Genomic DNA, 144,179 nt, shown 5'->3' on the forward strand with positions numbered 1-144,179 from the left:
AAAACTGGCTATTTATTTCTATATTATTGCACCATACAAAATAAATCAATTAATTAACAGTTGTGAAGTAAATACATTTAGTTACTTTAGTTTAGTTTAGAGATACAGCGTGGAAACAGGCCCTTCGGCCTACCGAGTCCGCACCAACCAGCGATCCCTGCACATTAATAGTACATTAATACAATAGTGTATTAATAATACACAAGGATACAGAATAAACTGGAACAAAAGTGAAATTATGTCGATAAAACCGAAAGACTCAACACATCTTTTGAAATTCCCCTTTAAAATAGCCACAGAAAAATCTAAATAGTTAGGAATTGAAATCACTAGAAATTATCACGCTATGTTTAATGCTAATTATAGCCCCTTACTTAAGAAATTAAATAATCTAATTAAATTCTGGAAAACGCTGCCGATGTCTTTAATAGGTCGAATAAATGCTATAAAAATGATCTTTTTACCACAAATCCTATATTTATTTCAATCAATTCCAATATATCTTCCAAAATTTGTTTTCAAAAAATTAGACTCAGACATCACAAACTTTATATGGGATTATAAATCCCACAGAATACAAAGAGCACACCTTAATAAACCAAAAGAGATGGATGGTCTAGCGCTCCCTAACTTTATGTACTATAATTGGGCGGTAAATATTAAAAATATGATTCACCTGCTGGACAACTCTGCCCAGCAGGTGGATTGGATTGTAATGGAGAGAGAGGACTGCGCTCTGGGTAATACAGGAGCAACTCTCCTCTCACCAACGAATTTGAATAACAAAAATTATAATAAAAATCCAATGATACATAGTACAATTAGAACTTGGAAACAAATAAAACAGAACTTAAAATTAAGAAATCTATCTCTGCTAATGCCAATAGCCAATAACCCTTCGTTTAAACCTTCAATTATAGATAAATCATTTACACAATGGGAAAGAACGGGAATCAAAACGCTCGACTTGTATGAATTAGGAAAATTATTACCATTTCAACAATTACAACTGAAATATAACTTGAAAAATAATCAATATTTCAAATATCTTCAAATCCGTGATTATCTGAAAAAATATACAAAAAACTATTATAACATGCCCCCAGACTTATTAGATGAAGCCATGAAGACAAAGGCTGAATCAGCAAATCTAATATCATACTTATATAATATTATTTTGAATATAGAAATACCTACAACCGATAATATCAGAAGAGACTGGGAACAAGAACTAGCTATAAAAATTTCAAAAGAGAGCTGGGATAAACACTTACTATATGTGCATAAATGTTCGATCAACGTCCGACACACTCTAATCCAATATAAAACATTACATAGACTATATTATTCAAAAACTAAAATAACTAAACTTTTCCCCAATGTCTCACCCATTTGTGATAAATGTCAGTCACAAGAAGCTAACATAGCGCACTCTTTTGTTTTCTGTATAAAAATTCAAAAATTCTGGAACGAAATATTTGAAATCTTCACAAAATGATTTAAAACAAAACTACTACCAAAAGCAGGATGGATCATTTTTGGAATATCGGAAGGTAACCCAGAATTAAGTATGTTTCAAAAGAACTTACTTAATTATGGGCTAATAATGGGAAAAAAGCTTATACTCAAATTTTGGAAAAATGCTCCAATACCAACAATAAAAATGTGGATTTCAAACATGTTCGAAGCACTACACTTGGAAGAGATGAGACTCATCCTAGCAGGCAAAGCAGATCTCTTCCAAAAGACGTGGTCTGCATTTATGGAACTATTATAAGCATAAGGTGCAATAGTAAGTTAAAACATAAAGGCTACCAGGATCTGGTAATGGGGGGTATAAAATAAACTTTTAATAAAAACACGGTTGGTATATCCTTTTTGCGGTGTTTTGTGTTACAATAGAGCGATTGATTTTCCTTTCTTCTTTTTTTTCTTTTCTTTCTAGGGTCTTATTTCTTTTCTTTACTTCCTTCTCTAATTCCTTCCCTAAGGGGCTCTCGTCTCCCAACACTTTCCTGCACTTTCTCGACTCTTGCTTATTTTCCTTACTTCTTTTATTTCTATCTTTTTTAAAGCTCAAAAAATGAAGTGGTACAACATAATGTAATAAGATATATGTGATGTATTAATGTAATTCACTGTACTGCTAATAAAAAATAAATAAAAATAAAAAAAAAATAATAATAATAATACACAAGGAGCAATTTTACATTTATACATTTATACCATGCCAATTAGCCTATAAACTTGTACATCATCGGAGTGTGGGAGGTAACAGAAGGTCTCGGAGAACACCCAGGGGGAGAACGAACAAACTCCGAACAGACAAGCACCCGTAGCCAGGATCGAACCCAGGTCTCTGGCGCAGTAAGGCTCTACATTTACGTCACTAGTTAAGCGCTTGAAATTCACCTAAACCCTTAAGAAGTACTTAAATAAATCTAAGTTCCCACCCCATGAACATCCACCATCATACAAATCCAAAGCAAGTGCTGGAGGAACTCAGCCGGTCAGGCAGCATCTGTGGAGGGAATGACGTTTTGGTGTGTGGGGGGAGGGGGGGTTTGGGTCATGAGAACAAAGGCTAGAAAGGAGAAAAGGAGAGGTGAGAGCAGGATAAAGACTGGCAAGATAGGTGGATGCGGATGGGGGGGGGGGGGGGTTATTGGTGGAATAAATGACAAAGATGAGCGGAAAATAAGACAAAAGGATAAGGAGATAAGGGGGGTGAAATATAAAGCCGGTTGGATATCTATAGGTCAAAAGGGTGTGACAGAATGGTGGGAGAATTCAGTGGTTTTAGAAAAAACCCTTTGTTATCTATCTATCTATACATAACTAAAACTCTGATCTTGTGCTCTTCTGGTTTGCACGTTTTTTTCTATTTGCGCAAAAACGGTGCGCGACAGCGGTACGATATTTTGGCAGCTCACTCAGCGTTCCCCTGCGCTGAGAGTGCAACAAGTTTCATTCCGATCAGTGGCATATTGTAAAAGTTAGCGAGGTTTAAAAATCATAAAAAAAACACCCGTGCGCAGATCGATCTCCTCTCCTGCCAGACAGCGGCGCACGGATTGGACTCTTCTCCTTTCTCCTGTCACTCCGATGGACGGTCTGCCCCTTCCTGCGCCATCACATCTTCACTGGACCTGAGGGAGGCCCGTAGAGGTCTCCAACTGCACACAATTTTCGGAGGGACTGGAAGCGGCCCGGAGTCGGAGATGTCGCCAAATGGAAAGCGGAGAGTCTCATCCTGGCGAAGGAAAGCGTCCAGCGCACGATGTGAAGTCCAAACACACTGCCATCGCAATGCCAAGCAGCTCCAGCCCCTTCCTCTCTGGTCCCCGTCACTGGCTCCTGCCCCCTTCTCCGTGATAACCCCCCTCCCCCATGGCTCTTCCCCCGTCTTTTCTCCGAGCTGTCCACCCCTCGCACCCCCCCCCCCCTCGCCCACACGCCGGCTCGGCTGTAGCTGCTGGTGCTTCCAGGCCGAGCTGAGGATCCGAGGCCTGGCTCTAAGGGCACCGATGGCTGATGCTCCTCTGGGGCATGCAAGAAGGGAGAGGAGCGGTAACATCGAGATTCTGGGGAAGGAGTGGTGGAGGTGGGGGATAGAGGGACAGGAGGGGGTAGGGAGGAGAGAGGAGTTATGGAGGGAGGAAGGGAGTGTCTGAGGATAGGGGAAATGAGAGGGAGAGAGAGGTGAGGGAGGGATTGGGGAAGGGAGGAGGAGAGGGGAAAGAAGGGTGAAGAAGAGGGGGAGAGAGTGCTTGGGATGAGGGGAAATGAGCTGCACCTATGTATTTGGGGGCTATGGGTGAGTGGTAGAATATTGCATTGGGGATCCAAGCCTCCTGTGTGACAGGAACCCAATTTGTCCCACTTAGTCTAGTATAATATAACGGCTGAACAATTCAAATATTTAATTCATTGAAAACTTAATTAGAATTCATCACTATTGATGTGGAAATGTTAGCTATCAGTAAGGTTTATTTACCCAATGTTTTAGGTTAATACAGGAAGCATTGACCTCAGAGATTACATATCTTAGGTAAAATGAGAATTATTGTAACCAGAGTGCCAATATAGAAGGAATTGCCATCAGCGCCTGTACGTTCTTCCCGAGACCTGCGTGGGTTTTCTCCGATATCTTCGGTTTCCTCCCATACTCCAAAGACGTACAGGTTTGTAGGTTAATTGGCTTGGTATATATGTAAATTGTCCCTAATGTGTGAAGGATGGTGCTAATGTGTGGGGATCGCTAGTTGGTGCGGACTCGGTGGGCCAAAGGGCCTGTTTCTGCACTGCATCTCTAAACTAAACTAAAGGTGTAACTTTGGTTGAAAAATTAAATAATTATCAATGATCAAATAATAATTATCCATTATCAATGAATCTGAAGAAAGATCCCGACTCACAGCATCATCCATCCATGTTCTCCAGGGATGCTGATTGATCCATTGAGTTATTCCAGCATTTGGTGTCTTTCTTTGGTAAACAAACATTTGCAGTTCCTTGTTATTACAATTATCTAATTAACGTGCTTAGAAGATTCCCATTCAATGAGCTTAGAGCCTGGATTGACACCTAGAAGTATGATGTTGTGGCGATCAGTGAAACATGGTTGCAGGAGGGCTGTGATTGGAAACTAAATATTCCAGGATTTCGTTGCTTCAGGTGTGATAGAATTGGAGGGGCAAGAGGTGGTGGTGTTGCATTGCTAGTCAGGGAAGATATTACAGCAGTGCTTTGGCAGGATAGATTGGAGGGCTCATCTAGGGAGGCTATTTGGGTGGAACTGAGAAGTGGGAAAGGTGTAGCAACACTTATAGGAGTGTATTATAGACCGCCAAATGGGGAACGAGAATTGGAAGAGCAAATATGTAAGGAGATAGCAGATATTAGTAGTAAGCACAAGGTAGTGATTGTGGGAGATTTCAACTTTCCACACATAGACTGGGAAACACATTCTGTAAATGGGCTGGATGGTTTGGAGTTTGTAAAATGTGTGCAGGATAGTTTTTTGCAGCAATACATAGAGGTACCTACTAGAGGAGGGGCAGTGCTGGACCTCCTGTTAGGAAATGAGACGGGACAGGTGGCGGAGGTATGCGTTGGGGAGCACTTCGGGTCCAGTGATCACAATACCATTAGTTTCAATATAATTATGGAGAAGGTCAGAACTGGACCTAGGGTTGAGATTTTTGATTGGAGAAAGGCTAACTTTGATGAGATGCGAGATGATTTAAAAGGAGTGGACTGGGACATTTTGTTTTATGGGAAAGATGTAGAAGAGAAATGGTGGACATTTAAAGGGGAAATTTTAAGAGTACAGAAACTTTATGTTCCTGTTCGGTTGAAAGGAAACAGTAAAAATTGGAAAGAGCCCTGGTTTTCAAGGGAAATTGGACATCTTGTTCGGAAAAAGAGGGAGATCTACAATAATTATAGGCAGCATGAAGTAAATGAGGTGCTTGTGGAGTATAAGGAATGTAAAGAGAATCTTAAGAAAGAAATTAGAAAAGCTAAAAGAAGATATGAGGTTGCTTTGGCAAGTAAGGTGAAAGTAAATCCAAAGGGTTTCTACAGCTATATTAATAGCAAAAGGATAACGAGGGATAAAATTGGTCCATTGGAGAAACAGAGTGGGCAGCTATCTGCAGAGCCAAAAGAGATGGGGGAGATATTGAACAATTTCTTTTCTTCGGTATTCACCAAGGAGAAGGATATTGAATTATGTGAGGTAAGGGAAACGAGTAGAGTAGTTATGGATACTATGAGTTTCAAAGTAAAAGAAGTACTGACACTTTTGAAAAATATAAAAGTGGATAAGTCTCCAGGCCCTGACAGGATATTCCCTAGGACATTGAGGGAAGTTAGTGTAGAAATAGCCGGGGCTATGACAGAAATATTTCAAATGTCATTAGAAACGGGAATAGTCCCCGAGGATTGGCGTACTGCGCATGTTGTTCCATTGTTTAAAAAGGGTTCTAAGAGTAAACCTAGCAATTATAGACCTGTTAGTCTGACTTCAGTGGTGGGCAAATTAATGGAAAAGATACTTAGAGATAATATATATAAGCATCTGGATAAACAGGGTCTGATTAGGAACAGTCAACATGGATTTGTGCCTGGAAGGTCATGTTTGACTAATCTTCTTGAATTTTTTGAAGAGGTTACTAGGGAAATTGACGAGGGTAAAGCAGTGGATGTTGTCTATATGGACTTTAGTAAGGCCTTTGACAAGGTTCCTCATGGAAGGTTGGTTAAGAAGGTTAAACTGTTGGGTATAAATGCAGGAATAGCAAGATGGATTCAGCAGTGGCTGAATGGGAGAAGCCAGAGGGTAATGGTGGATGGCTGTTTGTCGGGTTGGAGGCAGGTGACTAGTGGGGTGCCTCAGGGATCTGTGTTGGGTCCTTTGTTGTTTGTCATGTACATCAATGATCTGGATGAAGGGGTGGTAAATTGGATTAGTAAGTATGCAGATGATACCAAGATAGGGGGTGTTGTGGATAATGAAGAGGATTTCCAAAGTCTACAGAGTGATTTAGGCCATTTGGAAAAATGGGCTGAAAGATGGCAGATGGAGTTTAATGCTGATAAATGTGAGGTGTTACACCTTGGCAGGACAAATCAAAATAGGACGTACATGATAAATGGTAGGGAATTGAAGAATACAGTTGAACAGAGGGATCTGGGAATAACCGTGCATAGTTCCTTGAAGGTGGAATCTCATATAGATAGGGTGGTAAAGAAAGCTTTTGGTATGCTAGCCTTTATAAATCAGAGCATTGAGTATAGAAGCTGGGATGTAATGTTAAAATTGTACAAGGCATTGGTGAGACCAAATCTGGAGTATGGTGTACAATTTTGGTCGCCCAATTATAGGAAGGATGTCAACAAAATAGAGAGAGTACAGAGGAGATTTACTAGAATGTTGCCTGGGTTTCAACAACTAAGTTACAGAGATAGGTTGAATAAGTTAGGTCTTTATTCTCTGGAGCGCAGAATGTTAAGGGGGGACTTGATAGAGGTCTTTAAAATGATGAGAGGGATAGACAGAGTTGATGTGATCAAGCTTTTCCCTTTGAGAATAGGGAAGATTCAAACAAGAGGACATGACTTCAGAATTAAGGGACAGAAGTTTAGGGGTAACATGAGGGGGGACTTCTTTACTCAGAGAGTGGTAGCGGTGTGGAATGAGCTTCCAGTGGAAGTGGTGGCGGCAGGTTCATTGGTATCATTTAAGAATAAATTGGATAGGCATATGGATGAGAAGGGAATGGAGGGTTATGGTATGAGTGCAGGCAGGTGGGACTAAGGGAAAAAAATTGTTCGGCGCGGACTTGTAGGGCCGAGATGGCCTGTTTCCGTGCTGTAATTGTTATATGGTTATATGGTTATTAGGTCTGAGCAAGTTCTTTAAAGGTGTTATCCAATACCATTCCCTTCCCTGATGGTGAATTGTAAAAGTCTTCCAGCATCAGTGACTACATTCAGCCCATTAAACGCTGGTGAACTGGCAGAAATCTGATTTTGTATTGTCCAGCATGTCAGTCAGTTATTGAAAAGCAGGTCCTCTGTGGAAAGTACTCCTATTCCCCTCGCAACCTCCTTACAAGTAATTTTCATGCTGGGTCAGAGAAATGGATGGCCCACAACTATTAAAGTTACACTCATACGATGTACTGAATCGCATGTGGGAAGCAGCAATTAAACACTCTTGCATGAAATGTCATGGTGTACAGCAGCAGAATGTACGCAGCCCATTCAACTCTGCCGGAGGTCTTTAAACTGCACTTAACTGAACTTTAATTGCCGTTCTTCTCCTGACATTGTTAAAGAAGGGCCAATCAGACTGCTTGTGCAATTATAGACACAAAATGCTGGAGTAACTCAGCGGGACAGGCAGCATTTCTGGAGAGAAGGAATAGGTGACATTTTGGGTCGAGACCCTACTTCTGAAGAAGGGACTGAAGAAGGATCTTGACCCGAAATGTCTCCCATTCCTTCTTTCCAGTGATGCTGTCTGTTCCGTTGAGTTACTCCAGCATTTTGTGTCCATCTTCGGTTTAAGCCAGCATCTGCAATTTCATCCTGCACATTGTTCTTGCAATTATGCTGCTTAGCCAGTTGTTCACCTGTATGCAAGCCAAATCCTGCAGATAGCTAGGATTCCTAACATCCAGAGCACATGCAAATTTTACATTCAATCAATTGAATGTAAGCTGTTAGTTAAATCGGCTCTGGCTTTGGTTGTGTTGGTGATTGTGTTTGGGTGGACTTGCATTAGCATTTTATATTTAGACACAATGATAGGATGGTGTTTGACAAGAATGTTTGGGTGTTTTCATTGGGGAGTTTTGCCAGAAGAGATAGATAATAGACAATAGGTGCAGGAGTACGCCATTCGGCCCTTCGAGCCAGCACCGCCATTCAATGTGATCATGGCTGATCATCCCCAATCAGTACCCCGTTCCTGCCTTCTCCCCATATCTCCTGACTGCTATCTTTAAGAGCCCTATCAAGCTCTCTATTGAAAGTATCCAGAGAACCCGCCTTCACCACCCTCTGAGGCAGAGAATTCCACAGACTCACAACTCTCTGTGTGAAAAAGTGTTTCCTCATCTCCATTCTAAATGGCTTACCCTTTATTCTTAAACTGTGGCCCCTGGTTCTGGACTCCCCCAACATCGGGAACATGTTTCTCACTTCAAGCGTGTCTAAACCCTTAATAATCTTAGATGTTTTAATAAGATATCCTCCCATCCTTCTAAATTCCAGAGTATACAAGCCCAGCCGCTCCACTCTCTCTGCATATGACAGTCCCGCCATCCTGGGAATTAACCTTGTAAATCTATGCTGCACTCCCTCAATAGCAAGAATGACCTTCCTCAGTTAGGGGACCAAAACTGCACATAATACTCCGGGAGTGGTCTCACTAGGGCCCTATATAAGGACCTCTTTGCTCCAATACTCAACTTCTCTTGTTATGAAGGCCAACATGCCATTCGCTTTCTTAGCTGCCTGCTGTACCTGGATGTTTACTTTCATTGACTAATGAACAAGCACCCCCAGATCCCGTTGTACTTCCCCTTTTCCCAAGTTGACACCATTTAGATAATAATCTACCTTCCTGTTTTTGCTACCAAAGTGGATAACCTCACATTTATCCACACTAAACTGCATCTGCCAGTTGAGGCAAATACTATAACAACATTTAAAAGACATTTGGACAGGTGTATGAATAAGAAATGTTTAGAGGGATATAGGCCAAACACAGACTGGTGGAACTAATGTAGATGGGGCATCTTGGTCCACATGGCAAGTTGGGTCAGAGGGCCTGTATCAATGCTGTTTGACTCTACAACTCTTTGACTCATGCTGATAAAATATATCACAGAAATGGTCAAATGTGGCTGCATTTCAGCCCATCAGGTGTGGTGCAGGCAGTGACAGCCCAGCACATTGACAACACCAGCATGAGGCCAACACCACTTCCACATTTGGAGTTTTTCTTAATGCATCTGCTGAGCTGCCAGAGCTTAATGAGTGCTGTGAAATATTAGTGAGTGAAGGCTTGCCAGTTGGATGTGGTTAACTTACTAGACTCATGTCTGGGTGCCTGGGTCATCAATTCAGAGGCAAGCGTCTGAATCTCATTATGACAGCTGATGAATTAAATTTGAGTAATTAAATCAGTAATCACCACACATATCCCTTTTCATCATACTATCTCGATCCTGTTTGCTGCAAGACCAATTTCAATGTTCAATGGAGATATATTTGTTGCCCAACCATTAGCTCAATGGAAATGTTTTAATGGGGACGAGACTAAGCTAATCAGTATAGTAAAATGCTGGGTTTTCACTCTGTCCTGCTCTTTATTACTTTCTAATCTTATTGTGGGCAGGACCAGCCCAGCAACATTTTTATCACATATGATGGCATGTTAACCTTTGTTGATGTCGCTTCTGAGAAGATAGTTGGTGGTTACATAAACAGCTTCAGCATTTCCTTCTAATTCTTAGAAATAGTTCATTACAGAGTCATTTGTTTCCACAAGTCATGCTGGGATAGAAATGTTGGTCAATCTTTAGACAGCGTTGCTCTGCCATGAAGAGTGAAAACATTGTTGATCTAGCTAATGTAACCCCACTTTTTAACGTAGCTAATGTAACCCCACTTTTTAAAAAGGGAGGGAGAGAGAAAGCAGGGAATTACAGACCAGTTAGTCTAACATCGGTAGTGGGGAAAATGCTAGAGTCAGTTATTAAAGATGGGATAGCAGCACATTTGGAAAGTGGTGAAACCATTGGACAAACAAGGGGTTACAGTTTAAGGATAAGGGGAAAGTATTTTAGGACCGAGATGAGAAAAACATTTTTCACACAGAGAGTGGTGAATCTGTTGAATTCTCTGCCACAGAAGGTAGTTGAGGCCAGTTCATTGGCTATATTTAGGAGGGAGTTAGATGTGTCCTTTGTGGCAAAAGGGATCAGGGGGTATGGAGAGAAGGCAGGTACAGGATACTGAGTTGGATGATCAGCCATGATCATATTGAATGGCAGTGCAGGCTCGAAGGGCCGAATGGCCTACTCCTGCACCTATTTTCTATGTTTCTATGAACACCACCTATCACCATTTTCATCTTGCCGTAATAACTTTCTCAATAAAAATGTAGTACGAGTGGAACTAACTGGTTCAGGCAGCATCTGGCCTGTCTTCAGACTGCGCCACCATTATATTTTTGTCTTGTAGAGTATTAAATCTTGTACTAATACAGATCCACTTGACATCAGTCTCGTTGGTGATGAGTAGTCAGTGATATCAGAAATATGGCTATTGTCAGAATAAAGTATGGAGGGACACTTAACTATAAACACCAGGTAACTTCCAACATCAGGGCGGTGTCTTATCCTTGCAAGCAGATGTCAATTAAATTATTACCAACCCCTGGTCATAGCACAAGATTGGAATTGTGCTGTCCCTTTAGCAGCACTGCCAAGGGAAGGTTGTTTCTGAGCAGTGCAAGCATGATAGTACAGGGTGGATTCTCCAAAGTTGTTCTCTTGGCAGGAAGTCTTGTCCACAGGGAACAAGTATTGAAAATTCAGATGTTTATTGCGCGTAATATTCTGGCTAATAAAGAAAATCGAGTGCACATATGCGCTACCTTCCTGCATGTGTTTCCAGTTGGCAAGGGTCTCTACTGCAAGAAAGAAGTCTGGAATTTGCTCATGCACACTGTATCTTTGGAAAGGAAATCATTGGATTCATGTAAAATTCATCCCATTTCTACCTCATATAGCCGACTAATACAGAATTGATAAATTATGTTCATGTTGATGTTCATGTTATAGGAGCAGAATTAGGCCATTTGGCGCTTCAAGTCTACTCCATCATTCAATCATGGCTGATCTATCTTTCACTCACGACCCCATTCTCCGGCCTTCTGCCCATAACCACTGACAGCCAAATTAATCAAAAATCTGTCAATCCCTGCCTTACAAATATCCATTGACGGCCTCCACAGCCTTCTGTGGCAATAAATTCCACAGATTCACCATCCGCTGACTAAAGAAATTCCTCCTTATCTCCTTTCTAAAGGTATATCCTTTTATTCTGAGACTATGGCCTCTGGTCCTAGACTCTCCCACTAGTGGAAATCAAAATGGTTTATTTACAAAGAGCTTCAAAATAGAGGTAAAATGGTCAATTATCAAGTTATACGTTAAGCCTACAGCATTTATTTTACAATTATATACATTGGCACATCTGATTAATAGTGCACTGCCTTTTGTCCAGTTGCCTACACAATTAATAATCTTCAGTAGAATTAACTTTTATTTTAGTTCAGTTTAGAGATACAGCGCGGAAAAAGGCCCTTCGTCCCACCGAGTCCGCAACATACGCAATCACCGCACACTAGCACTATCCCACACACTAGGGACAATTTTACATTTATACCAAGCCAATTAACCTCCAAACCTGGACGATTTGGGAGTGTGGGAGGAAACTGAAGATCTCAGAGAATACCCATGCGGCCACGGGGAGAATGTACAAACTCCGTATAGACAGCACCTGTGGTCGGGATCGAAAGGCAGCAACTCTACCACTGCGCCACCGTGCCACCCTAATTCTAGTACAAGACAGTTCACTTTTATACTTATATTCCTTGACTTTACTATTTTCACTGCCACCTTTAACTACGATCCCAGGTCTGCCATCCAAATGCCTGCCTAGCACCAGCTCATGCAGCCTATCCAGGAAATAGCACGATATTCGAGCTGCAGATCTAGAAATTCCTTAATGGAAATTTAATATGTGTTCAAACACATTGTCTGGCACCCAAAACTTGTTTTTGTTCCAAGATGCTATACACAGTGTGAACTTCAATTGCAAAGTTAGCAGAACCTTGTCAGATTGAACTTAAGGACCTGTCCCACTGCGACGACCTAATTTACGAGTTTAGAAGAGTTTGCTCTCGACTCAAATTCACAGCATGGTCAACACGTGGTCATAGGAGATCCTAGGAGGTCACTGGAACTCTCCTTCATGCTTGAGGGAAGTTCCCGCATACTCACGGCCTCAGTTTGGTCGAGGAAAATTTCTCTGCATGCTGAAAATTATTCCGCGAGTAAAAATTGGTCGGCCTGGTTCTTTTGAACTCATAGTCCAGTGGAGTGGGGTAGCTAGTCGAGGGTAGCCGTAGGCAATCTCCTTTGCTGACCGGGCATTTTAATTGGCTCATTGGAGTTTTCAGGACTAAGGAAAACCGACCGGTAATGTTAAATGTCCACTAAACTTTATTAATCGTTATCTGGCTTCTTAAAAGTGTCTCCACTCCTTCTCCCCCTTTCTCTCCCCTCTCTCCTCTTCTCTTCCCCTCTCCGCGCTCTCTAAAGGACTTACCGTAACTGTGCCAGCCGTCTTTTACCTTCCTGTTCATCATGGGTGTGAATTTCAAACAGCGCTCCCCCGCTTTCTCTGGCCCCCGCGGTCGGTCGATCCAGCTTGAGGTTTTTCAGGTGAGTGCCCTCGAGCTTGAAGGTCGAAGACAGTTGCTGAAAAGTTGCGTTAGTTGGACAGGCCCTTTAGTAATGGCATTTACTGTAAGTTTCAGGGTACACTATTGTTTTGACAGGGGCTGGTATGTATGTGGAAACAGCTTCCAGAAAAAGCAGTAGAGATGGGTACTGTTATGAAATTTTTACATTAAGATAAATACACGGATAGAAAATATTCAAACAAAAATATTCCAATGGGCCTAGCTCGGGTAGGTACTTTAGTTAGCAGGGATGAGATGGGCCAAACAGCCCCATTCCATACTGTTTAACTCTATAACTTGATGACTCTCTAACTTAAGCAGAAATGAAAATGCCACCCAAATGTTGGGAGTCAAATGTTCTGTCAAGCAACAGGATACCAAGAAATGGATGCAGTAGTGCTTTACTACAGTTTCAGCTCATTTTTAACTGTACATCATTGTTTTTTCAGAATTGTGTAAAGAAATTTCTAGATTGGCATCCTTTGCATAGAATGTCAAAGCAAGACTGTATGTTATAGTGAAGAAATACACTGTGGTATTCTCCATAGAAGACGGAGAGGCCTCCTTCAGTACTGACTGTTTTGAGCCCAAAGTGGAGACTGAGCCATGGTGGGATAAGTTCATAAGTTCATAAATGATAGGAACAGATGAGCCATTCGGCCCATCAAGCCTACGCCATTCGATCATGGCTGATCTATCTTTCCCTCTCACCCCCATTTTCCTGCCTTCTCCCCATAACCCCTGACACCCGTACTAATCAAGAATCTATCGCTGCCTTAAACATATCCATTGACTTGGCCTCCACAGCCTTCTGATGCAAAGGCTGCAAGCCCTATCATATTTGCAGCATGTAGCCCAGGCAATGATGATACACTCATCTATCTATTATATATTGTGTGCCTGCCGCCTGCCGTCCGTCCGTCCGGCTGGCGGCTGCCTTTCTTCCTTTTGATTCGTTCCATCGTGTGATGTCACAATGCCCAATGTTCACATATGTCCAATCGGAATGGATCCATTTACATATGCCTTTGCAGGAGCCCCAGCCCATGGTGAACGTTCCATTGTGTGATGTCACAATGCCCAATGCTCAAAGACATTCTTGCCATAGAGGGAGTACAGAGAAGGTTCACCAGACTGATTCCTGAGATGTCAGGACTTTCATATGAAGAAAGAGTGGATAGACTCGGCTTGTACTCGCTAGATTTTAGAAGATTGAGGGGGGATCTTATAGAAACCGATGTTGGGGAAGTCCAGAACAAGGGGTCACAGTTTAAGGATAAGGGGGAAATCTTCTAGGACCGAGATGAGAAAAACATTTTACACACAGAGAGTGGTGAATCTCTGGAATTCACTGCCACAGAAGGTAGTTGAGGCCTGTTCATTGGCTATATTTAAGAGGGAGTTAGATGTGGCCCTTGTGGCTAAAGGGATCAGGGGGTGTGGAGAGAAGGCAGGTACAGGATACTGAGTTGGATGATCAGCCATGATCATATTGACTGGAGGTGCAGGCTCGAAGGGCCGAATGGGTTACTCCTGAACCTGATTTCTATGTTTCTTAGTTTCCCTCTTCTCACCCCTCTCCCTCTCCCACCCATCCCTCTCTCCCCCACCCCCCTTCACTCTCTACCCTATCCCCTTCCCTCTCTCCCCCTGCCCCCTGCCCCCTTCCCCCTACCCCTCTGTCCCTCTTCCACCACTCCCCCTACCCCTCCCTCCCCACTCTTCCACTTCTCTCCCTCACCCCATCCCTTTCCTCCCCACCCCTCTCTCTTCCCCTCCCTTCCCCCTCCCTCCCCTCTCCACCCCCACCCCTTCCCCCTACCCCTCTGACCCTCCCCACTCTTCACCTCTCCCCCTCCCACTATCCCTCCCCACTCTTTCCCCCCTCTCCCCCCACCTCTCTCCCCCTCCCTCCACACTCTTCCCCCCTCCCTCCACACTCTTACCCCTCCCTCCTCCTCTCCGTCCCCATCCCTCCCCCCCACATCTCTCTCCCCTCCCCCTCCTCTCTCTCCATCCTCTCTTCCACTTCACTTCTCTCCCCCCTTCCCCCTCCACTCTCCCTCCCCACTCTTTCCCCTCTCTCCACCCCCCCTCTCCCCTTCCCTCCCTCCTCCCCTACCTCCCCATCCCCCCCCCCCCTCACCCACATCTCTCTCCCCATCCCCCTCTCTCACCCCCTACCCCGCTCTCCTTTCCATCCCAAATCTGTCCCGTTTCCTCCTCCTCCTCTCCCTCCCTCCCCTCTTCTCACCCCCCTCCCCCCACTTGTGTGTTTGGGGGGTGGTTAATGTTAGTGTGATGCCTCAGCCCCCCCCCCCCCCCCCCCGACCCGCAAACGCCGTTGGGGAAACAGACCCAACGGGTCTGCACTTGCACTATAGTCTGCACTATATAAATGTCTGTGGCTGACGCCTGCCGTCCGGCTGCCTTTCTGCCTTTTGATTCATTCCATCGTGTGATGTCACAATGCCCAATACTCGCAGATGTCCAATCGGAATGGATCCATTTACATGGACGGCTGCCGGCCGCCTTTCTTCCTTTGATTCCCTGCAACTCCGAAACCAGACGCAGAATCGCCGACATCTTTTCCATTTCGGTAGAGATTTCACTTTTCTTTCTAAGTATCCACTCCTCATTACATTTCGTCGTGTTTAAGTACACGTTTTTAATCAAATCCTTCTCCCCCCCACCCCAATATTTCAAAATTAAACTGGCTTCTAACCCATAGAAGCAGCACCAGCCCCAGCCCCTGGTGAACGTTCCATTGTGATGTCACAATGCCCGATGCTCACAGATGTCCAATCGGAATGAATTCATTTACATATGCCTTTGCAGGAGCCCCAGCCCCTGGTGAACGTTCCATCGTGTAATGTCACAATGCCCAATGCTCAAACACATTGTTGCCATAGAGGGAGTACAGAGAAGGTTCACCAGACTGATTTCTGGGATGTCAGGACTTTCATATGAAGAAAGACTGGATAGACTCGGCTTGTACTCGCTATATTTTAGAAGATTGAGGGAGGATCTTATAGAAACTCCTGATTACATCTCGTCGTGTTTATGTACACATTTTTAATCAAATCTTTTCTCCCCCCCCCCCCCCCCCCCCCCCCAATATTGAAAAAAAAACTGACATCTCACCCATAGAAGCAGCCCCAGCCCCAGCCCCAGCCCCTGGTGAACATTCCATCGTGTGATGTCACAATGCCCAATGTTCACATATGTCCAATCGGAATGGATTCATTTACATATGCCTTTGCAGGAGCCCCAGCACCTGGTGAACGTTCTATCGTGTGATGTCACAATGCCCAATGCTCAAAGACATTGTTGCCATAGAGGGAGTACAGAGAAGGTTCACCAGACTGATTCCTGGGATGTCAGTACTTCCATATGAAGAAAGACTGGATAGACTCGGCTTGTACTCGCCAGATTTTAGAAGATTGAGGGGGTATCTTATAGAAACTTACAAAATTCTTAAGGGGTTGGACAGGCTAGATGCAGGAAGATTGTTCCAGATGTTGGGGAAGTCCAGAACAAGGGGTCACAGTTTAAGGATAAGGGGTAAATCTTTTAGGACCGAGATGAGAAAAAAAAAATTCACACAGAGAGTGGTGAATCTCTGGAATTCACTGGCACAGAAGGTAGCTGAGGCCAGTTCATTGGCTATATTTAAGAGGGAGTTAGATGTGGCCCTTGTGGTTAAAGGGATCAGGGGGTATGGAGATAAGGCAGGTACAGGATACTGAGTTGGATGATCAGCCATGATCATATTGAATGGTGGTGCAGGCTCAAAGGGCCGAATGGCCTACTCCTGCACTTAATTTCTATGTTTCCCTCTCCTCACCCCTCTCCCTCTCCCACCCATCACTCTCTCCCCCACCCCCCTTCCCTCTCTACCACCACCCCTTCCCCCTACCTCTCTGTCCCTCTTCCACCACTCCCCCTACCCCTCCCTCCCCACTCTTCCACTTCTATCCCCGTACCCCACCCCTCTCCCTCCCCCACCCTTCTCTCTTCCCCTCCCTTCCCCTCTCTCCCCCACCCCTTCCCCTACCCCTCTGTCCCTCTTCCACCACTCCCCCATCCCTCTTCCACCACTCCCGCTACCCCCTCTACCCCTCCCTCCCTCCCCACTCTTCCACTTCTCTCCCCTTCTCTCCTCCCCCTCTCCCTCTCCTCACCCCTCTCCCTCTCCCATCCCTCTCTCCCCCACCCCCCTTCCCTCTCTCCCCCTCCCCCTTCCCCCTATCCCTCTGTCCCTCTTCCATCACTCCCCCTACGCCTCTCCTCCTCCCTCCCCCCCTCTTCCACTTCTCTCTCCTTCCCCTCCACTCTCCCTCCCCACTCTTTCCCCTCTCTACCCCCACCCCTCTCCCCCTCCCTCCCTCCTCGTCTCCCTCCCCATCCCCCCTCCCCCCACATCTCTCTCACCCCATACCCCACTCTCCTTTCCCTCCCAAATCTATCCCGTTTCCTCCTCCTCCTCTCCCCTCCCTCCCCTCTTCTCACCCCCCCCTAAACGCCGTTGGGGAAACAGACCCAACGGGTCTGCACTTGGTCTAGTCACATATAAACATGATGGATGTTCTGTCCCTGCAACTGTTCACTGAATCAGACAACCTGCCCACCTCATCCGCTACTTATCCACTGTAACTCCTGAAACCGGGTAAAATGAATTTGAATCCCTGGGTTGTTGTTTTTTACTCACTGGTGCTGGAAGATTTTGGAATGAGTCTGATGAATCATAACCTTACACCCTGTTCCAGGATAAGAAGTGAAGTCCAGAAAAACAGCAACTCATCTGTGAAAGCCACATAAGAACACCTCACAGCATTGGAAAGAACGATAGATTGAGTAAATAACACCAATACTTCTTTCAATGCAGGAGATGACTTCATTAGAGCAGGTGAATACAGAGATTCAATTCTCTCAATAATATCTCTTCACACTACTCACAACTCTTACCACTCTCAACAGCCTCCTCACCTCCAACATAGCTTTCAGCATCCTGTCCCAAGATTAGTTTAAACATTTTTCTTACCATCCTAAGCAAGCTCATCTCTTCTGCCATCGCTTTACATGATACATTAAAAACATTCTCACATGTTGCCACCAGGACAAGCCATAGGTTCTTGCATACATCAAATTAATACTTCACTTGCTGCACACCTCCCCTTGCCAATGCCACTTCTCCACACTTGTGTCCTTTGTAATTATGTGGTTCTTGTCCTGCTGGACCTATCTGCTGCCTTTGATACAGTGGACCATGGTATCTTAATATCTTGGTTACAGCACCTAGTGGGCATTTGTGGCAGTGCCCTGGAATGGTTCAGGACTTATCTGGCAGACAGAACTATGTGTGTAAGCCTTGCTAGTTTTGAATCCTCCTCCGCTCCTTTGTCATATGGGGTTCCACAGGGCTCAATTTTAGGGTCCCTGCTTTTCTCACTGTACTTGCTTCCTCTGGGTTCCATTCTTAGAAAACATGGCATCTCTTTTCACTGTTATGCTGATGATAGCCAACTATATATTCCGCTGAGGAAGGAAGATGCTTTTTCTGTCATATCACTTCTGTCATGTCTTGAGGACATTAAGTCCTGGATGGCCCTAAACTTTCTAGGATTTAATGAAAAGAAGACAGAGGTGATATTGTTTGGTCCCAATGGCTGCCGTGAACCTCCCCTTGTTGACTTGGGTCCCCTGGCACGGTATGTGAAGCCAACTGTTTTAAACCTGGGTTTTAGGATGGACAGTGATTTTAAATTAGATCGTCAAATAGGCGCGGTGGTAAAGTCCAGCTTCTTTCACTTAAGGCAGCTGGCAAAGGTGAAGCCCATTCTTTTTTTTTTTATTTATTTATTTTTTTTTTTTTTTATTAGAAGTAGACATATTATAAAATGTAGTTACATATTATAGTAAAAAAAAAAACTTTTCATATACATCAGTCATACATTATTAAAATTTTCCATTATCAATTACTTCTGCTTCTAGTATTTTTATTTTTTATAGAAAGCGAGAAAAAGAGAGGGTAGAAAGTTACAAATAAAAAAGAAAGCAAAAAAAAAACAAAAAAAAAAAAAAAAAAACACAACAGAAAAACAAGGGAGGTGGAATGGGTTACCTGTAATACATCAATGGAGATAGGTTCGTAGGTTATAAAGTATAGAGTATAGTTTTTCATCTGTTCCTGAGTTCAAGTTTCAGCTGGGTCCTCGTGCTGTGCCAATCTATCCCTTCAGATAGTTAATGAATGGAGCCCAAATTTTATGGAAAAGATCTTGTTTGTCCATTAAGACAAGTCTAATTCTTTCTAAGTATAGGGTCTCCGACATTTCCGTAATCCACATTTTAATTGTGGGGTTTGTAGGGCCTTTCCAAAATTTTAATATTAATTTTTTTCCGGTTATTATACTGTAATTGAGGAAGTTTCTTTGGTTTGTTGTGAGTGTTAAGCTTTGTTCTGATATTCCAAGTATTATTAATTTTGTGTCTGGGTCCAGTTTTGTATTAATAACTTCTGAAGTTATTTCAAAAATATCTGTCCAGAAATGTTTAAGTTTTATACAGTTTGCAAACGTATGTGTTAAATTAGCCTCTAAATGTAGACATTTATCACAGATAGGAGAGATTTGTGGGAAGATTCTATTTAGTTTTATTTTAGAGAAGTGTAGTCTATGTAAGACCTTGAATTGTAATAAAGTATGTCTGGCATTTAATGAACATTGATGTATTTGTTGTAAACTTTCGTCCCACATATCTTTCGTGATAGGATGACCTATTTCATTTTCCCATTTGTATCTATATAGTTCGGTCGGTGGTACCTCGTTATTTAGTAGGATGTTATAAATATAAGCTATTAGTTTTTCAGTATTAGGATGCTTGTTCAGACATTCATCAAGAATTTCTGATTCCACTTCCGGTGGCGCTATGGAGTAGGAGAGACTCGCGCCAACTAGCTCCGTGAAAAAACCGAAAAAACGGGAGGAAAAGACAGATCCTACCTGCAGAAACCGGGACCGATTGTTTTGTACTAAGCCCGTGACGTCATCAGGCGCGCGACACCGGCAGTATGTCGACTCAACATACTCCCCCCCACAAGGCAAAAAACGGCAAGTCTAAAGAGGTAGGCCCAACTGAAGCCTCGGCCTCAGGTTTAACAGCATCCCGAGAAGACATCTCAAAGAAGAAGTATAAGACTGAAATGCAAGAATTAAAAGAAGAATTAAAAACATTCCTTAAGGAGGAACTTAAAAATCTCAGACAGAACTTTCAAGAGGTTAAAAAGGAGCTAGCATCTTTAAAAAAAGAAATGCAAGAACAAATTAAAGAAGAGGTCACTGAGATTGTACATGAAGTCCTTGAGGACTGGAAATTAGAAATGGAAAGAAATATGACTCAAAACGCTGAAGAAGTAAATGGAAAACTGAATAAGATGGAATCCAGATTTGATTCTAAACTTGAACCTATTCTCCTGACATTAGACCAACACTACAAGATTGTAAAAGAACTTGAGGAACTTGCTGAGACAAGCACCGCAACTACAAAATAACTCATCACTGAGAACCAACGCCTATCAAAGTTATTGTATCAAATAACTGAAAAATGTACAGACTTGGAGGGACGACAGAGGCGTCAGAACTTAAGAATCGTGGGCATCCAGGAAGGCAGAGAGGGGACTCGTGACCCCCGTGAATTTGCTGCAGAAGTACTGAAAACAATTTTGAACCTGGATCAGGCGCCATTACTTGCCCGAGCGCACAGAGTGGGTCGCCCAAAGGTGGGCGACCGACCAAGAATAATGATAGTAAAGGTCCAATATGACCATGTATTGGATGACATGATGAGGAAAATTGGCAAAAGCAGAAATCTTGTATATGAAGGAGACAAGATTAGCGTATTCAGAGATTACCCCGTGGAAGTTGCTAAGAAAAGAGCGTTGTTCACAGAAACAAGAAGAATACTGAAGAACATAAAGAATCTGAGATATGGACTGTTATACCCCGCAACACTGAGAGTCAGTTACGAGAAGAAGGAATAGTTCTTCATCAAGCACACGGAAGCATTTGAATTTGCCAAGAAAGTCGAAGACAAGATCAAAGATTGAAAAATATTCAACTCTTAACACCTACTCGGACACTGCTATCTCGCAGAGAAGATATGGAACTCTAAACTTTAAACTATTATATTTAAGAGTTGCCTAAAATTCGCAATAAGAATTGGGTATATTTCCTGCAACGGATATATAATACTAACATTCTAGTACTAACCTCTAACAACTATTAATAATCAAGAATATTAACTAACACTAACTAATGATAATAAGATTATTTAGATTATTTAAGAATTAATTAAAAGTATGAAATATAAGTAAAGTATGATTCAGGTATTTTATAATGAGAAATGTTTGATGGCCCTCTCTCTGATGTTTTCGTTTTTGATTATTCTTTGATAAATGTTTATATTATACAAAACTAATATTTCAATTTGAGACTACTAATTATACCATTAATGGAATATAATCAATATTTCTTTCCCCCCCACAAATTGTATGCATCGAATTGGAAACTTTCCTTTCAAGGAAAGCACGGAGCTAGTATTTTTATAAACCAAAAGCTACGGAAGTCCATAGATGCTTAGCCACATTAGGGTGGCTATCACTAACTGCACTAATTGTAGTTGTAGTTGCTTTTCTTTTTTACTTTCCACACTTTACTAACCCTATTAGCTATCACCTTTTTAATCTTATATCACATTATATTTTGTATTTGGAATGTAATTGCATATTTTATTTAAGGAGATACATTCGGATGGAAAACAGACGTGACCTAATATTCATCTACCTGAAGTTCAAGTATAAGATAGGGTTGAGTGTGCTGAATCATCTGCTCTACCACTTAATCACAAGATGCAAGACATTAATATAAAAATTGGGGGTGAGGGAATTAAATTCTGTAGTTGGAATGTTAAGGGAATTAATGAACCTATCAAGAGAGGCAAGAGAGGCACATTTAAAATAATTGAAAACAGATATAATATTTCTCCAGGAGACACATCTTAAAAAGGAAGCACAACACAGACTGAAAGCAAAATGGATTGCTAAAGCGTACCATTCTTCATTCTCACATAAATCAAGAGGTGTTGCAATATTAATTCGTAAAGGTATACCCTTTAAACATATATCAACGATAGAAGACATTGAAGGCAGATATATTATAATAATAGGGGAGTTATACTTAAAAAAGGTGACTCTCCTCAATGTGTATGGACCAAATTTTGATAGCCCTCTGTTTTTTAAGAGAATTCTTAACAATATCCCGGAAGGTACACAACAAAACTTAATAATCGGTGGAGATTTAAATTGTACATTGGATGCTTGTTTGGATAGATCATCAACTCAAAGAAAACTAAAATCTCGATCAAGTGAATTTTTAAATTCATACATTAATACCACTAATATTAAGGACGTTTGGAGAATTGAAAATCCATCGGGCCGAGAATATTCATTTTACTCACCAGTACATAAAACTTACTCAAGGATAGACTATTTTTTAGTAGATTCAAAACTTATCCCATTCACCTATAACTCACAATATCATAACATCATAATCTCAGACCACGCCCCATTAACATTTATGATCAAAGTAAACGGAATGGCAGAGACACAGTCACAATGGAGATTTAATCCCCAAATCTTAAAAGATAAGTCATGTAATGAATATCTAGTAAAACAGATTTAAATGTTTTTTGAGGCTAACGATAGCCCTGAAATCTCTGCCTCCCTTCTTTGGGAAACATTTAAAGCATTTGTACGAGGAGCATTAATTTCTTCCCAATCATTTTTTAATAAAGAGAATAGGGCCAAACAACAGAAACTGGAAATGGAAATAAAGCAATTAGACACAGAAAATGCAGCAGCACCATCCACGATAAAACACAATAAAATTGCAGTATTGTAATATAAATTAAACAAGATTTATTCAGACCAAGTTATAAAACTTTATCAACATACAAAACAATTAAATTTTGAATTTGGTGACAAACCACAAAAACTATTAGCGCGTCAACTTCGCAAATTGGACGGGGAAAAAACAATATACAAAATTAGAACAAATAAGGGAGAAACATTAACACTGCCTAAAGATATTAATGATAGATTTCTACAATACTACCAAAAATTGTATTCATCTAAAATAACAGAACAATCAACGGGAATGGAAACATTTTTACAGAATTGTAAGTTTGCGGGTCTAGATCAGAAAGAGAGAGAATTGCTAGGGGCTGAAATTACGATAAAAGACATTGAAGAATCAATAAAGTCCTTAAAAAACGGAAAGTCGGCAGGACCCGATGGTCTAAATTCGGAATTTTATTAAAAAAATTATGATTTGCTTTCCCCACGCCTACAGACAATGTACAAATACGCCTATACTCAACAGAAACTCCCAGAAACTCTAAATGAATCAACAATCATACTTATACCAAAAACGGACAAGGATCTTGAAGACCCAGGTTCATACAGAGCTATAGCCCTCTTAAATACTGATCAGAAAATATTAACTAAGATTCTATCTAATAGATTGAGCTTAGTGATCAGTAAATTAATACATTCTGACCAAACAGGGTTTATCCCCAAACGGTATTCATTTTTTAATCTGAGAAGATTATTTAATATTATATACTCCAATAGAATCCCTAACGCAGAGCTAGCAATTATCTCGTTAGATGCTGAAAAAGCATTTGACCAGGTAGAATGGCCATATTTATTTTCGGTGATTGAAACATTTCAACTAGGAGAGAAGTACTGTACATGGGTTAAATTGTTATATTCTAACCCAACAGCTAGAATATTAACAAACAAAATGTTATCAACTAAATTTAATCTCTCTAGAGGCTGTAGACAAGGATGCTCACTATCCCCACTATTATTTGCTCTTGCAATCGAACCCCTAGCAGAAAGCGTTAGAAACCATCCAGGAATATTTGGATACAATACTAGAGACACAAGGAATAAAATCTCCTTATATGCAGATGATATACTAATATATATTACAAAATTAGAAACTAGTATTCCAAACCTATTAAATCTAATAACTCAATTGGTCAGTTTTCGGGATATAGAATCAATTGGAATAAAAGCGAAATCATGCCAATAACAAAATTCAATTTACATACAATACAACAATCCCCTTTTAAAATAGTTAAAGATAAATTTAAATACTTAGGAATCTATGTAACTAAGACATATACCTCTTTATTTAAACTAAATTTCCCACCCTTACTGAATAAACTACATAAGAATATTCAATACTGGAAAACACTCCCCATTTCAATACTTGGGAGAATTAATGCTATAAAAATGATTTTTTTACCGCAACTGCTGTACCTACTTCAATTAATTCCGATATATATCCCAAAAACTTTTTTCAAAAAAGTCGACTCCATTGTTACAAGTTTTGTCTGGGATTATAAGAATCATAGAATAAGTAAAAAACATTTATGTAAATCAAAGATAAATGGAGGTCTGGCTTTGCCAAATTTCTTATTTTATTTTTGGGCAGTCCATATTAAAAACATGAATTTTTGGCTGGAAGAAATGGACCAACAACCAGATTGGCTAATGATGGAAAAGGAAGACTGTCTACCTTTTGAAATTGGACCGATCATATTTGCCCCCACAAAACTGCACAAAAAAACCTATAAAGAAAACCCCATAATACATAGTGGAATACGAATTTGGAAACAAATAAAAAAAGATTTAAAATTGAATAATATACCACTCTGCCTTCCCATTGTAAATAATCCTTTATTCAAATCATCCTTTATGGACAAAGGTTTCGCACAATGGAAAAATCATGGAATCAAAAATATAGGACATCTTTATGGGAAAGGTACTTTTCTTTCATTTCAAGAGTTACAACTGAATTATGGACTGCATTCAAATAATTTCTTCAGATATCTACAAATTAGAGATTATGTTAAATCTAATACCACCTCTCTCTGTTCCTGCTCCCCAAATACACACCTCTGATCAGACGTGTGAAACCTACCACGAGGACAGTCAAGGTCTGGCCTGAGGGGGCTGTCTCTGTTTTACAGCAGCAGTTTCAGCAGACAGACTGGAGTCTGTTTGCTACCCAGTCCACCTTCAATTCACAAGTGGACATCAACTCATACACCTCAACAGTTATGGACTATATAAAATTCTGCACCGATAATGTCACTACACACAAAGAAATAAAGACCTTCCCTAACCAGAAGCCGTGGATGAGCAGGGAGGTCAGACTCCTACTGAAGGCTCGCGATGCCGCTTTCAGATCTGGCGACGCTGAGGGATACAGCTCATCTAGGGCCAATCTGAAAATGGGAATTAGGAATGCCAAACTCAATCACAAACGGCGGATTGAGGAGCACTTCCATAACAACTCTGACCCCAGGCGCATGTGGCAAGGAATCAAATCCCTTGCCGATTACCAGAAAGTTAACACCCCTCCCCCAGACAACGCCACCCTTCCTGACGAGCTAAACCATTTCTATGCTCGCTTTGACCGTGATAACAAAACCCCAGCCATCAAAGTTGCTCCACCCCCAAATGAACAACCCCTCAGTCTCTCCACCTCTGCTGTACAAGATGCACTGAGCAAGGTGAATGAGCGCAAAGCTGCCGGCCCCGATGGCATCCCTGGCCGGGTGCTTAGGGCATGTGCTGGACAACTATCCCAAGTCTTTACCGACATTTTCAATCACTCACTGGCCCAGGGTGTTGTCCCCACTTGCCTCAAGACATCAACCATCATGCCAGTGCCCAAACAGTCAGCCACAGGGAGCCTCAACGATTTCCGCCCAGTGGCACTCACCCCTGTCATTGCTAAGTGCTTTGAGCGGCTGATCTTGGCTCACCTCAAAGCTAGCCTCCCCCCCACACTGGACCCCCATCAGTTTGCCTACCGGGCCAACAGGTCTACAGAGGACGCCATAGCGGCGGCCCTACACTCTGCCCTGACCCACCTGGACAACAACAACTCCTACATCAGGTTGCTGTTCATTGATTTCAGCTCCGCTTTCAACACTGTCATCCCCGCCAGCTTGATCACCAAACTCAGCGGGCTTGGCATCTCCACCTCCCTCTGCAACTGGACACTGGATTTCCTCACCAACAGACCACAGTCTGTTAGGGTCAACAACCTCAACTCCACCACTATAACACTGAACACCGGCGTGCAACAGGGCTGTGTGCTCAGCCCTCTCCTCTACTCCCTCTTCACCCACGACTGCATCCCTACGTACGGATCCAACGCCATCATTAAGTTTGCTGACGACACCACGGTGGTAGGACTGATCAGTGACAACGATGAGTCAGCCTACCGAGAGGAGGTCCAGCACCTGACAACCTGGTGTGCCAATAATAACCTCGTCCTCAACTCCAAGAAGACGAAGGAACTTATTGTCGACTTCAGGAAGGTCAGAGGGGGCAGACATACCCCCATCCACATAAACGGGACTGAGGTGGAGCGCGTCTCCAGCTACAAATTCCTCGGGGTACACATCTCGGAGGATTTGTCCTGGTCCCTCAACACCTCCAAGCTGATCAAAAAGGCACAGCAGCGCCTTTACTTCCTGAGGAGGCTCAAGAAAGCCCACCTGTCCCCCCAGATCCTGACCAACTTCTACAGGTGTACCATCGAGAGCATCCTGACCGCCTGCTTCACGGTATGGTACAGCAGCTGCACTGTTGCGGACAGGAAGGCACTACAACGGGTGGTGAAAACCGCGCAGCAAATCATCGGCGCCCCGCTCCCTGCCATGGATGCCCTCAACCGAAAACGGTGTCTGAAACGAGCTGGGAAGTTCATTAAAGACCCCTCCCACCCCAATCATGGACTGTTTGCCCTCCTCCCATCAGGGAGGCGGTACAGGAGCCTCAGGTCTCGTACCAGTAGGATGAGGAACAGCTTCTACAATCATACCGTCGCATTGCTGAACTCGGAGTCCCGCCGATAGATTCCTCCGGTCCCTCCGCCCCCATTGTTTAATTATTCTGCATTTTCTATTGTTCTGTATCCTCTTTTTTTTTTTTTTTTTTAATTTCTATATTGCACTACTACGGACTGACGCAAAACTGCATTTCGTTGTACCGATACTCAGTATTTGTGCAATGACATTAAAGTTGAATTGAATGACAAGTTTACAGGAATAGGGTGAAGCCCATTCTTGAGCGGCAGCATTTTGAAACAGTAATCCATGCCTTTATTACATCTAGGCTGGATTACTGTAACGCACTCTATTTTGGAGTTGCTCGATCTTCACTGGCTCGTCTCCAGTTGGTTCAAAATGCTGCTGCTCGCCTTTTGACTGGAACTCGAAAGAGGAAGCACATAACGCCAATTCTGGCCTCCCTCCACTGGCTCCCGGTGCACTTTCGAGTTCATTTTAAAATTCTTTTATTTGTTTTTAAATCCTTAGATGGGCTCGCCCCGCCTTACCTCTCTGAGCTGCTTCATCCCTACGCTCCTGCTCGGTGCCTCAGGTCAGCTGATCAGCTGCTCCTGGAGGTACCGAGGTCTAAGCGGAAGCTCAGAGGGGATAGAGCCTTCTCTGTTGCTGCTCCGGCACTCTGGAACACTCTGCCGTTGCACATCAGACAGGCCCCCTCACTGTCCATCTTCAAAACCAGTATTAAAACACATTTACATTCCTTGGCTTTTGACCCTGCTTGAGACTTTGCTCCTGTTTTAGTGCTTTTAATGTTTTTAATTTCATTGTTTTTATTCTTTCTTTTAATGTTTTTATTGTCGTGTAATAATTTCTTGTACATGACTAGTCATGTACAGTAGCAATGTTACAAAATTTTGAGGTTTTAAAAATCAAGTCTGTAATTTATCCCATCAGATAAAGCATAAAAATAAGTTTAATTTGACACCTAATTCACTTTCATATCTCAAGTATTTAAAAAGTTATGGCCATTTTCATACTGGGAAATTAGCATCTTGTTCCCTATTGATTTTCTATGGACATAACAAAAAAGCTGTGATCGTGAACAGTCAAAAGCCCATAACTTTCTTAAAAATTAAGAGAACTGAATGAAATTTTCAGTTATCATAGATTGAAGCATTCTGAAACAAATATAAAATAATCTTACTTGGATGACCTGAAATTAAAGCATATCATTAGTTAGTTACCTAATTGTAGCTAATTTCAGACTTCAATTACTAGATCTAAACATCTATCCATTTCTTAATAAATGATTAACATTTTTAAACAGCCTAAATGTCCAAATAATATTCACAAATAATTCACAATAAAACATGATTTTTATATCTCATTTACATTAATTTATAGGCCAAATGGAAGGAATTTAGTGTTTAATTGCTGTAAATAAATGCCCATTTAAATCAGCTTTCCAGTGGGTCCCTGTGGAACGCGCTGGTTTAGAACGTTCACATTGCGCTAGATTTGTGCCCCAAATGCCGAGAAAAATACTGCGGGATATAATGGGCCCAAATTGAGCTACTCGCAATATTAAACTTTGTATAAAGGGATCTTTAGAAGCCCTTTTTAATGTAAAAATATACAACCTAACTTCTGCTATTTGCTTTATGAGACCCTGCGGTTGCTGGCGGTCGCGGGTTTAGAGATTGATTTTTAAACTACTATAACTATTATACGAGGCCTTTAAACCTAATAATAGCTTTTGCGACGGGGTCTACCAGCGATTTTTCGTTAATAATTAACTAGGCTGAACATTTTCGATTGGAACAGCTTAGAGAAAATCGCGTTTTAAACCCGCCCCCTCTAAACGGCGCCAAAATCGCGCACACCCGCAACGGCAGATTTTCAAGGACGCTTCAGGTAGGCTTTGCAACATACCTATGTACAGCACTTTGTGGCAACAGTGATTGTTTTTAAAGTGCTCTATAAATAAAGTTGTTATTATTATTATTATTATTATTAATATTACACACACACACACTACATATGTATAAAACTACATGGTAATACAGTGTAATTAATGTAGCAAGCCCCATCTCATCACTGGTAAAATGGATTGGAGTATTCATAAACAACTTCTGTTTTTTTGTTTTTGATGAAGCCGCCAGTGCATTAGTTCAATGATTGCACAAAAATGAATGATACAGTAATGCAGCCAATGCATTGCATTCTTGCAGCTCCATGTGTTTAGTCATAACCTCGGCTTTTGTCTGCGTGGAGTTTGTACGTTCTCCCTATAACCCCATGGGTTTCCAGGAGTAATAAATTCCTCCCACATCCCAGAGTTGAGCGGGCTGGTACGTTTAGTAGCCACTATATTGTTGCTGGTGCAAATGTGCATAGTAGGATCTGCGAGGATAACGGTAATGTGGGGAGAATAAAATAGGATTAGAGAAGTGTAAATGGGAGCTTAATGGTTAGGGCAGATTCTATGGCCTTGTATAACTGTCTGGGACTGCTATGGCACAAGTGATTCAGCTCTGTTGCGTTTTCAGCTGATGAGAAAGAGGTCTCCTAGCCCACATCCAACAATGGACCTTTGTGGGCTCCGCCTTTCCTTAATCATAGAAACATAGAAACATAGAAATTAGGTGCAGGAGTAGGCCATTCGGCCCTTCGAGCCTGCACCGCCATTCAATATGATCATGGCTGATCATCCAACTCAGTATCCCGTACCTGCCTTCTCTCCATACCCTCTGATCCCCTTAGCCACAAGGGCCACATCTAACTCCCTCTTAAAGATAGCCAATGAACTGGCCTCGACTACCCTCTGTGGCAGAGAGTTCCAGAGATTCACCACTCTCTGTGTGAAAAAAGTTCTTCTCATCTCGGTTTTAAAGGATTTCCCCCTTATCCTTAAGCTGTGACCCCTTGTCCTGGACTTCCCCAACATCGGGAGCAATCTTCCTGCATCTAGCCTGTCCAACCCCTTAAGAATTTTATAAGTTTCTATAAGATCCCCTCTCAATCTCCTAAATTCTAGAGAGTATAAACCAAGTCTATCCAGTCTTTCTTCATAAGACAGTCCTGACATCCCAGGAATCAGTCTGGTGAACCGTCTCTGCACTCCCTCTATGGCAATAATGTCCTTCCTCAGATTTGGAGACCAAAACTGTACGCAATACTCCAATGTTCCTTTTTGCATATCTTTCATTCATTTATTCTATATCTCTCTATATTACCATCTATATCTCTCGTTTCCCTTTCCCTTGAGTGAAGAAGGGTCTCAACTAAGAATGGCGGTAGGATGGAGTTAGGAGGGAGAGATAGATCAGCCATCATTGAATGGCAGTGTAGACTTGATGGGCCAAATGGCCTAATTCTGCTCCTATAACTTATGATCTTATGAACCCAAAATGTCACCTATTCTTTTTCTCCAGAGATGCTGCCTGACCCACTGAGTTACCAGATTTTTATGCCTATCTCCAAAAGTCAAAGTTTCTCAGAGGCAAAAGCCTGAGGAAGTAAGTGAAACAGTTGCATGTCAGGCTATTATGTTGGAGCACAAGAACCTACTGTGTATTATTTGTGATTTTATTATTTTACAAACCTGATTTCCAATACAAAACTTTCACAAAGTTTGAAAGTTAAATTGTTTGCTCTGAGAGGGATTACCTGTGATGGTAAAGGCTGAAAGGCTGGTGATGTTAAAAATCCTCTTCACACTTGCAAAGAACCAGGATGAGCACTTGCTGTAGTGAGGTGACTGACCAAGAGCTGTGAAGCAGCATTGGAATGATAAATTCTGCCATAAATATCTTTGCTTCTATGATTACATGAAGAGATTTACTTAGCTTGCCTTCTAGTTTTCATTCATGGCCAATGGTGCCAAGAGCCCAAGTGAAAGTGTACATTACCCAATCAGTTTCTCAGCTGCGGGGAGCATATGCCCATTTACTTCATTATAGAAGACAGCAGTCGGATAAGTCAAGCCAAATATTGAATTGTCATAACATCCTCCTCCTATAATTGTGGGAAAAAAGTTCTGTGAGCTTTTAACAGTGATAATGCAAGAGAACCAACATTTTAATGGAGCTAAATTCAGGTTAGTGTGAGGTGTTGCATTTTAGGAAGTGAAACCAGGGCAGGGCCTTCAAAGTGAAGAGCAGGGCCCTGGGAGCGTTGCAGAGCGTTGAAGAAGGCTTTTGGTACGCCGGCCTTCATCAGTCAAGGAATCGAGTATAGAAGTTGCAATGCCATGTCACAATTGTACAAGACATTGGTGAGGCCGCACATGGGGAATTGTGTTCAATTTTGGTCACCCAGCTATGGAATAATGCCATTAAGCTGGAAAGAGCGCAAAGAAGTTTTACGATGATGTTGCCTGGACATATAGGCCAGAGCGAAAGGAGTGGTTGGATACAGAAGTCTCAGGGATGATCTTATAAACAGTGCATAAAACAATGAAGAGATTAGATAGAGTAAGTACACATAGTCTTTTTTCCAAGGTAGGGAAAACAAAAACTAGAGGACGTAGGTTTAAGGTGCGGGGGGGAAAGGTTTTTCACCCAGAGGGTGATGAGTCGTTTAGAGATACAGCGTGGAAACAGGCCCTTCGGCCCACCGAGTCCACATCGACCAGTGATCCCCGGACATTAACACTACCCTACACACACTAGGGACACTTGTTACACTATAACAAGCCAATTAACCTACAAACCTGTACGTCTTTGGAGTGTGGAAGGAAACCAAAAATCTCGGACAAAACCCACGCGGACATGGGGAGAACATGAAAACTCCGTACAGACAGCACCTGTAGTCTGGATCAAACCCGGGTCTCAGGCGCTCCAAGCGCTGTAAGGCAGCAACTCTACTGCTGCGCCACCATGTTGGGTAAATGGAACGAGTAGCCAGAGGGAATAGTTGAGACAGATACAGTAAAAATATATAAAGATTTTGAGGAATGTGGGCAAAACATGGAAAAATGGGACTAGCATGGATAGGGCATCTTGATCAACATGGATGGGTTGGGCTGAAGGGCCTATTTCTGAGCTATTTATGACTATATCTTTTTATCTCACCTTGCTTAATTTGGAAATTTGTTTTGGAGTTCTGTTATTTTAGCAGCATTGTACAGTTTGCCATCTGTCATCAAAACAAAAATCGTTTCAGTGGGCTTCGTTCCAAGATGTTGACTGACAACAATTGGATCAATTTCCTGTTGTTTCATGGGAACCACAGCCAAGGCCTATTCTTGCTCAACAAACTCACTTTTCTCCAGAACAATTAAATACTTCATATTTTGAGCTAAGATGGTTTTAAGTGCTGGATCATAAACTTCCTATAATCTACAACAATCAGCACCTCCCCTGCAAACATATTTAGCTAGATTGCACAGCAAACTGAAACACAAATATTTTTTAAGTCAGCTTTAATTATGCAGCCAAATATTAAAACTATACCAAAAATGTTTATCTTAATTTGAAATTTACCTTTCATTATTGTTTAATAATGTAAGGACCCAGGCCATGTCTGGTCCTCTGATGCATAATATTGTGAAGGTTGAAAATATGAAATAGAAACAGAAAATGTTGGAAATACTCAGCCAGGCGGGCAGCATCTGTACAGTGAGAAACAGATTTACCACTTTGAGGTAGTGATATTTCATTAGATGATTTTCCATGATTCTGCTGCTGATTAAGAGTGGATAGATTTGGTAGATGTCAGTGTTGTAGCTACACTGGCTTGGCTGTAGAAAAATTGAACTGCAGATGCTGGTTTACACAAAAATAATACAGTCCTGGGGTAACTCTAGGGATAAGGCAGCATCTCTGAAGAGCACAGATAGGCGACATTTCGGGTCGGGACCCTTCAGACCGATTGGGGTGGGGGGAAGAAAACTGAAAATGAGGAGGGGAAGAACAAAGCATGGCAGGTTGATACAGGTGAGGTTTTTTTGGATATGGAAATGGTTAGACAATGGCCAGAGATGAATAGACAGAAGGTGTGATATGAAAGAATAAAGAGTTGTGAATTGTGAAGCTAGAGGAAAGTAGGTGGAAGGGGAGGGGGAAAATAACTGAGCCCAGGTAGGGCACAGGGAGTGGGGGTTGAATATCGGGGATGAAGGGAGAGAAGGCTAGTCATGGCTCGCTGCCAGCTCCCTGACTTTTGTAATATCCAATACTCACTGATATTTCTTGCTATTATACAGAGTAAATCAATTTAGTCAAGGACTGGCTTCTGTGATGGTGGAAATCCTGGAAGGAGGACAATAAACTATATTTGGATCATTAAGTCAAGTTGACTGTAAGTACAACGGACTTTTCGTTAACTACACTTTTCCTTTCCTAACATCTGTGGGCTTTTCCCTTTTCCCTCCCTTTGTTCATTCAGTGCCTTTTGATGCCATAAGCTGGCAGATGTGTTGAATGTCAAGTCATCAAGTCAAGTCAAGAGAGTTTATTGTCATGTGTCCCAGATAGGACAATTAAATTCTTGCTTGCTGCAGCACAACAAAAAATTGTAGGCATAAATACATAACAGATCAATGTGTCCATATACCACCTATATAATTAAAAGTCTCATCTTGACCACTTCCTGTCTGTACTGTATATTGATTTTAGAAAAATGCTACCCTGTATCGCTGTGAATTTTGGCCATCTTGCTCACAGTCCTCCTCCGCTGAGTCAGCCCCGAGGATTTTTCCCATCGATGAAAAAAAAAAAAGTTATGAGTGTTTAAAAAACCTTGGGATCAGATGATTGGTCCTCTCGCCTGTCAATCACAGCGATGAAGGTAACGCCCCTTCCGGTGGGGGGCAGGACTATAAAACGCCGGATGTCTGGACGAGAGTCAGTCAAACTGCAAGATCGCGAGGGAGAGACCACGACTGTCATTCTATGCAGTGAATCAACTGAACAGTGAATCTGCAATGTACTTGCAATAAATGATTTGCTAGCCCTTAATGACAATGCCATGAGTTGTGTGGCCTGCTGTCCTGCCTGTGCTTGAAAGGGCAATGTTTAATTGGAAATGAAATGAAATGACAATGCCATGAGTTGTTTGGCCTGCTGCCCTGCTTGTGCTTGAAACTGCAATGCTTTATTAGGTCTGACTGTGTTTGGAAGGAATAAATGCTTTATTAGATCCGACTGTGTTTGTAAGGAATAAATGTTTTATTAGGTCCGACTGTGTTTAGACCAAAAGTCCCGCTCATTTCGCGACTTCCGCTTAGTGGACAGGTCGCGCTGATTGAGTAATTTCCGGTAAGTGCAGAGGTCACGCTGATTGCGGAAGTTCCGCTGACTGCGGAAGTTCCGCTGACTGCGGAAACCCCACAGTGGAGAGGCTACGCTCAGCCATGTGAGCAGATTCAAGAAAGTTTACTGTCATATATATGGTGTGTGTGTGTGTGTGTGTGTGTGTGTGTGTGTGTGTGTGTGTGTGTGTGTGTGTGTGTGTGTGTGTGTGTGTGAGTGTATGTGTGCGTGTGAGTGTGAGTGTATGTATGTGCAAGTCTGTGGGTGTGTGTGTGTATGTGTGTGTATGAGTGTGTGCGTGTGTGAGTGTATGTGTTATGAGTGTATGTGTGTGTGTGAGTCTGTGTGTGAGTGTGTATGAGTGAGAGTGAGTGAGTGAGTGAGTGAGTGAGTGAGTGAGTGAGTGAGTGAGCGAGTGAGTGAGTGAGTGAGTGAGTGAGTGAGTGAGTGAGTGAGTGAGTGAGTGAGTGATTGTGCGTATGTGTGAGTGTGTGTGTGTGTGTGTGTGTGTGTGTGTGTGTGTGTGTGTGTGTGTGTGTGTGTGTGTGTGTGTGTGTGTGTGTGTGTGTGTGTGTGTGTGTGTGTGTGTGTGTGTGTGTGTGTATGTTTGTGAGTGTATGGTATGTATGTATGTGTGTGTGTGTGTGTGTGTGTGTGATGGGTGTGTGTGTGTGTGTGTCCAGGTTTTTGTCAAGGTATGAGTTGATTTGCACCATGATCAGCCTCTCAAAGCACATCATCACCATATGCGTTAGTGCCGCTGGTCGATAGTCATTGAGGCATGTCACCTTGCACTTCTTGGGCACCGGTATTATTGATGCCCTTTAAAGCAGGTGGGAACCTCAGACCTCAGAAGCGAGAGGTTCAAAATGTCCGTAAAAACTCCAGCCAGTTGGTCCGCACAGGTGTTCAGAACACGACCGGGTATACCATCAGGTCCAGGCGCTTTCCGAGGGTTCACCCCTCTGAAGGATCTTCTGACGTCGACCTCTGTGACTGTGACCGAGATACCATCATGGCGAATGGGGGCTCGGGAAGGCACATCAGTGTTCTCCCTATCAAAGTGTGCATAAAACGCATTGAGCTTGTCAGGGAGTGATGCTTCACTGACATTTGAGCTGCCCCCTGATTTCGCCTTGTAGGGGGTGATTGCATTCAAGCCCCGTCACAGTTGCCGAACATCCGTCTCATCCTCCAGTTTGGTGCAGAAGTCCCTTTTGGCCTTTTTGATGGCCTTCTGGTCTTCAGAAGAATGCGGATCTCATGGTTCATCCAAGGCTTCTAGTTAGGAAACACTCAGAAGGTTTTTGTTGGGATGCCCCCCACCCCCCTCCCCCCCTTCCCCCCTGACCAGCTCTGTATAGTCCTCACCTCTGGGGGTGCGCTCTTCAGTTGCTGCCTGTATGCAGGAAGAAGCAGCACTGCAGTATTGTCGGATTTGCCAAAGTGAGGGCGAGGGATAGAGCATTAGGCATCCTTGATGGTCATATAGCAGTGGTCGAGGTTGTTTGGTCCTCTGGTGCTGCAGGAGACATGTTGATGGAAGTTTGGGAGCGATTTCTTAAGGTTGGCTTTGTTGAAATCCCCGGCTATGGTGGTAAACGCCTCGGGGTAAGCCGTCTGGTGCTTGTTGACCACAGCGTGCAGCTCCTCCAGTGCCAGATGGACATCAGCCTGGGGAGGGATGTAGACTGTGGTCAGGATGATGGAGGTGAATTCCCTCGGTAGGTAGAAGGGACAGCACTTCACAGCCAGGTGTTCCAGGTGTGGAGAGCAGGAGTTGGACAGGACTCCATGTCTGAGCAGCACACAGAGTTGACCATGAGGCAGACGCCCCCTCCTCTCCCTTTCCCAGATGCCAGTGTATGGTCCATGCGATGGATGGAGAAACCTTCAGGCTGGACCGCTGAGTCTGGGGAGCTGGGGGTGAGCCATGTCTCTGTGAAACAGAACACAGAGCATTCCCTCAGCTCTCTTTGGTAAAGCAACTTTGATCTTAAGTCCTCCTAAATAGAATAACTGTGCAAACCAGAAGAGCACAAGATCAGAGTTTTAGTTATGTACTAGACTGTGGGACCCGTTGGGTCCCAGTCACACTGGAGGCCTGGTCCCCAAAAACAACCCATTACCCAACGCAATATTCCACCACTCACTCATAGCCCCTAACTTCGCAGGCACGGCTCATTTCCCCTCATCCCCGAGCACTCCCTCCCCCTCCTCTTCATGTGTGGGAGGGGAGGAGGGGAGGGGGGGAGGTTAATGGGGTGTGTGGTAGGAGGGGAGGAGGGGTGTGTGTGGACGGGGAGGTGTAGGAGGGGGGAGAGGGTGGTGTGGGGATGGGAGGGTGTGGGGGAGGTAGGGGTGTGGCGGGGATTGTGGAGTGGGGGAGGTGTACATAATAATATAATAAATAATAATAAACTTTATTTATAAAGCGCTTTAAACAACCGCAGTTGCCACAAAGTGCTGTACATGAGAACTCATGGACAAAAAGTTATTACAAACCATTAAAAACCGTAGAACGAAGGACTAAAAACAGTAAAAATTAAAAGACATTAAAAGCACTAAGAACAGGAGCAATGTCTCAGCCAGTGTCGAAAGCCAGAGAATAAAAATGAGTTTTTAGGGAGGATTTGAAGATGGACAGTGAGGGGGCCTGTCTGATGTGCAACGGCAAGGTGTTCCAAAGTGCCGGAGCAGCAACAGAAAAGGCTCTATCCCCTCTGAGCTTCCGCTTAGACCGTGGTACCTCAAGGAGCAGCTGATCAGCTGACCTGAGGCACCGGGCAGGAGCATATAGGTGGAGCAGCTCAGAGAGGTAAGGCGGGGCGAGCTCATTCAACGATTTGAAAACAAATAAAAGAATTTTAAAATGAACTCGAAAGTACACCGGGAGCCAGTGGAGGGAGGCCAGAATTGGCGTTATGTGCTTCCTCTTTCGAGTTCCAGTCAAAAGGCGAGCAGCAGCATTTTGAACCAACTGGAGACGAGCCAGTGAAGATCGAGCAACTCCAAAATAGAGTGCGTTACAGTAATCCAGCCTAGATGTAATAAAGGCATGGATTACTGTTTCAAAATGCTGCCGCTCGAGGATGGGCTTCACCTTTGCCAGCTTCCTTAGGTTAAAGAAGCTGGACTTAACCACCGCGCCTATTTGTTTATCTAGTTTAAAATCATGGGCGGGAGTGGGGTGGAGGGATGTGGGAGGGGGAGGGGGGTGTGTGGGGGATGGTGTGTGTGTGGGAGGGGGGTGTGTGTGGAAGGGGTGTGTGAGTGGGAGGGGGGGTGTGGGAGGTGGGGGTGTGGGAGGTGTGTGTGTGTGGGTGGTTGTGTGGGAGGGGGGTATGTGTGGGTAGAGGCAGGGTGGTTTGTGGGGGCGGGGGGGTTGTGGGGGCGTGTGGGGTTGTTGTGGGGGGCTTGTGTGGAGGGGGTGTTGTGGAGGGGTTGTGTGTGCGGGGGGGTTGTGGGGCAGGGGGGTTGTGGGGACGGGGGGGCTGCTTGGGGCTGGGCTGCTTGGAGCTGGGCTGCTTTAGGGGCCCTCCGAAAATTGTGTCCTGTTGTCCAGCTCCAGTAAAGACGCGATGGCGCAGGAAGGGGCGGACCGTCCCGGGGAGTGACAGGGGAAGAGACTAACCTGCACGGCCCTGACTGGCAGGATTAGAGATCAATTTTTAAGATGCGGTTTTTAAGATTTTTAAACCTCGCTAACTTTTACGACATTCAACCGATTGGAACAAAACTTGGTGTAGTCGCAGCACAGGAGAACGGTGAGTGAACTGACAAAAAAAAGCGCAGTGTTATCACAAACCGTTTTTGCGCAAATAGAAAGACTGCGCAAACCGGAATAACAAATCAGAGTTTTATGTATAGATAGATAGATAGATAATCTTTCTGTTGAGTGGAAAGCACGCTACCAAAAAGCTTTTCACTGTACCTTGATACACGTGATAATAATGAACTAAATTATTGTCCTGGAACCAATGCATCCAGGAATGAACTAGAGACAAAATGCTATAACAGAATATAGACTCTGCTCTAATTCACCCCACACAGCAATGTGTTTAGTTTAGTTTAGAGATACAGCATGGAAACAGGCCCTTCGGCCAACCGAGTCGACACCGACCATCGATCCCTGCACATTAACACTATCCTACACACACTAGAGACAATTTACACATACACCAAGCTAATTAACCTACAAACCTGTATGTCTTTGGAGTGTGGGAGGAAACGGAATTTCTCGGAGAAAACCCACACGGCCACGGGAAGAACGTACAAACTATGTACAGACATCACCCGTAGTTGGGATCGAACCCGGGTCTCCGGCACTGCAAGCACTGTAAGGCGGAAACTACCGCTGCACCACCGCGGCCGCTCTTCAATGTTCTCCTTCTATTTCTCCCCAGATATAATTGTAAACCTCTAATTAGTACTGAACCTCATTTGTCTGATATTTATTTTTCCTACATCTGTTATTCTAACCAACATATTGTTAAATAATCTTTTTAACCGTGGCTAGTTCTAAAATGGGGGTGAATCTGTGACGCAGACTTCTGCCTGTTAGGAAGTGACTTATGATTTCCAAGCAACAGGACATGCAGAGATTTCCCTGCAAAAAGACTGTATGTAGAACCTTGACAACTCCCTGACAATCACCAGGGACGAGAAGAAATGATTTGAGGTTCCAAAGGTGATAGTAGAAGATTTCAGAGAAAAATGTCCAATTAGAATCATCTTGAGTCTCGCCAAAACAAACACAATGGAAACCATGAGGCAACGGAGCATCAATGGTCTCTGTGGGTTAAAGCAACTGCATGTTTCACAGCAACTTACTGAATAAATATGGATCCTGCAGTTTGAAAGTCAAATTCAGATGAAACTGCTTCAGCAACGTTACAGGGTGTGGGAACCACAATTATTTGCAGAGGAAGAAATATCTGATGATTAATACAAAGATAATTCAAACTAATTATTCATTTTTGTCATAAGAATTTGGGCAGCAGCTATCCTCTAAATTGCTTTGCAAAATCCTGCTGAAAGAATGTCAACTCATGTCCACACAGGTGATGCAAATGAAAGGAATTTAGTTCCAGAGATGCTTCAATCTTAGTACAAAGTGAATTTACAGAAAACTCTGCTTTAAGTGTCGAATAGGTCAGGAGGACACATTATTGGCAACAATGCTGAATACAAGATTCAACTGTCAGCTCCTTATGCCAGTTTATCCACTAAACAAAAATCAGATTCATTTCTGGTTTCTGGAGGGAGAGACAGATTGCATTTTGCGATAAACATAAAGATGAACAGTGTGTAGGAAGTTACTGCAGATGCTGGTTTACACTGAAGATAGACACAAAATGCTGGAGTAACTCAGCGGGACCCTGGATCTCTGGATAGAAGGAATGGGTAACGTTTCAGATCGAGACACTGCTTCAGACTGAGAGTCAGGGGAGAGGGAAACTAGAGATATGGTGTGAAAATGACAGTTCAAAGGGTACAAAGATCAAGAAAATGTAAAATAGATCATTGTTAGCTAGTGGAAGCTGACAACGAGGCATACAAAGTAAAATTAAATCAAGAGGACAGTCAAACTAGTTGGGAACTAGGATTGTGGAAGGGATGGAGAGAGAGGGAAAGCAAGGGTTACTTGAAGTTAGAGAAGTCAATATTCACACTGCTGAGTTATAAGCTATATAATAATATATAGTGTGATGAGCTATTCACAGTTACTATCTTTTCAAAATAGAACTCAGCTGCTTGCATCACATAGAGCATATTGCTTTATTTACTTCCTTACTTCAGCACTTCAAGGTATATCAACAGGTACATGGATAAGAAAGGTTTTGAGGAATGTGGGGCAAATCCAGGCAAATGGGTTTGGCTTATAAATGGGCTATGTTGGTCGACATGGCGGAATTGGGCTGAAGTGCCACTTTCCATGCTATATGACTTTATGATGATGATAAAGATTCTCATGATAGCAGAGTCAAAACAACTGTCTGTACATTTGACAATTTGCAGACCTTCCTTGCAGTTGTTGACATCTGGATGTTGTTGCGCACCACATTGGCAAAGATACATTTTATTTCCATACCTATTATCCTGTTGGCAAAACATCTCAGAGAATCCTGCAGCTATGAGGTGAAAGAAAAGATTAACATGTGCTGAGTGGAAAAAGTTGCTTGAGTGTTTCAAACTGCCGGTTTAAAAAAAAAGGCTTCCAAAGGCCCATAATGCACTTTTTTAAAGAATTCAGTTCAGGGAAGTTAGAGACAATTGGCTGGCTTTGCTGCAACATTTAACTGGCTGGAGAAACAAGGAACTGCAGATGCTGGTTTATTAAAAAAAAGTCACAAAGTGCTGGAGTAGCTCAACAGGTCAGGCAACATCTCAGGAGAACATGGATAGGTGCCATTTCAAGTTGGGATCCTTCTTCAGATTGATAAGTAATGTTTCAGGTCAGGACTGAAGAAGTCTGTTCACCGGATGTTGCCTGACCGGTTAAATGTTGTAGCAGAGCCAGACTCCCCATTCTCCATTGTCTCTAACGCCCCGTAACTGAGCTCTTATGAAAGAGCATTCAAGGCCTTTAGAGGCCACTCAGAGTTAAATCACCAAAGGGAAGTTGGATGATGGTGCGGCAAGGCGAGTGGGTGTACAATCCAACAAACTTCTGGCAGCAACATTAGCCTTGGGCAGTAGCTTCACGGTGTTTGAAAATGATAGTGCATCATCCAGATACACTAGCCAGATGTGAGTGCATATTTTGTGGCACAATAAGTAATGTTATTTGCGGGTGTTTCTTGCTGTCAGTCGAGATGGATCGAGGCTAGTTTTACATTAAACAATTCCCAGTGACAATAAACAGAATTTTTCAGTTGCATGATGCACACACACAAGCACAGATTTTATTCATCACCGCCAGCCTGGACACCACCAGATCTCTCATGAATACATTTAGTGATAAAAACATATTTTGTTAATAAAGTGATTCGTGAAAGAGATAAAAACTGGCTCCATTCAAAAGGTGTTTTGCACATGTTTTGACAGGATAGTAACTATTCCCAATAGAATGCCCATCCTTCGTGAAACTGGAATTGGCAACTCTGGGTGAAAATGCCTTGAGTGCAGTTAATGTTTCTGGTGTCACTCATACACTGATGTTGTCATCGCCTTGCACATCATTCAATTCTATCTGAAGACACAGGAAGCCGCAGATGCTGTAGTCTTGCATAGAACAAAAAGTGCTGGAGTATCTCAGCGGGTCAGGCAGTGTCTCTTGAGGACAAGGTTCAGCAATGTTTCGGCTCCTAACTGAAGAAAGGTCCCAACCTGATATCTCCTTATCCATGTGCTCAAGAGATGCTGCTGACCTGCTGAGATACTCCAGATCTTTGTGTCCTATTCGATCCCATCTTACTATCTGAAATTGCAACAAAATTTGCAAAATTTGAGTTGAGTTTAGTTTATTGTTACGTGTACCGAGGTACAGTGAAATGCTTTTGTGCATGCTAACCAGTCAGTGGAAAGACAATACATGATGACAATCAAGCCATCCACAGTGGTAGATACCTGATGGAGGGAAAAATGTGAAATTATAAGGTGCAAGACAAAGCCAGTAAAGTCCAATCAAAAGTAGTCCGAGGGTTTCCAGTGAGGTAGATAGTTGGTCAGTACTGCTCTCTATTTGTTGGACAGATGGTTCAGTTTGGTACAGGCTACTACCTTTGTACATTACTCCCTGTGAAACAAAGAGCAAATCCCACAGTAGTGGTCCACAGAAGAATATCATGGTGTAGATGCCTACATGTGCCTGGTATATTATTGCGGGAATTATTGAATGTTTTCAAAATTGTGCTCAACACAGAAATACCGCAATATCTGCTTTAATTAATAAGGCAATGTTTCACAATGGGTATGAGCCACTTACTGAGCAGGGCAATGAGGACAATCACAAGATGGTGCGGGGATGGGGTTGGACACGCTTAATGAAGGTTTGGACTCTTCTTCCCCCGTGACCCCAGTGACAGCCTGCTATGCTGCAGCATCTCCAAGCATCCCATGAGCTCTCGTGTTAACAGCACAGCAGCTGTCACCTCTGCAGGCAGCTGCTGTCAGGAACCATGCAGACCATGTTTTAACAAAGGAATCAATGGGGAAAAAAACACCCCTAATGTCTTTCTAAAGGTACCATTTCCTAATTCCACAATATTTTAGGATGCAGAACTGACCTCATGCACCAGGTAAGAGCAGGCGATGCAATTCCGTCAAATTATGCCAGGCCCAATGGTATGAATATTGATTTCTCCAACTTCAGGCAGCCCTGGCAGTCCCTCTCTCTCTATCCCTCCCCCAACCAAGTCGCAATAGCTTCTTATTTTCACCTAACAAACAGATAACAATAGCCTGTTTTCTTTATCATCGTTACTTTTTTGCATATCTTTCATTCATTGTTCTTAATATCTCCACATCATTTTCTATATCTCTCATTTTGCTTTTCCCTAACCAGGCTGAAGAAGGGTCTCGACCCAAAACGTCACCCATTCCTTCTCTCCAGAGATGCTGCTTGTCCCGCTGAGTTACTCCAGCTTTTTGTGTCTATCTTAATTAATGCTTAACTTCTTGGAATTAATCCATGTTTCCTTTGTGCATTAGTAGATTTTGAGCACAACAGAAGATGCAAAATATATTGGGACAAATAACTGAGTTGGGATATTTGGGAAATAGCAACTACAACACTGTGGGTTGTTGAGGCAACCCCCGCATTACGGATATTTGGGTTACGGAAATTCGTCCTCATGGAATTGATAAATCGCTATCCAAATGACTGAGATATGGAATATGTGAAAATAATTAAATAAATCAACACAAACTGCAAAAGAAATTGCAAATTTCATCTGTTTGTTATATTTTTCTACTATCCAGTCAAGTCAAATATTATATATGTTTACAGTCAAGCTGTCCACTGTGCACAGATAAAGGATAAAGGTTTAAGAAAGAACTGCAGATGCTGGAAAAATCAAAGGTAGACAAAAGTGCTGGAGAAACTCAGCGGGTGATGCAACATCTATGGAGAGAAGGAATAGGCGACGTTTTGGGTCTGAAGAAGGGTCTCGACCCGAAATGTCGCCTATTCCTTCTCTCCATAGATGCTGCCTCACCCGCTGAGTTTCTCCAGCATTTTTATCTACCAAGGATAGAGGTTTACACGTTTAGTGCAAGGTAAAGTCTGATAAAGTCCGATCCAAGATGATTCAAACATAAAACATAGAACACAGACCATAGAACAGTACAGTACAAGAACAGGCCCTTTAGATCACAATTTTCGTGCCAAAGATGATGCATAGTTAAACTGAGCTCATTTGCCTGCACATGATCCATATCCCTCTATTCCCTACAACTTCCATGTGCAGAAAAGCCTCTTACACGTGACTATGCTATCTGCCTCCACCACCACCCTTGGCAATGCGTCCCAGGCCCCCATCACCCTGTGTAAAAGACTTGCCCCATACATCTCCATTAAACATTCCCCCTCTCACCTGATAGCTATGCCTTCTTGTGTTGGACATTTCCACCCTGGTAAAAAATTTATGTCTACCCTATCTATGCATTATTTTATATGCATTAAGGTTCAATTAGATTAATTGGCAAAGATTAATTAGTGACTCAATGAATTGGCAATATTAAATTATTCAAATATAAGATGATGAAAGAACAAAATCAAAATATTCATTTACTGTAGATAGAAAAAAAGTATTAAAGCAATCCCGAAACTAAGGTAAATTCCTTAGGATAAAGTTACAACTGACAAACTAAAGAGAGCCTGGAGCAATATAAAATATGCAATGGGAAACAAAAAGGATGTAAGCATAAAAGTGATTACTTAAAACAGATAGAAAGTAATAAGGCCATAATGAATACTTAGCCAGCATGTAGGGAAGTTGAAGGAACTCAATGATCATTTTCTGGCACTTACTGCTCCTGCCCCAAACCATTTCACCTGCCACTATATTACATATAGAGCGTTTAAACTGGTCTGGTGTCTGCCACCGACAGACACTGGATTATATTTAAGCCAGTCGCATGATGTTGGCACAATGAACTTATGATGTTGTTGGCATTTTATCTGCAAAATCATACAGGAAATCACTTAACCTAAAAAGTTCAATTACCTCAGCATTTTCAAGATAACGAGTGAAAGGTGAATGTAAAGATAAAATCAAATCAGGAGAAGCTGGAAACAATCCATAGGTCGGGCAGCACATCAAATCGGGGTCATTAAAAAAATCAGTAAATTGGGACAACCTCACTAAGAAATCAATACTGTGATTTTCTCCCATTTAAATACATTGGAAGCCAACTTGAAGATATACAGATGGCAAGTTTCCATGGAGAGGACGACAAAGGTGGAGATGATGGATGGAAAATGGGAGTGCGGGATAAATTGAGGAGGGAGGAGATAAATAGATAATAGACAATAGATGCAGGAGGCCATTCGGTCCTTTGAGCCAGCTCCGCCATTCAATGTGATCATGGCTGATCATTCCCAATCAGTACCCCTCGTTCCTGCCTTCTCTCCATATCTCCTGACTCCGCTATTTTTAAGAGCCCTATCTAGCTCTCTCTTGAAAGCATCCAGAGAACCTGCCTCCACCGCCCTCTGAGGCAGAGAATTCCACAGACTCACCACTCTCTGTCAAGTCAAGTCACTTTTAAACATAGAAACATAGAAAATAGGTGCAGGTGTAGGCCATTTGGCCCTTCGAGCCTGCACCGCCATTCAATATGATCATGGCTGATCATCCAACTCAGTATCCGGTACCTGCCTTCTCTCCATACCCCCTGATCCCTTTAGCCACAAGGGCCACATCTAACTCCCTCTTAAATATAGCCAATGAACTGGCCTCAACTACCTTCTGTGGCAGAGAATTCCAGAGATTCACCACTCTCTGTGAAAAATGTTTTCCTCATCTCGGTCCTAAAAGATTTCCCCCTTATCCTTAAACTGTGACCCCTTGTTCTGGACTTCCCCAACATCGGAAACAATCTTCCTGCATCTAGCCTGTCCAACCCCTTAAGAATTTTGTAAGTTTCTATAAGATCCCCCCTCAATCTTCTAAATTCTAGCGAGTACAAACCGAGTCTATCCAGTCTTTCTTCATATGAAAGTCCTGACATCCCAGGAATCAGTCTGGTGAACCTTCTCTGTACTCCCTCTATGGCAAGAATGTCCTTCCTCAGATTAGGAGACCAAAACTGTACGCAATACTCCAGGTGTGGTCTCACCAAGACCCTGTACAACTGCAGTAGAACCTCCCTGCTCCTATACTCAAATCCTTTTGCTATGAATGCTAACAAACCATTCGCCTTCTTCACTGCCTGCTGCACCTGCATGCCTACTTTTAATGACTGGTGTACCATGACACCCAGGTATCATTGCATCTCCCCCTTTCCTAATCGGCCACCATTCAGATATTTTATTTCTATAGCACATTTAAAAAACAACTCTCGTTGGCCAAAGTGCTTTACATTGGTGGAGGTACTAATGTTATACAACAGTGGTTCATAGATTAAATACATACATCACTACATAAATATAGCCCTCGCTCAGAGGCCGTCAAGAAAGGCTTGGGAGTAGAGATGAGTTTTAAGTCTCGACTTAAAGGAGTCGATGGAGGGGGCAGTTCTGATGGGAAGAGGGATGCTGTTCCACAGTGTGAGAAAAAGTGTTTCCACATCTTTGTTCTAAATGGCTTACTCCTTATTCTTAAATTGTGGCCCCTGGTTCTGGACTCCCCCAACATCGGGAACATATTTCCTGCCTCTAGTGTGTCCAAGCCCTTAACAATCTTATATGTTTCAATGAGATCCCCTCTTATCCTTCTAAACTCCAGAGTGTACAAGCCCAGCTGCTCCATTCTCTCAGCATATGACAGTCCCGCCATCCCGAGAATTAGCCTTGTAAACCTACGCTGCATTCCCTCAATAGCAAGAATGTCCTTCTTCAAATCAAAATAGTGTATGGAGGGGAAATCAAGGGGAGTGTGTGGAAATAGTGGTGATGGAGCTGCTTAATGCTGTGATTCCTCATGCTGTAGAATCTTGTCAGGTGTTCTTTTCTACAATAGACCCAGGGCCTGCTTTCTGCAGAGACCATTCCCTCTGCAATTCCCTAGTTCACTCATCCTTTCCCACCCAAATCACACTATGCCCAGGGACTTTCCCCTGCAACCGCAAGAGAAGCAAAACGCGGTCTTATACCTCCTCCCTCGACACCATCCAGGGACCCTGACAGTCCTTTCAGGTGGTTCAGAGGTTCACTTGCACTGCCGGGAGATTGCAGACAGCTGCAGGTCAAATAAGGTTGTGTAGTAAGGGATTTTAACTTTCCCAATATAGACTGGGTAAATCATAGTGTGAAGGGTTCAGATGGGGTGCAATTCCTCAAAAGTGTTCAGGAGAGTTTTCCTACGCAGTATGTAGAGGCCCCCACACATGAGAGGGTAATGCTGGATCTAGTATTGGGAAATTGGGAAGGGCAAGTTAATGAAGTGTGTGTGGAGGAGCCTTTTTGGACCAGTGACCACAGTTCGATTTGGTTTAAGAAAGTTATGGATAGGGACGGAGAGGGTCCATCTGTTAAAATGCTCAACTGGGGTAAGGCCAACTTTAAGGGTATGAGAGAAGGTCTTGCTCAAGTTGACTGGAGCAGGTTATTAGAGGGGAAAGGAACATCGGCCAAGTGGGATGTTTTTAAAAGTGTACTGAAGAAAGCTCAGGATGTGTACGTCCCCGTTAGAGTGAAGGGCAAAGCACGCAAACGTAAGGAAGCTTGGCTGACGAGGGAAATTGAGACCTTAGTCAACAACAAGAAGCATGTATGGGACAGATATTGGCAGCTGGGATCAAGTGCATCCCTGGACTAAACTAAAAAAACTATGGAGTAAACTAAAAAAGGAAATCAGAAGGGCAAAAAGGGGTCAGGAAATAGCTCTGGTGGATAGCATTAAGGATAATCCCAAAAGATTTTACAAATACATAAGGGGGAAAAGGATAACTAGACAGAGAGTGGGACCTCTCAGGAATCAAAGCGGTCAACTCTGTGTGGAGCCACGGGAGATGGGCAAGGTCCTCAATTAATATTTCTCCACTGCATTTACCGAAGAGAAAGACAGTAGGACGGAGAAAATTGGAGCAGCCACTGGAAGTGTTTTGAGAGCAGTCAGGGTTACTGTTGAAGAAGTACTGAAGGTACCGTAATGTTTGAAGGTAGACAAATCTCCAGGGCCTGATCTGATATATCCGAGGACAATGTGGAAATCTAGAGAGGAAATTGCGGGAGTCCTGGTTGAAATTTAAGAGTCGGCCTTAAATACAGGAGAGGTGCCGGAAGACTGGAGGGTGGCAAATGTTGTGCCTCTTTTCAAGAAGGGCTGCAGAGAAAATGCTGGGAACTATAGGCCGGTGAGCTTAACATCTGTAGTTGGTAAGTTACTGGAGAGTATTCTGAGGGATAGGATATACAGGCATCTGGATGGGCAAGGGCTGATTAGGGAGAGTCAGCATGGTTTTGTACGTGGGAGGTCGTGTCTCACAAATCTGATAGATTTTTTTGAAGATTTGACCAAAAAGGTTGATGAAGGGAGAGCTATAGATGTTGTGCACATGGCATTCAGTAAGGAGTTTGACAAGGTTCTGCATGGCAGGCTGCTCTGGAAGGTTAAATCGCATGGGATCCAAGGAGAGATAGCTGAATGGATAGCAAATTGGCTCCATGGAAGGAAGCAGAGGGCGATGGTGGAAGGTTGCTTCTCAGGAGGCCTGTGACTAATGGTGTGCGTTGGGGTTCGGTGCTGGGCCCGCTACCGTTTGTCATCTACATCAATGATTTGGATGAAAACATACAGGGCAAGATTAGCAAGTTTGCTGATGATACAAAAGTTAGTGGTTTTGCAGATAGTGAAGATGGTTGTGAACGATTGCGGCAGGATCTGGATCGATTGGCCAGGTTGTCGGAGGAATGGTTGATGGAGTTTAATACAGAGAAGTGTGAGGTGTTGCATTTTGGGACGTCTAACAAGGGCATGGCCTACACAGTAAATGGTAGGCCTCTGGGGAGTGTTGTAGAGCAGAGGGATCTAGGAGTGCAGGTGCATGGTTCCTTGAAGGTCGAGTCGCAGGTAGATAAGGTGGTCAAAAAGGCTTTTGGCACATTGGCCTTCATCAGTCAGAGTATTGAGTATAGAAGTTGTGAGGTCATGTTGCAGTTTATAAGACTTTGGTGAGACCGCATTTAGAATATTGTGTTCAGTTCTGGGCACCATGTTATAGGAAAGATATTGTTAAGCTTGAAAGGGTTCAGAGAAGATTTATGAGGATATTGCCAGGACTAGAGGGTATGAGCTATATGGAAAGGTTGAGTAGGCTGGGTCTTTATTCCCTGGAGTGTAGGAGGATGAGGGGTGATCTTCTAGAGGTGTAAAAGATCATGAAAGGAATAGATCGGATAGATGCACAGTCTTTTGCCCAGAGTAGGGGAATCGAGAACCAGAGGACATAGGTTCAAAGTGAAGGGGAAAAGATTTAATAGGAATCCGAGGGGTAACTTTGACACACAAAGGGTGGTGGGTGTATGGAACAAGCTGCCAGAGGAGGGAGTTGAGGCTGGGACTATCCCATCGTTTTAGAAACAGTTAAACAAGTCCATAGATAGGACAGGTTTGGAGGGATATGGACCAAGCACAGGCAAGTGGGACTAGTGTAGCTGAGACATTTTTGGCCGGTGTGGGCGAGTTGGGCCGAAGGGCCTGTTCCACTCTACAGTATCCAGTGTGGGCTCTACAGTATCCAGTGTGAGCTCTACTGTATCCGGTGTGGGCTCTACAGTATCCAGTGTGGGCTCCTATAGAAACTGCTGGAAGAACTCAACAGATTAATGAGCATCAACAGGGAAAATGAACTTTTTCCCTAAAATAAATATTCATAAAAAATATACATATGCAGAACAAAACTGTCAAAAACCTCTTTATCCATTCATTAGTGTCTCACTCAATAGCATTTGCACCTACTGTATCTTTAAACAAAATACCCTTGCCACCCATGTGGAGTGATATCCCTTCCCTTGTTGCGGACATTGTCCATCTCTGAAAATGTCCCAAAGACCAGCTTTATTCACCAGTACCTCTTTGCAAACCCTCTTTGCAAATGGTGGGCAACCATTTCCTCTCCATAGCAGCTGTCCCGAGGGTAGCATGCATCAATAGTAAGTCTCCGATGGTCCAGGAAAGGTCTGACTGGGAGGACCTTTCTTACTGCCAGCCAAACGAGATCTTGGTGCTTGTTCATGAGTTCTGGTGATGAGGCATTTTGCTAGTCAAACTGCTCAGGGAACCATGTCATGGGATCCATCGAGTCCTTGTCCTGCAGTGCCTGCAAGATGTTCCATGCTGACCACTGGCCGATGGACTTGTAGTTAAAGTGTCTGACGTTTCCACAAAGGACAGGTGGTGCAGCAATGCCCAGCAGACTGCCACATTGTGCGGCATGTTGCCAGACCCATTCAGAACCCCTTGTATGCTGGCTATCATTTTAAGGCAGCCCCTCCTATAGATCTCTTCAATGATGGGGGTGGAAGTGAGTACCCACGATGGACCAGGTAATGACCACCAATTTTTGTTATCTCCTTCATTCCTGAGTGTTCGATTGCCAAACCAGGCCATGTGGCAACCAATCAATATACCCTTTACCATACACCTGTGGAAGTTCATGAGTATTCATCAACATATCAAATCTCCTCAATCTTCTAAGGAAGTAGAAGAATTGATGGACTTTCTTTAGGATTGCATCATTGTGCTGGGTTCAGGACAGATCTTCAGAGATATGGACGCCAAGAAACTTGAAGTTATCGACTCTCTCTACCATCGACACAACCATAAAGGCAGTTTTGTGGATCCTCTGCCTTTCTCTTCAAAAATCAACAATCAGCTTGGTCTTACTGATGTTGAGAACAGCTTTATTACTCTGGCACTATTCAATCAGATTATCTATCTCCCTCCTCTAATCGGACTCATCATTATCCGTAATGTGTCCAACAATGGTGGTGTCATCAGCAAATTTAAAGATGGAGTTGGAACTGTGTTATGGAAAAAGAGTGAGTAGAGCAGGGGGCTGAGCACATCGCCTTGAGGTGCCCCTGTGCTGATGGTTATCGAGGGGGAAATGTTGCTACAAACTTGTACCAATTGTGCACTATGGGTGAGGAAGTTGAGGATTCAGTTCCAAAGGGATGCAGAGAGATCCAATTCCCTGAGCTTGGTAACAAATTTGTTGGGGCTGATGGTGTTGAACGCTGAGCTGTAGTCTATGAACAATAGCCTGATGTATGTTGGTGAGATCGGCAGCGAGATCACATCTCTCTTTGATCTATTATGGCAGTAGGTAAGTCCAGATTCTTGCTATGCACCATAACCAACTTCTCAAAACACTTCATCACTATGAACGTTAGTGCCACAGGTTAGTAGTTATTGAGGTATGTCACCTTACTCTTCTTAGGCACTGGTATAATTAATGCTCTTTTAAAGCAAGTCGGAATCTCAGACCTCAGCAATGGGAGGTTGAAGATCTCTACAGAAACCCCAGACAGTAGGTCCAGGCAGATTTTGAGAATGCAACAAGATACACCATCAGGCCCAGACGCTTTCTGTGGATTCACCCTCCTGAAGGATCTGACGTCGGCCTCGGTGACTGAGATTGCAATACCATCGCTGGCAATGTGAAGGCACGCCAGTGAAACTATGCTGACACTGTCCCATTGCCTGCCATTTTACATCTTCAATAACACACAAGACCATCACTGGGATTTCCAGCAGTGTTGTGCAGAATAAAGTGGGAGGAGGAAACAGGTATTTTTTAATAAAACAAGTTATCTTAATATATGCTTCAGCAACGGGCATGTACTTCAAATGATGCTTGATTATGCCTTTCTTGGAAATGTCTAATCTACCTGCCCTGAAGGAAAGAATCTTGCTATAACTAAATACATTATTCTCCTTAATTAGCATAATCCTTTGGAATGAATGGCATTTTAAAAATCTACTGCAAACCAAGACACATCTGGTGGCAGAGATTGTTTTTTTTCTTAATTTTTAAAAGATTTATGAAAAGCACTAAAGTCCATTATCAAACTGACCTTTGTCTCCTGGAACAGTTCCCATGAAATCTTTTAGATACCAAACCAAAAACTGGTGAGCGTAGCTTGAAGGTGAGAGGGGGAAACTTTAATGGAGTAGTGCAGGGCAAGTGTTTTATTTACAAAGTGAGTGTTGGGAGCCTGGAATGTGCTGCCTGGGGTGGTGGTGGAGACCGATACATTAGTGACATTGAAGAGGCTTTTACATAGGCACATGCATATGCAGGGAATGAAGGGCTATGGTCCACATGCAAACGGAGGAGATTAGTTTAAACTGGCATCATATTCGGTGCAGACAAAGTGAGACCAGGGGCTTTTTCTTTTGCTGCACTATTCTACGTTCTCTGTTCAAAATTTACATTGTAGGTTTAGAAGGAGAATTAAGCAACAGATCAATTTAACCTTATCGACTTAGTTCACAGATGTTAACCAGTTAATGAAAATGTTACATTTCTATAATACACACCAGAGAGTTATTGTCATAGTCACACAGTAAGGAAACAGGCCCTTCGGCCCAACTCATCCATGCCGACCAAGAGGCCCATCTAAGTTGGCCCCATTTGCCCTCACTTGTCCCATATCTCGTGAAATCTTTCCCATCCATGTAACTGTCCAAGTGTCTTTTAAATGCTGTTATAGTAGCTGCCTCAACTACTTCCTCTGGCAGCTTGTTCCACAACCCGACACCCTCTGAACCCCTCAGGTTTATATTAAATCTTGCTTCTCTCACCTTAAACATATGCCCTCTTGTTTTTGATTTTCCCAACTCGGGGTAACAGACTCTGTGCATTCACCCTATCTTTTCCACTCGTGATTTTATACACCTCTATATGCTCCACACTCAGCCTCGTGTGATCTAAGGAATAAAGTCCTAACCTGCCTAGCCTCTCCCTGTAAGTCAGCACCTAAACAGTAGATAAGACAACTTATCTACTGTTTAGGAGTAACCTTTAGGAAAAGGTGAATTGGTGACAGTTCGGAACTTGCCTTTCCCAAAGAAGATTGTCATGTTAATAAGTGATAGGAGCAGAATTAGGCCATTAGGCCCATCAAGCCTGCTCTGCCAATCAATCTTGGCTGATCTATCTCTCCCTCCCAACCCCATTCTCCTGCCTTCTCCCCATAACCCGTGACACCCATAATAATCAAGAATCTATTTATCTAGTCCTTAAAAATATCAATTAACTTGGCCTCCACAGCCTCCTGTGGCAATTAATTCAACAGATTCACCAGCCTCTGGCTAAATAAATTCTTCCTCATCTCCTTCATGGAAACATAGAAAATAGGTGCAGGAATAGGTCATTCAGCCCTTCGAACCAGCACCGCCATTCAATATGATCATGGCTGATCATCGAAAATCAGTACCCCATTCCTAATTACTCCCCATATCCCTTGATTCCGTTAGCCTTAAGAGCTAAATCTAACTCTCTCTTGAATACATCCTGCAAATTGGCCTCCACTGCCTTTCGGTGGCAGAGAATTCCACAGATTCACAAAGGAACGTCCTCTAATTCTGAGGCTATGACCTCTGATCTAAGATTCTCCCACATGGAAGCATCCTCTCCACACCCTGTTGAAAGTGAGGTCTAAGTATTTCCATTTCAAATTATACTGCAAAATGCTTTCTTTGTTTCCAATGGTAGGATATAAATCCATGCAATCCCTCCCAAAGCTTTTTTCCTAATATATGCTGCTGTGGCAATGTAGGCACTGGAGCACCAGCTTCAACATAACACTCTTGGTAGAATAGCAATGGTTTGGGTCAAGTGTTTGTCAATCAACCCACCTATTTGAACTTGAAATAACCAATAGAAAACTGTTTTGCCTATGATTCAGGTTAGTATGAAGAGATGGGGTGTTCCATGACTCTGGATATCATTTTTCTCATTTAATCACTATGTCAACATTTTCATAGCACTAGAGGAAATAGCAACTCATCCCTTCACTACTCACTATTTGCCGTTTCTGGGCACTAACATGAGCTGGCTGTCACAACAAATGATTGACACCCTTCCAGCAATGGAAGGGAATCCACGCATGACTTATGTGACCTTAGGTCTTGAGACCCAGTGATCCTTATTCCTCAATAAACGGAAGACACTTTGCTTGTGGTCTCAGTTTGTCTCAAATGTATCTAATTGTTGGCAAAGGTGGAATACTGTCAGGACAGAATGACAGGACTTCTAGAAGGGTTAACCATGCACTAAACGTTATTCTCTTATCATGTATCTATGCGCCGTAAATGCTTCAATTGTACTCACGCATTGTCTTGCCGCTGACTGGTTAAAGGGCTTTCTCACTGTGCGACCTGAAGCAAGATTTAACAAGATTTAACATCGTGGGAACCTTCTGCGATAGCAGTACGGCAACCGTGGACCACCGAGGACCTTCGTGGCGCTAACGGCAGGTAGTCGTGTGACTTGGTAAGGTCGGGAGAAAATTCAAACATTTTTGAATTTCTCCAAGAGTGCCTTGAGCACTTTTTGGTGAGCGTTGCAACATTGTATGAACGCAGTGGCCCGTGCGATATCCGTAATAACTCATGCGGGTACCGTGGGAACTCCTGCGAACGGTGAGTAACTGAGCAGTTTGATTGTCAGTGCTTGTTTTACCTCATTGTTAAATAAATATATTTTTTACTATCAGATTGATGTCTGCAATTCTTCATTAACACATCACTACAAGATGAATGTCTCTAATGTTATAATCCCTCTCATGCTGAAACACAAAATAGTTGAAGGGAGGTGAAATAATCACATTTTCATTCTTTTTCATTTTTGAGTGTTCAGGTACCTCACTTGCTGAGCTATTTTACTCCAGCAGTTTGTGTCTCTTTTTGTCTAAAGCAGTTTCTAAGACTGGAGGAACTCCGCGGGCCAGGCAGCATCTACGGAGGGAAATGGACATGCGACCCTTTCTTCAGGCTGCCTTATCTCTCCCCCCCCCCCCCCTCCCCCCAGCTCCCACCCCCACACACAAATGCTGGAAAAACTCAGCGGGTGCAGCAACATCTATGGAACGAAGGAAATAGGCAACGTTTCGGCCCGAAACGTTGCCTATTTCCTTCGTTCCATAGATGCTGCTGCACCCGCTGAGTTTCTCCAGAATTATTGTGTACCTTCGATTTTCCAGCATCTGCAGTTCCTTCTTAAACACAAATGCACCGAGTTCCTCCAGCACTTCGTGTTTTGTTCAGTATTCCAGCATCCGCTGTCTCCCGCGTCTCCAATAAAACAAAACTACTATCAAAAGGGTGAAGAATAGGGGCAGAGATAGATACATTCCTGATTAGTGCGGCTGTCAGGAGATTATGGGGAGAAGGCAAGAGGATGTGGTTGAGAGGGAGTGCCCATCTGTTACTATTAATTGGGCAGTTCGGTCTGTGAAACGCAACACGCCAGCCCCGACATCCAGCCCGGTGGTCAGTCCTTTGAAGATAGACACCAGTTGCTTGGAGCAACTCAGCGGGACAGGCAGCATCTCTGGAGAGAAGGAACGGGTGGCATTTCGGGTCGAGAGCCTTCTTCAGACTGAAAGTTTCACCTCTCAGTAGATAATAAAATAAAACAATCATCACGGTCAATGTGAGACACAGTCTTTACTCCTATTTGACAAAATAAAAAGACGACTTCTTGCACATATTGAGAGAAGGTGCATCACACCAAACAACATTTGTCTAAAAAATACAGATTATTCTTCAGCTCATTAAAGAGCTCGGGTGAAAAAACCCAATATAGTGTGTGAAAAAAAGTAACATCATTTGTGCCACGTGATTAACAACACTACAGTCCACGATGTTCATTCAAGATTAACGGGAAAGATTGGGAGACGGACAAGTCACTCGCACAAATAACAGAAATGCCGAGTACCGTGGGAACTCTTATCGTGGGAACACTTTATCGTGCGGAACTCGTGCTGGACCACGACCACTTCACTCGGGTGACATCTTGCTTCAGGTCGCACCGTGAGAACTGGCCATTAGCAAGAAAATAAACCCCAAAACTTTTCACCTCAGCTCAGTTTAGTTTATTGTCACGTGTACCGAGGTATAGTGAAAAGCTTTTGTTGCGTGCTATCCAGTCAGCAGAAAGACAATAGATGATTACAATGAGCTATTTAGTGTACAGGCACATGATAAGGGAATAACGGTTAGTGCAAGGTAAAGCCAGTGAGGTCCAATCAAAGATAGTCCAAGGGTCACCAATGAGGTAGATAATAGTTCAGCACTCTTCTCTAAGTGTGATAGGGTAATTCAGTTGCTTGATAACAGCTGGGAAGAAACTGACCCTGAACCACAGTACACATGACAATAAACTAAACTGAACTGAAACAGCCAGTGAACAGGACTAATTTGACCTAATATTATGGTTCACGCAGGATGCAACATTGCTTGGTGCATTTTTATCCTACTTTTGCCTCTGCAATAGGAAATGCACAGGTTGTGGAGAGCGATGTGAGGGATGCAACACTCAGGTGGAACAAAGTATTCTCATCATAAATGAAGAGTAGGAGGAGGGGCGGGGCTGGGTTTTAATGGATGCATGGGGACTTGCGTATCCGACATTGCAGATGCAGCTAAACTTATGGTGGGGACATTGCAGCAAATAAAACAGACAAGTAGAATGGAACCAGCCAAGGTCAATTCAGTATTTTAGACTGATAAAGGCAGAAGATGGCACCCAAGCCAGGCGGCTCCTTGTGTGCTGGTCACATAAGTGGATCTGCACTCATGCATTACAATCACTCCACTCTTTTAAATCGCTTCTCCAACAGCAGCATTATTTCATGTTATTCCCTTGATCATGTATCTGAAAAATACAGATAAACTAAACTAAAGATGAAAATATGCAGTTTCACAATTGACTAATATAATGTGGTTTATCATCATAAGATCATAAGACGATAAGTGTTAGGCCCATCATCTAGTCCGCCATTCAATTATGGCTGATCTATCTCTCCCTCCTAATCCCATTCTCCTGCCTTCTCCCCATAACCTTTAAGGTGAGGGGGGGAATATGTACTAGGAACCTGAAGAATAACGTTTTTACACAAAGCGTGCTGGGTGTATGGAATGAGCTGCTGGAGGAGTTCAAAATTCAAAGTTCTCATGATTCAAGAGTGTTTAATTGTTGTATGTACTGGCAACAGGACAATAAAATTCTTACTTGCTGCAATTGGTAAATGCGCAGTGTTTTTGCCCAGAGTAGGGAAATCAAGTACCATAGGTTTAAAGTGAGGGCGGAAAGATTTAATGGGAACCCGGGGGTAACTCTTTTACACGAGTGGTAGGTGTAAGGTATGAGCTGCTGGAGGAGGTAGTTGAGGCAGGTACTGTCTAAACGTTTAAGAAACATTTAGACAGGTACAGGTACATGGATAGGATAATATTAGAGGGTATATGGGTCAAATGCAGGCAGATGGGACCAGTGCAAATGGGGCATGTTAGTCGGCGTGAGCAAGTTGGTCCAAAGGGCCTGTTTCCAAGCCATATGATTCTTTGACTATGACATCTGTTTCATGTTCCACGCCAGTTCAGCTTAATTATGCTGCAGGAATGAAAATGTCCTGACTTTTCAGCCAATGAACAACTTGTTCCATTAGACTGAATATAAATATTTCAGTTAGTAACAATTGATGGTGGATGTCTTAAAAAAGACAAATGGCATTAATTTTATAAGATTGTACCAGCCAATTAGAAGTAAATTTTCTCTTCAATTACCTCCCTGCGTATGAATCAAGATTTAAAGAAGGCCCAGTGAAAAAAACTATATGAGTAATACAGTGCGAAAGTGATTGATTTTTTTGAAAGTGGAACATACAATAGAGCTGTGTGGTTTGAGATTCCTGAGATAAGCATTGGGAAGGTAAAAGCAAAATGCTGTTGCTTGTATATGTAATCAACCACAAAGGGAGAAGTAACATTTAAGGCAAAGGTTGATATCTGAATCATCAGTAATGATCAGGTCAACATGTAAAAACAAGTCAGCAGAATGTATGTGAAGGAACGGCTGCACCACCTTCTCAAGCCATGTAAAGGGCTTCCTGTTCCTTCCCATTCATTTCCCCACCTCCTCCGCAGCTTAAACAGAGGGCATCTCCCCAGCCAAGTGGAAACACCAGAAGAAATTGCATGCAAAAGAGTTAATGCCGTGAACTGTTTATGCTTGGAGTCTACCTTCACCCCTTCAGCCCGCAGGTGATTAGCGGAACAGAAAATGATTCAGTGCAAACACAAAATGATAAGTTTTCAGAAAGAGTGGTGATATTTTCACTTCTCATTTTCATCCAGAAATTGGAGATTCAGTACAGCTTTAAATTGCCAACTTGCAACAGTTGCATAAATTCTTAATAAACATTTTTCCAAATAATTTAATGTAATATTCAGCCACATAATTACATGACATTTTATGCAAAAAAAATGTTTCCGTTTACAATTGAGCTGCTTTTAATAAATATTGCGTATTGTATAAGGCTTCAAAAGAGGTTCAGAAAATTGAGAATTCTTTCCCTTATTATGAACATTTTATGTCATTTTATTTCTCTGGGTATCTTCTTGCCCTCTGTGTTCTTCCAGTTATACACCACATTTCCTTAAAGCCTCTGCCAAAGCCATTCTCTATATAATTGGTAAGAAGTATGCAAAGTTGGGACTGCTGAAGAAAATCTGAGTAATGGGGCTCATCTTAGTGGCTCAGTGTAGTCTTATGAAAATAAGCTTTCTCTTGGAATTAGTTTAGTATAGTTTAATTTATTGCCACATGTACAGATTTACAGTGAAATGCTTGTTGTGCGTGCTATCCAGTCATATCATAGTACACTTACGTCAAGAGATCCTCTTCTGGATCAGCATGTGAAGACTCGTCACCTTCCGGTGTTATCTTGCAGCATCCAAATCTCCAAAAAGTCTGATCTTGGCCTCAGGAGGTATGCAATTTCATATATTATCACCTTAAAGCCTAGTGTTCTAATGGCACTGAATAATGAAGTAGGGATTGGCCTGGTCCAGCGTGATGCCCTTGGATCTTTCTGCCACCACTTGCCCCAAGCTGCCTGAGGAGGCACTCGAGTCACTCACTCACCTAGCTGCTGTTGCGGCCACCTCCGCCAACACCATGACCCATGACTGTGCCGTCCGCCTCCTCCTGCTGCCGCCCCTGTGCTTCCAAACGATGAGGTTGCCAAGCCCAGCTTCCCAAGCCAATCATGGAACCAGAGTGCTCTCCGATGGCGCAAGATGTGAATTCAAAGGCTGTACACGGCTGACAACTTCCCCATTAGCCTGTCACCACTGCCACCTGGGATTCTATAACAATGGGAACCACCAGGTCAATCTGGTTCAATTTCTTCCACAATGTTACTAAAGATGTTGCAAAAGGAATAACACTCTTTAATGAGCATCTGACACAAAACTATCTGATAGACATGCACATTGACAAATATTTAGGGTTTATTTCAACTGATGGTGGCATAGTGTCATGGCTGGTAAAGCCCCTGCCGCACAGTGCTAGAGACGCAGGTTAAATCCTCACCTCCCGATGCTGTCTGTCTGCAATTCTCCTTGTGAACGTGTGGGCGTCCTGCGGGGAATCCAGTTTCCTCCCACATTGAAAAGATGTGGGTTGGTAGGTTAATTGGCCTCTGTAAATTGCCACTAGTGCGAAGGGAGTGGATGTGTAAGGCAAGGCAAGGCAAGGCAACTTTATTTATATAGCACATTTCATACATGAGGCAGACTCAAAGTGCTTCACATAAAAACATGTCATACAATAAAATGAAATGATAAAATGAAATAAAATAGAAGAATTAAAAGAAAAGAAAAGCAAAATTAAAAATGCATTATAAAAAGTGCAAAAGTTAAAAGTGCAATGTAGTTAAGATTTAGCTGAAAGCTAAAGTAAACATAAAAGTTTTCAGTCTTATTTTAAAAGTGGTCAAAGTTGAGGCAAGTCTTAAATCTTCAGGAATTTTATTCCAGCTATTTGTTGCATAGTAACTAAATCCTGCTTTCCCATGTTTTGTATTTACTCTGGGAATCACTAACAGATTGGTTTCAGAGGATCTTAGCGGTCTAGAAGGCTTATATAGTGGAAGCATGTCAGTGATATACTTTGGTCCTAAACCATGTAGTGATTTATAGGTGAGCAGCAGGATTTTGAAATCAATTCTCTGACATACAGGGAGCCAATGTAAGGATTTAAGAATTGGTGTAATGTGTTCAAATTTTGTGGTCTTTGTTAGAACTCTAGCAACAGCGTTCTGAACAAGCTGTAGCTGCCTGACAGTTTTTTTCGGAAGACCTGCAAGGAGACCGTTACAATAATCTAGTCTACTAGTAATAAAGGCATGTACAAGTTTTTCTAAGTCTTGAGCTGACATGAGTCCTCTTAATCTTGCTACGTTTTTGAGGTGATAGTAGGCCGATTTTGTTACTGATTTGATGTGACTGTCGAAATGTAAATCTGAATCCATAATAACCCCAAGATTTCTGGCTTTGTTAGAAGTTTTCAGGGACAGATAGTGTAAGTGTGAACGGATGATGGATGGTGTGAACTCGGAGGCCAAATGGCCTGTATCCATGCTGTATCTTTAATCAATTCAATCAATCAATTATGTGTATCCGTCCAGAAATGGTCATGACACTGGAAAATATCCATGATCAGTCACGTTACACTAAAATAACTTTTACTAAACAATCAAATATTTATGCCATTGTCTTTACCAAAGCAAAATCTCCTAAAAATCTTTCAAGACTACATACTCTAACAAGATTTGTCACAAATCTATGTAACAAAAATATTAGTAGGAACAGGAGAGGTGAGATTTTTAAGCCTTAATAACTTTTAAAATATACCACCCATCAGAACAAAACTTGGTACATTTGCAGCAAAGGACAATGATGAGTAAGGTGGAGAAAAATCGTAGCACTATCGCGTACCATTTTTGCGCAAATGTAAAAACAACGCAAACCAGAAGGTAACAAGATGAGAGTTTTAGTTATGTACAGATAGATAGATTAATAGCTTACTAAAACCATTAATTTATAGCTCAAGACACTGAACATCAACAGATTATAATCATTCTAACACGTTGGCTTATGGTGACTGAATAGTGACATTTTTTCTCTTTCTATCTGCAGTTTTCTTCAGCCCTGAAATTCTCTGGGATTTTGCACTCCCTCATTTTGGTCACATGTGCATTCCTGACTTCAATAGCACTACCACTGACACACATGGATTCTGGTGCCCAAATTGCAATATCTTTACTATTCATTCCACAATAGTTTTGGCCAATTTATCTTTATCATCTTATTTGATAGATTCTCAAAACCTAGCTTTTTTAAAGTTTAGTTTAAATATTACAGCATGGAAACAGGCACTTAGCTTCAGCTATTTGCTTCAGCTCACCAAATCCATGCCGAACATCAATTTACACCTGTTCTGTTATCCCATTTTACATCCACTCCTTACACACTAGGGACAATTTACATACAAACCCGCATGTTTTTGGAATGTGGGAGGAAACCAGAGCACCCAGAAGAAGTCCACGTGGTCACAGGAAGATTATGTAAAAAGTCTACACAGACAGCACCCAAGATCAGGATCGAACCTAGGTCTCTGGTGCTGTGAGGCAGCAGCTCTATCAGCTGTCACTGGGCCACAGAGCTCTTTGACCAAATTTCAGTACATTTGTTCTAATATCTCCTTTTGTGCTTTATGCAACCTTGTGTTTAATAACACATCTTGGGAAGTTACGTGAGGATATTTTCTCCATCTTAGCGAGCGGCAGTGAGTGAGCGGCCCTGTGAGAAAAGTGTGAGTCTTTGGCTCGAGAGTCTTCGGCGAGGAGACGAAAGAAGGAAATGTCAGGCAAGCTGATTCAGTGCGATGCTTGCAGTATGTGGGAGGTCAAGGACACCGCTAATGCCTCTGGCTGCTACAAATGCTAGAAATGCATCCAGGTAGAGCTCCTGAAGGGCCGTGTTGGGGAACTGGAGAAGCAAGTGGATGACCTCCGGTTCGTCCGAGAAACGGAGTCGTTCCTCGACAAGTCCTACAGTACGATTGTTACACCTAAGGTACTGGAAGAGAGAAGGTGGGAGACAGTGAGAACGGGAGGGAAGCATGGAATACCAACGTCCCCGGGTGTTGTACCTCTTGTGAACAGGTTCACCCACTTAGAAGCTGTCGGGACAGAAGAGGTGTTTACACTGGGCAGCGGACTGGCTTGTGATGCGAATAGGGCTGTTGAGCCAAAACCAAAAAGGCCTAAGGCAGGCAACGCCATTGTAGTGGGAGACTCCATTGTGAGAGGTACGGACAGGGGTTTCTGCGGCAACAGACGGGATGCGAGGATGGTGTGCTGCCTTCCTGGTGCCCGGATCCAGGATGTCATGGACAGAGTGCAGAAAATCCTCAAGGGCGAAGGTGAACATCCGGAAGTGGTAGTGCATGTCGGCACAAACGATGTCGGAAAGAAGGGGATGAATATTCTGCAGCGTGACTTTAGAGAGCTCGGAAAAATGCTGAAAAGCAGGACCTCCAGGGTTGTTATCTCCGGTTTGCTTCCAGTTCCTCGTGCTGGCAAGAGCAGGAACAGGGAGATACGGGACCTGAATGTGTGGCTGAGGAACTGGTGCACGGGGCAGGGATTTAGTTTCTTAGATCACTGGGATCTGTTTTGGGGTAAGGGGGAACTGTATAAAAGGGACGGATTGCATCTTAACAGGTGTGGGACCAGCATTCTGGCAGACAGGTTTGCCACTGCTACAAAGGTGGTTTTAAACTGAATAAGGGGGGTGGGGTGTCAAATGGGATAGTGGCGGATGGAGTTAAAGGGAAAGGGTTTCTTAAATGTGTGAGCGTAGAGACAGAGGGGTGTAAAATGAGGGTAGAAGCAATAGGTAGCAAGGTGAAAAGTAAAAGTGGCAGGCAGACAAAACCAGGGCAAAAATCAGAAAGGGCCACATTTCAACATAATTGTATAAGGGGTAAGAGTGTTGTAAAAACAAGCCTGAAGGCTTTGTGTCTCAATGCAAGGAGCATTCGTAATAAGGTGGATGAGTTGAATGTGCAGATAGCTATTAATGACTATGATATAGTTGAGATCACGGAGACATGGCTCCAGGGTGACCAAGGCTGGGAGCTGAACATCCAGGGATATTCAATATTCAGGAGGGATAGAGAGAAAGGAAAAGGAGGTGGGGTAGCGTTGCTGGTTAGAGAGGAGATTAACGCAATGGAAAGGAAGGACATTAGTTTGGAGGATGTGGAATCGGTATGGGTAGAGCTGCGAAACACTAAGGGCAGAAAACGCTGGTCGGTGTTGTGTACAGGCCACCTAACAGTAGTAGTGAAGTTGGAGATGGTATCAAACAGGAAATTAGAAATGTGTGCGACAAAGGCAAAACCGTTATAATGGGTGACTTCAATCTACATATAGATTGGGTGAATCAAATTGGCAGGGGTGCTGAGGAAGAGGATTTCTTGGAATGTATGAGGGATAGTTATCTAAATCAACATGTAGAGGAACCAACGAGAGAGCAGGCTATTTTAGACTGGGTATTGAGTAATGAGGAAGGGTTAGTTAGCAGTCTTGTTGTACGTGCCCCCTTGGGAAAGAGTGACCATAATATGGTTGCGTTCTTCATTAGGATGGAGAGTGACATTGTTAATTCAGAAACAATGGTTCTGAACTTAAAGAAAGGTAACTTTGAGGGTATGAGACATGAATTGGCCAAGATTGACTGGCAATTAATTCTAAAAGGGTTGACGGTGGATATGCAATGGAAGACATTTAAAGACTGCATGGATGAACTACAAAAATTGTTCATCCCAGTTTGGCAAAAGAATAAATCAGGGAAGGTAGTGCATCCGTGGATAACAAGGGAAATCAGGGATAGTATCAAAGCGAAGGATGATGCGTACTAATTAGCCAGAAAAAGCAGCATACCGGAGGACTGGGAGAAATTCAGAGACCAGCAGAGGAGGACAAAGGGCTTAATTAGGAAAGGAAAAATAGATTATGAAAGAAAACTGGCAGGGAACATAAAAACTGACTGCAAAAGTTTTTATAGATATGTGAAAAGAAAGAGATTAGTTAAAACAAATGTAGGTCCCTTGCAGTCAGAAACAGGTGAGTTGATCATGGGGAACAAGGATATGGCAGACCAATTGAATAACTACTTTGGTTCCGTCTTCACTAAGGAAGACATAAATAATCTGCCGGAAATAGCAGGGGACCGCGGGTCAAAGGAGTTGGAGGAATTGAGTGAAATCCAGGTTAGCCGGGAAGTGGTGTTGGGTAAATTGAATGGATTAAAGGCCGATAAATCCCCAGGGCCAGATAGGCTGCATCCCAGAGTACTTAAGGAAGTAGCTCCAGAAATAGTGGATGCATTAGTAATAATCTTTCAAAACTCTTTAGATTCTGGAGTAGTTCCTGAGGATTGGCGGGTAGCAAACGTAACCCCACTTTTTAAAGAAGGGAGGGAGAGAGAAAACGGGGAATTACAGACCAGTTAGTCTAACATCGGTAGTGGGGAAACTGCTAGAGTCAGTTATTAAAGATGGGATAGCAGCACATTTGGAAAGTGGTGAAATCATTGGACAAAGTCAGCATGGATTTACAAAAGGTAAATCATGTCTGACGAATCTTATAGAATTTTTCGAGGATGTAACTAGTAGCGTGGATAGGGGAGAACCAGTGGATGTGGTGTATCTGGACTTCCAGAAGGCTTTCGACAAGGTCCCACATAAGAGATTCGTTTACAAACTTAAAGCACATGGCATTGGGGGTTCAGTATTGATGTGGATAGAGAACTGCCTGGCAAACAGGAAGCAAAGAGTAGGAGTAAACGGGTCCTTTTCACAATGGCAGGCAGTGATTAGTGGGGTACCGCAAGGCTCAGTGCTGGGACCCCAGCTATTTACAATATATATTAATGATCTGGATGAGGGAATTGAAGGCAATATCTCCAAGTTTGCGGATGACACTAAGCTGGGGGGCAGTGTTAGCTGTGAGGAGGATGCTAGGAGACTGCAAGGTGACTTGGATAGGCTGGGTGAGTGGGCAAATGTTTGGCAGATGCAGTATAATGTGGATAAATGTGAGGTTATCCATTTTGGTGGCAAAAACAGGAAAGCAGATTATTATCTAAATGGTGGCCGACTAGGAAAAGGGGAGATGCAGCGAGACCTGGGTGTCATGGTACACCAGTCATTGAAAGTGGGCATGCAGGTGCAGCAGGCAGTGAAGAAAGCGAATGGTATGTTAGCTTTCATAGCAAAAGGATTTGAGTATAGGAGCAGGGAGGTTCTACAGCAGTTGTACAGGGTCTTGGTGAAACCACACCTGGAGTATTGCGTACAGTTTTGGTCTCCAAATCTGAGGAAGGACATTATTGCCATAGAGGGAGTGCAGAGAAGGTTCACCAGACTGCTTCCTGGGATGTCAGGACTGTCTTATGAAGAAAGACTGGATAGACTTGGTTTATACTCTCTAGAATTTAGGAGATTGAGAGGGGATCTTATAGAAACTTACAAAATTCTTAAGGGGTTGGACAGGCTAGATGCAGGAAGATTGCTCCCGATGTTGGGGAAGTCCAGGACAAGGGGTCACAGCTTAAGGATAAGGGGGAAATCCTTTAAAACCGAGATGAGAATAACTTTTTTCACACAGAGAGTGGTGAATCTCTGGAACTCTCTGCCACAGAGGGTAGTCGAGGCCAGTTCATTGGCTATATTTAAGAGGGAGTTAGATGTGGCCCTTGTGGCTAAGGGGATCAGAGAGTGTGGAGAGAAGGCAGGTACAGGATACTGAGTTGGATGATCAGCCATGATCATATTGAATGGTGGTGCAGGCTCGAAGGGCCGAATGGCCTACTCCTGCACCTAATTTCTATGTTTCTATGTTTCTAACACATTCTGAAAATACTACTTGTTATTGCTGCATACGTGATCCTATACATTTTCAGATCCTTTCACTCTCCTTCTCCAGATTTCAGCATAAAAGCTAACCTGAATCTTCGTTCGTGTACTGAAGAAATGTTGCATTGTTGCAGATGTTGTCTCTGAGTTCAGCTTTTAAACCAAGATGGATGTAAAAGATCTTATAGCAACTTCCTTAAAAGCAAAAAGGAAAGGTGCACAGCTTGATATCCTGGCCATATTTATCCCACAACCAATATCATTATTAGCAAAACACAAATTGCTGTAAGAACTCAGTGGGTCAAGCAGTATCTGGGGAGGTAAATGGACAGGTGATGTTTCAGGTCGGGATCCTTCTTCAAACTGATAAGCAACATTCAGGTTGCGATTCTTCTTCAGATTCAATATCATTATTATATCATTATTAAACAGTTTATCTGCTCTGCATGATCCAAGAGTCATAGAGTGATACAGCATGGAACCAGGCCCTTCAGCCCAACATGCCCGGCCAACATGTTCCAGCTACATTAGTCTCACCTGCCCACATTTGGTCCATATTCCAACAAACCTGTCCTATCCATGTACCTGTCAAACTGTTTCTTAAATGTTGGGATAGTCCCTGCCTCAACTACCTCCTTTGGCAACTTGTTCCATACACCCACCACCCTCTGTGTGAAAATGTTACCCCTCAGATTCCTATTAAATCTTTATCCCTTCACCTTAAACGTATGTCCTCTGGACCTCGATTCGCCTACTTTGGGCAAGAGACCCGATCTATTCCTCTCATGATTTTATACATGGTCATACACAAATTAGACCAGTAGAAGAGAGCTGCAAAGTCCCATGCAATATAATAGTAACGCATCAAAATTTAATCCACATAATGCAACAGTAACGCATCAAAATTTAATCCACTGGCTGACAAGCCTTTTGTGACACCCTGAGGTTGTACAGACATTGCAGAAATACAAGTCTCCCTTCCCTGCTAACTGTGGCTGCGGTAACTCTTAAAAATTAAAGCTGCTATCACAGTGGCTGAAGAAAGAAAGGCTTTCAACATTCTTAAAATAGTTACATGATGGGATTTAATTCATTTTTATGGCATGTAACCACCTTTGATGGGAGCATATTCTGCTATTGAATCAACACCCACCTTTCCTTTTCACAAAGGGAGCACTGTGAAGCTACAATATTGATGACATCATTGTGTCAGAAGACCCAGTTTGTTGTGTGATGAAGCTGGGAAAGAATGAAAAATTGGAAAATTGCAGAACACTCATTGTCACTGAAATAAGATGTACTAATCCTGCAGAGTAAACCTGTTTGCAATTGCATAAACAGAGCAGATTAAGTAACTTTAAAATGATCAGTATTTCTATTCTAATATCGTGCGGCTTACGGTTGTATATTTGTTTTGATTCAGAGTTACTGCTGCAGCTTCTTTGTATTAACATCCTGTTTCTATATTAAAATGCGCTTGGACAGTTAAACAACATCATGGAAATTGCTGTTTCCTTTTGCTGTAGAGTGAATGGAATTGGGGTTTTGAGGTAACCTTGAGAGGCCAAACAATGTAAAATTAGATGTGTATGTAAAAATAATCAGCAGCAGCTTCAAGATACCTCTCAGTGGTAAGGTGGTATAAATTAAAAAGAAATGTCATAATATTATACAGCACAGAAAAAGGTCCATCAGCTCAAACTTGCCCATGCCCAGCAAAATGCCCATATATCCAGATGTCCCATTTGCCAACATTTGAGCCATAATCCCTCTAAACCTTCCATGGCCTTGTATCCATCCAAATGTCTTTTAACTGTCATTATTGTGCCTGCCTCAACCACTTCCTCTGGCAGCTTGTACCATTTACATACCACCATCTGTTGTAGAATTAGAGAGCCAGTTAATAATATAATAATAATATATTTTATTGTCATTGCACATAAGCGCAATGAGATTTGGTATGCAGCTTCCATCCGATGTCATAACTTAAATAACTAATAAAATTTAGATTTAGATATCCCGAGAACATGGTTTGTAAAAGAACAGTAAAATAGTCAAAACAGTTCAACAGACTAAAGTGCAGATGTGTCTGTGCGACGTGACCATCCGAGGGAGACAGTCCAGGGGGGATGGGGGGCACTCAGCAGGGCCGGTTCAGAGCCGCTATAGCTCTGGGAATGAAGCTGTTCCTGAGTCTGGAGGTTCGGGCGTAGAAGGCCTTGTAACGTCTGCCGGAGGGAAGTAGTTCGAACAGGCCATTACAAGGGTGTGAGGAGTCTTTATGGATGCTGACGGCCTTCCTGAGGCACCGTGTGTGGTAGATGCCCTCCAAGGCTGGTAGCTGTGTCCCAATAATCTTCTGCGCTCTGTGGACTACGTGCTGAAGAGCTCTCCTCTCCACGTCCATGCAGCTGAGATACCACACAGAGATGCTTTACGTTAATATGCTCTCTGTGGTGCAGCGGTAGAAGGTTGTCAGCAGCTGTTGGGGCAGACCAGTCTTTTTTAATGTCCTCAGGAAGAACAGTCATTGCTGTGCCTTCTTGACCAGCGCAGTGGTGTTGGTGGACCATGTGAGGTCCTCTGAAATGAGAGTGCCCAGAAACTTAAAGCTGGACACTCTCTCCACACTGTCCCCGTAGATGGAGATTGGGGCGTATTCTCCATTGTGTGACCTCCTGAAGTCAATAATCAGCTCCTTGGTCTTGGAGATGTTTAGTGACAAGTTGTTATGTGCACACCAGTCTTCTTGTATCTACTCCTTCCTTTGGTCCCTTTTGCACCACAGAATCTCCTGTCTGCCCTGGCTAACTATTGAGTCCTTTGTCACTAAAGCCCTGTCTAATCTCATCCTACTTCACTGTGCCTCTTGGTGCCCTAAAGACTGCTACTTATTTCTCCTGAATGCTCATCCCCAACAGTACCCTGTGTGAAAAGCTGTAAAAACAACTGCTGTCACTTTCAATGTACGGTCCCAATGTGAAATGGTCTGTATTGCAACTTCAATTGCAACTGAAAGATAGTGCAAATTAAGCAGGCATTGGAACATATTGGTGTGTTTTGGATATATATCTCTGCTCTGAATATACTTTACTCCTTCCACTATCACTTCAACTTGATAACATAACCAAATAATTATTTCCCAGGCTCTCCAATACTTTAATGGAATAGAGTCTGATATCCTGTCTCTTTTTAGGCCCAGATTTAGTGCTGTGACTAGTGCTTTATTGCTGACAACTTTGGAACGACTCTGAATGTTGCAGTTGTACGCAAGCATAGCGGGTACAAATCAAACTTCTTTCTTTGCACTTTGCCTTTTGGGTGAAGGTAGGAGAATGGGGTTGAGAGGGAAAAGTAGATCAGCCATGATTGAATGTCAGAATAGATTCAATGGGCTCAATGGCCTAAATCTGCTTCATCATACGTTTCTCTGGTCTCTTTTCCCCTCAAATGAGGGAAATGAACGAATGTAAAATGACAGAGAGAGTAACTTGCTTCAATTGCGTCTAACATTATCGTGCAAATACATTGCGTGTAGTAACCTCTAGGCTGAGTTGCTGACTGGCGTGCTATCAGTTCAGGCAATGATTTTCACCTGTGAGAAAGCCGTCTGTTGTAAATCTCCAGCTTCAGCTACATTTGCCTGTCATGTCTTTCAGTAAATTTAAGCAGCCAGCACCCTGATCAATCAACTCTTTGTTTCCTATCATTAGAGTGTCAAGTTCCCATGAAATTTGCTGCACTTTGGGACAGATGCACAGGAAAAGTGAATGACAGGCCCTTCCATTATCTGCCCCAACATGAGGAAAGTGCGCATTTAATTGGAAACTAGCTCACGGGAACTGGCCAAGTAAAATACAAGAAACAATTCAATTTGGCAGCTGGTAGGAAATTGAAAATAAGCAAATGGCATTTTAGTGCTTGCAGCAAGTTCTATCCCCCATTAGATGTTCCTGAGAATGCAAAGAGGATATATTTTCTCAATCGTCCTCCAAAATTTTAATGGGCTAAGTTTCAAATAATTTTAATTACGTTTATTATGTAGTCTCACTTTTTAATTTTGCCCAAGGTTATTGCATTGATCAGTCATTCTTAGCACACAGTGTGTGACACAGACTAAAACAAACTGCTGTAGGACACAGTGAATCAACAGCATCTGTGTAGGCAAAGGCATGGGCGACTCGAACACCGGTGCACTTTGTAGTTAGGCTGAGAATGAGGTTTAGCACAAACCTCAGGACTCCACCCTTGGCCGCCCATCCCAGAGGCAACATCTACTTCATCCCAGGAGCCAATGAGAAAACAAATTTTGTCCCATTCAATTTTGGAGCATGGGGAAATAAAAGTGATCCCCTGCTTCCACAATTAAAATAGAAAATAATGAGAAATACTTAAAATGAATCGATCATTTAATGTAAGATGGCGGCGCTGGCTTAACAGCTGCGGCCCACCTGCAGTCCGTCTGTTTTTTTTCTTTCGTTTTGTTCCTTGTCATGTTTTAGTTAATTTTGTTTTATTAAGTTGTGTATGTGTGTGGGTGGGGTGGGAGAAACATGCTTTGGTCTCTTCCTTCGGGGGATGCGACTTTTTCTTCGGTCGTATTCCCCGTCCCCGTCTCCATCTGCGCCGAGGCCTAATGGCGGAGCTGGCGGCATAGGAGCTGTAGCAGCGGCAGCAGCGGCGGAGACCCGACTCGGCACCGAAGCTGTGGCGGCGGCGGCAGCAGCAGCGGAGACCCGACTCAGCCCTGGAGCTGTGGCGGTGGCGGCAGCAGCAGCGGCAGCGGAGACCCGACTCGGCCCCGAAGCTGTGGCGGTGGCGGCAGCAGCAGCGGCAGCGGAGACCCGACTCGGCCCCGAAGCTGTAGCGGCGGCAGCAGCAGCGGAGACCTGACTCGGCCCTGGAGCTGTGGCGGCGGCAGCAGCAGCGGAGACCCGACTCGGCCCTGGAGCTGTGGCGGCGGCAGCAGCAGCGGAGACCCGACTCGGCCCTGGAGCTGTGGCGGCGGCAGCGGCAGCAGCAGCGGTAGCCGAGACCCGACTCAGCCCCGAAGTTGTGGCGGAGGCGGCGGAGACCTGACTCGGCCCCGAAGCTGTGGCGGAGGCAGCGGCAGCGGAGACCCGACTCGGCCCCGAAGCTGTGGCGGTGGCGGCAGCAGCAGCGGCAGCGGAGACCCGACTCGGCCCCGAAGCTGTAGCGGCGGCAGCAGCTGCGGAGACCCGACTCGGCCCTGAAGCTGTGGCGGTGGCGGCAGCAGCAGCGGCAGCGGAGACCCGACTCGGCCCCGAAGCTGTAGCGGCGGCAGCAGCAGTGGAGACCCGACTCGGTCCTGGAGCTGTGGCGGCGGCAGCAGCAGCGGAGACCCAACTCGGTCCTGGAGCTGTGGCGGCGGCAGCGGCAGCAGCAGCGGTAGCGGTGACCCGACTCGGCCCCGAAGTTGTGGTGGAGGCGGCGGAGACCTGACTCGGCCCCGAAGCTGTGGCGGAGGCAGCGGTAGCGGAGACCCGACTCGGCCCCGAAGCTGTGGCGGTGGCAGCGGCAGCGGAGACCCGACTCGGCCCCGAAGCTGTGGCGGAGGCAGCGACCCCCGCGGAGTTTGAACCATCGCCTCGGCGCAGAGGGAGAACAAAGAGGGAAGAGACAGAGACTTTAAGATTTTGCCTTCCACCACAGTGAGGAGGTGTTTGGTGAACTCACTGTGGTGGATGTTAAATTTGTGTTGATTGTGTGTTTTTGTCATTTTTTTAATTATATGTATGACTGCAGGGAAACAAAATTTCGTTCAGACCGAAAGGTCTGAATGACAATAAACGAATCTAATCTAATCTAATCATTCCTGAGGTTGCGTGTCATGGGGTCATAGGTTTGAACAGCCAATCGTGCCATGCAACCAATGCTCATCTGGACTAATCCATTTACCCACATTAAGAGTGGGTGGAGAGGATATCACCAGCAGTAAGCGATTCTAAGACCAGAGGGCACAGCCTCAGAATAAAAGGATGTACTTTTAGAATGGTGATGAGGAGGAATTTCTATTGCCAGAGGCCTGTGAATCTGTGGAAATCATTGCCACAGGGGCAGTGGAGGCAAAGTCATTGGGTATTTTTAAAGCGGTTTGATAGGTTGTGGGTTAGTAAGGGTGTCAAAGGTTATGGGGAGAAGGCAGGAGAATGGGGTCGAAAGGGAAAGATAGATCAGTAATGGCGAATAGACTCAATGGGCCAAATGGACTGATTATGCTCCAAGGTCCAGACTTATGGCCTAGGCTTATGATCTTATGGAACCATAGCCTCTGATCCTTCTATGCCTTAGAAATTCAAGAGCTTATCTAGACATTTCTTAAATGTTGTGAGTGTACCTGCCTCCACCACCTCGACATGAAGTGCATTGCGGACTACAACCACCCGCAGGATGATAAGTCTCCCCCTCTGATCTCCTCTGAAACTCTGACCACGCATTAAATTTATGGCCCACTTGTTTTAGACACCTTCACACTGGAAAAAGATTTTTAGTTCTTACCTTTTCTATGTCATTGATAATTTGGTATGTTCTGCACTAAATTAATACAATATCACAATGTCACGGGTTCTTTAACGAATAAGAGAATGTTTACATGAGGAAAGGGTGGGAACAGTAATGGTAATCCAGGGGATAGTGAAATGCTGATGGTACGTGGGACGATGTTGATAAACTGCGGAACGGGAAAAAATAAATCCACTTCAAAGTGGAGAAGGAAACAATGAGCAAATGACCTTCAGCTGGTTCAGACTGGAACAAGAAGCTACGCCACAACATGCGCTGCCAAACATACAGCACAGTGATGCTCAAAGCCATGGCAGCAGCACATCTTGGGTTCGATTCTTGGCTTGTACTAAATTAGCTGGCTGAGAATATTGGTTTAGTATTAGTTTAGCTTACTGCTGTCACGTGTACCAAAACATTTGCTTGCATGCTATCTAGTGAAAGAAAGAACTATATGTGAAAACAATCAAACCATCCATAGGACACAGACAAAGTGTAGAGGGTACAACCTTTCATGCAAGATAGCTGGAATGGTGCCGACCCACAGGAAGACTACGCATTTCCACTGTGGGTGGCACAGTGGCGCAGTGGTAGAGATGCTGCCGAACAGCGCCAGAGACCCGGGTTCAATCCGACTATGGGCGCTGTTTGTACGGTGTTTGTACATTCTCCGGTTTCCCCCCCCACATTCCAGATGTACAGGTTTGTAGGTAAACTGGCTGCAGTCAAATTATAAATTATCCCTCGTGTGTAGGATATCGCTAGTGTACAGGGTGACCACTGGTTGGCCATAGAGCCTGTTTCTGTGCTGTATCTCTAAAGTCTAAAGTTGAAAATTGAGCCCCGATAAAAACTGAGTATTATAGCTGACTTCCAGAGAAAGGGAAGGGGGGAAACAGAGAGAACGGGGCACAATAATTAATTGTGTTCAAAACACAAAATATTGAACACAGTCAGCAAAACAGAATGAGAAAAATCATATCAGAATCATGATCTTTCCCCAGAACTATACAAGGATAGAGGTTTAATGGTTTTTAAGCAGATACAGTGCCAGGAAGAAATAAGGACCAGAGTAAGTTGGGAATGGAGGGAGAGGCAGGAGGGAGTGGGGGTGCACTGGTGCTTGACTTTGAAGCAGTGATTGAGGGAAGAATAAACAGGAAACACAGGATGGAGGGTTTAAATGCTGAAGAATCTATAGTGTTATAGTTTACTGTAGTGTTTATAGTTTAAACTATTGTGTTTTTATTTAAATGATGAATAGACTACTGTGTTGATGGGGTGTAAAGAAACAAGAGGCTGTTTGAGGTTGACCTAAATAAGTCTATGGGTGGAGCTGAGCAAACGAAAATGACTAAAGCAGCAGTAGGTTTCTGCTACAGAGGTCACAGTTTGCTCACTCCACCTACATAATGGGAGGTGTTTTGCCAAGGTAAGCAAAAAAATGTTACGTTTAAGAAGATTTGTTTCAGAGGAAGCTTGAAGGAAAGAGGTCTTCCTGTTGGATCAGCACTCAGCTTACATCCAGTCACTGGGAAAGTTCAAGCCCAGGAATTCCTTTGCAATAAAACTCACAAGGAGCAAGGAACAATGCTGTGAAAAGTTGCCAACACCCAGGTCATCGAGTGAGCCGCTTCATCAATCACCATGGACCAGTGGTGGAGTAGCACGTCCGGCAATGGGCAGGCAGGATGTAAACTGCTGTTTAGCTTCAATAAATTGTGGTTCAAACCCAAATCTGCAGTCCCCTGGAGAATTAATACAAAGAATTGTCCATGGGTTAATCTCTGCAACATTAATTATAGAACCAAGATCTAACTGTAAATCACAATGAGAATCTCAGCACAGTCATTTTATGTAGATACCATTGGAATCACTCCACTTTAAATAATTTTACTTGTCAAGTTTAGATTGTATATTCAACAATATCTGAGAGAAATCCATATCACACCAGACCTGGAATTTATTTTGTAATTCTCCATTGAATGTCACAATTTAAAAATATTTATGCAATTGAATAGAAATATGAAATAAATCAGCCGAGGAAAATCCTTTTAAGAATATCCTAATGATATGAGTTATTTTAATAACACCATTCATTTAAATGGTAGCTCATTCATGCATCTTGATTATCAGAATAATTAATCTGAATGATTGCCTGACTTTTATTTTTATGTCTGATGAAGGGTCTCAAGCCAAAATGTCACCCATTCCTTCTCTCCAGAGAGGCTGCCTGTCCCGTTGAGTTACTCCAGCATTTTGTGTCTACCTTTGATTTTTATGATCTTATTTTCATCCTTTCACGGCATCAAAAGACCGATTCCTCTGCCACTGGGTTAGAACTCTGGAGCTCTGCATAATGTAACAATTGGAAGTATCTTCACCATATCGGCTCACAAAATTCAAGTAAGAAATTAGCAACATCTTTTGAAGAGGTAATTATGGATGGATAATAAATGCCTCTGCTACGAACATCATGAGAATGAATTTTAACAATTATGGCTGGATATGGTTTATAGTTCAGTAGTTATTAATCACTCATTAATAGCCATCTGAATCAACATCGGGCTTCTGTGGCCAGAGGTTTTCACTGTCAAACTTTTCTTTGTCCGTATACCTCAGAAGAGCATAACCAGCCAGGTGTCTTTTGTGTAGGAAGGAACTGCAGATTCACATGGCATCTTCAGACAGATGTCTTTGCTGATGATCAAATGCAAGGGTGCTGGCCAATTTTAATCTCCCCAACCCAGAGGAATGAATATAACCGATAACTTGACAACTGGAATTCAAGTAGAAACAAAGAACTGCAGATGCTGGTTTATACTAAAAATATACACAATGTCCTGGAGTAACTCAGCGGGTCAGGTAGCTTCTCTGGAAAACAAGGATGGGTGACATTTCGGTAGGGACCTTTCTTCAGGAGGAAGGCCACAGAAGGCCTTATGTCAGTTCTCAAGTAAAATCACGTAACAGAATGGCGTACAATCCAATGATCTGATCACTGAATCTTTCAATTGCTGGCAATCCACTCACCCTGCGTACCCAAGTGGAATATGAGGTTTTGCACTCATTGAATAAGATCACTGATAAATTGGACAGAAAATTAGTCTGATTAAGGAGCAAGATTAGAATCGCCAGTTGGAGTGATAGACCAGATTCATTTATACTGGTAACTGGTATAATTATTCAGCTTGATTATTGAGTAGGATTAGATCACTAGATTGCCTTTGCTTTGTCATAGAAACATAGAAACATAGAAAATAGGTGCAGGAGTAGGCCATTCGGCCCTTCGATATGATCCATTCAATATGATCATGGCTGATCATCCAACTCAGTATCCTGTACCTGCCTTCTCTCCATACCCCCTGATCCCTTTAGCCACAAGGGCCACATCTAACTCCCTATTAAATATGGCCAATGAACTGGCCTCAACTACCTTCTGTGGCAGAGAATTCCAGAGATTCACCACTCTCTGGATGAAAAATGTTTTCCTCATCTCGGTCCTAAAAGATTTCCCCCTTATCCTTAAACTGTGACCCCTTGTTCTGGACTTCCCCAACATCGGGAACAATCTTCCTGCATTTAGCCTGTCCAACCCCTTAAGAATTTTGTAAGTTTCTATAAGATCCCCCCTCAATCTTCTAAATTCTAGCGAGTACAAACCGAGTCTATCCAGTCTTTCTTCATATGAAAGTCGTGACATCCCAGGAATCAGTCTGGTGAACCTTCTCTGTACTCCCTCTATGGCAAGAATGTCCTTCCTCAGATTAGGAGACCAAAACTGTACGCAATACTCCAGGTGTGGTCTCACCAAGACCCTGTACAACTGCAGTAGAACCTCCCTGCTCCTATACTCAAATCATTTTGCTATGAATGCTAACATACCATTCGCCTTCTTCACTGCCTGCTGCACCTGTTACTTTAATGACTGGTGTACCATGACACCCAGGTCTTGTTGCATCTCCCCCTTTCCTAATCGGCCACCATTCAGATAATAGTCTACTTTCCTGTTTTTGCCATGCATGTTACACGTGAGCTGATAGCCCAAGTACACTAAACACCCAACAAAGGGTCTTTCTCACGCTCAGATGATGAAGTGGCTTTTGTCAAAAGAGGGACTAAATTTTAAACATATGACTTTGAGTCCCAAACAGGGTACATGCTGGAGAATCATGAGAATGAGAAACTGGAATAATATATCAAAAAACTAAATCAAATAGAAGTTACATGTATCCCAATTAAGATCCCATCTCCCTATCACTCCACACACCCAACACCCTCCAGATTCAAGGACAGTTTCTTCCCAGCTGTAATCTGGCAACAGAATCATCCTACCACAATTAGAGAGCAGTCCTGAACTACTATCTGCCTCATGGGTGACTCTCAGACTATTTTTGACTAGACTTTGCTGACTTTAACTTGCACTAAGTGTTATTCCCTTATCTTGTATCTATCTATATTACTAAAAGTCTGTTCTTGACCGGTTTTGGCGATCTGTGCTGCGATTTCCAAGAGAACGCCGCCACCTACGGCCGTCATTTTTGGCCACCTCGCTCAGAGCCCCCCTCCGCCGCATGTGTGCCAAGGATTTTTCCAGTCGATGAAAAATTACAGAGATATTAATGATTTAAAAAAATTCCCCATTCTCTCTGCTGCCCCCGCTGACGGCAGGGGGGATGGACTATAAAACCAGGAAGTGGTGTGCCTCAATTAGTCTGCAAGCTGGAGGAAGGCAGAGGGTCACGTTTCTCTGAGCTGTGAATAACACTGAACACATGTACACACAACTGTGAGTAAGTACCCTTAATGTGGTTTGAAAATGAAAATATGGTTAAAGTAAAAAAGCACTGCCTGCAAATGGTTGTTTGGGGGATTTGGGTTGAAATAAAAAGGCACTCTCTCTCCCCCCCCCCCTCTCCTCTCCCCCCCCCCCCCCCCTCTCCTCTCCCTCCCCCCCCTCTCCTCTCCCCCCCCCTCTCCTCTCCCCCCCCTCTCCTCTCCCCCCCCTCTCCTCTCCCCCCCTCTCCTCCCACCCCCCTCCTCTCCCCCCCCTCTCCTCTCCCCCCCTCTCCCCCCCCTCTCCTCTCCCCTCTTCTCCTCTCCACTCCCCCCTCTCTCTCTCCCCTCTTTTTCTCCCCCTCCTCCCCTCCATCCCCTCCCCCACCGTCCCTCCCCTAAACCCCCCTCCCCTCCACACATCCCTACCCCCTTCCCTCCACCCCCCCTCCCCCTCCCTGCTCCCCACCTCTCACCCTCCCCTCACCTCACCCCCCTCTCAGCACACCCCCTCACTCCCCCCTCTCCTTTCTTCCCCCCTCTCCTCTCCCTCTCCTCTCCTCTCTCTCCTCTCCTACCCCTCTCCTCAACCCCCTCTCCTCTCCTCTCCCCCCCCTCTCCTCTCCTCCCCCCCCTCCTCCCCCCCTCTCCTCCTCCCCCTCTCCTCTTTCCCCCCTCTCTCTTTCTCCCCTCTTTTTCTCCCACTCCTCCCCTCCATCTGCTCCCCCACCATCCCTCCCCTAAACCCCCCTCCCCTCCACACACCCCTACCCCCTTCCCTCCACCCTCCCTGCTCCCCACCTCTCCCACTCCCCTCACCTCTTCCCCTCCCCTCACCTCTCCCCCCTCTCTCTCACCCTCTCTCTCTCCTCCCCTCCACCCCCACCTTTCACCTCTCGCCCACCCTCCCTCTTTTCCTCCTTGCCACCCCCTCTCCCTCTTGCCCCTCTCTCTGTGTCTCTGCCCCTTCTCTCTCTGCCCTCGCTCTCTACCCCCCCCCCCCCCCCTCTCTCTAGATGTGACTGCGAGTTGGGGGCTACGCGTCAGTAGATAGGGTGGTTATGGGGTAAAAGGAGCAAATTAATAATATTAATATAATATCAAGGGGGGTAATTAGCGTGAGTGCGGGGGGGGGGGGGGGGGTAGTTAGTGTGTGTGACGCTGCATGCCGCCTCCCCCCCCCCACAACAGCACGTTGGGGGAACAGACCCAACGGGTCTGCACTTGGTCTAGTAAAATATAAATGGCACAATATTAATCAAGATTCAAGTGTTTTATTGTCATATGTCCCAGATAGAACAATTAAATTCTTACTTGCTGCAGCACAACAGAATATGTAAACACAACAGAACATGTAGCGTCTTCCCGCTGACTGGATAGCATGCAACAAAAGCTTTTCACTGTACCTCGCTACATGTGACAATAAACTAAACTGAAACCCTAGTTACCCACCAGAACCTCTGGCAGGATAATGAATAACTTTACAGCACGCAGCCCGAGTTCAGCCTGAAAGACTGGATAGACTCGGCTTGTACTCGCTAGAATTTAGAAGATTGAGGGGGGATCTTATAGAAACTTACAAAATTCTTAAGGGGTTGGACAGGCTAGATGCAGGAAGATTGTTCCCGATGTTGGGGAAGTCCAGAACAAGGGGTCACAGTTTAAGGATAAGGGGAAATCTTTTAGGACTGAGATGAGAAAAACATTTTTCACACAGCGAGTGGTGAATCTCTGGAATTCTCTGCCACAGAAGGTAGTTGAGGCCAGTTCATTGGCTATATTTAAGAGGGAGTTAGATTTGGCCCTTGTGTCTAAGGGGATCAGGGGGTATGGAGAGGAGGCAGGTACGGGATACTGAGTTGGATGATCAGCCATGATCATATTGAATGGTGGTGCATGCTCGAAGGGCCGAATGGCCTACTCCTGCACCTATTTTCTATGTTTCTATATTTCTATGAATTGAGGGAAGGAAGCTTTCATTTGCTTAGAAACCCCATCATTTTGAAAAGCTGAGACTAGTTGAACCATCTGTCTTGTCAGCTCCCCACCTGCTGTTTGCAGACTTGTGTACAGTGGTTTACAATGTCGTCAGCTATTTCCACTGTGGCTTCTGAGGGGCCCACACTGTGTGTCAACATTAACCAGAGTCAATTAGAGAACCTGTGCTTAACCATCATCAGGAACTAGAGTGAACCACAATTTTTTATTATCCACTAAGAGGAGTGATCACTGCAAGTTGCCCCTTTTGTGTAGATGACTCTTAAATCTGGGAGGTGGAGAGGTGGTAATTCATGGGAATATGGGGAAAATAAAAGTTGCTTAGTGTAAATGAGTGTCCGATGGGCTGTGTGGATTTGGTGGACTAAAAGGTCAGTTTCCGTGCTGCACTTCTATTTGATGTTATCGTGCAAAACCACTCTTCACCTTTCAGTTGCTTTTAGATTATATATTAGGGAATTTACAGTTTTCCATACTTTAAGATACTTCTCAAGAAATTGCCTGCAGAGTGTGCAGGATTGATTTGATCTACTGTATCAGCTGTCCAAGAATCAAACTGTTTCAAACCTAACTCACAATTATGATCTTGAATCTTACCTTGTGAAATATCCTTAAAAGAAGCCAAAAGGACACAGAATGCTGGAGGATCTAAGCGTGTCAGGCAGCATATCTGGATAGGTTCTATGTTCTCCAGATATAGGAGAACATGTTCTCCAGATATAGGAGAACATGTTCTCCAGATAGGAGAACATGAGTGCGGCATGGTGGTGCAGCAGTAGAGTTGCTACATCACAATGCTTACAGCGTCAGAGACCCGGGTTCAATCCCGACTATGAGTGATGGCTGTACGGAGTTTGTACGTTCTCCCCGTAACCACTTAGGTTTTCTCCGAGATCTTCGGTTTCCTCCCACACTCCAAAGACGTACAGGTTTGTAGGTTAATTGGCTTGATATAATGTAAAATTGTCCCTAGTGTTTGTGTTAACATGCGGGGATCGCTGGTCGGTGCAGGCTTTGTGAGCCGAACGGCCTGTTTCCACACTGTATCTCTAAATAAACTAAACTAAACTAAAAAGGAAACATTTCAGGTTGAGACATTTCATCAGACGTCATGTAAACCAGCATCTGCAGTTCCTTGCTTCTGCGGAAAATAAGCCAGTAGTGAATGAGGAACTGTCACTGAATGGAGTACGTTTTTAAAACAGTTGTTTGTCAGGATTGTCAATAAGGGGAAGTTCCAGACACATGACCCCGCAAACCACAGAGTAAAAATATCACTGAGGGATACAGTTAACTGACGTAAATAGCAGCCATCTAAATATTTCACACCACACGATCCACTGGTTGCTTCTCACTCACTTCTTGCACGTACTTTTCATTCAGTTATTTTAAATCCTGAAATCATGCCAGAAATGTTTTCCCGGACAAGAAACGGAGGAAATGCAATGTCATAAGTGTGTCATGGGAGAATAAAAATAGGTGAGCTGTGTCGGTTCCATGGATTTCTGAAACATTTTCAGATCCAATTTATCCTGAAGTGTTTGTGTCCTGAAATTAAAACCTATTTCTGGGCTCCTTTGAATAGAGCATATATTTATTTGGTCTGTGCAACAGATTAAAGGTACTTAAAAATTAAAAAAACGTGGAATGTGAGGCTGCCTTCATGAACTAGAATGAACAAAAACATATATTTAAATATAAGTAACATATAAGTTTACAAAGTTTCAATGTACAACTTTTGCCATTGACATGGTTCTTTATACCCTGGATTTACTGAACTTTCCACTATAAAGTAAAGCACCCAATCTCCATCAGTAATCCATTTCCAAATGCCTCCTATGCTAATTGGCCAGAGAGGCTTACTTGTTATCAGAATTCATCACAATTTATTCTTTTCATCCCAAGCGTCCCACATCAGCGACTCTAAGGATTGCATCTCCTCGAAGAAGTAATGGCAAGCTATTACTACCATGCTGAATATAATGGATATATCCATTGACATGAATAGGAAAGGTTTAGAGAGATAAGGACCAAACACTGGCAAATGAGACAAGCTTAGATGGGGCATGTTGATCGGCATGGAAGAGTTGGGTCGAGGGGCCTGTTTCCATGCTATGTAAGTCTATGACTATAATGAACAGTGAAGAAAGTGAAGGTTTGGTGGACATTGTTAAATCTTGTAGTGTTGATTATACTACTCTTAATGATGCTAACAGAAGAAAAGCATTATCCTTGGAGTGCATTACATGTTACAAAGGACAAAGATGTTACAATTAAGAAGGGTTAATGTGTAGGAAAGAACTGCAGATGCTGGTTTATACCAAAGATAGACACAAAATGCTGGAGTAACTCAGCAGGTCCAAGGACGTTCAAAGACGTGCAGGTTTGTAAGTTAATTGGCTTCACAAATTGTCCCTGGTGTGTAGGATAGAACTAGTGTATGGGTGATTTCTGGTCTGCATAGACTCGGTGGGCCAAAGGGCCTGTTTCCACACTGCTTCTCCAAAACCAAAACTGAATGTTAAAAAGTTATTTGGAAAAACAATTATTTAAAAGGTTATATCAATGTAACTTTTGTGGGGTTTTTTGTAAGTTAAAGTTCCTGGTTTTCAAGAATTCTTCAATGTGATTAGCTGCTCAACCATCTTTGACATGAGGGATTTCCAGGTGGATGGTCACCTATCTGTAAGGAAGTTGCAAAAGGGTAAGGTTCCACCTCACAGAGACCTTCAGGGAAACTTCCATTGAGATTATCTGCAAGTTGTATCAATACACGTGTCCATAAAATCCAGGCCATTAGATCTAGACCGCCATGTCAGATAGGGGAATTTTAATTCTGGATGAAAGGCAGAAAAATATCTTGTTTTAGCAAAGGCATCCCTGAAATAACTAGATGGCTGCAAATTCACATCTCAGATTCAGATTCAGATTCAGAAAACTTTATTGTCTGTCGTAACAGAAAATCTTCTTTGACGTGGCTCAACATACAACCAGGACAATGTACTGATAAGCAGTCATACAACACAGATTTCTGCGAGCACACACAGTGTGTATAGATCTTAAAAGCAAGTATAAAGATTAGAAACTGTAAAAATAGACAAGATAAAAGTTGTGGATACGTGTAAAGTGACAGTGCGTCAGGGTTAATTTGTCCCTTGTTCATTTTTTATTTAAGCTGTTTATCCACTTCCGAAAGGTAATTTGCTTTCTTCACCTGATCTGGCCAAAATGTGATCTCAAACTCATACCACCTAAAGGTTACTGAATATCAAAAAGATTGTGAATGCTGGAAATCTGAAATTTAAAAAAAATAGAAGGTACTGGAAACTCTCAGCAGGCGAGGCTGCTTTTAAGAGTTTGTATTCGGGTCAATGAACTTTCATTGGAATTAGTGAAATGAGGAAACAAGTTGCCGATGTGAAAAAGGGGGAGTGGGGCATGGGGCAGGGAGATGCCACATGCATGGGGCAGTGCCTTTATCTGCCATCATTCATGACTCTGCTAACATCGTGTCACCTGGACAACCTTGGACCCGATCCTATCACAGTCATTTTCTTTGTTCTCTCCCTCGCATTCTACGCCCCCTTCCTCCCACTCCCCAAGCCCTCTCTGCAACTTAACATTTCTCCACTTCTCCAATTCTGTGGAAAGGTCCTTAACTCAACATATTTCTTCTCTCCACACAATGCTGCCTGACCTGCTGAATATCTGATACAATTGCTGTTTTAACATATAAATGAACTTCACCTATTGACATTTAGATGCTTGCTGAATTGGCCAAGTAATCCTTTTGATTGAATCAAACTTCACTTGGACTGTTATTATTAAAATATACAGTTCCTCACCTTCACAAGGCAATAATCACTGGACTTGCAAGCTCTCCCAACCTTTCACAAATCAATTTATGATTGTCTTCATTTGCATTTAAAATCCCGTCATATTTTGCAATAAATTTAGCTGATTTCTGCCAGATTGCACTGATTAAACTCATGCAAAACAGTTCAAAATGCAGGCCAATGTATCATTTGGGGAGATTAATTAAAAGCTTAAAAATACTTAATTATATAAAATGTGTTGCAATGCTCATTATTCTTGGAATGGGACAGATTGATTATTGTATATCCTTTGATTGCTATTTTGGTCCATGTAATCAATCAGCTTTCCGCAGCCCCATCCTTCTTACTAATCTAATTTCTCCTTTATATCACCTTGCCTGTATTTGCTTACCTACAGTGGACATGATTTATTCCTTGGTTTTTCCAGCATGCAAATACATAAGTGAATAACTATTCTGCTTGTTTAAGAAAGAACTGCAGATGCTGGGAAAATCGAAGGTAGACAAAAATGCTGGAGAAACTCAGCGGGTGAGGCAGCATCAATGGAGCGAAGTCTGAAGAAGGGTCTTGACCAGAAACGTCACCTATTCTTTTGCTCCATACATGCTGCCTCACCCGCTGAGTTTCTCCAGCATTTTTGTCTACCAACTATTCTGCTTGAGTAACATTGATTCGAAGAGTTTTTTACATGAGAAAGAACCTTGTTTTCAAACCGATCCTGCTGGTGATGGTGTACATTTGACTGAAAGAATCTTAAACAGGCATGCAACAAGTTACAACAGCCAAATAGTTATATAATTCTGCCAATAACACAATTGTGTCCAACTTTGAATGTGCAGTATGCAATACACAACTTACTTAAACCTTTGCATAAACATCTATCGATTCTAATTAATAACTACCACCAATACAATATTTTGTCTCACAGCAAAATATCAAGAACTGAATGTCAACAGTTTCCATTTCAGTTTACTTTTTGAAGACTTTGGGTTCTCTTCTAATTGCAAAATCATGCTTTCTTCCTCACCTTGTTTCTAGTTCTAGCCAATGGGTATATCCATTGCTTTCCTTTGTAAGGCATGTATTATAAAGTCATAAGGTCATAATGAATAGGAGTAGAATTAGGCTATTTGGCCCATCAAGTCTACTCTGCCATTCAATCATGGCTGATCTATTTCTCCCTCCTAACCCCATTCTCCTCTCCATACCTCTGACACCTGTCCTATTCAATAATTTATCCATCTCTGCCTGTATCTCAGAACTTACCCGAACAACACAGCAACAATGTACAAGGCCCGAATAGTCCATTTGCAGATGACACTAAAATAGGTAGTATCATGGGCAGTGAAGATGGTTATCAGTAATTGCAATGGGATCTTGATCAGCTGGGCATGTGGGCCAAGTTAGAGACAATGAGGTTTAATTCCAGTAAATGTAAGGTGTTGCAATAATTGCAAGGGTGGGACAGTGGTGCAAGGGCTAAAGATCCATATGCATTCCTGACTAAACTACAGTCCCTGTGACTGCGTGTTTTTTCCCCCAGTGCTCTGGTTCTTCCCACATTCCAAGGACGTATAGGTTTGTAGGTTAATTGGCTAATGGAAATTGTCCCGAGTGTGTTGGATAGAATTAGTGTACGGGTGATCGCTGGTCAGCGTGGACTTAGTGGGCAGAAGGTCCTATTTCCAAGCTATATTTCTAAAACTATAACTAAGACTAAAACATCGTTGATAAGTAACCTGAATGTTGGGGTCATTGATTTCATTAAACTTCCTTTGTTTTCTCAAAGCCTGTTCCTTGTTGTTACCAGGTTATGTCATCAACTTCTTTCACACCCTGCCTTGAAAATGTAGACTTTGCAAATCCTGAAGCATATGAAGCCAGCTCTCTCAGACAGGCAAGAGCAATTACAAATGAACTAAAATGAAAATATAAAAGAACTCATTATTTTTATTGGTTATTCTGAACACTGGTACTTGGCATAAATATTATTTTAATGGCTTGGGCAGTAGAAAATTCCAAGAATAAAAGGCATTGCAATAATTTTCAATCTGAGCTTTAATTATACTCCTCCATTGCCCATTTTATGCTACTTGTTAATCTCAGAAATGAGCTGCAGATTGTAATTATGTGTATGCCTGTCAAAGTGAATGCAATCGTGGTTCCAGTATATTAATACTATTTTCCATTAAATGCTAAAGCCTAATGACAGAGGCTATATTAGAGCCAACAGCGGTATCGATTCATGTTTTTAATTAGTTGGCTGATTTCTATGAAGGGCTTCTGGCAATTTTGTGTGTAAAAGCATAAATGAATTACATGAGAAAGTGCTGAAATGATGTAATTATGTGATTTATGTACACGTGGTGCTTGTTGTTAGTTTGCAGTCATGTATACACCCATGCTTTAAAGCCATTGATATTGCCAAGAGATTAATATCATTTACAAGCACTACAAGCCTACACTTCACCTGATGCCAAGGATAGTTAAAATTGCCGAGATGTATCTACTCCAGAATAAAAAGGTACTTTGAAAAAAATTCCTCAAACCACCTCACTGGAAGGGTCAAACCTTAAGATCTCCAACATTGCAATGCGGGAAGGATGAAGGGTTGGGTGTCAGTTTTCCAAGGTATACAGTGGGCCGCTAAATTTGCGCACATGGAAGCTATAAAAAAGACAAAAGTACATAGCAACATAGAAAATAGGTGCAGGAGTAGGCCATTCGGCCCTTCGAGCCTGCACCGCCATTCAATATGATCATGGCTGATTATCCAACTCAGTATCCTGTACCTGCCTTCTCTCCATACCCCTTGATCCCTTTAGCCACAAGGGCCACATCTAACTCCCTCTTAAATATAGCCAATGAACTGGCCTCAACTACCTTCTGTGGCAGAGAATTCCAGAGATTCACCACTCTCTGCGTGAAAAATAAAGTACATACTGTAACACCAAGAGAAACATTGATATCAGTACAATTAACACATGGGAGACAAGAACATAGATGTGACAAGTCATGAGTGCAATAGTGTTGTAGTCATAGAGTCGTACAGCGTGGAAATATGCCCTTTGGCCCAACATGTCCATGTCGACCAACATGCCCCATCTACACTAGTCCTACCTGTCTCTATTTGGTCCATATCCCTCTAAAGTTATTCTATCCATGTACCAGTCCAAATGGTTTTTTAAATGTTGCAATAATATCCGCCTCAACTACGTCATCTGGCAGCTTATTCCATATGTCTACCACACTTTGTGTAAAAACGTTGCCCCTCAGGTTCCTATTAAATCTTTCCTTCTTGATACCCCTACTCTGGATAAAAGACTGTGCATTTACCCTATCTATTCCTCTCATGATCGTATATATCTCTATAAGATTATTCATTCCTCATCCCCCTGCACCCAAAGGAATAAAGTCTTAGTCTGCCCAGCCCCTTCTTATAGCTCAGGCCTTCAACTCCTGGCAAATCTTCTCTGCACTCTTTCCAGCTTAACAACATCCTTCTTGTAGCCTCACCAATGTGGCCTCAACAACAACTTCTCCTGGACCACCTATATTGAAGCAACGACCAAGATCCAGATTCAGGAATAGCTTCTTCCCAGCTGATATCAGGCAACTGAATCATCCTACCACAACCAGAGAGCAGTGCTGAACTACTATCTGCCTCATTGGTGACCATCGGACTAACCTTGATCGGGCATTGCTGGCTTTACCTTGCACAAAATGTTATTCCCTCATCATGTATCTATACACTGTGAACGGCTCGATTGTAATCATGTATTGTCTTTCTGCTGACTGGTTAGCACACAACTGAGGTTTTTCATTGTACGTCGGTACATGTGACAATAAACTAAACCATTTCTCTGCCCATTTCTGCAACTGTTCTATAGCCCTCTGTAACTTCTGACAGCCTTCCTCGCAGTCTGCAACTCCTCCAACTTTGGTGTTGTCAGCAAGCTTATGCCCCTGTCCCACTTAGGAAACCTGAACGGAAACCTCTGGAGACTTTGCGCCCCACCCAAGGTTTCCGTGCGGTTCCCGGAGGTTGCAGGTGGTTGCCGGAGGTTGCAGGTAGTGGAAGCAGGTAGGGAGACTGACAAAAACCTCCGGGAACCGCACGGGAACCTTGGGTGGGGCACAAAGTCGCCAAAGGTTTCCGTTCAGGTTTCCTAAGTGGGACAGGGGCATACTCAGCTACTGATCTACATCAATTTGTCTTAACTTTACCTTACAATGAGAGGATAATGACATTCCAGTCACAACCACATAAATCACTGACACAACACAATAAGACATGCTTCTGAAATATGCAAATGAACATACCATCAAAAACTGGATCTGTACAGATAAGTGTCTAAATGCGGATGTACAAACATTTTGCAATAGAAGATTCCAATTGTTCACTAATCAATGATGCCTGAAATAGGGAACATCCAGTGAGGATGATTCTTAGACGTATAGCACTCAGAACATAAAGCTATTGTAAATATGTAGACAGTTGCCAGAATCTTTATATATTGGCTAGACATGGACAAAGATACAAAACATTTAGTGTCATTGTGTAGCATTGGCTAAGAGAGCAAAACAAATCCACCCAAGGCACTTCCACGGACATATAGGGGACTGACATAATGTGAAGAAACGGATTGCAGATGCTGGTTTATACTGAAGATAGACACAAATGTTGGAGTAACTCAACGGGTCAGGCAGCATTTCTGGAGGAAACGTATGGGTGACGTTTTGGGTCGGAACCCTTCTTCAGATAGGTCTGAACCTTCTTCAAGGGTCTGAAGAAGGTTTCCGACCCAAAACGTCACCCATCCTTTTTCTCCAGAGATGCTGCCTGACCTGCTGAGTTACTCCAGCACTTTGTGTCTATCCCAGGTAGCTGACATGATGGTTTTGCTGAGTCCATGTCATTTTTTGTCAGAAAGGCACCAACTTCGTAGCTTTCTGGTAATTTTTGGTGCTCATTCTAAATGGGTTGAGTTGGGAGCAGAGCGGAATGTAAATAGAATCATGGGAAAATATGCTGTAAGCAATTAATACCATTGATGACAACCAGTAATAAATATCATTACTTATGTTGCTTATAGTATCATCCAAATATCCGAAAGCAACAATTTACTTCTGAATCATTTTTTATGAAAACAGTGAGTGATACATAATAGGCCTTGGTTATTGTTTCATTTAGTAGCTTAGCTTGGCATATTGATAGCATTGGTGCATTTTGGTGTTTCCTGAACACGGATGCTACATTAGGTTGCTTATAATTCAAGCCATGAGAAATAAATGATTTAATGTCAAGTTAGTGCATCATAACAACATCATAAATGCAAATATGAAAAAATGGATGGTATTGGAAGTGGTTAAATATGAACAACAGCCGTGGACTCTGAGGAAGGTTGGCAAAGTATACCATGAGATAAAGGTGAGCTGCAGAAATGGGCAGAGAAATGACAGATGGAATTTAATCTGAGCAAGAGTGAGAGTGAGGTGGTTCACTCTGAGAGGTTGAATGTTTGGGGAAAATTAATAGCATGACCCTGAACAGCAATGATGTACAGACAGATCCTGGGGTCCAAATTCGTAACTCCCTGAAAGTGGCAACACAAAAGATAGACTTGTAAAGAAAGCATATGATATGAGAAAATAGTCAGAAAGGCACATTGCAGCTTTATAGGACTTTTATAGGCTGAGCTTGTATCGCCTGTAGTTCTGGTCGCCCCATTACAGGAAGGATATGGGGACTTTGGAAAGGGTGCTGAGGAGGTTTACCAAAATTAAGCCTAGATTTGTGGAGGAATTAGCTACAGGGAGATCTTGCATAGACTTGGATTGTTTTCTTTGGAATGCCAGAGGTTGCAGGGAGACTGATAGAAGTGTATAAAATTATGAGAGGTATAGATAAGGTAAACAGTTAGAACATATTTCCCAGGATGAAAAATATCAAAGACTAGAGGGCATAGGTTTAAGGTGAGAAGGGCAACGTTTAAAATAGATGTGTGGGGCAAGTTTTTTTACACAGGCTAGTGATGCCTGGAACATGCTAACAGGGACAGTGGTGGAGGCTGATTGCAATGGTGGATATCAGGAATTAAGAGATATTTGGATAGACATATGGATGGATGGGCAGCAACTGGACGGGGATATGAATTATGTGTAGCCAGATAAGAGTAGGTCTCAGCATCATGTTCAGCACAAACATTCTGGGCCAAAACCCCTGTTCCTGTGTTGTATTGATCTATGTTTTATGGGCAGGACTGCAACCTGAGTTCAAATTTACAGCAGGCTAATGGGATGAAAACTTTCTCTCTCTCACACGCACACACCCATACATGCACACACTGGTTTCGTGGTTAGAAAGGCCTTCTGTGAGATTAACGTGGGCATTCTTGACCTACCTTTTACTGGAATAACTCACGCAGGTAAGTGTTGTAACAAAGACAAGTAACATATGGAAGCTTATACAGGCGGTGTTCCAGCTCCTTGTCGTCGCAACACACAGGAGGTTTTGTACTGCATTGAACTGCACCATTCGTGAATTTAGAGTGTTAATGCTGACGCACGCTGGCCAAAATGAAAAGCAGTCAGTTTATCTCGATGTCATTGCTCATCTTGATGAGCACAACATATAAATAGAAAAGGCTTCGAGCAAGATTGAAATTAGATTCCATTCAGGGCCTGACCTCAGATAGTGCCCTTGTGTTGTAGCCTCCGAGAGCAGACTTCATTTTAATTGACAGTGAGAGTGGGAAAAGGGATGATTATCCAGTGAGAAGGAAAAGGATTTGACAAATATTGGCAGGGCTTACTGATAAGCTATCTGCTAAGATAGGTAATAGAGTTTAATAGCATGGGAATGCTTTGAAACTGCATAGACATACAGGTGTAAAACTGGCGGTGAGGCATCCACTGAAGTCAGCAACGAGCACCTGTGTATTCCACATCACAAACTTGCCACCAGCTGTATGGATGATGGTGCAGGCATAGACTCCAAGAGCTCAATCTTGAAATAATTGGATAAGCTAATTAAGAACCCAGAGACCGTTTCAAATGGTTAGTGCAGTGGTTACATGAAATAAAGAACTAGCATTAAGAGTCCTGGATCAGTGATCTGGAGATGTGTTTGGATTCCGTTATGAAAACCCAGGGAATTTTACAGTAGATTCAGGTCATTAAATAATTTTGGAATCAAAAGCTTGTGTCAACAATGATGACAATAAACGACTGATTTTTTGTAGTAACCCGTAATGTTTGTAGTGACCCTTCTGGTTCACTCACGTCTTTCAGGAAAGGAAATCAGCTGTCCTTAATCTGCAGTGACCTACTGTGTATGTGACACCAGGCTCAACTTCTAACTGACTTCTGAAATGTGCCATTTAATGTGCCAAGCTAGAATCAACCAACCCAACCCAATCATTTTCTACTTGAATGAAAGATTAATCATAGATCTTATCTGTTCTTTCAGTTGGTCTTTAAACAAGAGATGCGGAGTTATACTCACTCAAAATGATTATCCGGCTGTTATATGATGAATGGTTTGTGATTTTTTTTTATGTCATGTAATTCATTTCAATTCATTTTAATTCATCATGTATTTAATTTTAATTTAAAAGTATTTCATTCACTTTAAAATGCTTTTAAAAGGTCATCGGCATAATTAAGGATGAGTTTCACCCTAGCCACTCCCTATTCTCTCTTCTCCCTCAGGCAAAAGGTATTGAAGTGAGAAAATGCACACCTGCAGATTCAGGAATAGTTTCTTCCCAGCTGTCATCAGGTAACTGAACTGCCCAACCACAACTAGAGAGCAGTCCTGAGCTACTATCTACCTCATTCGAGACCTTCGGACTATCTTTGACCGGACTTTACAGGCTTTATCTTGCACTCAATCCACTTTGGCGGCAAGAACAAGGAGGCAGATTATTATATCAATGGTGTCAGATTAGGAAAAAAGGAAGTGCAACGAGACCTGGGTGTCCTTGTACACCAGTCACTGAAAGTAAACGTGCTGGTAGAGCAGGCGTTGAAGAAAGCTAATCATAAGATTATAATCATAAACCTAACCATGGCCTTCATAAGAGAGGATTTGAGTTAGGAGCAAAGAGCTCCTTCTGCCGTTGTACAGGGCCCTGGTGAGACCACATCTGGAGTATTGTGTGCAGTTTTGGTCTCCTAATTTGAGGAAGGACATCCTTGCTATTGAGGGAGTGCAGCGTAGGTTCACGAGGTTAATCCCCAGGATGGCGGGACTGTCATATGAGGAAAGATTGGAAAGACTGGGCTTGTATTCACTGGAGTTTAGAAGGATGAGGGGATATCTTATAGCAACGTATAAAATTATAAAAGGACTGGACAAGCTAGATGCAGGAAAGAAAATCCCAATGTTGGGGGAGTCCAGAACCAGGGGTCACAGTCCAAGAATAAAGGGGAGGCCATTTAAAAGTGAGATGAGAAAACACTTTTTCTCATCTCACTTGAATGAGGAAGTCGGGGATCCAATTGCAGAGGGATGCGCAGAAACCCAGTTCTGCGAGTCCTTCCTTAAAATAAAATTCAAGGATTTTGAGCAGGAATTTTGGTAATGAGCAGGAATTGTATGTTCCACTGGCAGTCCCTCATCCTTGGATGATATTTGGGGTGCCTTTCAAACAGAACATTTATACACATAACATACAAAGGATGTCTAAATCAATTTGAAGCAGTCCACCAGCCACAATGGTAGGGTTAAAGATTCAGCCTCTATTGGAATTGCTTGATTTGTTTTGCCCCCATTTATTGAAGGTGTTTACTCAGATTAACTCTAACAATTCATGTATCAAGTATTTTTGTTGGAAGCATTAATTGACGTATGTGGAAATAAACAGCAGAAACGCTCCATTAAATCCAATCAACCTGTTAGTCTAGGTAATCTTTCAGTAACATCTCTGTGAAATATAGTTCCACTGATCTAATTGCTACGTTTTTCTTTGCATGGATGCTGATAGGAACAAGCAGAAGAGATTTGTTTGTTGAATGGTCTCATAATGCTGTGATGCAACATAACAACAAAGAAGCTCTGCAGAAAAAAACCACATCAATTCAGAAATGACAGTAAACATTTCACCCGACACAAATGTTGTCGATCAGCAACAACGATTAAATGTAATAGAGCTGAAAGGCAGGATGAGAATGATTCCAGGCATGTCCTTGATTTTGATGGATTTTTAATTATTGGTTAATATGTCAAAAGAAACATAATGGGGAAGCCAATGAATTTGAAATATGTATTACCACCCAACATTCCATCTTGCAGAGTCATAGTAACATAGAAAATAGGTGCAGGAGGAGGCCATTTGGCCCTTCAAGCTACAGTCAGAGATTCATACGGCATGATATGAATCAATGCAGCCCATCGGCCCAAATTGTCCCAGCCGATCAAGATTTCCCATCTACGCTAGTCCCAGCCGCCCACATTTGGCCCATATCCCTCTAAACCTTTCCTTTTCATGTATCTGTCCAAATATCTTTCTGAAATGTATTTATAGTACCTGCCCCAACTACCTCCTCTGGTAGCTTGTTCCACATACCCCCCACCCTCTGTATGATTAAGTTGCTCCTCAGGTTCCTATTAAATCTTTCCCCTCTCACCTTATACTGATTTCCTCGGGCTCTTAGATTCCCCTTCTCTGGGTTAAAAAACTGTACATTCATCCTATCTATTCCCCTCATGATTTTATACACCTCCATAAGATCAACCCTCAGCCTTCTGCGCTCTAAGGATAAAGTCTTAGTCTGCCCAACCTCTCCCTATATCTCAGGCCCTCAAGTCCAGCCAACATCCTTGAAGAAGGGTTTCGGCCCGAAACGTTGCCTATTTCCTTCACTCCATAGATGCTGCTGCACCCGCTGAGTTTCTCCAGCATTTTGTGTACCTTTGATTTTCCAGCATCTGCAGTTCCTTCTTGAACATCCTTGTTAATCTTCTCTGCACTCTTTCCAGCTTAACAACATCATTCCCATAGCAGTGTGACCAAAATTGAACACAATATTCCACATGCAGCTTCACCAACATGTTGTGCAACTGTAACATGACATCCCAACTTCTATACTCAATACGCTGACTGATGAAGGCCAATGTATCAAAAGCCTTCTTGACCACCCTTTCTAGCTGTTACGCCACTTTCAAGGAATTATGTACCTACACTCCTAGATCCCTCTGCTCGGTTACTGTTGTGTGCTGTTGCATGTCTCATGTTCTAAGGTCAAATTTACACCGAAGATAGACACAACAAGCTGGAGAAACTCAGCAGGTCAGGCAGCATCTCTGGAGAAAAGGAATAGGTGACGTTTCGGGTTGAGACCCTTCTTCAGACTGAGAGGGGTAGTGAAAACAAGAGATATAAAAGGTACATAGAACAAATGAATTAAAGATATGTGTAAAGTAATGATGATCAAGGAAAGGTGATAGAGCAGAATTATGCCATTCAGACCATCAAGTCTACTCCACCATTCAATCATGGCTGATCTATCTCTCCTAACCCCATTCTCCTGCCTTCTCCCCATAACCCCGTACTATTTAACTCTGCTTTAAAAATATCCATAACCCCATACTATTTAACTCTGCTTTTAAAATATCCATTGACTTAGCTTCCCCAGCCTTTTGTGGCAAGGAATTCTACAGATCCACCACCCTCTGATTAAAGAAATTCCTTCTCATCTCCTTCCTAATCTCCTTTAATTCTGATGCTATGACCTCTAGTCCTAGACTCTCACACTAGTGGAAATATCCTCTCCACATCCCCGCTATCAAAGGTGGAGCCCACAATGGTCCATTGTTGGCTGTGGGGTAGGTGATAACCAATTATACGTAGAGTGAAACTCAACAGGATGATAGTGAAACTAGTACGACGATTAGGGCGGGGAGAGACAGAGAGAGAGTTGTCAATGAGCCTGTTGTCAGGCCTGCTATCCTGTTCAGCAGCAATCTGAGCCTTTTGACTCCACACCTGGCAATGGTATGACTGTAGAACACATTCATTAACAAGTCTTCATCATTCAAGAGATAATTTAAAAATGTATCTAAGAGATTTAAAGCACAAGAGCAAAGAGAACCATCCCACGTGCTGATGATTACTACTTTAGTCTATCACAAAAAAAATGCATGTATTTTAAACTATTTTATTCACTTTGATGTATTTCCCATATTATCAAAACTAGATAAATAAGTACTACTGTGTATAGCGAGATACTGAAAGGCATCGGGTTCCCCATATACCTGAGTTAGCCACTGGCAACAAAATCATCACTCCTTTCTTTGTAGAGACAAGGAAGTGCAGATCCTGGTTTACAAAAAAAGACACAAAGTGCTGGAGTTTGTTACATGATAAAGTGGAGGGGGGAAAATTTGGATAATCAACTACACCAAGAAAATGTTATTGAAATTTGAAATAAGAAATTCCAAAGAAATAGCAATAAACTTGACTGATAAATAAGAAATGAATGACCTTTATAAAAGTCAATGCATAACTGTTAGCAGCCAATATAAACAGAGGCTATTACCCAACCAAATTGCAAAAGATTGCATGCATATACTTATTTCACACTGAGGATTTTAAACTCATATTTAGGTATTTGTTAGTGTAGATAATTGACACTGGTATATATGAAACCATCAGTTTTATTTCCTGCCGTTGGCATTAGCTGGATGGCTTATTTGATGAACAAAAGCAACATACTGCAGATGCTGGAAAACTAAAATAAAAACAGAAAATGTCAGAAATACTTAGTAGGTCACACAATATTAGTGGAGAGAGAGGTAGAATTAAAGTTGCATTTCAATGACCTTTAATCAAGAAACAGTTAAGAGTGCAAAACAAAACAGGATTGCTTTACTAGTCAAGGCACAGGGAGGTTATGCTTCATTGATGTCGAACCACAGTTGGGCTGTATCCTATCTTGGTTCCCCACATTAAAGGAAAGATATGTATACGTTGGAGAGGATGCTGAGGAGATTCTTGAATTTGTTAGAGCATAAAACTTAGAACAGGACAGCACAGGAACAGGCCCTTCAGCCCACAATGCCCAGGTCAAGCATTACACCAGGATAAACTGATCTCACCTGTCACATGTGCCTATCTAAGAGCCTCTTAAATGGCAATATAGTATCTGCTTAAGACTTCTATCTTTGCGATTTGGATAAGAAATCAAAAAGACAGGCTTGTTTTCTTTGCAGAAAGGAGGCTTATGGGAAATAATTAATGAGTATAAATAAATGAGCATCCAATTCCCTTACCAGTGGAGTAAAAGAACAAGAGAAGATAGCGCTAATGTAATTAGGAGAAGGATTGCAGGGGATGTGAGAGGTATAAAAAAAACATGTATAGATTGCAGTGGTCTGGAACTTTCTCTTGAAAGGGTGGGAGAGGCAGAAAGCATCTTCTTATAAGGAGCACTTAGTGTGGATCTGCAAAAAGGTCCCAACCCAAAATGTCACCTCTCTATGTTCTCCAGGAATACTGCCTGATCTGCTGAGCGATGTGGATGTTCCCTTGAAGAGCTGAGAGAGATGAGCACTAGGTGCTGGGAGATTGCATTTGATTATTTAGCTCTTTCCCCCCCCCCAGCACATCCACTTCTATAATATAACACCCAAATGGAATTAAACTCCTGAACAAGGGGTCACAGTTTAAGGATAAGGGGGAAGTCTTTTAAGACCGAGATGCGAAAAACATTTTTCACACAGAGAGTGGTGAATCTGTGGAATTCTCTGCCACAGAAGGTAGTTGAGGTCAGTTCATTGGCTATATTTAAGAGGGAGTTAGATGTGGCCCTTGTGGCTAAGGGGATCAGGGGGTATGGAGAGAAGGCAGGTATAGGATACTGAGTTGGATGATCAGCCATGATCATATTGAATGGCGGTGCAGGCTCGAAGGGCCGAATGGCCTACTCCTGCACCTATTTTCTATGTTTCTAAACTCCTTACAGTGGTACCACCTCGTCTGCTTAACAGTGACTCTAGAAATAAAACAGACCCTGCCATATAACCTATTTTATATCAGCGTGAATCTGAAATCAACAAGCAAAATTGCAGCAAAACTGACCAGTTAAGTACTTTTATCATTGCTTTCACTATATTAAACATAGTTTTTTTTTATCATCTTGGTGTTATAATAATTAACTGATTTAGAAAAGATGGCCGTCATTTTTTGAAGGTTGATGAGTTTAAGTAGAGGGCGTGCAAATCATTCAGTTTACTCTTTTGTCCCAACCATTAAATTATCTTCAGCATACTCCAAGTACAAGTCAGTGCAACCACCTTTAAGGGAAAAGTGAACAACACCACACATACTGTGCATTCCTGTGCAGGAACACCTAAGCAGAGACATCTCACAAGATTTCTAAATTGCACACCACTCTGAAACTAATGAAGCTGTAAATATTCCCTTTTTTTCTTGTTTAATCTTGCAGACATGAATTTATTCTTCTCACATTTTGATGAGTTCCTTTTCACTGCCAGTAGAATACATTGTGCTCCCATGGGGATGGAAAGGATTAAAGTTGTGTCTCTCCATGTTATTGTATGCACGGTAACTGTGCAGCAAGTAAAAACTTATAATGAGCCTATGGCATTTTTCTTGCTGTGGTTACTGCGGGTGGATGGTGCTGTTCGGTGCTGGGAAACCGAACATATTACACCCAGTTTTGGCACCGACCATTTACAGGTCAGAAATGTTGCAAGGATTGGATGTGGTGTAAAAGTATATTTAATCTTTCTTTGGAGGGGTGGAAAGATGAGAGTTAGGAATAGCAGAAATGAGCTATTTTGTCAGGTAACCAACATCTGCTGCTAAAGGTTATGCTTACCTGTTACGTATACGCTGACAGGTGAACAAACTTGGGACAAAGGCAGGCAATGCATACCTCTTCATTAACACTCTAATGATGCCATTGTGAACATTCTGCATTTGGCATTAAGTGAAGCAAAGTTAGCAAAGGAGAAACTCCAAATTTAAAGAGGGCAAGAATATATTGGTCCTTTTCAGATTGGCAATCAGTAACTGGCGCAGTGCCGCACAGGTTAGTACAGGGGCATCACTGTCTACGATCCATATTGATAACTTGGAAGAAAACTTTCTGATGAACCAAGTATAGCTGGGTTAGTAAATTGTGAAGCTGATATAAACAGCCAACAAAGTGATATAGATGGATTAACTGAGATAAGAAAGAAGTTAGCAGATGCAGCATAAAATGGGGAAATGTGAGGTTGTCCATGTTGAAAGAAAGTAAAAGCGTAAAGTGTAAATTAAAAATAGAGTAAGATAAAATATGCCATGGTACAAAGTGATTTGGATCTGAGTGCATGAAACACAAAGTGCAGATTTATCAAGTAATTAGGAATGGCAATGCATTGCTGGTCTTTATTATAAGATTAAGATGCATGTGATCCATGGTGACTTGGTCATTTGGGTTTAGAACTGGCTTACACATTGAAGATAAAGCACAGTGGAGTCTCGCACACATCTGTGCTGGGACCTCTGTTGTTTGCGATCTATATATAAATGACTTAATGTAGATGGGATGGGTAGTAAGTTTGCACAGAACACCAAAATCGGTGAAGTTGCAGATAGTGAGGACATTTATCAAAGTGTGCATCAGGATATAGAGCAGCTACAGATATGGGTGGAGAATGGGCAGTTGGAGGCATATGGATATGCAGGGAATGGAGGGATATGGATCACGTACAGAGCAGAGGAAATTAACTTGACTTGGCATCACTTTCAGTATAGACATTGTAGGCCAGAGGACCTGTTCCTGCTCTGTACTGTTCAATGTTCTATGAGTATGGTACTAGTGGGAACATTTTATTGTAGTTTTACAAGGCACAGGTGAGATTACACCTGAAATACTGCACACAGTTTTGGACACTTGGGTTGTGCTTGGGTCGATTATTGGGGTGAATGTGTTGATGTATGAAGAAAGGTTCAGCAGAACAAAACATACAAATATTCAAACATACAAGATTCTACAGGGTGGATGCTGAAAGGATGTTTCCCCTCATGGGTTTATCCACAGCATAGGGCGCAGTTTCAGAATAAAGCATCACCTTTTCAGATAGAGTCAAGAAGGATTTTTTTCTGTCAAGGGTCATCAATCTTTGGAACTACCTCCCCCCATTCAAGACTAGGATTAGCAAGGATGGCACAGTGGTGCACCAGTAGAGTTGCTGCCTTCTAGCGCCAGAGACCCGGGTTCGATCTTGCCTATGGGTGCTGTCTGCACGGAGTTTGTACGTTCTCCACGTGACCCGCGTGGGTTTTCTCTGGGAGCTCTGGTTTCGTCCCACACTCCAATGACGTACAGGTTTGTAGACTAATTGGCTTGATATAATTGTAAATGTGTCCCTAATGTGTGTAGGATACTGTTAATCTGTGGGGATTGCTTGTCAGCGTGGTCTCGGTGAGCCGAATGGCCCGTTTCCGCACTGTAACTCTGTATCTCTAAACTAAACTAAACAACCAGGGAAGAGAGAGATTAAATTGCTGGATCTGCTGTGATCTTATTGGATGGTAAAGAAGTTTCAAGGGGCCAACCGTTCTACTCCTGCTTCTGATCCTTGTGCTTTCTTAAGCACAAGATTTGTCCAGTGAGAACAAGTTCACTGTGAGTACTCACACATGGTAATGCCGACGTAGAAGAATACCTGCCTTTTGTTTTTTTCACCTCATGGCCATTATTTCTAGGTGTTAATTATGTTTTCCTCCATCTCCATGGACACTGTCTAATCTGCTGAATCTTTCCAGTGTGTCTCTTTATTTGTTAACGCTGGAGGAATGCTAACAATGTTTGCCCTGTTGAAACTGAAATTCCATAAATTGCTTTGGTACGCATTATTGGCCCAATGTAATTAGTGCATATTTCTGCCGAAGCTCATTCAAGCACATCCCTTTACTGTCACGTGCCTGGCACAGGCCAGGTAATGCGCCTTTCATTGACTTCACTAATGGGAGCACGTCGGAGACCGCACTGTGGCATTGTCACCTCCGTAGCTGTAGTGACAACCTCGATTTGTAACCCCCCCCCCCCCCCAATATTTGCACATCCCCAATTCTTTTCACTCGTCACTTTAATTTCATGTTTCATGTATTTTGTGTTTTTATGACTGTTGGCCGATCAATTTCCTTCTGGAATAACTAAAGATCTATCGTATCATATCATAACTTCAAGAGTAAAAATTCAATTTAATTGTCACGTGTACCAATTAAAGTACAGTGAAATTTGAATTACCATACAGCCATACTAAGTGAGAAACAACAATACACAGCCACATAAAATAAAGTTTAACATAAACATCCACCACAGTGGAATCCACATTCCTCACTGTGATGGAAGGTAATAAAGTTCAATCATCTTCCTCCTTTGTTCACCCATGGTCGGGGCCTTTGAACCCTCCGCATTCACCACTGCCGACGGTCCGATGTCCGAGCCCTCGCGTCAGGATGATCGAAACTCCAGCGTCGGGATGGATTGGAACACTCCGCGGCATGGAGCTCCCGAGTCGGCCACTTCTTACCGGAGTCTGCGGGCTTCACGGTGTTAAAGTCCACGGGCCCCGCGGTTGGAGCTCTCCACAATCATCGACAAAGGATCGCAGCTCCCGATGTTAAAGTCCGTGCCGCGCCCGCGGCATGAAGCCCCTTCAGGAAAGGCCACAACACTCCACGTTGTTAGGCCGCAGGGAGGACAACGATTTGATACGGAGAAAAATCGAATCTCCATCGAGGTAACTTAACGGGTCAGGCAGCAATAAGGTCATAAGTAATTGGAGCAGAATTAGGCCATCCAGCCATCAAATCTACTCTGCCATTCAATCATGGCTGATCTATCTCTCCCCCCTAACCCTCCCTCTTAAGCATCTCTGGAGAAAAAGGATGAGTGATGTTTCGGGTCAGGAAATAAAATTGTAAATTATCCCTCGTGTGTGTGGGATAGTGTTACTGTGCAGGGATCGCTGGTCTGCGCGGACTCGGTGGGCTGAAGGGCCTGTTTTTGCACTGTATCTCGAACCTAAACTAAACCTCCATTGTGTTTGCAAGGATGACCCTGACCTTCCAATTGCCTGTCGCTAATTCCAACCTGTGCTCATTCTGACCTCTCCGATTATTCTTTCCAAAATCCCCAACCTACAATCAAGGAACAGCATTTCATCCTATGATCAGGCATGTTGCAACCCTCAGATCTCAATGATGATTTAACCAGCCTTCAGATAACCAGCCTTTCCAGTTTGTGTCAGAACTGATATGTTCTGTTCCTACAACTCTTTGTGTGTGTTTTGTATTCTCTATGCATGCATTCATCTCCTTCTATTTATATCCCCACCAGACAGATCAGGGGTGATTAATAAACTTTCACCAGTCTGCACCTTTTGTCTTAATTCAATCTCGTTTGTTATCCCTATCCTAGCCCGTCAGAGTCAGTATGAAAGAAAGAACTATGTCCTTCATCTGGGATCTGATTGAGCCTCGGCAGCTGCCTGCAAATAGAAATTGGATATTCCTGAGTTTGGCATTTAGTTTTAGTTTAGTTTAGTGTAGAGATACAGCGTGGAAACAGGCCCTTCGGTCCACCGCGTGCATGCTGACCGGTGATCCCCACACATTAACACTATCCTACACACACTAGAGACAATTTACACATACACCAAGCCAATTAACCTGTACATCTTTGGAGTGTGGGAGGAAACCGAAGATAATATGATTAGTTTTAATCTGCAATTTGAGAAGGAGAAGGTTAAATCGGAAGTATCAGTGATGCAGTTGAACAAAGGGGACTATGAAGGCATGAGAGGGGACTGGCCAAGGTAGACTGGAAAGGGATCCTAGCAGGAATGACGGTGGAACAGCAATGGCAGGAATTTCTGGGCATAAACCGGGAGATGTAGGACCATTTCATTCCAAAAAGGAAGAAAGATTCTAACGGGAGTAGGAGGCAACTGTGGCTGACAAGAGAAGTTAGGGATAGAATAAAACTAAAAGAAAAGATGTATAACACAGCAAAGAGTAGCCGGAAGCCAGAGGATTGGGAAACTTTCATAGGACAACAGAAGGAAACAAAACGGGCAATACGGGCTGAAAAGATGAAGTACGAGGGGAAGCTGGCCAGGAATATAAAGAAGGACAGTAAAAGCCTCTTTAGATATGTTAAGGGAAAAAGAGTAGCAAAGTCAAATGTGGGTCCCTTGAAGGCAGACACGGGTGAAATTATTATGGGCAACAAGGAAATGGCAGAAGAGTTGAATAGGTACTTCGGATCTGTCTTCACTAAGGAAGACACAAACAACCTCCCAGATGTACTGGAGGACAGAGGATCTAAGGGGGTAGAGGAACTGAAAGAAATGTTCATTAGGCGAGAAATAGTATTGGGTAGGCTAATGGGACAGAAGGATGATAAATCCCCTGGGCCTGATGGTCTGCATCCCAGGGTCCTCAGGGAGGTGGCTCTAGAAACAGTGGACGCATTGGTGATCATTTTCCAATGTTCAATAGATTCAGGATCAGTTCCAGTGGATTGGAGGACAGCTAATGTTATCGCACTTTTCAAGAAAGGAGCGAGAGAGGAAACGGGGAATTACAGACCAGTTAGCCTGACTTCGGTGGTGGGAAAGATGCTGGAGTCAATTATTAAAGAGGTAATAATGGGGCATTTGGATAGCAGTAAAAGGTTTAGTCCGTCAACATGGATTTATGAAAGCGAAATCATGCTTGACTAATCGTCTGGAATTTTTTGAGGATGTGACAAGTAAAATGGATGAAGGGGTGCCAGTGGATGTAGTGTATCTAGACTTTCAGAAAGCCTTTGATAAGGTCCCGCAGACTGGTGACTAAAAGGTCCCGCAGACTGGTGACTAAAATTAGAGCACATGGTATTGGGGGTAGGGTGTTGAAATGGATAGAAAATTGGTTGGCAGACCGGAAGCAAAGAGTAGGAGTGAACGGGTCCTTTTCAGAATGGCAGGTAGTGGTGAGTGGAGTGCCGTAAGGCTCGGTGTTGGGGCCGCAACTGTTTACCATATATATTAATGATTTGGAAGTGGGAATTAGGAGCAACACTAGCAAGTTTGCGGATGACACAAAGCTGGGTGGCAGTGTGAACTGTGAAGAGGATGTTAGGAGGTTGCAGGGTGACCTGGACAGGTTGAGTGAGTGGGCAGATGCGTGGCAGATGCAGTATAATATAGATAAATGTGAGGTTATCCACTTTGGCGACAAAAACAAGGGGGCAGATTATTATCTCAATGGGGTTAGGTTAGGTAAGGGGGAGGTACAGCGAGACCTGGGTGTCCTTGTACACCGGTCACTGAAAGTTGGCGTGCAGGTACAGCAGGCAGTGAAGAAAGCTAATGGAATGTTGGCCTTCATAACAAGAGGATTTCAGTATAGGAGTAAAGAGGTTCTTCTGCAGTTGTATAGGGCTCTGGTGAGACCACATCTGGAGTATTGTGTACAGTTTTGGTTTCCTAATTTGAGGAAGGACATCCTTGTGATTAAGGCAGTGCAGCGTAGTTCACAAGATTGATCCCTGGGATGGCGGGACTGTCATATGAGGAAAGATTGAAAAGACTAGGCTTGTATTCACTGGAGTTTAGAAGGATGAGGGGGTATCTTATAGAAACATATAAAGTTATAAAAGGACTGGACAAGCTAGATGCAGGAAAAATGTTCACAATGTTGGGTGAGTCCACAACCAGGGGCCATAGTTTTAGAATATGGGGGAAGCCATTTAAGACTGAGGTGATAAAAAACGTTTTCACCCAGAGAGTTGTGAATTTGTGGAATTCCCTGCCACAGAGGGCAGTGGAGGCCAAGTCACTGGATGGATTTAAGAGAGAGTTAGATAGAGCTCTAGGGGCTAGTGGAATCAAGGGATATAGGGAGAAGGCAGACACGGGTTATTGATTGGTGACGATCAGCCATGATCACAATGAATGGCGGTGCTGGCTCGAAGGGCCGAATGACCTCCTCCTGCACCTATTTTCTATGTTTCTAAGCAATCTAAAGGTAATATGGGAAAAAATTTCATTCGAGCTAATGAAATGGTATTTTCATGAAGATAGATACAGAAAGCTGGAGTAACTCAACGGGTCAGGCAGCATTTCTGGATAAAAGGAATAGGTGAAGTTTCAGACTGAAGAAGGGTTCCAACCTGAAAAATTAGTCTGAAGAAGGTTATCGACCCAAAATGTCACCTATAAAAATAGTAAGTAAAGAAACAGAAATTAATGAAAGGAGAGATAAATTGTTATCATTTATGTGGTGTTATTGTTTGCTCAATAAATCAATGCTGCTTAGTTAGATGTTTGTGGCTCTGTTTGAATTAACATTATTTTAATCCTGATTCATAAGGCAAACAATGTCAGCAACTTATCAGGTTGAGTAGCCATTAAACATGTGTGCCCTCAAATGCAGAATAAATTTGGATTGGCTTGGCTGAGGACAACTTTGGATTGGCTTATAGATACTGACTGTGCTGAAAGCATATCTGGTTTGGTCGGACTGAGGGCAAGTTTAGATTGGATGTGCTCAGGCAGATTTAGATATCTTGTACTCTCGACAGGTTTGTGTTGACTGTACTAAGGGTAGATTTGGATTTCCGGGACCCTGGGCAAGTTTGCATTTTCTATGCTTAAGGCAGATTTGGCCTTGAGTTTACATCTGAGCCGATCTCTAATTCCAATGTCTTCCAGCTTCCATACTCAATAAATATTCCCTGAACCATTCCAAATGCTGTTCACCCAGGCCTCTTGCACAAAAGCAATTCAATTGTAAGATTCCCTTTCTATTTCAAGTTCCTTCAAGGCCTTGTCCTGCCTTTGTTTTTGCAACCCCCTCCATCCATGCAACTCTTTGAGAGTCAAGAGTGTTTTATTGTCATATGTCCTGGATGGGACAATGAAATTCTTACTTGCTGCAGCACAACAGAATATGTGAACATGTAAATATTGTACATAACGGGAAAATAAAATAAAATTTTCAATAAATAACAATAATAATGCAAATAACAAATAATAATATAGTCTTTTTCAGTTAGACAATAGACAATAGGTGCAGGAGTAGGCCCTTCGAGCCAGCACCACCATTCAATGTAATCATGGCTGATCATCCCCAATCAGTATCCCGTTCCTGCCTTCTCCCCATATCCCCTGACTCCGCTATTTATTAGAGCCCTATCTAGCTCTCTCTTGAAAGCATCCTGAGAACCTGCCTCCACCGCCCTCTGAGGCAGAGCTCAGAGCTTATTCGTTGTTATGTTTAATAGCCTGATGGCTGCGTTTAATAGCCTGTTGTGTTTAATAGCATGTTGTGTTTAATAACCTGATCACTCTTCCATTTCTGGTGCCTGTCCTTGAGTTTCCTTGCTGCAGCTTCAGCAGACTGGCACATTGCCTTTAAGTAGCATCTCTGGAGAAAAGGAGTAGGTGATGTTTTGGGTCAAGGCCTTTCTTCAGACTCAAAACGTCACCTATTCCTTTACTTCAGAGATGGTGCCTGACCCACTGAGTTACTCCATCTTTTTTGTCTGTCTTTCGTTTCAACCAGTATCTACAGTTCCTTCCTTTAGGTACAGCAGGAATGGGAAAGCTGCTGCTGGAATTCTCTTGCACACCACTCATGACACCTGGGTGGATGATATTGGTGGAGTGAAAAACATGCAGTATCACAAGGTTATAGTTTGTGGTGCAGGACTATTCTGCTGCTGCCGCAAGCTAACAAAGCTTCATGGATCACCAGTTTTGACTTTTAATAACACTATGTGTCATCTGCTGGTCTCCAACTAAAACTTCTGCGTAGCATCTAGTCAGACTTAATTTCCACAAAAGTTACTCACTATTCATATCTACTAATACTGTCATTGTGAGTTGCACTCGCAACAAATGATGAATGAGATTATGTAGGTTTTTCCATAATGTTAATTTTCTTACCCCAGGCAACAAACTTTGTCCTTCAGGAGTTTCTCATCACACTGGTGGTGGTAATTAACTATCCTTGTTAGTGGACATGATATCCACAGTGCAGGAAGAGTATTGCGTCTTCAATTGGGCCTGATGCTGGAGGTAATCAGAAGAAGGTTTCCTTGCTTGTCCTTGACACGATGCCCTGATTCTTCAGGAATTCTATGATGAGAAACCCAAAGCCAATTTCTGCAGTATGGAGCATTGCACACCGCCACTGTTAGTTCCGTTTTGCACAAGGCTGAAATGGTGTATAGTGTCTCAAGCGGAGAATTGTGTGCAGATGCCTCTAAACACTGCAATGGAAATGTGCAGGATCTTAGATTTAGATGCACTCTTTAAACCCATCGTGTATTCTGACAGATGATTTGTAACAACTTTGAAATTAAATGTTTGGTTACACTGTGATATTGGCTGCAAATCATGGAACATTGAACATAGAACAGTACAACACAGCAACAGACCCTTCAGCCCACCCAGTTTGACATTGACCATGTTGCCAATCTAAACTAATAGCTAAAATATATAATCCAGTATCAAATTTACAACAAGCCCATGGTCCCTTTAAATAGTGCTGGTGAAAAGTGGGAATGGGGGAGAGTGTCTGTATTCGTGCCATCAAATTGTGCCATGGAATCTTCATTTGTGGATAGACACAAAAAGCTGGAGTAACTCAGCAGGTCAAGCAGCATCTCTGCAGAAGGGTCTCAACCCGAAACATCAACTTTTCCTTTTCTCCAGAGATGCTGCTTCACCTGCTGAGTTACTCCAGCCTTTTGTGTCTATCTTCGGTTTGAACCAACATCTGCAGTTCCTGCCAACACATTTCATTTGCGGATAGTTAGTTGAAGGCTGTGGATAATTATGGTATTAGGAAACAGGATGAAATCAGCTCTACTCATTGACTGATGCTATAATCCATTTACTCTGCGTTTTATGCTGGTGTTAGTTGCACACATGCTAACTGCTGAGATGACACCAGCCCATTTCCTCATGGGAACAAGCATGTGCATTTCGGACCAGATTCCAACCTTCTCAAAGCCAATTATCACCTAAAAATCAAGTTTATCGCACTTCAATTTTCATCCTGCAATGAAATTCTACTCTGATGTTTTCTCTCAAATCAATGAATATTATGTTAATGACACTAGTAGCCTCCATGCAGAGTGGTGTGCATATTTAATCATGTTGCCTCTGCATACTGCATTTGCTTGACTTTCAGCACTCAGCTAGGTGCTACACCACAAGGGAACACAACATGGCATTTACCGACTGCAATAGTACAATGTGTTAATTATTTTGATGAAGAATTTTCGAGCTGAAACCTTTCCCTTTCTCGAGCTAATTTTTTGTCCTGCCATCTCATTATAACATTTTTCTGTTGTTCTCTGTAATTGTTCTGAGTTCCTCTGGAGCATTTGTAGCAGTTTATGTATGTCAAGTAATGTCTATGTAATGCAGGCATAAAAATGTCCATTATGTAGTAGAATCAAAGATCTGAAGAAAGGTCTCGACCCGAAACATCACCTATCCATGTTCTCCAGGGGTGTTGCCTGACCTGTTGAGTTACTCCAGAAGTTTGCGTCGAAAATGTACATTAAAATATTTATAGGGGAATCATTTATTTTCACCTAAAATACAAAAGTTATTAACATTATACTTCATATATTGCCCACTGACAGCAGAATAGGAATGTTTTGTCTGCATTGAATTGAAGAGTGAGATTGTAATTCATAAGTTTATAATAAGCTCTTAGGTTCTAGGAGCAGTGTTAGGCCATTCGGCCCATCAAGTCTACTCCATCATTCAATCATGGGTGATCTATTTCCCATCTCAACCCCATTCTTCTGCCTTTCATTCAATCAATCAATCCCATTCAAGAATCTATCAATCTCTGCCTCAAAAATATCCATTGACTATATGCAAATATCCACAACCGCCTATGGAAATGAATTCCACAGATTTACCACTCTCTGACTAAAGAAATTCCTCCTCGTCGCCTTTCTAAAGGAACCTCCTTTTATTCTGAGACTATGGCCTCTGGTCCTAGACTCTCCCACTAGAGAAAACATCCTCTCTACTTCACTCTATCCAGGTCTTTCACATTTCGGTAAGTTTCAATGAAGTCCCACCTCATCCTTCTAAGCTAATTGATTTGGCATTCGAACAGCTCTAGGATTTTTCAGTTGCTGATTAATTTTGAGAATTGCTTTGCATTGTCCAGATGAACAATTGATTGGGATGGCAAATAGCAAAATGGTCAAGTGAATTGATTTTGGATTGATCTAACTGGGAACCAGTCTAAACATGATGGGGCAGATGTCTGCCCCTATCCCAGTAAAATTTATACTTCCGTGTTTGGAATCAAGGGATATAGGGAGAAGGCAGGCATGGGTTACTGATTGTGGATGATCAGCCATGATCACAATGAATGGTGGTGCAGGCTCGAAGGGCCTAATGGGCTCCTTCTACACCTATTTTCTATGTTTCTATGTTTCTGCTTTGAAATTGATTGGGAAAATTCCTTGCAGTGTAGTTCATGGATGTCTCGTAGCGGCTCGTACGAGCAAAAAGTAACCATTTTTTTCATCACAAGTATTTTTTACTCGTGGACATTTTTCACAGTGTTGAAAAAACGTCACGAGTTTACCGGATTTCCCGAGTACCTACCGTTACTCGTACGAGCCGCTACAAGACATCCACAAACTTCTACGGACCCGCTATGGACATTCTCCGAATCAGGGGAAAACTCGGGGGATCTCTTGAATTACCTCATACAGTGGGACAGGCCCTTTAATCTCCAGGTGCTTTCAATTGAGGAACATTCAGTAAACAACAATAATAAGGAGAGAGCTTTCCAAAATTGAGGCATTGAAAAGCGAACGGTGAGCAGCATATGTGATGATTGAAGTGTCTTTACCTGCCATTCAAATTATAGATTTTGCATAAAGGAAGTCAAAACTAAACATGTCCATGCCTGACTATTCTTTACATTATGGTGGGTAATGGTTGCACAGTTTTCAGTGAAATAAATAATGACTTGAGGTGCTGTGAGTGGGTAATTGGATAGCAGGCATCTGGAGGAAGCATAACTTCAATTTTATAGTTCTACTGAGTTGCAAACAAAAAGGAAAAGGTGCTTGAGACAGCAAAGTCACCATTGGATGGCAGAGTAAAGCATCTTTGAGATCACAAAGAGAAATCATATTTTCCCATGTGTTCTCAACTTCAATGACTGCTTGAGATTTCTGTCCGGTAAGGGGCACAAATTCTCGTGACCTGTTGAAGACCTCAGAATAATTTATTGGCTTCTCAACTAAAGTGAGAGGAAAATCGTTAAAAATAGACTTGCATGCTGACCCTCCTGATGCAGTACATAAATGCATTTGCAGCCTGTTTTGTTGAGACCTGGAAAATTGAGGAAGCTTTTCACAGACAGATAAATAAGGCTATGTCAACTGTGTGTGTGTGTGTGTGCGTGTGTGCGTGTGTGCGTGTGTGCGTGTGTGTGTGTGTGATAGTGTGTGTCTGTGAGAATGAATGTGACTGTGTGTTTGTGTTTTTGTTTGTGTTTGTGTTTGTGTGTGTGTGAGAGAGAATGAATGAGAATGTGCGTGTGTGCATGCATGCGTGTGCGCATGTACATGTGTGGGTGTGGGTGTGTGTGGGTGTGCATGTGCATGCATGTGCATGCGGCGTCTGTGTGCGTGTGCGTGTGTGTGCATGTGTGTGTATGTGCATGCGTGTGTGTGCGTGTATGTGCATGCGTGCGTGTGTGTGTGTGTGTGTGCATGTGCATGTGTGTGTGCATGTACGTGTGTGTGTGTGTGTGTGTGTGCGTGTATGTGCATGCGTGCGTGTGTGTGTGTGTGCATGCGTGTGTGTGCGTGTGTGCATGTGCATGCGTGTGTGTTCGTGTATTTGCATGCGTGTGTGTGTGCGTGTGTGTGAGAGAGAGAGAGTTTATTTTGGTGGGGGAAGAATCCAGTACAGGAGCCCTTGGTCTGGATCGTACATATGTAGATGTTTGAAAAGAACAGCATCAAATTTGACAATAGTGCCTGTTATACTTGAACATTGAAACTTAGTAACAAGAATAGGTCATTCAACTGTTCCAAGACTTTCTGCCCATCCTTAGGTTTATAGCCTATCTGCATCATAATTCAATTTATCTGCCATGGCTGTTCTATTATTTAAGGCCTGTGCCAGCAATTTCTGATTTAAATGTATTAATTGAACCAGAGTCTCCAAGTTTTGTGGAGTCAGTGGAACCATGCCAGATAATGCATGTGATGCCATTTTATTAAGGCTTATTAAGATCCTCACCCAAAACCTGACATGAATAAAAATGTCATTAGGCAGGAGTCATAAAGCCACACAGCATGGAAACAGGCCCTTCAGTCCAACTCAGCCATGCCGATCAAGATGCCCTATGTAAGATAATCCCATTTGCCCACGTTTGGCCCAGATCCCACTACATCTTTCTATCCATGTACCTGCCACTTTAAATCCCATTTTATATAGTACTTGCCTCAACTACCCCCTCTGGCAGCTTCTTCCATGTAACAAACACCACACTGCCTCTGTGATGCTGGAAATGCTGCCCCTCAGGTTCCTATTATACCTCGCGCCTCTCACCTTAAACCTATGTCCTCTGGTTTTTGATTCCCCTACCCTGAGTAAAGGCTGTGCTTTTATCCTGTTTATTTGCCTCGTGATTTTATACACCTATAAGATCTCCCTCAAGGAATGGAGTTTGTCACAGTTGTCTTAGCCTTTTATATCTGTTCGTGTAAAGCTTACTCAATTTTCCAGCACTTTTCAGTTTTCCAGCACTTAGAATGGATTTAGTTAGCGGATTTATTACATTTGAATGTTTCCATTGAAGTATTCGCGCTGTGATGGAAAGAAGTAAACAAAGAGGGAAGGAGTTAACAATCCAAGTCAACAACCTTTCATTGAACTGGGAGAAAGTTAGAAATGAGATTGGTATCTATCCGTGAAAAATAATGACAAAGTCACTTTCATTTGTGGTAGCAAAGGTTTTTAAAGGGTGTTTGACAGTTTGTATGATGTGATAGCGGTGAAGCAATCTGACTCAAAAAGATTGCAGGAAAGATAGGATGTAGACGAGAAACCTGAAAAGACATGAACAATCCATTGATGTGAGAAATAAAGGGCTTGTCCCACTTGGGCGTCATTTACGCCACATCATTTACGCGTCACGACGCATAACCATATAACAATATAACAATTACAGCACGGAAACAGGCCATCTCGACCCTTCTAGTCCGTGCCGAACACGTATTCTCCCCTAGTCCCATATACCTGCGCTCAGACCATAACCCTCCATTCCTTTCCCGTCCATATACCTATCCAATTTATTTTTAAATGATAAAAACGAACCTGCCTCCACCACCTTCACTGGAAGCTCATTCCACACAGCCACCACTCTCTGAGTAAAGAAGTTCCCCCTCGTGTTACCCCTAAACTTCAGTCCCTTAATTCTCAAGTCATGTCCTCTTGTTTGAATCTTCCCTACTCTCAGTGGGAAAAGCTTATCCACGTCAACTCTGTCTATCCCTCTCATCATTTTAAAGACGCATGACGCATGACGTGCATTATGCGCACGGTGAGATGTGGTGGTGTAGGCAATGACGCGCGGTAGCACGTGGCGCCTCAAGGACCTGTCCCACTTGGGTGTAATTTGCGCGTCACGCAGGTGGTACGCGAGGATTTTGAGAATCCCAAAATCCTGGGGACCGCGCGCTACCGCTCATCACTGCCTACACCACCACGTCTCACCACGCGCCATGCGCCGTGATGCCTAAATGATGTCGCGTAAATGACGCGCAAATGACGCCCACGTGGGACAGGCCCTTTAATTATAATTTTTTTATTTAAATGGGTTTTCTCATAACAGGTGTTATTTATGGACACTATGCTTCTTTCAATGGACTACATTTTCCTTATGTATTATTAAAGCAGTTAAAAGATTTAAATAACCACAAGGACAATATAATTTTGCCTAAGTTGATACAGGGCAGTGTGAGTCAATCACATCATTGGCAGCATGGACTGATGATGAAGCACAGCCTGAAGAGATATGCAAAGCAGAATAATAGGCTATAATTAAACTAAGACTCCGGCTTATTTATATTATTTATTGTTATCGCAGTTCACAATGAAAATTGAACTGAAAGTGGTGTAGATGAGCTCTAGGTGAGCCTGGCAATGCTGTGGAATAATATGTGGAGAGTCCTCAGGGTAGAAAGAAAGTGGTTACAGATCCTGTGAACAAGAAGGAATCTCACAGCTATCATGCAGCAGACACGATTTCCAGTCTCTAACACCTATTCCCTGATGTGACAAGATATTTCTAGAAACTTTCCATTTGCCAATGAATGGCTCTTCATGGTTAGAAGTTCAAGCTTTCAGATCCTATTCCACTGGAAGGATGATAAAATAGTAGTAGTGGCTATTCATGTGGTAATGTACGTGCTTCGTATATTCCACCCTTTCAGCCCTACTGTCACAGACCCCTTCCTCAAATCTGTTTTTGACTCTCCTCTCAATTTCAATTAAACCGTAAGGCAGCCCCTGCACTATCCTACACACTAAGGACAATTTCCAATTTTTACCAAAGCCAATTAACCTACCTGTATGCCTTCGGAGTGTGGGAGGAATCTGGAGCATCTGGGGAAAATCCACATGGTCATGGGGAGAACGTAAAGACTCCATACAGACAGTACCTGTAGTCAGGTTCAAACCCCGGTCTCTGGCGTGGGAATGCAGTAACGCTACCACTGTGCCGTCGTGCCACCCAGCCTTCATTCTTTTAAATACAATGCATGTACGCTACAATATCATTGGTGCCAGTCACCAGGTCTGGTTGGACATACCCAGCCCTGTCAAAGATCTGTTGCAAATAAATCCTCTGAAACTGTCGAACCATGTGCCTTCAAAACTGTCTGATCTACAACCACATCCACCCACCTGCTACCAATAATATCCTCAGTTATTTGGAATTCCTTTATGATCCCACCATTTTTCTATTTCTCTTCCTGCTTTGGTGTTTATCTTTCATCTTCTTAAATGTTTCCTTAAAGGTGAAATTAATATGGGCAAGATGTTGTTGCTGAGTTCAGTGAAATGGCAATATCTTATTCATGCCAATATCTAAATTTACATTGAATCATAAGCTTTAAACACCACTTAATATAATTTAAAGATATAATATATATTTTAAAGATAAGTTAAAATTATTAAGAAACAAAATTAAGAAACAGCCATGATCACAATGAATGGCAGTGCTGGCTCGAGGGGGCCTAATGGCCTCCTCCAGCACCTATTTTCTATTCCTAAAAAAACTTAACTAAAAACACCCCGAAAACACTTCTAAATTTCAAGAAATAATTTCCCAGGTTAGAGTAAGTCTGTGTTCTTGTGGGGACTTCACATGATGACTGACTGTGGAGTGAATGGATGGGGTTATCCTTCCAAATGTATCAATGAGTCTCCGATTTCTGTGCATAATCTGGAAATTATTAACATTTAAACTGCCAAGTGCAACAAGTACTTTTGAAAATATTTGGCGTTCACCAGTGATACCTGGCACAATATCTCTGCAAGTGCAAAGACAAATCTCAGAAACATTTCCCACAACGTTTGTCACAGATAGATTAGAAATTCAACTTCAGCACATCAGTTGAATTGGGGTCATTTCACCCAATGATCACCTGGACCTGGACCACACATATTGAAGTGACGGCAAAGAAAGCACTCCAATTCCTCAACTTCCTTAGAAGGCATAGGAAGTTCGTCATGTCCCCTACAACTCTCACCAACTTCTATAGATGCACTAACGAAAGCATTTTATCAGGATGCATCACAGCTTGGTTTGGGAACAGCTCCATCCAAGATTGTAAGAAATTGAAGCGGATTGTGGATGCAGCCCAGACCATCACACAAACCAACATCCCTTCTATTGAAGGTACACAAAATGCTGGAGAAACTCAGCGGGTGCAGCAGCATCTATGGAGCGAAGGAAATAGGCGACGTTTCGGGCCGAAACCCTTCTTCAGACCCTTCTATTGATTCCATTTATACCTCACGCTGCCTCAGTAAGGCCATGAGCATAATCAAGGACGAGTCGCGCCCTGGCCATGCCCTCTTCTCTCCTCCCCCATCAGGCAAAAGTTATAGAAGTGTGAAAATGCACACCTGCAGATTCAGGAACAGTTTCTTCCCAGCTGTTATCAGGTAACTGAATCATCCTACCTACCACAACCAGGGAACAGTGCTGAACTACTATCCACCTCTTTGGTGACCCTCGGACTATCCTTGGTCAGACTTTTCTGGCTTTACCTTGCACTAAACGTTATTCACTGTAAATGGCTCGATTGTAATCGTGGGTAGACACAAAAAGCGAGAGTAACTCAGCAGGATTGGCAGCATCTCTGGTGAGAAGGAAAGGGTGACATTTTGGGTTGAGATCCTTCTATAGACTGATTGTAATCATGTATTGTCTTTCTGCTAACTGGATAGCATGCAACAAAAGCTTTCCACTGCACCTCGGAACACGTGACAATAAACTAAACTGTAACTGTAACTGTAACGGAACAATATGTGATTGCACGGTCCGATTAAAATGAGCTTGCTTGTGTGGGTTTGGCAGAAAAGATCTAGGGCTGAATTGGTGTGTGCAATTGTCGGACATGACAGTGTTCAGCTGCGGCCTGATGTGGCTCTGCTGTCCAGCTGGCAAACTGTCATTCAGAAAAAGACAAGCTGGTGAAATCTCACTGGAGTCTGGGCACCGGTACAGAAGGTTCTCATTTTACACATTAGTCAAGGCTCATCCATCAAAGAAGGCAAAGCCCCACAGATCAAAACGAAGTTAAGGGACTGAAATGATTGCAGTGTAAACCAGTAAATTTCACTACAATATTAAGCTGTAGCCAGGATAAGCATTTGAAGATCTGTATTTCAGAGCAACCTGTATTGTGTTTGATGCATGTTGAACAGCTGTTCCCGATGTGAGAGTGGGAACCCGGTGCTTTCACATGAAATGGGTCATCTGCTTACACCTCTACACAAACCAGTATTATTACCCACGCCTCCACACCACACAATATTATTACTTACACCTCGACCCGGCACAGCATTATTACCCACACCACACAATATTATTACTTGCAACTTGACCTTATCCAGTATTATTACCCACACCTCCACACCACATAATATTATTACTTACAACTTGACCTTATCAAATATTATTACCCACACCACGCAATATTATTACTTACACATCAGCCCTACCCAGTATTATTACCCACACCTCCACACCAAGCAATATTATTACTTACAGCTTGACCTTATCCAGTATTATTACCCACACCACGCAATATTATTACTTATACCTCAACCCTGCCCAGTATTATTACCCACACCTCCACAGCATTATTATCCACACCTCCTCACCAAACAATATTATTACTTCCATCTTGGCCCTATCCAGTATTATTACCCACACCTCCACTTCACACAATATTATAACTTATACCTCAATCCTAAACAGTATTTTGCAAAATGAAGGCAATTGTTGTCAGGATACTGTGACAATGGGTAATCTGCTGACCACTCTGAATAAATAATCTGAAACAATGACAGGTTTTTAATCTGAAAGGTTGTACAGGATTTCTAGATTGAGAAACAGAGTTAAGGATTCAAGTCAATGTAAAGTTAGGGATGAAACAAATGGTGCTTTGTGGAAGAGGGGAGGAGAAGATATAAAGGAAGGAAAGCGAAGTTCTGTGATAGGATAGACACCGGGAAAGACCGAACGGTACAAGTGCTATGATCCTGTCTGAAAGGGGATGGAGTTTGTGGAATGTTTAAGTAGTCGGCTCATCTCCCTGCTACATTCAGGTAGAAGGTACAGGAGCCTGAAGACTGCAACAACCAGGTTCAGGAATAGCTACTTCCCCACAGACATCAGGCTATTAAACCTGGCTCGGACAAAACTCTGATTATTAATACCCAATTATCTGTTATTTGCATTTATCAGTTTATTTATTCATGTGTGTATATATTTATATTACAGTATATGGACACAATAATCTGTTTTGTAGTAAATGCCTACTATGTTCTGTGTGCTGAAACAAAGTAAGAATTTCATTGTCCTATCAGGGACACATGACATTAAACTCACTTGAACTTGAACTTGAGACAATGAATGAAATCAATGTAGAGAGGAGAGAGTGGTCTGTATGTGGTCTGGAGATGTGAGATAACAGGCTAGAAGGGCTAGAGAATTCAGTGTTGAGTCTGAAAGGCTTTAATGTGACAAGTTTAGGTTTAGGTTTATTGTTGCCATGTGTACCAAGGTACAGTGAAAAGCTTTGCTTTGCATGCTTTCCAATCAGGTTAGACCATACTATATATAACTGTATGTATTGAATCAAACGTTGAATAGGTAGAGCAAAGCCGAAATTACAGTTCTCAGCATCGTGGCGCATCAGTTCCATAGACAAAATCCAATGACCACAATGGGGTAGAGGTGAATCAAACAGTGCCTTAGCTTATTTTATGTTGAGGTGCTGCTCCTCAAGGTTACCTTGAATAGTTAGAAGTGCACACGGCCAATGACAGTGTGGGAACAGAATGGAGAATTCAAGTCGGTTTCTCCCTTCACCAGTGCTGCCAGACCTGCAAAGTATTTCCAGCATTTTCTGTTTTCATTTCAGCTTGTCAGCATCAGTAGGGTTTTGCTTTTGAATAAATAATCTGCCTGGAAATCTTTGTTGAGATCTTATTTACAACACCTGATTGTCAAGATTTATAAGAAATGGAAGAATGAAGACATCAACTGAGGTAAACATGTTATCCCACCTTTGCAAACACTCCCTCATACATGGGGCAATTCCTGTCAAATGCTCTTCATCAGAAAATCTGTCACCTCACCAATGTCATCTATCAATGTTACAGCGTGATTCTGGTGCAACCTAGTGGACACACAATGAATCCACCTTCTCTGCTTCTCCTTGTCTCTTTTCTTCTGTATAGGAAGGAACTGCAGATGCTGGTTTACACTGAAGGTACTAGACACAAAATGCTGGAGTAAGGGTCTGAAGAAGGGTCTCGACCCGAAACATTACCCATTCCATCTTTGCTTCTGTGTATTCTTAAAACTAATGTAAAATCATTGACCTTAAATGTTAACTTTGTTTCTTTCTAATCTGGTAGAGCTGCTGCCCCACAGTGGCAGAGACTCAGGTTCAATCCCGACCTCAGGTGATTTCTCTGTGGGGTTTGCACATTCTTCCTGTTACTGCATGGGCTTCCTCCAGGTGCTCTGGTTTCCATCCACTTCCCAAAGGCATGCAGATTTGTAACTTTATAAATTGCCCCTAGTGTGTAGGGAGTGTTTGCCAAAGTGGAATAACATAGAACAAATGTGAATGGATGCTTAATGGTTGGCATGGACCTGCTGGACAGACGACCTGTTTCCACGCTATCTTTCAATCAACCTTTCTTCACAGATACTGCCTGCTGTTGAGTATTTACAGTGTTGTTTCTGTTTTATTTCAGATTTCCTGCAGCTTTTTGTCTTTTGAACCTCAGAAATCTCTCCCGCCTCAATTGCAACAGTATTTCTATCTTTAGAGCCTCATTTGGGTTTGAAATGCCTTTGATCAGTGTTATCCTTCTCAGTCAGAGGCTGTGGGTTCAAGCCTCATTGAAGAGGCTGAAGAACTGGTATTTTGGTCCATTAGTGAAAGAACTGTCACACAGTTGGGTTTGCAACCATTCAGCCGTGTTGTTGTTTAGTTTAGAGATACAGCATGGAAACAGGCCTTTCGGCCCACTGGATCCATGCCAACCATTGTTCAATCAGGACTCCCTCCACTTTTCCAGTGATTGTAAAATATATCACATTTAAAGAACAGTAGTCATTTTTTGTCAGCATTTAGCCCCCAGCTAACATCAATAGAAAAATTAGCTAGTCATGTATCTTGTACAGTGGACAAGTTAATATGTGATCACCAGTGTTGAACAATTGGGTAGGTTTTGCTCCCACTTGTATGCAGTAAGTACTCACTTATGTCAAAGTCAATGGATTGCAAGGAATGAAGGGGCTACAACCAGCAAACAAAACTCTTGTATAGATGTTAGTTTACAAAAGAAAGGCACAAAGTACTGGAGTAACTTAGTGGGTGGCATTTGGCCTACATGAACAAATTTCTTCAAACATATTTACAAATTAACTGTCATGTTTCTCTATATTACATCTATTACCAGCATTAGACATGACTGTGAAAAGACTCAGAATATTTAAATGTGATGATTTTTTCCTAAATTTGAAGTTCATTATTTTTTTAATGAGTTTTTCAAACATTTTCCTCAGTCTATTATATAAAATTTACAATATCAACCAACTAGATTGCCAAAAACTTAGACAGCTCAGGCATCTCAAAAGTATTAAAGGATCATTATTACAAGAGTATCATAATTATCCAGTTATCATTTAAATTAAGGAAGACCACACAATTACACAATTACAGAAGCTCATCATACTGCAATCACACAATAAAGAATAATGAAAGGTAACATTTAATTCATTTTGTAAATATGAGAGAAACATAATCCAAGCACCAGATATTTCATCAAAGAAAAATCGGTGAAAATAGCAATTATTTCATACTTTCAACTATTAGTATGAAGACTCAGTTATGTGAAAGCTGCACACATATAATTTAAGTGTCACTCAACCATAAGATCTAATGAATAAAAAGCAAACATATTATCATTGTATGATCTTGACTCTTACAAATAAATATTTTCTACTAAAGATAAACAAAATGTCGGAGTAACTCAGCAGGTCAGGCAGCATCTCTTGGGTGAAATCCCTTCTTCGGACCGAGAGACTGAGGAGAGGAAATGTAGAGGTATGAAAAGGTTCAAAACAAATCAGAGCCGGCAATGGAGATCAAGCAAAGGTGGAGCCCACAATGGTCCATTGTGGGCTGTGGAAGAGGTGATAATGAAGGGATAAATTGTTGCGAACAGTGGAACTGGCGGGACAGCTAAGGTGGGGAAAGGGAATGCAGAAATTACTTGAAATTAGGGAATTCAACATTCATACAGCTGGGTTGAAAGCTACCCAAGCAAAATTGTGCTAGTTGGATCCCATTTATATAGTAGCTTGATCCGTATTTCTGCAGCAAGCAACATTGAAGAATTATATTAATATTCATAATCAGTATGACATGGAGCTATTTGTGACAGTTTCAAATTACAATTTTTTCCTAAATTTTTGGGCAAGCCTCCTGTTTCCATACTATTCATACAATAATCTATTCATGCATGCGCTTTTTTAAGACATTGTAATTTAGGTGATGGTTAGTTGACTAGATGGCATTACAGACAAATTGAAAGCACAAAGAGAATGAGTTAATTGATTAAGACAGAACAGATTGGGTTAATCTGCACCAATATATAAATTGGCAGCGATGGCTTGTTCAGAATGCATGCAGACTGAAATATGTATACTTAATTCACATAATTTGTTTTTATTTCAAAGTCTGACATCTGCTGTCCCAGCCACCTTTTTTTTTACCTTCCTTCCTCCCTCCCTCTCACTGCCCACCTTAACCATTCCTAGCTGCTGACTGAGCCTTGCCCACCACACAATATTATTCTCTTCTGTTCCTCCATGATATACATCCCTGTCCAATTAATTTACTCCACACCCAAGTCCTGCAATCATCACGGTTCTGAATGAATCTGATTATCCGCCCTCCCCCCCCCCCCCCCCCCCCGCAACATTTCTGAGCCCAACTTGTACTTGAGCTTTACAGCCCATAATAAATTCAACTGAAAAAACATTGGAATATAAGAAAATGGTATGAATCTGTGACAAAAAAATAAAATGAACCTGAGCCACTTGATTCAACAAGCTATACAAAATGTTTTATCATTAAAGTAAAGTAAAGTAAAGTATCCTTTATTGTCATTCAGACATTTCAGTCTGAATGAAATTGTATACCTTGCAGTCATAACATAGAATAAAATAACAAAACACACACTTAACACAGTTTTACATCCACCACAGTGAGTCGACCAGGCACCTCCTCACTGTGATGGAAGGCAAAAGTCTTAAAGTCCTTGTTTCTTCCCTGCTCGTCCCCCTCTGCGTTGAGGCGATCCAGCTTTCGATGTAGGGACCCCGCCGGGTGATGGTGAGTCGAGCTCCGCAAACGGGCTGGTTTAAACTCCGCGGCCCGGAGCGGTCGAAGCTGCCGAAGCTGCCACCCTCCAGTCAAGCGGACGAAGCTGTCGTTGCGGGAGCTCCAGAAAACCGGTCACCAACCTGGGACCTGCGAGCTCCCGATGTTGTCGTCCACTGGGCCTGCGGCCGAGCCTCCGAGGTCTCCAAAGTCGGGTCGCCGCCGCCGCCACAACGCCGCCACAGCCCCGAAGTCGGCCAGTTGGAAAGTCCTGGCTCCGATTTATCTCGAAGCCTCGAGGTCGGTCCCAGTTGGAGGCCGCCAGCTCCGCGATAGGCCTCAGCACAGACGCCGCACAGACGCCGCCACTTCCGGAAATGGGAAATTAAACAGGCATTTAGACATGTACATGGATAGGAAAGGTTGAGAGGGATATGGGCCTAACATGGGCAGGTGGGATTAGTGAAGATGGGGCATCTTGGTCAGCGTGGGCAAGTTGGGTCGATAGGCTTATTACCGAGCTGCATAAATCTATGACGCTATTGGTTTTATTCATTATTAGTAGCTTTACAATCTCAACATCATGCAGGTCAACATTATCAATGTCTTCAATTTTAACTCCGTATTAAATCCGCTCCAAAAAAAATCCCAATTTAAACAACACAATTTCAGTTTTAATCACAGCACCCAATAATAAGACAATAGCAATATCTTTGAACAGTGTAAAGGCAAATGCTTCATACTGCGCCTTCTGGAGGTATCGCCGCGGCAGACGTCTTCCGGTGGTGCCGCTGAGAAACCGAGGCCTGGGCCTCGTGGGCGGTGGAGCCTCGCAGGTCAGAGCCTGGCCCTTGCGGGTCGAAGTCTTGCCGGCCAGAGCCCCTCGGGTTGGAGCCTCGCAGGTCGGAGAAGCCAGTGGCCATTGGTGCCTGGATCTACAGAGCCCACGGCTTGGGCCTGGGTCGGCGCCATGGAGGCATCCGGAGAGGTCACGGCAGCGTTAGTGGTCGATGACGGTGCTGACCGACAGACGAGGACAGATACATGGAATTTAGGACGCCGCTACTGAGGGAAGGAACAAAGGAGGAACCTAGCGAGGTGGGACTGCCGTGAGGGAGGGGGAAGAACTATGGACAATGGGGGACCCTGCATGGGTGGGGGAAATTGTAACTTTTTAAACCCCCTTTATGGGCGACTATTTGCATACCTTGGGAATGTGACAATAAAATATTCAATTCAACGTGAAGAGAGAAGGGATTAGGATGGAGAGAGGCATGTGGACATGAGAGGGAGAGATGAATGAAGAGTGCTTCACTTTTTCTCCTGCAGGGATGCAGGAGAAAAAGCATCAATAGAATCCTCACTCGTTATGTTTGTAACTTTCCTCTTGCTAACAAAAAGCCTTATGATGTATTGTCTCTTTTGTATCCTGAAAATCATTTGTTATCAAATTTGGGATCCAATATTTTTTTTTTTTTTGCCAGAAAATGTAAAGGAAGCTATAAAAAATAAATTGTCACTAATATAAATTTTATAAGCCTGTCTTAAAAAATCTTACAGTTTCATAGCTGATTGGAACAAACAGAAACATTGTGTACTGCCTTTCAAGTGCTGTTTGGAAGCTGAATAATTCTTGGGTAATTTTAATGTGTTACTTGCCATTCACACACACATATTGCTTCCAGGTGCAAGTATGTGCAATACACTCTGTAAGTGATCATCTTATCCTGGACTGAGGGATATGGGGAAGTACTTGGCCTTTCTCTTGTTGAGGATTGCCACTGCCTGAGACTTATGGGCCTGTCCCACTTAGGCGATTTTACAGGCGACTGCTGGCAACTGGAACGGCGACTGTCAGAGTGGAACACACACACACACGTCGCTTCCTTCACCAGCCCGTTATGCACGTGGGGGACAGGGCAAGCGGGGGGGGAGCGCTGTCTGAGTGAACTTCACATGGTCCAAAGCCAAGATGATACAGACACACACTGCGATGAACAGGAAGATTGGTGCTGTAATTAAGACAATTTTAAGAAGCCAGAGATACACGGCTGTGAAGCTCAGCAGACATTAACATAGTTATCCTTGGTTGTGAAAACTACTGCTTATGTGTTTTTTTTCCCAATGAGCCAATGATATTCACCAGTCAGCACCTGCTACAACCGTCGAGAACATTCGACCTCCTGGCAACCCACTAGGACCTCTTGGCGACCCACCTATGTCACGAGAATTCTCGCTACTCGCCATGGCGGATTCATTCTAGACGCCGCTAATTTTTCAACATGTTGAAAAATTTGTGGCAACCATAATGAGGCCGCGATTAGTTGCCAGAATGCGGAAACTCCTCCACCATGAAGGAGACTCCACAGAAACCAACCGCGAACATGTGGCGACCATGTGGCGATTGCATAGTCTCCTGCAGTCGCCTAAAAAGTCGCCTAAGTCGGACAGGCCCATTACGTGGCCAAATCTTGCTATACGCCAGAAGAAAATGCTAGTTTTTGAAGATGTTACTATTTTTTAATGGTGGATTTATGGTTATTTTGTCATCACTTGAGGGACATATTGTTACATATGTCCGTCCGTTGAAAATCTCTTATCCTTTAGGATAAGGACTTTCAAGTCAAGCTTAGTCAAGTTTATTGTCATTTGTGCAAGTACAGTGAGGTGCAGGTACAATTAAACTGTTGCATGTCGTTGCATCACAAACACATAGACCTAGACAAACAGACCAAAACATAAATCATACATGAACTACACATAAATTCTACAAGGTAGTGAAAAGAAAAAGACTGTGCAAAAAACAAGATATAAGTGCAAAACACATTAAGCGAGTTCGTTATTCCAACTGCATGTCCAGGTCAAAGGTCACTATGCATAAACAGCCCGGGAAAGCAGTGAAGCAGTGAAGCACTGAACCTTCCTTCATCTCTTCCGTTTTTTCCAGCTTTGATTCTTCTAGGTAAGAAAATACTGCTTTCAAACTATGAAATAGTTGTATTTACTGCTCCTTTGTTAAAAGCTAAGATTATTTTGTTGTTTTTATTGCTTTATTATGCTTCGTTGAGTGAGTGAGCGAGTGAGAGAGTGAGTGAGTGAGTGAGTGAGTGAGATCGTGCTCGTCCGTGGTTGGTGTTGGGCCCGAGTCTGCTGAGTTGGTGCTGGGCCATCCCCGTCCTCTCCAGGGTGGCCGGAGGCGGCCGGATGTGTCGGGCCAGGCTGGGCTTTCAGCCAGTGCGGGGAGGAAGCTGAGTTGCTGTAGCGCTTTGTGTGTATAGCTGCTGCTCAGCTTTCGCCGGCGCACGGGGGGGGGGGGGTTGGCCGCTGGCAGTCCCCGGTCCGTCGGGGAGCGGGGTTGGGTTGGAGTTGCCGCTTCTTCTCCGCACTGGCTGTGAGCCTGGGACCGCTGGTGTCGTCCACAACGCCTCCGGACACCCGGAGGGGACGGGGATGGCCCAGCAGCAACTCAACAAACCCAGGCCGAACAACGACCACGGACAAGCACGATCTCGCTCTGGGCATGCGCAGCCGGAATACCGAACTCGCTTATTAGAAATTAAATCCATCATTGGGTTCGGTATTCCTAGTGTCGCTAGGACATGTTGGCCGGTGTGGGTAAGTTGGGCCCAATTACTTGTTTCCACACTGTATCACTCTATGACTCTATTTGAATAATAAGGGAAATGGGGAATACACTCAATGGTCCAGGTCATATCTGTGTGAAACGAAAGAGAGTTAATACTCCAGGTCAATGAGCATTCATTGGAACGTCATTACTTTGAATGAAGGATCTTAAACCTAAAATGTTAAATCTGTTTTTCCTTCTACAGCTGCTGCTTGACCTACTGAGTGTTTCTAGTAATTTGTATTTTTATTTCAGGTTTCCAGCATCTTTTGATTTGCAGCATCTTTGTTGGATGTGAATGATTTTGGGACACTCAAGGATTTTGAACGTAGCTATGTAAACATGTTCTATTTCTCCTCCTTTTTACTTAGTGGACATACCACAATCCACAAACTTTATTCATTTCTATTCTTATGTTTTGTAAGAAATAAATATCTATTTAAATCTGGAAATTGCTGTAAAAATCTCATGTTTTCGTAGGTTGGTCAAAAATTGTTAACGTTTCAGAATTATGTAGCAATGTTACAACATTTTGAGATTTTAAAAATCAAGTCTGCAATTTATCCCATCAGATAAAGCATAAAAAGAAGTTTAATTTGACACCTAATTCACTTTCATATCTTCAGTATTAAAAAAGTTTTGGCCACTTTCATACTCGGAAATTAGCATCTTGTTCCCTATTGATTTTCCATTGACTTAACACAAAAGCTGTGATCGAGGACAGTCTAAAGCCCATAACTTTATTAATAATTAAGAGAACTGAAAGAAATGTTCAGTTATTATAGATTGAAGCATTCTGAAACAAATATTAAACAATCTTACTTGGATGACCTGAAAATAAAGCATATAATTAGTTAATTACCCAATTGTAGCTAATTCCAAAATTCAATTACTAGATTTAAACATCTATCCATTTCTTAAGGAAAGATTAACATTTTTAAATAGTCTAAGTGTCCAAAGAACATTCACACTAGAATTCACAATAAAACATGATTTTTAAATCTCATTGACATTAATTTATAGGCCAAATGGAAGGGATTTAGTGTTCAATTGCTGTAAATTAATGGCCATTTAAACCAGCCATTAAATGGGATTCTGTGGAACGCGCTGGTTTAGAACGCTGCCATTGCGGTGAATTTGTTGCCCATGTCATAGAAACATAGAAACATAGAAATTAGGTGCAGGAGTAGGCCATTCGGCCCTTCGAGCCTGCACCGCCATTCAATATGATCATGGCTGATCATCCAACTCAGTATCCCGTACCTGCCTTCTCTCCATACCCTCTGATCCCCTTAGCCACAAGGGCCACATCTAACTCCCTCTTAAATATAGCCAATGAACTGGCCTCGACTACCCTCTGTGGCAGGGAGTTCCAGAGATTCACCACTCTCTGTGTGAAAAAAGTTCTTCTCATCTCGGTTTTAAAGGATTTCCCCCTTATCCTTAAGCTGTGACCCCTTGTCCTGGACTTCCCCAACATCGGGAGCAATCTTCCTGCATCTAGCCTGTCCAACCCCTTAAGAATTTTGTAAGTTTCTATAAGATCCCCTCTCAATCTCCTAAATTCTAGAGAGTATAAACCAAGTCTATCCAATCTTTCTTCATAAGACAGTCCTGACATCCCAGGAATCAGTCTGGTGAACCTTCTCTGCACTCCCTCTATGGCAATAATGTCCTTCCTCAGATTTGGAGACCAAAACTGTACGCAATACTCCAGGTGTGGTCTCACCAAGACCCTGTACAACTGCAGTAGAACCTCCCTGCTCCTATACTCAAATCCTTTTGCTATGAAAGCTAACATACCATTCGCTTTCTTCACTGCCTGCTGCACCTGCATGCCCACTTTCAATGACTGGTGTACCATGACACCCAGGTCTCGCTGCATCTCCCCTTTTCCTAGTCGGCCACCATTTAGATAATAGTCTGCTTTCCTGTTTTTGCCACCAAAATGGATAACCTCACATTTATCCACATTATACTGCATCTGCCAAACATTTGCCCACTCACCCAGCCTATCCAAGTCACCTTGCAGTCTCCTAGCATCCTCCTCACAGCTAACACTGCCCCCCAGCTTAGTGTCATCCGCAAACTTGGAGATATTGCCTTCAATTCCCTCATCCAGATCATTAATATATATTGTAAATAGCTGGGGTCCCAGCACTGAGCCTTGCGGTACCCCACTAGTCACTGCCTGCCATTGTGAAAAGGACCCGTTTACTCCTACTCTTTGCTTCCTGTTTGCCAGCCAGTTCTCTATCCACATCAATACTGAACCCCCAATGCCGTGTGCTTTAAGTTTGTAAACTAATCTCTTATGTGGGACCTTGTCGAAAGCCTTCTGAAAGTCCAGATATAACACATCCACTGGTTCTCCCCTATCCACTCTACTAGTTACATCCTCTAAAAATTCTATAAGATTCGTCAGACATGATTTACCTTTCGTAAATCCATGCTGACTTTGTCCAATGATTTCACCACTTTCCAAATGTGCTGATATCCCATCTTTAATAACTGACTCTAGCAGTTTCCCCACTACCGATGTTAGACTAACTGGTCTGTAATTCCCCGTTTTCTCTCTCCCTCCCTTCTTAAAAAGTGGGGTTACGTTTGCTACCCGCCAATCCTCAGGAACTACTCCAGAATCTAAAGAGTTTTGAAAGATTATTACTAATGCATCCACTATTTCTGGAGCTACTTCCTTAAGTACTCTGGGATGCAGCCTATCTGGCCCTGGGGATTTATCGGCCTTTATTCCATTTAATTTACCCAACACCACTTCCCGGCTAACCTGGATTTCACTCAATTCCTCCAACTCCTTTGACCCGCGGTCCCCTGCTATTTCCGGCAGATTATTTATGTCTTCCTTAGTGAAGACGGAACCAAAGTAGTTATTCAATTGGTCCGCCATATCCTTGTTCCCCATGATCAACTCACCCGTTTCTGACTGCAAGGGACCTACATTTGTTTTAACTAATCTCTTTCTTTTCACATATCTGTCGGCATGAAAGATACTGCCGGTTCAGATGGGCCCCCAAGTCAGCTACTTGCAACATAAAACTTTGTATAAAGGGATCTTAAGAAGCCCTTTTTAATGTAAAAATAAACAACCTACCTTGCGTTGTCCCCTACATGAGATCCGTCCCGTTGTCAGGGTTCACGGCTTTAGAGGATGATTTTTAAACTACTATAACAATTAAATAACCCAATTTAGTTTAAAAATACCTGCAGCGAACGAATTTCGCAGCGATTTTTCGTCAGCAACTAAGTAGGCTGAACAACATCGATTTCAACTAGAGAAAATCGCGTTTTAAACCCGCCCCCCTCTCAAAGGCGCCAAAGCCGCGCACACGGGCAGCGGCAGAACTACAGCGCCGTTGAAGGTAAGTTTTGCAACATACCTAAATTATGTCCTTTTGTCAGAACTGGTTGGAGATAAAGCAAGTTTTAAGATGCATAGGAGAGGAGGAGAGGAGCGGAATGACCAAAAGAGAATGTCCATGATGAGGTGAAGCCTCATGAGTAGAAAATAAATAAAACATTAGTTTGAAAGGGAAATGTTGGAATCTTTAATGAAGGGTGTAATAACAGAACATCTTCAAGAAACCAATTCAATGGAGCAGAGTCAATATTAATTCCCAAAATGAAAACCATGTGTGAATATTCTGTGAAGAGTTCTTTGAAGATGTGACTAGTGGATAAGATAGGGGTGTAATTTTGTAATTAGATCACTGGAAGCCACGCAGAGGTTGGGTAGCAACGTAACAGCAAATGGAAGACGGACACAAAGTACTGGAGGAACGCAGAGATGCTGCCTGTCCCGCTGAGTTAGTCCAGCATTTTGTTTCCATCTTCGGTTTAAACCAGAATGCATTTCCTTCCTACACATTAGAACAAATGGGGGGGGGGGGAGGGGCTGTGTGTGTGTAAAACAGAAAGACTTGTCCTGTCACATGGAGTTAATTGATTATGTGTATAGGAAGGAGATTTTCTACTGATGGAGAGGGTATTACCTTCGAGCTGTGATTATGACTGATGCTAAGAACCATAAACAGAGAAGTTACTTGTAAATGTGTAGGAAGGAACTGCAGATGTTGGTTTATACTGAAGATAGACACAAAAAGGTGGAGTAACTCAGCAGGACAGGCAGCATCTCTGGAGAGAAGTGTCTTGACCCGAAATGGGTGATATTTTGGGTTGAGTCAGAAGAAGGGTCTCGACCCGAAACGTCACCCATTCCTTCTCTCCAGAGATGCTGCCTGTCCCGCTGAGTTACTCCACCTTTTTGTATCTATCTTAGGTACTTATAGATTGCTGTTGCCAGGAGTTGAGAGCAGCAGAAGGAATACAAGAACATTGATTCCCTTTAAAAATGTTTCTTGGATCAATTGAGTGCATTTCCCTTTTGAACTATGGTTACGGGTGATTGATGACTTTTACATTTGATGTCAATGGGGATGGGATCTCCACTCTCATTAGGACTATGAGAGTTCTATTTACTTCAATTAAACCAAGAGGTTTGTTTAATCACAGTGGGATTCGGATCGAGAGTTGGTTGTTGTGCAGACAGCTAAGGGAGTGAACAGATTCAGGTTGGCAGGCGCTGACAGGTGGGATATCACAGGGATTGCTGCTTTGTTCCCTAGCTCATCACTACCAATATCAGTAGTTTGGCTGATGGAAGAAACTATTATTTTTGATGATGACAAACTACATGGAAGCATGTAAAGAGGCTTTAAGGGAATATGGACAAATTAAGTGTGTGGTTGAAAATATTGCGAATGGAATAAACCTAGAGAGGTGTGAAATCATCCACTTAGATTCAGATTCAGATTCAGATTCAATCTTTATTGTCATTGTGCAGTGTGCAGTACAGAGACAACGAAATGCAGTTAGCATCTCACCCAGAAGAGTGAACGTAGAATTTGGCAAGTAAGGTAAAAGTAAATCCGAAGGGTTTCTACCGCTATATTAATAGCAAAAGGATAACGAGGGATAAAATTGGTCCATTAGAGAGTCCGAGTGGCCAACTATCTGCAGAGCCAAAAGAGATGGGGGAGATATTGAACAGTTTATTTTCTTCGGTATTCACCAAGGAGAAGGATATTGAATTATGTGAGGTAAGGGAAACAAGTAGAGTAGCTATGGAAACTATGAGGATCAAAGAAGAGGAAGTACTGACACTTTTGAGAAATATAAAAGTGGATAAGTCTCCAGGTCCGGACAGGATATTCCCTAGGACATTGAGGGAAGTTAGTGTAGAAATAGCAGGGGCTATGGCAGAAATATTTCAAATGTCATTAGAAACGGGAATAGTGCCGGAGGATTGGCGTACTGCGCATGTTGTTCCATTGTTTAAAAAGGGGTCTAAGAGTAAACCTAGCAATTATAGACCTGTTAGTTAGACGTCAGTGGTGGGCAAATTAATGGAAAGAATACTTAGAGATAATATATATAAGCATCTGGATAAACAGGGTCTGATTAGGAACAGTCAACATGGATTTGTGCCTGGAAGGTCATGTTTAACTAATCTTCTTGAATTTTTTGAAGATGTTACTCGGGAAATTGATGAGGGTAAAGCAGTGGATGTTGTGTATATGGACTTCAGTAAGGCCTTTGACAAGGTTCCTCATGGAAGGTTGGTTAAGAAGGTTCAATGGTTGGGTATTAATGGTGGAGTAGCAAGATGGATTCAACAGTGGCTGAATGGGAGATGCCAGAGAGTAATGGTGGATGGTTGTTTGTCAGGTTGGAGGCCAGTGACGAGTGGGGTGCCACAGGGATCTGTGTTGGATCCACTGTTGTTTGTCATGTACATCAATGATCTGGACGATGGCGTGGTAAATTGGATTAGTAAGTATGCAGATGATACTAAGATAGGTGGGGTTGCGGGTAATGAAGTAGAGTTTCAAAGTCTACAGAGAGATTTATGCCAGTTGGAAGAGTGGGCTGAAAGATGGCAGATGGAGTTTAATGCTGATAAGTGTGAGGTGCTACATCTTGGCAGGACAAATCAAAATAGGACGTACATGGTAAATGGTAGGGAATTGAAGAATGTAGGTGAACAGAGGGATCTGGGAATAACTGTGCACAGTTCCCTGAAAGTGGAATCTCATGTAGATAGGGTGGTAAAGAAAGCTTTTGGTGTGCTGGCCTTTATAAATCAGAGCATTGAGTATAGAAGTTGGGATGTAATGTTAAAATTGTACAAGGCATTGGTGAGGCCAATTCTGGAGTATGGTGTACAATTTTGGTCGCCTAATTATAGGAAGGATGTCAACAAAATAGAGAGAGTACAGAGGAGATTTACTAGAATGTTGCCTGGGTTTCAGCAACTAAGTTACAGAGAAAGGTTGAACAAGTTAGGGCTTTATTCTTTGGAGCGCAGAAGGTTAAGGGGGGACTTGATAGAGGTTTTTAAAATGATGAGAGGGATAGACAGAGTTGACGTGGAAAAGCTTTTCCCACTGAGAGTAGGGAAGATTCAAACAAGGGGACATGACTTGAGAATTAAGGGACTGAAGTTTAGGGGTAACATGAGGGGGAACTTCTTTACTCAGAGAGTGGTAGCTGTGTGGAATGAGCTTCCAGTGAAGGTGGTGGAGGCAGGTTCGTTTTTATCATTTAAAAATAAATTGGATAGTTATATGGATGGGAAAGGAATGGAGGGTTATGGTCTGAGTGCAGGTATATGGGACTAGGGGAGATTATGTGTTCGGCACGGACTAGAAGGGTCGAGATGGCCTGTTTCCGTGCTGTAATTGTTATATGGTTATATGGTAATGAGCAGTAAAATATATATATATGTACAGACATTAATAGTAGTGCAATTTTTCTGGGGGAAGGAGTGTCCGGGGGGTGGGGGGGGGGGGGGGGGGGGACTGGCAATCACCAAGGTGCAGAGTTAAGTTGTGTAACAGCCGCTGGGAAGAAGCTGTTCCTGAACCTGCTGGTCCGGCAACGGAGAGACCTGTAGCGCCTCCCGGGTGGTAGGAGGGTAAACAGTCTGTGGTTGGGGTGAGAGCAGTCCTTGGCGATGCTGAGCGCCCTTCGCAGACAACGCTTGCTTTGGACAGACTCAATGGAGGGGAGCGAGGAACCGGTGATGCGTTGGGCAGTTTTCACCACCCTCTGCAGTGCTTTCCGGTCGGAGACAGAGCAGTTGCCATACCATACTGTGATACAGTTGGTAAGGATGCTCTCGATGGTGCAGCGGTAGAAGTTCACCAGAATCTGAGGAGACAGATGGACCTTCTTTAGTCTCCTCAGGAAGAAGAGACGCTGGTGAGCCTTCTTGACCAGAGTTGAGGTATTGTGGGTCTAAGAGAGGTCATCAGAGATGTTGACCCCCAGAAACCTGAAGCTGGAAACACGTTCCACCTCCGTCCCGTTGATGTGGATGGGGGTGTGCATGCCGCTCCTAGACCTTCTGAAGTCCACAATGAGCTCCTTGGTCTTCTTGGAGTTAAGGGCCAGGTTGTTGTCAGCGCACCATGCTGCTAGGAGCTGGACCTCCTCCCTATAGGCCGACTCATCGTTGTTGCTGATGAGGCCAATCACCGTTGTTTCATCTGCATACTTGATGATGATGTTAGTACTATGTACAGGTGTGCAGTCGTAGGTGAAGAGGGAGTAGAGGAGGGGGCTCAGCACACATGGCCCTGTCCCACGGTACGAGTTCATTCCAAGAGCTCTCCAGAGTTTAAAAAAAAAATAACTCGTGGTAAGCACGGATAATGAATGAGCGGGTACGTCGGAGCTCGGGGACGTCTCTTAGCGGCTCGTAACGCTAACGGCAGGTACTCGGGAAGACTCACTAATGGCCGGTAAGCTCGGGAAGACTTGTGAAGATTTTACAACATGTTGAAAAATGTCCACGAGAGCCCCGAGTACCGACGAGCGGCCATTACCGTAAATCTCCGAGTTCAAATTAGGGCAAACTCGGGAGAGCTCTTGGAATGAACTCGTACTGTAGGACAGGGCCATAAGTTGCAGATAATAGAAAAAGTAGAATATTTGTTAACTGGTGGGAGAGTGGATAAGGTGGATGTTCAAATGGTCCTGGGTATGATTTTTACACGTCATTGAAGACAGGTGCAACAAACACTTAGGAAGCCAAATAGGATGTCAGCCTTTATTATAACAGGTGCATGGATGGGAAAGGTTTAGAGGGATATGGGCCAAACGTGGACAGGTGGGACTTGTGTAGATGTGAGATCTTGGTTGGCATGGGTAAGTGGGCCAGGGAGCCTGTTTTCATGCTGTCTGTCTCCACGACTCTATAAAATGGTTTGATTTTATAAATTCATGTCATAGGAGCAGAATTAGGCCATTCGGCCCATCAAGTCTACTCTTCCATTCAATCACGGCTAATCTATCTTTCCCTCTCAACCCCATTCTCCTGTTTTCTCCCCATAACCTTTGACACCCTTATAAATCAAGAACCTGACAATCTCTGCTTTAAAAATACCCAATGATTTGGCCTCCACAGCCACCTGTGGCAATGAGTTCCACAGATTTACTTCCCTCTTTCTGACTAACGAAAATCCTCCTCGTCTCCTTTCTAAAAGTACGTCCTTTTATTCTGAGGCTGTGTCCAGGAGAACCTAGTTCCCAGGATGACTAGATGGCTTTAAGGTGAGAGGGACAAAGTTTAAAGGAGATGTGTGGGTTTTTGTTTGCACAGAGGGTTGTGAGCACCTGGAACATGTTGCCGGGGATAGAAACATAGAAACATAGAAACATAGAAATTAGGTGCAGGAGTAGGCCATTCGGCCCTTCGAGCCTGCACCGCCATTCAATATGATCATGGCTGATCATCCAACTCAGTATCCCGTACCTGCCTTCTCTCCATACCCTCTGATCCCCTTAGCCACAAGGGCCACATCTAACTCCCTCTTAAATATAGCCAATGAACTGGCCTCGACTACCCTCTGTGGCAGGGAGTTCCAGAGATTCACCACTCTCTGTGTGAAAAAAGTTCTTCTCATCTCGGTTTTAAAGGATTTCCCCCTTATCCTTAAGCTGTGACCTGACCACCTCTCTGTAACTCCTTTCAATGACTTTCTCGCTCTCCCTGACCAGACAGAGGTCATCGAGCTGCTGCTCCAGGTTCCTAATACGGTCCCTTAGGAGCCCCATCTCGACGCACCTGGCGCAGATGTGGACGTCTGGAAGGACTTGTTGCAATAGATGATAGTGGTAGCAGAATTAACTCAGGATACTTCCAGTTTCCAGCCCCGCGACGTGAACGCTTCTGCTCTGGGGCTTGCAGGCCAATAAGATTGTTTTTTCGTTGCATTATATGTGGCATGGACATTCTGGGTCAAAGGAACTGTTATTCAGTTGCATATTTCTACGTATGATGTTCTAAACAACATAACTGAAAACTAGAAGTAGCGATGTTACAAAACCTACCTTCAGCGATGCTCCAGAACTGTCACTGGCTGTGTGTGCGACTCCGGAGACTTTGAGAGGGGGGGGGGCAGGATTAAAATGCAGGTTTGTATTGGTTGTCGGAGAGGGATTTCCTCGGGCTGCCAGTTGATGAAGAAAAATCGATCGGACTTCCGTTCCCGTTTAAAAAAAAAAAATGTTTAATCGCTGGATTAAAGTAAAATGCGACTTCTATTGCCCTCAACGCCTTCAACGTCATGGATCGCAATATCAGGACAAAACAAAAGGTAAGTCGTTTATTTCACATATAATCTTGCTTCTTGGGGTGGCTTTAGTCTAATTTTACGATGAGAAAATGTTATTTAGTCCCCATACGAATCGGCCGTGTCTTGCCTGCCGATATGTGCTTAAAATTTACGGCAACGGCAACGTTCCAATCGATCACATTCCAGAAACACCCATTCTCAAGATGATTAAAATTCTCTTTTTTTTTGGACAATCATGTCATAAGAGCATCTAAATCATCTATATTTTGTGTTATTGTCTATCCATAATCAATATTTTTATACTAAATATCCACAACAGTTTTGGTCACATGTATTGTGCAAAAAATAATAATTTTGATTATATTGAGAGTGGATGTTTCTAGATTAATTTATGGGAATTAAACATTACATTCCTTCCATTTGGCATATAAATTTATGACAGTGAGATTTAAAAATCATGTTATTTTGTGAATTCTTGTGTGAATGGGATCAGTTTGTTTTTTGGATACTTAGGCTATTTAAAAATGTTAGCCATTTCTTAAGAAGTGTATAGATGTTTAGATCTAATAATTGAATTTAGATTAATCTAATTGATTAGATGAATTTAATTGATTTGATAAAACTGATGAACATGAATTTTTTGTTGGGTATTTACTATTTGTTTTAGCATTTGACTTTATCATTTCTACCTTTTTTCTAAAACAGCAAATAATAACTTGTTTCTGTTCAGTGTTTTTTTTTCCTTTACATTTTAAACAGATGTCTCCGAAGAAGAAATGCAAAATTGTCAATCCACATGCCCAGCAAAAGAGACTGATTTAGACAGCATTCGCAGAGGTTATCCGAATTTGGACTACTCCAAATGTGATGATCTACAGGACATTCTTAATGGGGAAAGTAGTGGGCAGAAAGGCATTTCATGCGTGGTTTGAAGAGCAAAAACCTGTAGTTTACAATGTCAAAATTGAAAGGTTGAGGAAAAACAAGGTGTACAGAGTTGCTTATTGGTTACAATCTGAGGAGTAATTTATTTACGTTATGGACTTACAGCATATAATACAATAATATTAAAGTTCTGATCTTGAGAATATCACATTTTTGAATTTTCAAGGCAGTCTGGGTTTTTATTACTATTTCCATCACAATGGTCAATTTTGTCATTAGCAACATAGAAACATAGAAAATAGATGCAGGAGGAGGCCATTCGGCCCTTCGAGCCAGCACCGCCATTCATTGTGATCATGGCTGATCATCCCCTATCAATAACCCGTGCCTGCCTTCTCCCCATATCCCTTGAATCCACTAGCCCCTAGAGCTCTATCTAACTCTCTCTTAAATCCATCCAGTGACTTGGCCTCCACTGCCCTCTGTGGAAGGGAATTCCATAAATTAACAACTCTCTGGGTGAAAACTTTTTTTCTCACCTCAGTCTTAAATGACCTCCCCTTTATTCTAAGACTGTGGCCCCTGGTTCTGGACACCCAACATTGGGAACATTTTTCCTGCATCTAGCTTGTCCAGTCCTTTTATAATTTTATATGTTTCTATAAGATCCATCTCATCCTTCTAAACTCCAGCTACAATTAGGTAACTAACTAATGATATGCTTTAATTTCAGGTCATCCAAGTAAGATGTTTTATATTTGTTTCAGAATGCTTCAATCTATAATAACTGAAAATTTCATTCTGTTCTCTTAATTTTTAAGAAGGTTATGGGCTTTTGACTGTCCTCGATCACAGCTTTTGTCAATGGAAAAGCAATAGGGAACAAGATGCTAATTTCCCAGTATGAAAATGGCCATAACATTTTTAATACTGAAGATATGAAAGTGAATTAGGTGTCAAATTAAAGTTCTTTTTATGCTTTATCAGATGGGATAAATTACAGGCTTGATTTTTTTAAATTTCAAAATTTGTAACATTCCTACTAGAAGAGAGTTAAGAACAACTGCCTTTGATGCCAAAGTATCATTTGACTGAATGTGACATTGGGAAGATTTGGTGAAACAAAATCGATGGTCATTGAGAAGAAATCTGTCCACTGGAGTCATATCCAGCACTAAGAAGATCATGGCGCTCATTGAAGGGCTGTGTTATTGCCCTTTGGTCTGCACACCGTGTTTAGAGTCATAAACTGTTACAGCATGGAAACAGGCCCTTCAGCCCAACTTGATCACACTGGCCAACATGTCCCATCAGCACCAGTCTCACCTGCCTGCATTTAATCCTCTAATCCTGTCCTATCCAAGTTCCTGTCTAACTGTTTCTTAAACATTGCGACAGCACCTGCCTAAACTACCTCCCCCGGCAGCTCGTTCCATACACCCTCAATCCTTTATGTGAAAAAGTGACCCCTCAGCTTCCTATTAAATCTTTCCCCCTTCACCTTAAGTTTCTTAGGACAGTACATCTGACCTAATCACCTTCAGCTCCATTTGCAATCTCATTCCTTCCAACACACACACTTGCTGACAACTGCGCTGTGCCCAGATTCTTTTTCAACTTCATAATTGGGTTAATCATATCACATGCAGCTGGACCAGAACAACATTTGTGCTAACATCAATAAGTGCTAAATAGTGTGGTAATTAACCACCTTGAACAGAAAGGCAGTCTAATCATTTATCTTTGACATTCATTGATAGTTCCCTTGTGACCTCCGTCACCTTCAATATTCTGGGTTTCATCATTCACCAACAGCGTAATTGAATTATTAATAAAACATTGTGGCCACAGGATAAGCTTGCAGGTTGAGTGCACTGCAGAAACGACTCGCATTCTGATTGCTCAGAGATGTTTGGATGGCTTCTGATAGAGCAGCTGTCTCATAGCTCTAGAGACCCGATTTCAATCCTGACCTCAGATGCTAACTGGGTGGCATTTGTACATTCTCCTTGTGACTGTGTGGGTTTCTTTCAGGTACTGCTGTTTCTTCCCACATCCCAAAGATGTGCATGTTTGCAGATGGCCTCTGTAAATTAACCCTAGTGTGTAGGGAGAGGATGAGAAAGTGGGATAACAGTTATCACCCATCTGTTCAAGCATGATAATAGCGTAAATTGGTGACCAATGGACTTGGTGACCTGTAACCATGCTGTATCTTTTAATCAATCAATCAATTTTTTACAAATCACAAGTTAGGAATGTGATGGAATATCCTTGTGTTTGGAAGAATCCAGGTCAATAACATTTACAAAAAGAACAGATAATTCACATGATTGTAACCCACCTAACAGCGACAATCTTCACAAAGGAGCATAAGGATAGGTAGAAGTGAGTTCATCAGTTGATCATAGCAGCAGTAACCCCCACAACTGTTTCATCTGGGCCAACCACTGATAAATGCAGCAGAGCCGAGGCCATGTTTACTGAAAGGGTGAAGCAAGAGACTGCAGATGCAAAAAAAGATCGAGCAAAAAAAAAAACTGCTGGAGGAACTCACTGCCCCAGGCAGCATCTCACGAGGGAAATGGACAGACAACATTGGGACAAGAGGATGGTTCCATTCTTCCTTGACCTTAGCCAGCACTTAGCTTTGCCACCATTTTGTCCTACAAGGCTCCCAGCTCCATTTGGCCTCCCAGTTCGGTCCCAGACTGAAGAAGGGTCCCAACCCAAACATCGTCTGTCCATTTCCCTCGTGAGATGCTGCCTGACCCACTGTTAACTTCTATTCAGAGATACAGGTCCTTCGGCCCACCGAGTCCATGGCAGCCATTTCCTTCGCTCCATAGATGCTGCTGCACCTGCTGAGTTTCTCCAGCATTTTTGTCTACCTTCGATTTTCCAGCATCTGCAGTTCCTTCTTGATCAACTGTTCACACTAGCTCTATGTTATTTTGCACAAATCTTTGGGATATTGGAGAAAACCCACGCAGTCCCAGAGAGAATGTTTAGACCACACAGACATCACCTGAAGTCAGGATCGAATCCATGTCTCTGCCACTGTGATGCAGCAGCTCTACAAATTGCTCCTTTGTTTTTTTGTATTGGAATGGTGTTGCACGTTTTCCTTGAGACCAAGGGATGGTGGGTGGTGAGACCAGGCTGACAGTCAGAGCCAAATGATTGGGACATGGGGTTTGATGGGCAGTGAAGAAAGTGAATGGTATATTAGCATTCATAGCAAAAGGATTTGAGTATAGGAGCAGGGAGGTTCTACTGCAGTTGTACAGGGTCTTGGTGAGACCACACCTGGAGTATTGCGTACAGATTTGGTCTCCTAATCTGAGGAAAGACATTCTTGCCATAGAGGGAGTACAGAGAAGGTTCACCAGACTGATTCCTCGGATGTCAGGACTTTCATATGAAGAAAGACTGGATAGACTCGGCTTGTACTCGCTAGAATTTAGAAGATTGAGTGGGGATCTTATAGAAACTTACAAAATTCTTAAGTGGTTGGACAGGCTAGATGCAGGAAGATTGTTCCCGATGTTGGGGAAGTCCAGAACAAGGGGTCACAGTTTAAGGATAAGGGGGAAGTCTTTTAGGACCGAGATGAGAAAAACATTTTTCCCACAGAGAGTGGTGAATCTCTGGAATTCTCTGCCACAGAAGGTAGTTGAGGTCAGTTCATTGGCTATATTTAAGAGGGAGTTAGATGTGGCCCTTGTGGCTAAGGGGATCAGAGGGTATGGAGAGAAGGCAGGTACGGGATACTGAGTTGGATGATCAGCCATGATCATATTGTAGGCTCGAAGGGCCGAATGGCCTACTCCTGCACCTAATTTCTATGTTTCTATGATAATAAGAAAGGTAAGCAGTGGGCAATTGGTTAGCTTTATTTTGTGCCTCAGTTACCAAGGAGAAGCTGAAAGTAAAATTCTTGGAATTTCAGCATAATATGAGAATTTAGGTTTGATTCAAATGATTCACATTTACAGTTTATCCAAAGACTAGGGTTCATAATTTGTGACTAATTTTGCAATTAAGCCATTAACTTTAAAGAGTGTTCAGATAGCATCTGAAATATTTTAACATTTGTCATCTGGGAATTACTGTTTGTTCTATTTCTGAACCACTTCATTACTCTCACAATTTTTATCAATGTAACTATTGATCGGTTGCTGACTGTGCAGCCCACAGGCAGAGCCACAATGACCTTGGCTCTGGACTGCTGCATCCTAAACTCTCAGCTTAATTTGTTCATATCTGGTCAATAACATGCATAGGTCAAAAATCTAGGTATAATTAAAGTTTGAACAACTTTATAACTCTCAGGTTAATCACTACGTCTCTATGTGCCAAGGTCAAAGTGTTTGAGCTTTACTATAAATAGATAGATGAAAAATATGTTAGGTTGAAAATGTGCATTAATCAGCTCTGCGGTGCAACATCATTATACAAAATAAACTGAATCATAAGTCAAAAAGACATAAACATTACAAATTGATCCTAAGGAAAATTAAAAAGCAACTGAAAAAATCATCGAGTAACAAGGAACTGCAGATACTGGTTTACAAAGAAGGAAATAAAGTGCTGGAGTAACTCTGCAGGTAGCAATCTCTGCAGAACATGGATAGGTAACATTTTGGGTCTGAAGAAGGGTCCCAACCTAAAAGGTCACCTATCCATGTTCTCAATGATTCTACCTGACCCGCTGAGTTATTCTAGCACTTTGTGTCCTTTACTGAAAAAAAAAAATCATAGTTGCTTTATGATATAACAGAAGTGTAACACAACACTTGCAACCAAAAATGAGACACTATTTCTCATTTTAACTTATTACCCACTCCCATTGCTCTTCCTCTGTGGGACTGGCCCTTGCATTCCACGCTATTACAGTATAAAGCCCCTGTCCACTTTCACGGCCTAATTAGTGAGCTCTGCTGAGTTTGCCCTTGACTCATACTCGCAGCATGGTCGCCACAAGGTCGTAGGAGGTCTTCGTAACTCTTCCTCATGCTCGTGAGTGGTCTCCGCGTGCTCGTGGCCTCAAGTAGGTCGTGGCGTTTTTTCCAGCCTGACAACACGACCTTGACATTTTTTCAACTCGTCTAGGGTCTTCTAAACTCGTGGATCAGGTCATCCAAGTGGGACAGGCCCTTAACTCCTACACAATCCTTCCTAAAATTACTCAATCACCTCCTCCACTTTGCACAAATATCAATGCAACAATGGTAGATTAATGTTTTGGACTCAGGCATTTCAGCGAACCACTAAAGCAAAACCTGAGCTTCGAAAAACAAAAAGTCAGTGCAGAGTAAGAAAGTCATTACATTTTATAATTTTCCCTGTTTCCCTACTTTGTCAAATGTTGCATTTAATTCAAGTACTTCTGAAAACATAGTTGGAACACTGTGCAGTATGCTTTGTGAAACTGTGCATATAGTTCAGTTCTCATTTAAAAGTACAGGTGCACAACCTTTTATCCGAAAGCCTTGGGACCAGACACTTCTCGGATTTTGGGATTTTTCGGTTTTCCGAACGGAAGATTTTTAGCGTAGATTTTAACATGTGGCTCAGTGGTAGAGTGCTCGGCTCGTGGCCGCAAGGTCGCGAGTTTGCGCCTCGATCCCGGCAGTTACCCGGTCAGGGCCGGCCTTTAGCCGATAGGACCTATTTCTCCCAATTGGGCCCCGCGCCTAAGGGGGCCCAGCGCTAGAGTAATAAAATCAATTGGAGCAAAGATCTTATAGCGCAAGATGGTCCACTCCTGCTGAATACAACGAACTGATCGCACCGTCATTTCAGTAACCCCGAACCGACTTCAGTTATGCTTCTCGCAGCGCTGCGGGGGAACAGTTTAGGTGTTGTTAAATGTTTTAAATGTTTTTTATCACTTCCTTTTTAAACGGCACATGCCTTGTACTTTTTAAACGGCACATACTGCGGATGCTGATTAAGTCGAAGACAGACACAAAAGGCTGGAGTAAATCAGCGGATCAGGCTGCATCTCTGATGAGGAATACGTGATAATAGGAGGAAATAGGTGATATTTCGGGTCGACTTTTTCAATAGCTGCCATGAGGGGAGAAGCGCCGGCACCAAGAGCGAGCGAACGCGTGGACAGACGGACAAAAGCAACATTCATAGAGTGGCGTTGGTAGACATTTCGGGTCGAGACCCTTCTTCAGTGATAGTCAAGGGAAAGGGAAACGGGAGATATCGGCATATCTTCCATTCACTTGTCCTTAGTACCGTCCATAGCTCTTGCTCCTCTTTCCCCTGAGTCAGTCAGAAGAGGGGTCTCGACCCGAAATGTCACCTACAAAGATCTTTGGTCACCTATTCCGTCCTATGATCGTTGCTTTTGTCCGCGCGTTCGCTCGCTCTTAGTGCCGGCGTTTCTCCCCTCAGACTCCGCCAAACAAACAAACACACACACACACACAGCATGTCCGGCAGATCGCTGCGGGCCGAGAGAGAGTAGAGAGGTAGAGGGGGAAGAAAGGGGTAGATGGGGAGGGGGATGTGAGGGGGAATGGAGAAGGGGGAGGTGCCCGCACGCTCCCGGGGCAGCTCTCCCGCCCCTCTAGTCGCCGTGCTTCACGCACACAGCCCCGGCTCCCACCCTCCCCCCTCTCCAGGAAGACGCGGTGAACAATACACGGAGGGCCGGGCCGGGGGTTGCAGCAACGTTTACAAACCTCGGCCTCAACTCACGCCCGGACCCAGGCATCCGTTCCTGCCGCTGGACCTCTCCCTCCCTTCTCTCCCTTCTCCCCTCAGACTCCGCCAAACAAACACACACACAGCATGTCCGGCAGATCCTTCCTCTCTCTTTTCCCTTCTCTCCCCTCCCTTCGCCGAAACCCTTCCTCAGACTGATAGGGGGGACTGATAGGGCAGTCTGAGGAAGGGTTTCGGCCCGAAGCATTACCTATTTCCTTCGCTCCATAGATGCTGCTGCACCCGCGGAGTTTCTCCAGCATTTTGTGAATCCCTAGACCTAGTTCAGTGAGCGTCCACCGAGGGTCACCCGGCGAGGTGACCGCGGAACCTCTCCGGGCGACCCTCGGTGGACGCTCACTGTACTAGGTCTAGGGATTCCTACTCTCCCGGGCAATATACCCACCCTTTTTTCCAGGACCGAAAATGTCCGATTTTCGGAGCTTTTCGGTTTCCGGAATTTCGGATAAAAGGTTGTTCACCTGTAATGCCTTTCTGACCTAACTGACCTTATTTCGTTTTAGTGTCTAACTTTAGTTTTAGAGAGACGGCATGGAAACAGACCCCTTCGGCCCACCAAATTCACATCGACCATCGATCACCCGTTCACACTCGTTTTATTTTATCCCACTTTTATATCCACTGTCTACACAATAGGGGCAATTTACAGAGACCCATTAACCTGCAGATCATTGGGCTGTGGGTGGAAACAGGAGCCACATTGTAGGCCAAAGGGCCTGTTATTGTGCTGTAGTGTTCTATGTTCTATGTTCACAGTTGATTGTTCACAGTTGATTAACTTGAAGAAAGACTGGATAGACTCGGCTTGTACTCGCTAGAATTTAGAAGATTGAGGGGGGATCTTACAAAACTTACAAAATTCTTAAGGGGTTGGACAGGCTAGATGCAGGAAGATTGTTCCCGATGTTGGGGAAGTCCAGGACAAGGGGTCACAGCTTAAGGATAGAGGGGAAATCCTTTAGAACCGTGATGAGAAGAACATTTTTCACGCAGAGAGTGGTGAATCTATGGAACTCTCTGCCACAGAAGGTAGTTGAGGCCAGTTCATTGGCTATATTTAAGAGGGAGGTAGATGTGGCCCTTGTGGCTAAAGGGATCAGGGGGTATGGAGAAAAGGCAGGTACGGGATACTGAGTTGGATGATCAGCCATGATCATATTGAATGGCGGTGCAGGCTCGAAGGGCCGAATGGCCTACTCCTGCACCTATTTTCTATGTTTCTATGTTTCACAGTCTAACTTACCTGTTAAGGTTTCCATTTTACTTTCCAACCCACAATGTTAAAAAAAACAGTAAATACACCTTAGGTCATTTTAGGTCGAAGCTTTATTCATAACTTCAATAAATTGGACTCATATATGGAGAAACAATAGTCTAAGAAAACAAAATCATAGACTGCCCATTGGATTGTCGGTGTCCTTTGAATTAAATATTAAAAGACTGCCAGCTACTTGGAAGCTGAAACATGGAACTCGCTAGAGATGAGGAAGTAAAAATTGTTACATATTTATGATTCATTAGCATTCAAAGGGCAAAAATGTTTTCTACTGATTAGAGATGCAAGGAACTGCAGATGCTGGAAACTTGTGCAAAACACAAAGTACAGGAGAAACTCAACAAGTCAGGCAGTATCTGCTGAGGGAATGGACACTCAATCTGAAGAAGGGCCCTGACCCAAAACATCGCTCCCTCCATTCCCTCCCCTGATGTGCCTGACCCGTTAAGTTACCCCAATATTTTGTACTTTGAACTGATTAATGTTTTCTACTGAGGCAGTTTGAGGGATGAACAAAGTTTAGAGAAAGAAAGGAGTTACAGTACATCTTATCATATCATCTAAAGTATTCTTTAACATAAAGTAATTTTGAAGTGTGGTAATTGCTGTAATGTAAAGATTGCAGCAGCCAATATACATACAGCAGTTTGATTATGGCCAGATAATTTGTTTTGGTGATTGAAAAATAAATATTAGCCAGGGTTTTAGAATAATTTCCTGCTTTTCTAAGTTCAATGATACAGTATAAAAGCAGGCCATTCGGCCCACTGAATCCACGTCGCTCATCGATCACCCATTCACACTTGTTCTATGTTTTCTCACTTTGACATCCAGCCCCTACACACTAGGGACAATATATAGAGGACAATTACCCTATCTATTTGCCGTCTTAGGAATGTGAGAGGAAACCGAAGCACCTGGAGGAAACCCATGCTCATATTGAGAACATGAAAGTTCCACACAGACAGCACCCGAGATCAGGATTGAGCCCGGGTCTCCGGTGCTGTGAGGCAGCAGCTCTACCTTCTGCACCACTGTGCCACGCTAAATTTTCTTCAAGCCGGCACCATGCGGTCTGTTACCTCTGCCTTGAAGTACAGGCAGGTCTAACAATGTCTGAGAGACAGTTTCTTTGCAAAGATAGCACTGCACTCTATTAAGAAGAGAATAGCTAGCTCTAATTACAAAGATAAAACCGCAAGCTGCTTTATGTTGGTCACAGTGATGTCTATACGGCAAATCTTCACCATCTATTTCACAATGCTGAGATGCTCAAAACTCCATTTTATACAAATCCTGAATTAAACTTCAACAGTTTCTGTTGTTCACCTATAAACTCAAACATGTTTCATTAGCACAGCTGCTTGGCCATTTTATTGAACTTATTCATCTGACCTCTCTTGTGAATAAATGAGTGTACCGTCACTATGTGGACTGTTTAGCTCTCAGCAGGAAAACATTGCCCCTCCTTTGACTCACTCATGACGCAGCCCCCTGTCATCAAAGTGAAAGGTGAAACCTCTCTCGGTATAAATAAATGAATGACACTTGTAATTGCGGAAGTTAAAATTCTTGAAACTGCTCAAGTGTGTGACCCATTAAGCATGAGGGCTGCTTTGTAACCTGAAGCATTGCAGTACATTTCCATCTGCATTTGTTGCTCTGCTTGTAAATAACACCATGCCCAGATACTCCAGGGGAAGCGAGTTTTACTGAATGATCACAAAGGGGGCGCATCTTCATCTCACAGGCGTGCTGCAGCTCATGAAGCCCGTGGAGATGTGTGAAGACTGCAGGATATACCCCCTTCCCCTCCCTGTGCCCCACCTATTTACCCCTTCACCCTCCCTCCCTCTCCAGCTACATTCCTTCCTCTGGCTTTACAATTTGCAACTGTTCAATCATTTTGACTCACAGGGCGGCCCAGTCTTAGTCTTACAGTGCCAGACTAAGGTTCGATCCTGATTACAGATGCTGTCTGTATGGAGTTTGTATGTTCTCCCTGTGACCACGTGGGTTTTCTCCAGGTGCTCTGCTTTCCTCACACATTCCAAAGATGTGCAGGTTTGTGGGTTAATTGGCTTTGGTAAGTTGTTCCTAGTGTGTTGGATAGAACTAATATAGGGGTGATCATTGGTCAGCACAGACTGGATGGGCTGAAGGGCCTGTTTCCATGATGTATCTCAAAACTAAATTAAAGTAAACCTCCTTGTATTTCACCTCTGGCCTTTGCCAACAATCTGCCTATCAGACCCCCCCTCCTCCCCCCACCAACCTCCCTCCCCCCACCATCCTTACATTCACCCATTACCTGCCATCCTTTGTCCTGCCCCTCCTATCTTCCAACCTCCCCCCTCCTGTCCAATACAATCAGTCTGAAGAGAGATCCTAATCCAAAATGTCACCTATCCATGTGGTCCAGGGATGCTGTCTGACCTGTATAGTTACTCCAACAGTTTGTGTCCATCTTTAAAAGACACTTGTACAGGTACATGGATAGTGAACGTTTAGATATGGCCAAACATGGCAAATCTGGGCAAATCCATACAAATGGGACTAGTTTAGATGGGGTATCTTGGTCAGCATGGTTGGGCCAAAGGGAAAAATGGCCTGTTTCCGTTTTGTTTAACTCTATGATACGGTCATAGCCTCTGGCATAGCAAATCAAGGCATTCAACCTTGCCATGTGCAAGGCATCTGCGGGGCTCCTGCTGCTTCTCCAGATTACGGAGATTGGATCCACAATTAGTTCAAAGAATAAAAGCAGTTTTGAAGATCAGAAAACTGCCGATGCTGGGAAACTGCCGATGCTGTGTGGCACGGTGGTGCAGCAGTAGAGTTGTTGCCTTACAGCGCTTGCAACGCTGGAGACACGGGTTGAATCCCGACTACGGGTGCTGTCTGTACGGAGTTGGTACGTTCTACCTGTGACCTGCGTGTGTTTTCTCCAAGATCTTCAGTTTCCTACCACACTCCAAAGACGTACAGGTTTGTAAGTTAACTGACTTGGTATAAGTGTAAACTTTCCCTAGTGTGTGTAGGATCGTGTTAATGTGTGGGGATCGCTGGTCGGTGCAGACTCGTTGGGCCAAAGGGTCTGTTTCCGCGCTGTATCTCTAAACTAAACAAAAAACGGAAAATACTGAAAATACTCAGCAGCATTGGCAGAGAAAGAACCAGAGTTAATGTTTCTGCAGAACTGGCAAAGAGAAAGAAATAAACTAATCCTAGGCTGCAGAGAAAGTGGGGAAGAGATGGATAAGACAAAGAGA

At 42.9% G+C, this 144,179-nt stretch overlaps 1 long non-coding RNA gene across 1 annotated transcript; it reads left to right on the forward strand.

Moving 5' to 3' along the window:
* Window positions 1–3,106: 3,106 nt before the first annotated feature.
* On the forward strand, window positions 3,107–66,833 carry LOC116978907. Its single transcript, XR_004413594.1, has 3 exons — window positions 3,107–3,282; window positions 33,198–33,292; window positions 66,529–66,833. It is a non-coding gene; the product is annotated as an uncharacterized LOC116978907 (long non-coding RNA).
* The last annotated feature ends 77,346 nt before the right edge of the window (window positions 66,834–144,179 follow it).

Source organism: Amblyraja radiata, chromosome 1 (assembly GCF_010909765.2).
Source record: "Amblyraja radiata isolate CabotCenter1 chromosome 1, sAmbRad1.1.pri, whole genome shotgun sequence".
Taxonomy (NCBI): domain Eukaryota; kingdom Metazoa; phylum Chordata; class Chondrichthyes; order Rajiformes; family Rajidae; genus Amblyraja; species Amblyraja radiata.